The sequence below is a fragment of the Culex quinquefasciatus genome, chromosome 2, assembly GCF_015732765.1.
Source record: "Culex quinquefasciatus strain JHB chromosome 2, VPISU_Cqui_1.0_pri_paternal, whole genome shotgun sequence".
In the NCBI taxonomy this organism is placed as follows: Eukaryota; Metazoa; Arthropoda; class Insecta; order Diptera; family Culicidae; genus Culex; species Culex quinquefasciatus.
This window is the reverse complement of record NC_051862.1, coordinates 100069076-100213254: the sequence shown is the minus strand read 5'-3', so window position 1 is coordinate 100213254 and position 144179 is coordinate 100069076. Positions and strand designations below refer to the sequence as shown.

Genomic DNA, 144179 nt, shown 5'->3' with positions numbered 1-144179 from the left:
ACCATAACAACGTTTTTGCTTAGGTATTTAAAAACGTGGGTTTTATAGAAAACCTGGATGTATGGGTATCAAAAGATCGGAAATTGTATGCCCTTTCTGATGCCACAGAGGTTGACTTGTGAATTGAGGACCGGTTCAGATGCCGGCGGATTTTCCGACGACGTAATTCCGGGTTGGTACGAAATTCCAACGAAAAATCTATTCTATCGATACAAATACCCCAAAACGGTGTTATACCCACTCCAAAATGTTTATTTAGCAATTCTATGGTAATATATTGACATTTATTTGAATTAAAAGTTTGCAAAATTAAGTTTAGATAAGTTTTATATAGAATTTCCAGAGTTATATAAACTTTTATACTAAGTAGTTAGTAAACTTTATATTCAATCCAAATTATTTTTTAATCAGTCAAGGATGCCTATTTGGAGTTGGGAGACTGATTTATGGTGATTTGTCAACAAATAACATTATTTATGTTAATTTTTCGAAAGGTGTACAAACTTTTTGCACCTTTTTTATTTTCGTAATAGTATTTGTTATATAACTTTTTATAGAAATCATCTTTTCATGAGCTTTTTGTAGCAAAATGTTTGGCATGAGTTTCTGAACAAAACGTAGTACTAGGTTCCTGTCAAACTTTAAATTTTTTACATGTTTCATCACAAAATGTGCATAGTGCCCAAGGGGTGTAAATACTTTTTTTACATACTGTACTGCTAGAAGAAGTTTTCATCAAATTTTGAAAATTTTAAAAAGTTAGTTAACTATAATTAAGAAAATGTTGGTGGATAGCATTATTTAAATATTCTTAAAGTGTCATGATTTTCTCAATGAACGTGATTTCAAATCGGAAAATGGAATGTAAGTTAGGATTCTTTGGAAAAAAATTCACAAGGAGTAGGTAAAATCAGTTTGTAAATAATAAATATTATGTGTTTTGAAATATAATTAAAAAATCTTCAAATTTATAGGCATTTTCAGTACAAAAAATTTCACATAAAATGAGAAAACTTTTGATTCTTGCTTCGAATTCAGTTTAAAATGCAATATAATTTGATATTTGTATAAATAAAACTAGTATCAGCGAATGCAAGCGAAATTCCGACTTTTTAACAATTTTACCTGAAATTTATATGCATTTTGATAAAAAGCATATGAACATAGTTAACTAAATATAAACATTGATTTTTTTTCTTGAAAGCTATATCAGCCAAGGTGGCTTGATAACTTTTTTTTCATTAGTGTTTAAAAAAATAGTTGCGTAAAAAATTCTTATTTTGAATTCCGGAATGACTTTGATAGTCATAGTTTTTTATGTTAAAATCAGGTTTAAAGTGTTCAAATTTTATGTTTACGTTAAATATACTAGTACTATGACTATCAAAGTCACTCCGGAATTCAAAATAAGAATTTTTTACGCAACTATTTTTTTAAACACTAATGAAAAAAACTTTTTTTCAAGAATGTTGCATGTACCTTGTGTGGCCTAGCCCGGTACATGTTTTAAAAATAATAGTCTTAACCAGCTGCAATTTTTTTTAAAAATAAATTGAAATTTTATCAATGTCACACCGGTTTACGGTAAGTATTTTTAAAGATAGTACATTTTTTCCATACTTTCGCTGGCTCTAAGAAGATTACTATAAACAGATCTGGGGTTTTTTTAAAAAAGGTCCTATAAACCAAATTTTCAATTTTTGCTTTTTAGGTGTTATAGAACCGCCTTGAGTCAGGGGTAATCAAAAACACCCAAAAAGCAAAAAATGAAAATTTGGTTTATAGGACCTTTTCAAAAAAAACTCCAGAGATGTTGTTCCATTAAACACTCACACATAATAAATCCCAAAATGGCATTTTTGCCTAACTAGAACAAATCGCACAATGACTGCTTGCAGTAAATTATTTATAAACCAGTTGTTCGTGTGCTTAGATAAGAACAGGTGTTTATTCGATTCCACTTCATTGAATGGATATTTGAAGAGCGATGATTGAGCCTACAGCTATTCCACGAATGTGATCAACGTCTTATCAGACGAAATAGTCCAACAATGATGCAATCAGTTCCACCAAATCTCTTTCAACGAATCAAAAGTAATACTCACATGGATTTGTTTGATGATGATATCCGTTTCGCGTGCACTCAACGTGATTTCAAACGATTAACTGACAGTCATGGATGCAACCACTTGCACCAACTTTCCATTCCGACGGAAGCATCACATCTTTGTTCTAAACAGTTTTCACAAAGAGAATTTCGCGGTTATAGAAAGGTACCTACACCTACACAATGAAGGTGAGCAACACGTGAATTATTCAAAATTCTTTCGTGCTCTTATCATAACACCGGGGAAAGGAAAGTCAACAGTGGAGATTTGCTGTGGGCAGTCATCCCTCCACCCCGTCAAGTGCACACTTTCTCGTTCTTCCGCAAAGGACTGTGTGGAAAGCTGCTGCTTATCGAAGGTTATGGGTTGTTTTCTTTTCCCGTCTGATGAACGTGTTTGCGGGGAAAATTTCGCAACAAAGGTGGACTGGAATGGTCGAACGTCCTGCTGTGACTTTGTTACCCTCTCAATTAATAACAATTCCGTTTGATTCGACTTTTTTTTCTTCACAACTTATTTTTATTAGGTCCTTTTAGATGCTGCGACCAGGTTAGGACCGAGGATCAAAAGTACAACAAATAATAAATAACAAAATAAAAAACCCGTTACTGAATTAGAGGATCATTTTCTCGTGCCATGTGTCAGCAAGTGTGCGATCACGTCAATCTGTTCCTCGGGTGTCTTGCATACCTCAAGCGAACTCTGTATTCTCGGTAAATGGACCACAGCTCCGACCCGCTGTACAGCATCCGTTCACCTTGTTGCTCCTTCGGGGCTGATTTGATTCGACTTTACTAAGACGTATTTTTTTCATTTATTCCCGTTGTTAGATTAAGATTACAGAGAATTTTTATTTAAAAATAATAAAATATGGAAGACATTATTTTTAATAAAGTGAATTGTTGCATAATCCTAAAATATTGTTTTGCGTGTCTCAAAAAATGTCCTACAAATTTGTTTCGTAACATAAAGAAATAGGCCTTAGGAAATATATCTAGCTCAACTAATAATTGTCAATATAATCAGTACCTAAAAAATAAACAGAACGTATGATATTTCTTTTTGCGAATTCGTGGTAGTGGCCTCCCAATCAGTGGAACAAGATGCTAGATTTTACGGGAATTCATTCGAAACCAGCTACACCGGCGATGATGCTGCCTGACAGCAAAGGTAAAAGTGGGTGCATGCCCTGAATGCTGATTGTGGGCCTCTTTCTTTTTAACTTTGCCAGAATGATTTATTCGTTTCACCGCAACGTATTTTGGGCACACTGCACTGGATGCAGCCAAGCCAAGTCGAAGAAACTCTTTCGCATGATGGACTTAAAATGCGCTCACGCTGAATGCATCACTTCGTAATATATTGTAAACAAATGATACATCATTAATAATTTGCAAAACGGCCTCTCTTCCTTTCCGACATGCTCAGCTCATATTCAGCATAAAGGCATACTTAAAAGGTATCATTTCAACTAGATTTGTTTGTTCAACTCGTCGTCATTTCTTCTTTCCCGACTTGACGATATGATGGATTGTAGCTTTTAGCCTTTGACTCGTCACTCTCGATCTTTCTGCCTTGGCAGCCTGCAAGCATTCTTCGGCTGTTTGAAGACTGCATGTTTCCATTAGCAAATGTGCACAGGAGTGCACGCTTTTGATGAATGAGATATCTTAATTAGATAATAACTGGCCTCAGGTCTGCGGGAAAAGTTTTTGGTGAAAACACAATTACCAGTGTGTGGTAAAGCATTTTTTAGTTATTTTCTTTATTAATTTTCATGACAGTCTGTGCTTACAGTCAACAGCTTCTTCTCATTTGAGCTGAAATAATGTACGAACCTGAAACTAATGACCTCAATCAACTCTTTTATGGGCTATATTACTAAATACTGCAATAATTTTCTTAGCTTAAAACCAGTCCCAACACCAAATCTCTAAATTTTCCTTAATATCTTTTTTGTGTGGGAGTATAAGAACGTATGTGTTGAACATAGAATTATGGTGGGAAGTAATCTCGGAAACTGGCGGCGCCATAAAAGTTTCACCCGATATCTTATGTTGGAAAGCGCATGCAGCAGCAATAAAGAAAAAAAAACTTGGTCGCCGTATTGATTCTACAATTTCTATTTTGAGAAAGCACCCTCACAGGTGGTGCGTTTGAGCTTACAAAATGGTAACCGTCAACTGGGGCGAATCAGGGTTATAGTTTTCCGGGGACAAATTCTTCGAGCATACCTATTTCTCTATGGCTCAAAAGTTGCGGGGTTTCGTGTCCTAAAACATATCACAAATTTAAAAAAATAGAATTGCGGATTTTGGGTAATTGATTTTTTATTTGATAAAAAAATGTGTTAAAAATCAGCATTTTCCCCGTGTTACTTTTTTTCTGAATAGTCCTCATTAATACAATCAAATTTTCCGGAGACATCAAATCGATCAGAAAATTCATTTAAAAAAAAAATACAGATTTTCGAATATTTACGTACCATGTATCGTATCGTAAGTACCATTTTGTACGGACAGCTCAGCTGCCAAAATTATATAAAGACTTGTATGGGCCAAAATGACACAAAATGGATTCTTTGACAGTTCGATTTCAATTCTGAGATATTCAATAAAACCGAAAAATCTCCCCGCATAGTGTTGGCACTTTTCAGTGTGTCTCACCGGCAGCTGCTACTATGATATTCAACGAAATTTAAAATTTAAATGAAGACGCATCATCGAAAAAATGGCTAATATGCCATTAGGGCAAAATTGAGTTTATCGCGCCAACTTGTACCTTGTTATTAAAATAATCCCCTGGACTTGATTTTTTTTTCAAAATAATGATTTAAGGCCCTGCGGATTCAAAAAAACAAATGATAATAGCCAAATAAATGAAATATTGGCTAGTATCCAATTAAAGCAGTTTTTTTCAATATTTGGAACCATTATTTCGTCGCCATCGTGCTAACTTGTCATACGTGCATTTTGGGCCAAATTGAGTTAAGAACGCCATATTGTGCAGCTCACAATGCCTCACCTTTTGACCGTCACAGATCCCCAAAATTCGATTTCAATCCTGACATATCCAACAAAAACCGAAAAAAACTCCGTGCATTTTTGTCACTATATGAAAGCAGTTTCAATCTTGTCGTGCTATCTTGTCACTCCATGAAAATTGATGTAAGTGCGACAAATGGCCAAAGGGATTTCAGGCCAGGAAAGTCAGGATTCGTTTGTCGCACGTACAAGTTAGACTACCGTAAACATTTGTAATTATAACTCGGGACTCCAGCAACCAACTTCAACCAAACTTTGGGACAATGCACAGAATGGTCAGCCAAACAAAACGTGTTTGTTATTGTTTACATTGCGTGCTCTCGTTTTTGTATATTCAAGGTCAAACATTAAACCGCGTTTTTCTCGGAACGTCGAAATGGTGGGTGCGACAAGATAGCACGACGACGTCGATTTCACGAATATTTTGACTTGAGACTTGAAAGACATTATTTACCGTTATCTGATACCAACAGGGTGAATAGGGACAGCTGTTCTAGCAATGCTAAAAATTAATAAAAATGCAGACACAACACAACGTAAAAAGAGCACTGATTTCAATTACACCAAGAACTGCTATAAAAAAAAATTCGGCTATAGTCCCGATTCACCCCAGTTGGGGGTAATAGCTATGTTTTAGTGCAAAACAGAACAATGTTGTCACTTTAAAGATGAAAATTTAACATCTGAATAATTGTAATGCCTCTTAATCTAAGGTACTAGTTTGTAAAAGAAAATACAATTGTTGAAATAAAAACAAGATTTTTTAAATTTAATTTTGGCGACTTTGTCGAAGGGTGCTGATCGCGAGCTACAGGTTCCAATTACAGGCAGGGCTGCGGAGCCTGGCAGATTTTAAAGCGACTTTGACTCCAACTTCGGTTTCTTATAATATAGTGAATCGGACTCCGACTCCAGCTCTTCAGGATTTTCCCTCCTATGACTAAGCCAAAGGACATGAACATATGCCCCGGTTTAGCCATAAGGCACTCTTCTCTATCGTTATAAATCTCACTAAGCTTCTTCTGCATCCTATTTTAGGGTTCCGTGGCCACACTATAGTACACTGTGCCGTTTTGCCACTTGCCTTACTTGTGTCACCTGTCACCTACTAGAAACCTATCCTTCAGATTCCGGATCAGATCTGCTAACACTGTTGCAAAGCGTTAAAAAATACTCACAAATGTCACACATGTTTCGCCAAACGGCAGATTTTGACCGCAGAATAGCATAGCATAGCATAGCATAGCATAACGGGTCTGCACCACGCTGTAGGGGGTGCCACAATGGTCAATTCAATATTCTTAGACAATTTGATTGCTGCCCGGTACAACCAAGAATATCTAAGAACGTGCAGGGAACCCATGCGACTTTTAAAAGTAAACGGAATATTTTTGGGAGGTTTGGAATGGGGGTTAGAGGAATTTCATCGGGCCGATGAAAATGGTTGAATGCGTAATGTATTACATGATTTGGATGTTTGTAAGTGTTAATGTTAGTCTGTAGTGTATTATAGCATATACAGCATATACAGCAATTCCATTTGAAAAGAGCCTAAACCGAAAAAAAAGTTCTCCGATCGGGCTCAAAAATTTTCTGGGGGTTCCTTGGCCAAAATAATTAGACCCGTATTTTTTTGTTTGGCCATTAGGGCGACCTACATCGTGCTAGGGTGGTTCGAAAAATGGCAATTTTCGTCATTTTTCGCAAAAACCACTTTTTTCGAAAAATCATATCTCCGCGCCATTTCATCCGATATTAGCTGTCTTAGACGCAAAAGAAAGGTGATAAGTTTGGCTATTTGGGAAAAATATCAGAATTTTCGTTATTGAAAGACGCAACTTTTGGTATCATAACATCTATAGGTCATCACTGAAATTTTCAAGTTATCGCAGTTTTAGTGGAAAAAGTTGATTTTTTGCCGATTTCGTCATTTTCCCGTTTTTGCGCGTGACGCGTCGAAAAACTCAGTTTATATTTTCAAAAAACCATATCTCTGAAACGTATGGCTCGACATCGCCAATTTTTGTGATATGTTATGTGAAATTTTCTGAGGAATCCGATAAAAATATTTTCAGACAAAGGCTCTTTGGTCCAGACACGGTCAAAACGCCATTTTAAGTTTTCATGCGACTTTTTCAAATGGTAAGCTAGATTTTTGAAACTTCTTACTATTTTCCCCAAATAGCCAAACTCATCACCTTTCTTTTGCGTCTAAGACAGCTAAAATCAGATGAAATGGCGCGGAGATATGATTTTTCGAAAAAAGTGGTTTTTGCGAAAAATGACGAAAATTGCCATTTTTCGAACCACCCTAGCACGATGTAGGTCACCCTAATGGCCAAACAAAAAAATATGGGTCTAATTATTTTGGCCGAGGAACCCCCAGAAAAATTTGGAGCCCGATCGGAGAACTTTTTTTTCGGTTTAGGCTCTTTTCAAATGGAATTGCTGTTTAGTTATAATGATAAATAAATATAATAAAATAAAATATAATAAATAAATATAATCAAGATGATTCCAGAAAGCTGTGAAAAAATAGCAGTAATTTAAAATTTAAATGCTCCAGATGGTTCCCATGCTGTTTTAGAAACTTTCGTTAATTTAAGCACTTTGATCATATATGGTATGAGGAGATGGTATGTTACAGGAAAGGAATAGGATAAGGAGTAATATGAACATTCAAATAAATCATATAGTGAGTAGATAAATTTACATGTAGACACTTGACATTTAATTTAAAATAATTCCAGGAAGCTGTAAAAAATTAAAATAATTATAAAACTAATACTCCACATGAAACCACACATAAAACAATAGAGACACAAGAATCTAAGCATGCGGCTTCGTACCTTCCACAGAATTCGACATGAACACGACCACGAATACTGCACAAAAAGAACACCACAAAAATCCATCTTTCCGGCGCTGCTGCTCGATAATCACGGCAGATTTTGACCGCAGAATAAACGAAAAATTGGCTACTTTGATTAAATGGTGTTTTTAACAACGAACACCTCAAAATTTAATTTCATTTAATGAACAAAATCATTGTTATCGGCCAAAAATATGAGTGCTACACGAAAGGTTTTACGTAATTACTTCTTAAATTTAAATACCGTCAGTGGGGGTTACATTGGGTCTGGGGGGTGAGATTGGGTCAAAGTGATTTTTTACGGATTTTACCATTTCTCACATTCTTCTCAATGAAACTGAATTCTGCTAAAAGGGTTGTGCAGGGGACATCTTAAGATGCCTTCGCTAAAAAAATCACGTTCCTGGAACAAATCTTGTTATTTTGGCAGCTGTTTAAAATTGAGGTACGTTTTTGGCCAAAAATGACCTCTAGAAAAATCATTTTTCTAATATTGTTGTTGGAATTGCTCGAAAACTATCAAAATGTTTGAAAATCTCCACTTCAAACATTGTAGCATGTCAATACGATTCCTTCGAACAAGAAACACTGTTGAATGACTTGTTTTTACCGGTTTTATCCCTTATTCCCGAATCCCACATTCCCGAATCCCATATCCCCGAAAATCATTTCCCCGAAAATTCCACATTCCCGAAAATCATTTCCCCGAAAGTGCCATTTCCCCGAAAATCATTTTCCCGAAATTTCCACATCCCCGAAAATCATTTTCCCGAAAATTCCATATCCCCGAATGTCATTTACCTGAATGGCCATTTTACCGAACTATCATTTTCCCGAGTTTACACATACCCGAATGGTTATTTCCCCGAGAGTTCCATTTTACCGAATGATATTAACTTAGATATAAACTAAATTGTTTTTGGGGATATTTTTACAAAAGTATGACCTTAATATTAAACTTTCCTAGGTGTGTTTAAATATGAAAAAAAACAAATAACCTTAGAAGGCCATTCATAAACCACGCGGAAACTTCAAGAAAGCGGGGTTTTGAGATCATCCTCGTTTAAAAAAAAAGTTTTTTTTTTTGTATGGACAATTTTCAGCAAACCACTATTTTCCAAAACGGTATCCACGTGGTAAGGATTGCACAGCAACGATATCTTTAAGCGACGACTCGAAGCGCAGGAATCAGTTTGTTCTAGATTTAGTTTAACTTTTAAGTTAAATCTAAATAGTTGATTATTGAATTACAAAATGTATTTTTTTAAATATTTCATCACCGCCATTTTGGGTTTAAAATTACTAAATCACTTTAAAGTAGTTTAGGTGTTATTACCCGAAGTAAAGTTTTGACAAGGCCTGTGGATAACCGAGTCTGGACTGCATTTTGATTGTCAACTAAATGCAAAAAAAGCGAAATGATCAATGTAGCAAATCGACGCTGTCGTGCTATATTGTCGTTTGTTGCTTTTTGACGTTCCGAGAAAACGCGTGTTAGTGTTTGACCTTGAATAAACGAAAAATAGAGCACGCTACGTAACCAATAACAAACACGTTTTATTTGGTTGACCATTCTGTGCATTGTCCTGAAATTTGTTTGAATTTGGTTGCTGAGGTCCCGAGTTTTAATTACGAACGTTCACGGTAGTCGGGCATGTACGTGTGTCAAACGCATTCTGATCTGAAACCTCTTTGGCCTGTTGTCGCACTTACATCAATTTTCAGAGTGTGTCAAGTTAACACGTGACGACATTTTTCGGTTTATATTGAATATCTCAGAATTGAAATCGAATTTTGGGTATGTAGGTCAAAAGATGAGGCATTGTGAGCTACACAAAATGGCGTTCTTAATTCAATTTGGCCCAAAATCGACGTACGACAAGTTAGCTCGACTGCGACGAAATGAGAAAAATAGGCAAATGTATTGAGCGGCACGCGCATCTCAGAATCCGAATTCGAATCATTTAACTCCACAAACCAGGAAAATATTCAAAATTTAAGTGAAGCTGGAATAAAACCCTCGTAAAAAAACTCGGAATTTTTTGAACGTTCAATTGTGGACATGATACTTCATTGATCGCCACTTCCCCAAACCCGGTCAGGCGGGTATGCCCGTTGTCCAGAACCGCGCGCGCGGTTCAGGACAACGGGCATACCCGCCTGACCGGGTTTGGGGAAGTGGCGTTCGGGGATATGGTCATTCGGGAAAATGATTTTCGGGGATGTGGAAAATTAGGGGAAGTGGCCATTCGGGAAAATGGTTTTTAGGGGAAGTCGCCATTCGGGAATGTGGCCATTCGGGGAAATGGATTGTTCGGGGAAATGATTTTCGGGTAAATGACATTTCGGGAAAGTGTCTTTTCGGAGATGTGGCATTCGGGGAAATGTTTTTTCGGGAATGTGGGTTTCGGGGAAATGTCATAGATTCGTTTTTACCATATCGTTGTATTTGAGCATCATCTTAGTTTCATTTGACCCAATGTTACCCCCTCTTAGGGGTGAGATTGGGTCAATTTTCAAACTATTGGCATTAAAGGTAGTGTTCATCAAAATTCCCCATATTTTCCGAAAATGTTAGTAAACTATTTAAATTGTTTTTGTTATTAAGAAATTACAAGAGGTGTATCGTTTTTTTACCCATAGTCACCCCACTGACGGTACATTTGAAGTAATTACACACCAAAACACAAAACCGTGTTTTTCTCGAAACAGCAGTCATGGCATAATAGCCAAAATTTCAATGATGGGCAGCATAGTAATTTAATTACTCATTCAATTGCCATATCGCACGGTAGCTTTTATCAGTCAGAATTATACTATGTGCTGACCTTAGCTGAGTTCGCAAGTTATTATTTAAAATATACAAGATTTATTTAATTCACTTTTTATGCTGATAGGACTTGCATGAAAAATTCAACAGCTTATGTGGTTTTCCCAATTATTTATAAGACCATAAAAAGCGTTTTACCACCCACATTTTATGTCATGCTTCTTTCATATCGTGCGCACAATTGCTCAGTCGCAAAGCAAAGTTTATCTTAGTATCATAAATACACATCGCTATGATGGTAGTATTGCTCTGATTTTCCGCTAAATTGCATTATCAATTGCACGATTACGTAAGATATTTATGGAAGAAGGAAACTTCTAGTTGTGTGTGTATGTGCGTGTGTGTATCTTTATCCACCCGGATGAAGCATGAAATGTTGGATTCTCTGTACGGTTTGCGCTCATCTCTGACACTTTGCCGCTCCACCATGCTGCTGATGCTTCTATCTTGTTATTTTGTCGAATGTGCGCGGGAGGACACGGTAGTCCTCTCTCTCCCCCCCCCCTCTCTCTCTCTCTCTCTCTCTCTCTCTCTCGACGTTGTTCAACTATGATACACACGACGAAAGGAGTGCATGCCTCCGAAAGTGGAATAAAATGTAAATTGTAAAATTGTTGTTTGTGCACATTTTGAACCGTTGCCAAAATGTTGCTTCTTCGGAAGCACTTTTCCCCCACGTGTTGGAAGGTGCGAACAGATATGCGGAATGGAATCGAGAAAAACACATTTGGGAAAGAACTATTTCTCACAATTCAATTATGTATTCATAAATGCTCCTGGCATTTGGACAACAATTAAGCCATTTCAAGAGTTCATTAAACGCTTCAATTGTGTTAAATCGCATATGGTCTCGAAACTGTAGTGCAAATTTATGCTTTGTCACGTCTAGCTTGGCTGGGAAGGAAAACAAACTCGTTATTTCCCGCATAATTTTGGTAGTTTGTCGAAAACAGAAGAGACAATACACTTTTATATTGGTTTATTTGTTAGCAAAATAGTCCCAAGACTAGAAGTATCTGGCGGCCTCACCCACACTCAAGTTCCGGTTGTGACATATGATTCATCCAATAGCCTCGTTTGCTCCAATGGGACTAAAGGGTTGATTGTTCCATGTTGGTTCTGTCCATAATTCTGTTATTCGTGCATGGGATTATGAAATCGATTCATTGAGACAAATTTCAAAAAGTTTGATTTTAAACTCATTGGCATGGAATGATGTTTCAATATTTCAACAGTAATCTGCGAACTGTATTTTTATATAATCAAAAAAAAAAGTTTTTCTGGAGCTTCCTCAGCCGAAATAATTCGACCAGTATTTTTTTTTTTGTTTGACCGTTAGGATGGACTATACCGTGCAAAAGTGGTCCCAAAAAAGGTAATTTTCGTCAATTTCCGCAAAACCCAAATTTTTCAAAAAATCATACCTCCGTTCCGTAAAACTAGCCAAACATTTCAAAACTAAAAATGGTGTTTTGACCGTGTCTGGATCAAACGCCTATGTCTGAAAATATTGTTATCTGATTCCTTGGAAAATTTCACATTTCATATCAAATAATTGGCGATGTCGAACCGTACGTTTCCGAGATATAATTTTTTGGAAATAAAAACTGGATTTTTCGACCTGCCACGCGCAGAAACAGGAAATGACGAAATCAGCAAAAAATCAACTTTTGTTCACTAAAACTGCGATAAATTTAAAATTCCAGGGATTACCTATACATGTTTGGGGATCAAAATTTTCGTTATTAAAAGACTTTTGGTACCCCAACCAAACAAATCGGTTTAAATGAGTCATGATTTTTTTGAAAATTTAGGTTTTTGCGAAAATTGCCGTTATTGGAACACTTGCCAAGGAGCAATCCAGGGTAATTAGGGTGCTGGTCGAACACTAGAACTCGTGGGACTTGGCCAGGTTACGGATGGCCGTACGATCGCGCAATCCCTTAGCTGTAGACAGTGGCTTCCGGGAGGCTTCCTCGACCTCGTGGGAGGTTCTTAAGTCGCGGTTTTACTCACTGGTGTAAGATCTTCGTGAGCATGTGGTCTCCTTTCTGGTGCTCAAGCAAGTGACCGAGTCGATCCCGTCCAGAATCCGAAGAGTCCTCCAAGATTACGCAGAAGTCGAGATTGCGTTCATCTCTGCATTTGGTGGGTGTTGATCAGAGCACACAAAAAATATTACTGTAATGACAAAAGTAACTTACTTTTGAATTAAAAAGTGCTGAAAATTTGCTTCACTAAAAATTTTTTTTTCTTGTTTACTGCTAGCGTTTTGGAAAATCTCACTACCAATAGATTTAAAAGTTTTAACTTTTAATACGACTGGATTATTTCTTTCATTTTGTCGTTCTCGTGTAATCGTGTACGCATGCCTAAGTCCCAAATGTAAACAAACATGTTGATAGTGTCGATGGTGAGTGAGTTGTTCACGACGCGAATCAATTCCAAACGCGGCCGCAGCCAAGAGTCGTACGCGGACACCGTTGTTAATCAAAACTGCAGCAGCGGAAGGTGTGTGGTGCCGGTGCGGGACAAGTACAAGTAGGGTAGGGTAGTCATCAATGAGACACTTTTGGTTTTCAACTTTCAAAGATTTTTCTCATTTTTTCATCATCATTTTTTAATGAGCTTTTTGTTGCATTTTCTTTCTTTTAATGTGTTCTAACATTGACCAAAATATGAGATCGATCTGACGTTTACAGCCAGAGTTATTCAACTGTCTCATTGTAGACGCACTTGGCAGGAACAATGAGACAGCTGGGGAACAATGAGACACTCTACGAAAATCAATACTTTTCTAGTAAAACATCATATTTTTGTATTGTTCCATTGCAGGTGACTTGCCTTAAACATTTTAGAGCAATTTTGCCAACTTGAAACTTTAATTAACAAAAGTTATACTAAAAAGTATTAAAACTTTGTAAAATTCGTATATTTATACCAAATAACTTTGTATTTTTGGTTAAATGAAGTTAAAACTCTATAAATATGCCAAAAATCACTTTTAATTCATGTTTTGAAAGATTTCCATAGATATTGAAAAGTTTAATGAAGAAAAATCAAAGTGTCTCATTGTTACCCATGAGCTGAAATGAGTGGGGAACAATGAGACAGTCCTGGATACTGGGTATATTTTAAATTTTGGCCAAACCTAATGAAAGGACATTGTAGCCCAACTCAATCCCTATGGAACGTCGAAAGAAATTTGAAGAAATATTAGTTTTGGTGTTAATGGTAGCCTACGAGCGAAAATGTAATTTTTATCCATAATTTACTTTTAAATCCCAGAATCAAACATTAATGAATAACTTTTCAAGGGAGCGTCCATAACCAAAGCCACTATAATGGCAGACGTGTATCCAGTAGACACACCCTTACCCCAAATATGAGCCTGATTGGTTGAAACTACGACTTGTGAGAGCCATTTTATCATTGTTCCCCGTGTCTCATTGATGACTACTCTACCCTAGGTTGCGATGTGAATTTGCACCGGTTGCCGGAGATCATCGAGGAGATAATGCTGCAAGCGTTGCATTGAAGTCGATTTACATCTAGTTTTTGAACAAGTACGAAAAAGTTAATGTTCAAGGCGAGGAGAAGGGTCTGACGGAAGAAGAGGACGATGAGAAGCATAATCGGAGGTGGTCAGCGCGGATGTTGCACTCGGTTTCGACGGAAGTTGGAACGAGATCTGAAGAATCTGATCAAGAACATCTTCCCGGAATACCGAAGAAGTCACTGGTGAGTATTGAGAACGTGTTCAGTGTCTAACCAACTTTACTTATTTTCAAACTCATAATCGGTGGAGTCGCTTGTAGGCAGTCGGACTAACAATCCAAAGGTCGTCAGTTCAAATCCCGGGATGGATGGAAGCTAAGGTGTAAAAAGAGGTTTGCGACTGTTTTACGGAATTGTGATAACTCTAAATAGAAAACAGGTAGAGTCCCACTTTTTTCTATAAGGTCCTGTTGAAATGTTATGCAAAGTTAAATAGCTGATCAATTATGAAGACAAATTATGTAGAACTATAATTCCAGGCCAAACATAGGACAACAAACCCGCTGCACATCCTTCGCCGTGTCATGAAGGATGCAGAGGATAGCTGGAGGAGACTAGAGTGTGGGTGTGCCTTAGAAAGTATACCGGAAAAAAGCGCAGACAATGTTGATCACTTTGTTGTGTCTCCTCTTCATTCTTGCACCACCAAGGCACGGTGGTTGGTGTGCGGTGGTAGACGACGAACCACGAGACGAAATGATTCTCTCTCTGGTTTTTCTACACGGCCTTGTCTTGCCTGTTTGCCATGTGCAGCGACGCGTTTCAGAGACTTGTCCCCGGATTCAAACCCGCGTGGAATGCGCCCAGCAGCAACTTGAACGGGGGAAAAAGTTGTGTTTTTGACATGAAAATAAGGAAAAAGGATATTCTTGTTTTTCTCTCACAGTGCCACACAATTTCCGCCCCTCGCATGACAATAATTCAAATGAGGTGAGCTCCAATCGAATAGTTCAAGAAACTCTGCGTGTATCGAGACGGCTGAAGATGGCATGTTGACTTTTTTTGTCTAGCATGTTTTGCTTTTATAAAATTGTTTTCAATACAAACCTCTTTGATTCATTCATGTTGGGATGTGTTTTTTGCTATCCAGAATTGTTTCTATAATAAATAAAAAGAATGAAAAAAGTAAAGCAAAATCCTAACCTAGCCTCAATGAACAAATGTGTTAATATCAATTTTTAATAAAGACTTTTTTAATGTTATGGTACGGTCATCTGGATAACACAACTCGACATTTTAGCAGAAGGTCAGTAAACGCTTCAGTTTCATCAAAGTTTGTTAGATTTGGGCTCCCTGAACACGCTGCAATCGGCTGAATTTAATTTTAGTAAATTCTCTGCAAATAAATGAAATTGGAAATTTCTAGTATAAATCCTATGGAATCATCTTAAGCATCGTGGATGCGTGTCCCACGTTTATCTATATGGCTTGGTTGCTTATGATGATTCCATACCATCTGTCAATTGGAACGTGTTCAGGGAGCCCAAATCATATCTTGACGAAACTAAAACGTATACTGACATCAACTTCAAAAATGTCAAGATCTGGAGTTTTTTTTGAAAAGGATTAAGAAACCAAATTTTCAGTTTTTGCTTTTTGGGTGTTTTTTAATACCCCTGACTCAAGGCGGTTCTAAAAACACCCAAAAAGCAAAAACTGGAAATTTGGTTTAATGGACCTTTTCAAAAAAAAAAAACTCCAGAGATGATAATAACAATTAGAGAGTAATTTTACTTAAATCAATTTTGGTATATAAAGCCAATCAATTAGGACAGTGCACAGTGGTCCAGATCGCAAAATTAAGTGGAAAATGGATTTTCCGAAAAATTGTTAAGTTTTGGAGCTTTGGTGTCTTCAGAAGAGTTGTTGCATATGGAAAGGCGCAACTTTTGGTTTGGTTGAAAATTAGGGTGGTTCACGATTAGGATGATTTTGGAAATCTAACTTTACAGGAATATTTTTGGGAATTTTTTCGTCTTCTAGAAAGTTGACGGGCTTGCTAATCCAAGCAACTTTGTCGAAGACATCAAAATTTTATCTCGTAATCTACGCCTTCTACGACCAAATTTATAGAAAGCATCTGAGCAAACCTTCAAAAATCAGTTTTTTTAACGTGGCAATTCAGGGTTAAGTTTTAGAGAAAGTGGTATTCGGGGCACTTTTAGAGCTCTAAAAACAAACATTTTATTATCTAACAAGTCAATTTGGACTTAAGGGTCAAAAGTTACAGCGATTTTAAGGTAAAAGATGCAAATTTAAAACTTAAATATCTCGAAATGGCGCAAGCCAAATTTTACACTAGGTTGCATTTGAAAGAGGAAATCCAGCACTACAAACGCTGAAAAATCTCAGGGTGTTTTCTTTAAACTCGAGATATCTTCATTTGAAAAGTCTAATTTTCAAGGGTAAACCTTATGGGACCACCCTAACGAATTTCGAAAATTGTCCAAATATATGTTTTTCCATGTAATTTTGCCCGCTGAATCTGAATCTGCCCTCAGAATTGACCCAAAGTGTCGAAAAATCGATTTTTGGTCATATTTTGGGTTTAAATGATAATTTTACATGGGAACCCAAAATATGACCAAAAATCGATTTTTCGACATTTTGGGTCAATTCTGAGGGCAGATTCAGATTCAGCGGGCAAAATTACATGGAAAAACATATATTTGGACAATTTTCGAAATTCGTTAGGGTGGTCCCATAAGGTTTACCCTTGAAAATTAGACTTTTTCAAATGAAGATATCTCGAGTTTAAAGAAAAACACCCCTGAGATTTTTTCAGCGTTTGTAGTGCTGGATTTCCTCTTTCAAATGCAACCTAGTGCTTAAAATTTGGCTTGCGCCATTTCGAGATATTTAAGTTTTAAATTTGCATCTTGTTTACCTTAAAATCGCTGTAACTTTTGACCCTTAAGTCCAAATTGACTTGTTAGATAATAAAAATGTTTGTTTTTTAGAGCTCTAAAAGTGCCCCGAATACCACTTTTCTCTAAAACTTAACCCTGAATTGCCACGTTAAAAAAACTGTTTTTTGAAGGTTTGCTCAGATGCTTTCTATAAATTTGGACGTAGAAGGCGTAGATTACGAGATAAAATTTTGATGTCTTCGACAAAGTTGCTTGGATTGGCAAGCCCGTCAACTTTCTAGAAGACGAAAAAATTCCCAAAAATATTCCTGTAAAGTTAGATTTCCAAAATCACCCTAATCGTGAACCACCCTAATTTTCAACCAAACCAAAAGTTGCGCCTTTCCATATGCAACAACTCTTCTGAAGACACCAAAGCTCCAAAACTTAACAATTTTTCGGAAAATCCATTTTCCACTTAATTTTGCGATCTGGACCACTGTGCAGTGTATTAGCCATGTATCTTTTTCCCAAATGGCACAGTCCTCTATAACTCTACTTATTAGTGCGATGATAAACTACACGTGCACGGAGGCAACCAATTCCTTACCCTTCTGACACGTGTTATTAACATGATCACGATTTGAACAAATTGAATGCTAAAATGTATAATTTAATCGATATTGCACTCAATTTATGATTGGGAAGCAGTCGGTGTTGCGGCGTTTACCTTGCAAAGAGAAAGAATTGCGCTGACTGCCTTCTTGTTGTAAACGTTCATGTTCACCTTATTCACTGATGTTGCGAAGTGCCTTTATGGATGGTAAGTAACACATTTGCTCTCATAAATAAACCATCCAGAAGAAACCTGCATGCTGAACTCTGCAGCAGCACACGGGAGAGGGACAGTTTGTTACCTGCCTGCAATTCACACCGGTGCCGACACCGAACATAAGCAGTAAAAAGTATCAAGGGCAATATATCATCCTTAAATTACCGACACATCACACACCTTAACAAGGGGCAGCTAAATCGTGTGTATTTTTTTATTGATTTCAATTATATATAACACGAAGCCGGGTGGTTTCATCTTTTAAACGTCTGATACTTACCATTTATGCTGCTGTTTAAGGAACTATCCTGAAATCACGTAACAAGAATGAAAATGCTTAAAGTTGTTGCAGATTTAACATTCCAACGCCCAGGGCTCCAAAAAAGTTGGAACAGTAACTTCAACTCGCTGGTTCTCGGGTGTAACTCAACCAATCAAGATGATTCTTCTTTCCAATGATTTGTTAAGGTGTCTAGATGATTCTGGAGTTTTGCAGAACTTAATTTGATCAAATCTGTAATTTTTGCGATCAAAAACATCGTTCCAACTTTTTTTTTTCGCGTGTAAAAAAATTGCCAAAAATTCCGCGGAGGCAGTCATTTAAAAAAAAGGTGGAACGATGTTTTCGATCGCAGAAATTACAGATTTGTTCAAACCAAGTTCTGCAAATTTTAGAATCATCTAGATATTCTTACAAATCACTGGAAATAAGAATCGTCCCGATTGGTTGAGTAATGCCCGAGAAACAGCGAGTTGAAGTTACCGTTCCACCTTTTTTGGAGGCTTGGGCGTCGGTGTAAGTTGGACATGCGTTGGGCGTTCCAGTGTTAAAATGATACATTGATTAATGTAAGAAAGGGTAAAATTCTGATCATATCATTTTTGATAAGCCTTAAACGAAAACAAAATCGTCCACGAAAGACACATTCTGAATTTTGTGATTCGCACAAAACTAAAACAATCATCAATGTTAGTATTTTGTCAACTTTTTATTCTGCTTGTGAATAATGTTGTAAAATTTTACCTTTCAAATAAATACATACCATACCATACCAATCAGCTTTGAACACCAAACGCGGTGCCCGTGCTGTATCAAGAAGGTTGTTCCATGTTGCTCGGATCTGGGCTGCAGCTCGCCAGTCTCCTAGGTTGCAGATCTTTTTTAGATCCGCCTCAATCTGATTTCCCCATCATGCACGCTGTGCTCCTGCTCTTCGGCCAATTCGTCTTGTTTGCGTCTTCAAGGCGGTGTAAACCCTATTCATCGTCTCTAGGATTCTCGCTATAATATCAATGTCGTCCGCATAAGCAAGAAGTTGGACTGTACTACATATTGCATATTGTGCCTCTCTTCGCACAACTCCCTCAAGTCCGATGTTAAACAGCCGTCACCTTGTCGTAAACCTTGGTGTGACACATCACACAATCCAAGGTAGACTTGATCAGCCGAGTCAGTTTGTCCGGAAATCCGTTCTCGTGCATAATCTGCCATAGCTGTTCGCGGTCGACTGTATCGTAAGCTGTCTTGAAATTGATGAAGATGTGGTGTGTGAGCACATTGTACTCACGGCATTTCTCGAGGGTCTGCCGGAGCGAGAAAATTTGGTCCGTGGTGGTCCGAGCGCCAGTACACCCCGCATGATAGGGGCCCACGAACCTCCGTGCGTACGGTGTCAGCAGACGGCAGAGGATCTGGGAGAGGATTTTATAGGCCGCGTTTATAAGCGTGATGCCGCGGTAGTTGCCGCAGTCCAGCTTATTGCCCTTTTTGAGAGATGGGACACACGAAACCATCCATCCATTCTTCTGGTATTTTCTCCTCCATCAAGTTATTAGAAATGACCAAGTGCATTGCCCTCGCCAACTGCTCTTCTCCATATTTGAAGAGCTCACCGAGTAACCGATCTTTACCGGCGGCCCTGTTGTTTTTCAGCTGCCTGATCTCCTTCTTCACCGTCTCCAGCGTAGCGACAAGTGTTGTCTTGCGGCGCATAGCCTTTGCGGAACCGGTTAACCTTCTCGTAGAACTTTCGCGTCTCGTTCTGCCGGAACGTGCTGTTCCATTTCGGCGCAATCGCGGTCTTCCAGCTGGCTTGAAGACCGTATTCTGCTGTTTCAGCGTTTGTTTGTATCTGGCCTCACCGCATAAGCTACTTTCTTCTCGTCAAGTAGCCGCTGACACTCCTCGTCGAACCAGCGCTGCTTTCCAACTCGGACCGTACTACCTCCCGCTCCCGGACCGTACTAATCTTTGCTCCCTTCCAGCACATCTTCTGTAGTGCTACAACAACGAAGTTGCGGGATTTGAGCTCGTTCAACAGAGCGTACTCATACCCATCGAAGCGTAGCGATCTCCAGTTCCACTTGAATTTTTGGTATGCAGCCGGATTGGGGCTGCGAATTCCTAGTCTCGGGGTAGGGCTACCACCTGAAAGCTACCCAGACCCAGCTCCGGGTTTCTCACGACACCGTAACGGATGCCTTTTTCACTTGGCCTAACGGTATAGCTACACCCTCCGAGGAAGATGGAGCCCCCCTTCCCTGTTAGCATTCTACCAGAGTTCCCAACGGGCAGGAGTTTAGCCAGAATTTTGGTTGGTGGGAGGGGGTGGAAGAAGAAATTTTCTTTTTCTGTTCTTCTTCTTCCCTCTCTCACATATGTCTTCCAAAAAATTCGGGGGGGGGGGGCTTCAGCCCGAAGCCCACCCCCTTGGCTACCGGCCTGTCACCGGGGTTGGTTACCCGATCTCTCCAATGGTTACTAGTATCCCGGCTAGCGCCGCGGGAAGGCCAGAAGTTACTGGACAAGAGGCTAATGGACAGCTAGGTGGGTCTATTTTATTCCTGCGATACTCCAAGTACCTATGGTAGGCAACGTCCAGTCATTCACCAACCTACCCCCATTCTTTCAAATAAATGCTTACTTTAAACTTTTTCCGATAAATGCCTGAAACTCAAATTCAACAATAAGAAAAGGGAAATTTTACTAATTATTTGAGCTTTTGCCAGCCCTGCAATACGATGTAATATCAAAGTGTTCAAATTTTCACGGCAAGTCATAATACAAAAAGATTAGGGGGTAGCGAAGAAGCCGCCATTTTGTAAGTTCAGATAACAAACACTAAGAATCAGTATTATACATATTAGGGTAGAGTGGGGAGACTTGATCCCCGGGGACAATTGGGTACTAAAGCCCTATGTCAATTTTTATGTACAACGGTAAAAAACACGATTAAAAACCATTTCTGATCACTATTTTTCATTTTAATGCAAAAATTTTTTTTGACAAGACAACATTTTTTCGATGGATCAACTATGGTCCCCTTGGAACGAGCTGTCAAGTAGGAGCTATTCTGTCAAGAAGGACCGCGAGGTTAATTTTTCAAAATTGATTTAAAAATCCATTTTAAACTCTTTGTGGTCGTACAAAGGGTCATTGTACTCAGAAAAATAAGCTTTATCGCTGTAAACAATAATATCAGCAATCTATGCTTCATTTTAGGACCCAATTGATCCCAAGCCTGTATCTCGTCAGCATGTGGGTAAAAAAAATAGCTTTGTTCTAGAAAGTTGTGCGAAATTCACTCATTGTAGAAAACAAAGAAAAAAATTAAAAAATGTTTAGATTGAGTTACACACATTTTTCTAAAACGAGCTGCAAAAAACTTCCAAGAGATCATTTTTTCATTGTTTTGATAAATTATTCACAAAAAATATTTTATATACGGGTCATTCCAGGTCAACTGAGTACACTTTTGGACTCGACCTTCACCGATTTGGACCAAACTTGGAGGGAACGTTTATCTATCGATAGTTAACAGAAATCCCAAGTTTGGTGCTGATTGGACCATCCCTCTATTTTTGGCACCGCCCTCTTTTTTGGCGATTTTCTAAAAAACTTTTTTTTCTTTTAATCATAACTTTGCAACTATTTGAGCAAAAGACTTTCTACAGGTTGCATTTTATAGAAAATTGTCCAAGGAATTCGATAAAAATAAAATTTTAACCCTTAAATGCCCACTAATATTACATTTTATCGTTTTAAGTATAAAAATTCAGTTTTGACCAATTGATTATATTTTTATTTTTTTTATTTTATCGCCATCGTGTTCCCGGACAATTTTACATAATAATCAATATAGACTTCAAACTAAAATGAACTATTGACGAGATACAGCGATTTTACTGAAAAAAGTTTGATTTTGCGCAGCACTCGGAAGTTCATGGTGTACTTTTCAACAAAAAGGAATGAATCTCGCATAATTCGGTTTTTATATGTGAGAAACTTATTTCGGATTTAAATTCATAGGACAGAGTGCAGTGCAAAGTCAAACTTTTTTCAGTAAAATCGCTGTATCTCGCCAATAGTTCATTTTAGTTTGAAGTCTATATTGATTATTATGTAAAATTGTCCGGGGAACACGATGGCGATAAAATAAAAAATAAAATATAATCAATTGGTCAAAACTGAATTTTTATACTTAAAACGTTAATATATAATATTAGTGGGCATTTAAGGGTTAAAATTTTATTTTTATCGAATTCCTTGGACAATTTTCTATAAAATGCAACCTGTAGAAAGTCTTATGCTCAAATAGTTGAAAAGTTATGATTAAAAGAAAAAAAAGTTTTTTAGAAAATCGCCAAAAAAGAGGGCGGTGCCAAAAATAGAGGGATGGTCCAATCAGCACCAAACTTGGGATTTCTGTTAACTATCGATAGATAAACGTTCCCTCCAAGTTTGGTCCAAATCGGTGAAGGTCGAGTCCAAAAGTGTACTCAGTTGACCTGGAATGACCCATACATCAATTGTTTGATAAACTTATCAACTCCAAAACCCTTACGCATTTGATGTTAAGTTTATCGTCATACTATTTTTACAATCAATTGTTTTAAAAAGTGCGTTTAGGGAGACTTGATCCCTGCATTTTTACAGTCACTGGAATCAGCCTCAAGATTAATTAATTGAGCTGGGTTTTCGTACATAGTTTCCTTTAGTATAGTTGTACATAATTTTCTGCAGTTAGAACCTTTTTTCAAAAGTTTTGTAAACAAAAATTTCCAGCTTTTGTAAACATGCTTAATTTTGGTCTAAAAAATAATATTTTAAATTTTTTAATATTTACATACTAAACTTGTTATATTTTGAACACAAACGTACAGGTTTTATGTGAAATTGCTGTAACTCATAGAAAATTAAAAGTTTGGATGAATAAGAAACATTTTGCTTAAGATTTCTTCAAAATGTTGAAAGGGGGATCAAGTTACCCCTAACATTTTTAAAATGCCTGTATAAAATATTTTTTTTAAAACGCTTGGCATGATTCGAAGAGTTCATCTGATTAAATACCCTTACTAGCCAAACATAGATGAATGCTTAAGCTTTCAATTCATGCAAAAAGTTTAAAGTTTTGTGAGAAATTGACAGAGTTATGTGCGATACAAAAAAAGGGGATCAAGTCTCCCCACTCTCCCCTTCTTTGGTAACACGAAGTGTGTTATCCTGGTTAAACTCAAAAGTACCATGCAAATGTGTAAAACCAAACTGAAAAATATGTAATGCCGATTCTTAGTGTACGGGTGCACTGTTTGATCGACCCAAAAAAAAAAGCAAAAAAAAGGTAAACAGAAAAATTACTTTTTTCACATCTCCAAGGATATGATAGAATTTACCATCAGCAACACAATTCACGTGTTTTTTTTTCAGATATTTATCGTTTGAATTGCGCGAAATTTGAAAATCAAAAACCCAAACAATGACTTGTTATGGGCTACCATTTGACAGTTAGTGCTTTTATTGTGGGCTTTGACAACCGTGCTAATGTCGACTGTTGTCAGTTTGCTTAGGTCGAAATAGGGTTGCCATCCCCCCAAAAAAGATAATTGGGTCCTAAAATGAAGCTTAGATTGCTGATATTATTGTTTACAGCGATAAAGCTTATTTTTCTGAGTACAATGACCCTTTGTACAAGCACATAGAGTTTAAAATGGATTTTAAAATCAATTTTGAAAAATTAACCTCGCGGTCCTTCTTGACAGAAAAGCTCCTACTTGACAGCTCGTTCCAAGGGGACCATAGATGATCCATCGAAAAAATGTTGTCTTGTCAAAAAAAAATTTTGCATTAAAATGAAAAAAAAAAGTGATCAGAAATGGTTTTTAATCGTGTTTTTTACCGTTGTACATAAAAAGTGACATAGGACTTTAGTACCCAATTAAAAATGAAATAAAATGTAACAAAAACCTCATTGAAAAATGCTGATAAAAAACATACCAAACTAATATAAAGTTAAGAACAAAAAGTGTCTCATTGATGACTACTCTACCCCCTTAACCCAAGATGGCAAATGGCAGAACCTATGACAAATTTGTCAGAGGATTTGGCTGCTAATGTTTGGGTGTAAAGTAAAAAAGTAAATCTTTCCCAGTTCCTGAGGGGAACACCCTTGAAGAGTATTGGGGCCAGCATTTACAAAGCGGATTCAGTGGCAATTTCATTCTCAACTTAATGTTAACATGTTAGGGTTAATGATAACATTCCATAGGTCGCCTCCCTAAGGTGTCGTGATAAGGTCCAGTTTGTGACGATACACTACCTTCCCTTTACTAAGCAATCGATTCCAGAAGGGAAAAGATCACCAATGTTTGGGTGTATCATTCATTAATTGAACTTAAAGTTTTGACTATGATATTAGTAGAGAGAATTTGTGTGCTCAAATTTTGCAAGCCTAACTATCCCCAATTTTTTAAACTAATCTTTTTTAGATATTTTTCAATTGAGCTTGAAATCGAACGACTTTCTCGGCTTGAAAAAAATGATTTTTAACTAAACTTTGTTGTATCACAAAGAAAAAAAAAATTATATATTTAAAGTCTTAAAATGATTTTTAACTAACCTTTGTTATATCACAAAGAAAAAAAAATATATAAAGTCTGCCTCTGAATCACTTCACCGTCACAAGAATCAAGAAAGATACATTATTTGTCATGTCCATCAAAATATTGTTCGGTATCGTGCTGTTTCGACCGTTCCAAACGTAGAACCATCAACAAATCGTCACGATTTGTTACGTTATTCCCGAGGATACATGGGAAGATTCGTGAGAGTTGAATGTTTTTCTCCAGACATGTTTCGTTGCAATATAACAAGCATAAAGTCCTGTAGATTAGCTGGTTGGCAGTTGGACTCACAACCCAAAGGTCGTCAGTTCGAATCCCGGGGAGGATGGAAGCTAAGGTGTAAAAAGAGGTTTGGATTGCCTTACCGTTGCAAGCCTTTGGACACCTTTGGTGAGGGAATCTCGCAATAAAGAACATCAAGATTATGCTGTTAAGCGAACAAAGTCCTTTAACTGATTTCTTTCATTTGTTGAAAAGTGTTAAAAAAATATTGATCGTAAATTCACATTACTTAATCATAAAACACCATCATTAAATGCCAATCCATATTCAGCCAATTAACATATTAACAGAAATTATTCCACGTTGGTTGTTGGCAATATATGGTCATGGAAACCATATTAAAAATTGTACGGCAATTTAATATAGAAAGACAAAAAAAAATCTCCACATGAATATCAGGTATATTAAAGGCCACTCATATTTCCCCAACATCACGTTGTGGCCAAGGTATTCCTTGTCCCACCGCAATCCAAGGGAATGGGAAAACCGTTTCTCGCCGTTTTATGTGTCTACAGTCGGACAAAACGCAATATTCCACGTTACGGTGGTGAGAGCAGGAAAGGAAGAGATCATCAAACATATTGCATACACTCTGCTCTGACAGAATCCACGCACGCCATTTAGTGGTTTCTTGAAAGGAGCCGCACCACGACTTGTTGTGCCACTGCAACCGCCCCCGAAGAATCACTGACTCGTGGCGCAATGGGCTAAGGTGATAAGTTTGAGCATATTTTTGTTGGTCAAAAACTGTGCACAGCAGCTGATTTGAACGCATTTTATTTTCAAGAATTTTAAATACACCAGGCGTCTCCTCTTCCCGTCTTCCAAATCATTTTCCTTGTCCCTGGTACGCGCTGAACTATACAACTCTATAATAGTGACATACAATGGGCGGCTATCAAGGTGCTGAGAATCTGGTTCAGATGGAATAGATTTTATTACAAATTATAACGAAGCGGGATTCGATTCCGAGATTTGTGTTCACTGATGAAGTACCTTTACAGAATCAATCATCACGTCAAAGAAGATTAGAGAGCAATTCCAGCCCAAAACAGGAATTTTTAAGGTACTTTTTTCTCGACCCTCTCCGATTTCAATGAAACTTTGTAGACATGTTATCCTACGCTTATATAAGCCATTTTTGTGTATATGGAGCCAGTTCCACACGATAATGACATTTGAGAAGGGCGTAAGTGTTTTAAATATTTTTGTAATTCGGAATTTAAATATTTATGTATCTCGAAGCCGTTGCATCGTATCAAAAAGTAGTCAAAGACAAACTTGTAGGAAATTTGACGGGCTTTTCGATAAAAATACACTGAAAGAAAAAAACACTCAACTTTTAAATGTTTTTTTGATTTTTAAGCATAAAAGTCAAATTTGAGGGGGAGCCCACGATTTTTTTTCGTTCAAAATTTTTGTGAAGATGGCCTAAGATGTTACCAAAAGACTCACGAAAAATGCAGGATGGAGCAACTCACCTAAAAAAATACAAAAATCATTAACTGAAACTGTTTTTTCGTAAAGTGCTCTAAACGTCAAAATTTTCAAAAACCGAATACGGGAATCGATTTTCCAGACAATTTTACATAAAAGTCTCCATATTGACTACTGTCCTAAGTCCAATTCTTGTGAAGTTACAGCGGTTTTAAAAATAAAAATGTTGAAAAAATAGGTTTTTTGATGGTTTTTGGCAATTTCTATATGACACACTTGATTTTTCAGTCTCGTAAATATTTTTACCGGAAAGCTCGTCCAATTTCCCATAAGTTTGTCTTTGACCACATTTCAATTGGATGTATGGGCTTATAGATATAAGCTAATTTACTGTCCAGGTTACTATAATACACTGAAAAAATATGATGGTTTCAGTTATGAGCAATGTAATTAGCTTATATCTGTAAGCCCATACATCAATTAAGTCGATTGGAGCCCAAAACTGTCATACCTTGACGAAACTGAAATGTTTATAAGTTGGGGAGAGTGGGGAGACTTGATCCCCTTTTTTTGAATCGCACAAAACTCTGTCAATTTCTCACAAAACTATCAACTTTTTGCATGAATTGAAAGCTTAAACATTCATCTATGTTTGGCTAATAAGGGTATTTCATCAGATGAACTCTTCGAATCATGCCAAGCTTTTCAAAAAATATTTTAAACCGGCATTTTAAAAATGTTAGGGGTAACTTGAACCCCTTTCAACATTTTGAAGAAATCTTAAGCAAAATGTTTCACAGCAAAAAATCCGATGGTAAAATCGCATGCAAAATCACCTTCGTCAAAAAAGACACTTAATATTACACGCTGCATGTACAAGTATTGTAAAAACAAAAAAAAGTTCCAACCGACGGGATTCATTCAACAGTACGGACTGGCGCCTTAGACCGCTCGGCCATCAGACCGATGAGGAATGGAAAGAATAAATGCATACATGAGCTTGACATTTCGGACAAGTAGGTTTCCCATACTGATGGGCTACATATTTCAGGGTGTAATATTACATATAATTTCATAAAATAATACAACATTAACTTTACACCCAGGCCTTTTACATGCAGCTAGATTACTACTTTTTTTTGCTGTGTTCTCATTCATCCAAACTTTTAATTTTCTATAAGTTACAGCAATTTCACCTAAAACCTGTACGTTTGTGTTAAGATTATAACAAGTTTAATATTTAAAATATTTAAAAACTTAAAATATTATTTTTTAGACCAAAATTAAGCATGTTTACAAAAGCTGGAAATTTTTGTTTACAAAACTTTTGAAAATAAGTTCTAACTGCAGTAAGTTATGTACAACTATACTAAAGGAAACTATGTATGAAAACCCAGCCCAATTAATTAACCTTGAGGCTGATTCCAGTGACTGTACAAATGCAGGGATCAAGTCTCCCTAAACGCACTTTTTAAAACAATTGATTGTAAAAATAGTATGACGATAAATTTAACATCAAATGCGTAAGGGTTTTGGAGTTGATAAGTTTACCAAACAATTCATGTATAAAAAATATTTTTGTGAATAATTTTTGAGTGTTTTCTATACATATCAAAACGAAGAAACAAGATCTCTTGAAAGTTTTTTGCAGCTCGTTTAAGAAAAATGTGTGTAACTCAATCTAAACATTTTTCAATTTTTTTCTTTAATTTCTACAATGAGTTTTAGTTAATTTCAAACAACTTTCTAGAACAAAGCTAATTGTTTTACCCACATGCTGACGAGATACAGGCTTGGGATCAAGTGTCCCCGGGGATCAAGTCTCCCCACTCTCTCCGTATACTTTACCGACATGACACCATGATATAACAAAAAATGGTTGGCAAAAAATTGCATCAACTTTAATGGATTTTGTCTTGATGTTATTACTGCCATCCTGGCCCACTGTTCAACAGACCCGGTCAGTTTGGTGTGTTGAGAAATGAAATTATTCCACGCTGGGTCTTCAGCAATACAGCAATATGTGGTTCATCTAAATCACAACACGGTTTATTTATAAAAGCAAGAGAGAGAACACAGTGATTGTGCAGAGTGCATATATGAGGCTCGCATGCTTCCTCTTAACTTGATCTCATGGCTCGAGCTTGCACGCTGATGCTGCGCGCAAGGATATTTCATCCACGTCCACGGACAGTCGCTTCACACGCGGAACGCCAAAAATGGTGCGAGATAAACGTGTAAAATTTGTGCGCGCCAGTATAAATTTGCTTTCATCTTCTGCGCACCTAGATGACGGCTATAATTAGCGTGAAAATGAAAATGAGTGCTATAAAAAGAAGATATATTACGAAAGTAAATTTATTTCATATGCTTCTTACAACTATACAATATGATGTAAGAACATAATGTTCTTCGGGTTTGATTGATATGATGACGTGAGGCATCAAACTGTAAGAGTTACCTGCTTAGCGTTCAACAACTGCAATTCTGTTACTTTTTAGTGTTTGCTGAGTACACTTTCAATCATTCTGGTAAACGAGCTCGCATGGGGAACGTTGGTTTAAAACTCTGCCGGTGGGGATCAATGGAGCCTTGCACTGGATTTTCAACCCAGAGATCGTCAGATCAGATCTCGATGTGATAGCTTAAACTTTAAGGTAATAAAAAATTGAGAGAAAAAGTCACAGCTGGGTAATTCTCTACCAACTCACACGAAATCGGGAAAAGTTGCCCCGACCCCTCTTCGATTTGCGTGAAACTTTGTCCTAAGGGGTAACTTTTGTCCCTGATCACGAATCCGAGGTCCGTTTTTTGATATCTCGTGACGGAGGGGCGGTACGACCCCTTCCATTTTTGAACATGCGAAAAAAGATGTGTTTTTCAACAATTTGCAGCCTGAAACGGTGATGAGATAGAAATTTGGTGTCAAAGGGACTTTTATGTAAAATTAGACGCCCGATTTGATGGCGTACTCAGAATTCCGAAAAAACGTATTTTTCATCGAAAAAAACACTAAAAAGTTTTAAAATTCTCCCATTTTCCGTTACTCGACTGTAAAAATTTTTGGAACATGTCATTTTATGGGAAATTTAATGTACTTTTCGAATCTACATTGTCCCAGAAGGGTCATTTTTTCATTTAGAACAAAATTTTTCATTTTAAAATTTCGTGTTTTTTTAACTTTGCAGGGTTATTTTTTAGAGTGTAACAATGTTCTACAAAGTTGTAGAGCAGACAATTACAAAAATTTTGATGTATAGACATAAGGGGTTTGCTTATAAACATCACGAGTTATCGCGATTTTACGAAAAAAGTTTTGAAAAAGTTAATTTTGCGTTTCTCTTTGTTTCGTCGTCCGTGTCTGTCGCGGGTGACCATGAATGGCCATGATCGATGACGACCAACTTTTTCAAAACTTTTTTTCGTAAAATCGCGATAACTCGTGATGGTTATAAGCAAACCCCTTATGTCTATACATCAAAATTTTTGTAATTGTCTGCTCTACAACTTTGTAGAACATTGTTACACTCTAAAAAATAACCCTGCAAAGTTAGAAAAAACACGAAATTTTAAAATGAAAAATTTTGTTCTAAATGAAAAATGACCCTTCTGGGACAATGTAGATTCGAAAAGTACATTAAATTTCCCATAAAATGACATGTTCCAAAATTTTTACAGTCGAGTAACGGAAAATGGGAGAATTTTTAAAACTTTTTAGTGTTTTTTCGATAAAAATACGTTTATTCGAATTCTGAGTACGCCATCAAATCGGGCGTCTAATTTTACACAAAAGTCCCTTTGACACCAAATTTCTATCTCATCACCGTTTCAGGCTGCAAATTATTGAAAAACACCTCTTTTTCACATGTTCAAAATGGAAGGGTCGTACCGCCCTCCGTCACGAGATATCAAAAAACGGACCTCGGATTCGTGATCAGGGACAAAAGTTACCCCTTAGGACAAAGTTTCACGCAAATCGAAGAGGGGTCGGGGCAACTGCTGTGTGAGTTGGCGGAGAATTACCCAGCTAAATAAAGTATCTATATATCAGAAATTTAAAAAAATATAAATGAACAATAATTGCAAAAAGTGCAAATTTGCATTCTCCAAACATCAACAAATAACGGTTAAATTTTACTGCACCACTCCTGTCCCGTACATGAAGCAGCATAAACACGACCAAGCAAGCAAAAATAAGGCACCCACCGCGTGGCCATTTAACCCGGCGCAAATCATATCAATTGATCTCTTGTTACACTTGATATATTTTTGCCCCAAAGGAGATTGATAATTAAGTTACTTCACGCCTGTCGCGCGACGTCTGATCTTTCAGTTAACCGACTGACTGCGGCCGGGTGTCATTCGGTGGCATGCGCAGATCGTCATAAATAAAGTGAAATAACCAAGCAGAACCGGCCATCGGCAGTCGGCAGTGGTACTGAGAGGAGACCGATTGACATTCCTGTTGAATGCCGGAAAGATGACGTGCCACGATGGTACATAGGATACCGTGCAATGGGGACACGTTGATCCTGTTAACCGGGTATTCTCAAAAAATACTGAATTTTGCTTACAAATTCGTAAGCTTTTCGAAAGTGAACGACTAACCTGATGAATGTTTTCTTGAATAAAAATACCGTTGCTTAAACATAAACATACTGACCATTTTAATAAACAATGATAATAATAATGAAGCAAGAATCTCAACATATATGAACATTTAGTAACCTTGTTTAACCCGCTTACGCCCACTTTCAAAAAATCAAATTATTCGCTCTACAGAATTGCCTTGGCGTTCTGGATTGCGAGATTCCTAATCGAAACTAGGTGTCCGAAGGCTTGATTGTTGAGGCAATTGCAAACCTTTTTTTACACCTTAGCTTCCATCCACCCCGGGATTCGAACTGACGACCTTTGGATTGTTAGTTCAACTGCCTACCAGCGACTCCACCGAGGCAGGACCCAGGGAGACGACTCCTACACCTGAATTAAGCTATCGACCTAACCTTTTTTTTAGGTTAGACCGGGGCCAACATTTACTTCCCCATCCGACGGAAGGCGTGGTCAGACAAATCTCGTCTCAAAAAATGCCACCGGGACCGTCTGGGATCGAACCCAAGCCGACTGGGGAAGAGGCAACCACGCTTACCCCTACACCACGGTCCCGGACGCCGTCTTTATTTTTTTTTAATTTGAATTATGAACTTCTTGAAAACTTCTTGCACAGTTTTACATAGAATGTTTATTGGTACCAATTGGTACTTCATCTTTTTTTTTTTAATAATAAATGACAAGGAAACTTGTGAACAGAAATCTTAACTTAACTTAACACGTAGCCTTATGTGTGGGCAGGGATGGAATAATCGCAAAAAAAATCAATTTCGCTTGCGAACTTTCTTCACCCGCAAAAAAGAGAGGAGGCAAATCACGCAAAAGAAAATCGCACCCGAAATTTTCCAAGAAAATCAATCTGCTGACGATTTTTTTCTGAATTTCCTTGCCAGCACTTAATAATATTTATTTCACTTTGTTTACACACATTGCCCATCTACAAAATGTGACAGGTCATTTCTCGACGTGTGAAGTTACACTTGCAAGTGTAGTAGTGAAAAGGATATTCCACCGAATAGATGGATGGAAAGGATATTCAAGATGATGATTTTTTTAGATTCTTTTTACCGATCTTTCGTGTGCGAGAGAGGAGAGCCATGCTCCTTTCGGATTTTTTCTCTTGATGAACGTCCAGAGATTTTCTTTTGATGATGATTATTCCATCGCTGTGTGTGGGACAAACTTTTTCTGTGTTTTTTCTCAGCTTGCTATTTTTGCATATGGGAACAGACTCAAAAAATATTTTTTTGCAATTCCGTCGTGAAACTACTTACTTTTCCTGTCATTCTTGAACGTTGAAATAGCCTACTTTTCTGTACCGAAAATAACAGAATCGAATAGCAACACTTTTCAGCACTTGTTTCGAAAAGTAACACTTTTCAACATTTTTTTTTATTCAAACGATTTACTGACAAAAACATGAAAATTTGACTTAAAATTTCACTCAATGGTTGTTTTTCGGAATTGCAAAAAATGTATGGAACTCGTGGCAAAACTCTTCGTATTTATCCAACTCGGTGAACCTCGTTGGATAAATGTACGACTCGTGCTGAAAAAATCCTCTTTTTGCAACTTGTTGCATAAATTACTATATTGTTTTGTTGAGACTTGAATACCACGCAAAATACATGTTTACTTATAATTTTGTTTTTTTATAAGGCAGTTTTCTAAAAAAAATCGGTTCGATCTCTGTATTAAAAAAATACCTTCACGCGTAGGTGTGTCCTAAAAACATCACAAAAAATGACCAAAGTTACTGTAATCTAAGACACATGTATGTACGTCGATATGAGCCGCTGCTCTTCAGCATCTTCAGTGGTTTGAAGGCCTCTTCTGGTCTGTGTGTGGTGTGTTGTTGTTGTTGAATAAGCTAATTGACTTTGACATCAATATATAAGAAGGCACACACTTTCGAATTTGGAGACAACACCGGGGACGGAAGAGTAAAAAAAGATGTCAACTTGAAGATATTCTCAATAGATGCCATTCATGTCACTAATTGCAAACGCAAACATAACCGGAGCCACATTCCGGCGAGAAACCTGTTGCTGGATGCATGCAATCGGTTAAACTGTATAGTGCCAATTGCGTTTTTTTTAACAATTGGCTACCTCTCAAACTAAAATGTTTTAGAACATGCCATGCAGACCTTACCTTATTTCAGTGTGACAATTTATATTCTAAAATTTTTGCTCCAGCAATCAATGTCTTACCTTAACAATTATCTCATTTAAGGGAAATTCATCATTTCTTCTTTTTAAAACCACCAATGTGCCAACAGGACCTTTTGAAAAAGTAAGCGAGATTTATATTCTCGTACCGTCATCTTGGGTGAATCAGGACACATGGTTTTAGTTCAAACAGACATAACACAGCAAAATTCGATTTCCATATTGGAACCATTTAAGGGATCCTGTTGTCCCTATTTAGACTGTAGTCTCCGTTAGTCCCATTAGCACCGTCTACTATTATTCAGCAGGTCACATTTTAGGTTGCAAAACCTAACAACAAAAACACAAAAAAAAAACTTTAGGAGATACCAAATCTGTAAGAATTTACATTTATGCTAATTGAAATCAATTCTGTGCCATTTCACTTCTGTTGTGATTCCCAGCGTTACCAAAACGCATATAAATCAATTAAGTCTAGTGGCGTTAGAACGTTTACTATTCCAGGAAACTCGTCGTGATATTTGATGTGCCATCACAGAGTACTGTGAATTAAGCGAGGGTTGTAAATTATTTACTGTCACCCGCATGTCAATAGCATTCATTCACAATGAGAATCCCCGAGGTGCCACCCAAGGAAGTTCCTACTAATGTGGGGAAGCTGTAATTTGTATTGATTGACATGACTTGCGAAAAATTGACCCTTTCATACAGTTGTCAATCAAAAGACAGGGGTGATGAATTAAATAACCAATAAAATTACCCAGAGAAATCTGTTCCATTGAGCGAGTGGATAAAACATAACTCTTACTCTGAATCTGAACTTTCTATTTTCGTTGGAGGTAACATCGCAGTGCAACGGGTATCATGGTCTACAGAAAGGCACTTGTTCAAATATTTACCAAAATTTTTAACACAGATAAACCGACGACTAAACGTGTACCTACCTGTTGCACTTCGTACATCATATTCCGACTTCTTTCAATAAAATGAATGGCACGATATATGATCTGGTCATTGATTGGTTGAGAGTTGGTTTCGAGTTGAATTGAATTTAAATCACAGAACCAAACTTTTCATAAGAGGTCTCGTAACCTGAATATTAAGTAATTTTGACTATAACAATATATAAAAAAATATTATAATTGGATTGGATTGATTATACCACACACTGAAAGTCTTGGGGACAATTCAGAGCTAGCCTCTCTCGACCAAATGTTTCAGACGTTCATCATATCCATGAAGGCGGTGTAAAAACCCTGTAATCCAACTATTTGCTCACCTGCCCTTTTGATTACGTGAAATGAGGGAATCACGACACCAGCAATATTTCAAACAAAACACGACGACAATATATTTCTAAGAATGTCTAATATGTACTCAGACTCCACGCTCGCCAGCAATCCCAAATATCGCGTCTGTTTCGATCAATTCATTGCTTTACATAAATAAACCGATGACGGTGCAGAAAATTACCTGTTAATCAATTGTTTCAATAGCGTTTGTCGGCATGAGCTGTCCTGGTGTAATTGTTTACGATGGATTTAACCCGCGGGTCATCCGGCTGGTGCTGGTGCTGGGATCAGCAGCGCCGGAATGGGTTTACATGTGTTCTCTCTTGTATACCTGACCAGTATCGCTTATGCCGATATCTTCCGGCTGTTTCACACGCTCACCGATCACCGCAATGTAAATTAATCACCATAATAAAGCGCATAATATGCATGTTTAACAACGTTTTAAATATCCACCAGCCGCCAGCCAGCCAGCCGGAATTCTTAACGAGAAGATGAGCATTTGAGAACATCGTTAGCCCCCAAACTGCGGTGAATCTTGTTGAATATTTTATCCTACAACCGCAACATTCTTATTATAAAAATATCCCGAAAATTTGTTCATGGTCCATATAGTGAGTGTGTGAGGTGGAATCGAAGCACCAGCTGAAAATGCAAATGCGTGCGACCCAGACTCAGACGACGGTGAGCCCTACTAACGATACATGTAATTTCCAAATTTTGATCGCTCGCGGGACCTGCTCCGCGCGCCACGTCCGGGACCCTCAAGGAAACATGGTGAAAATGTGGCACAAGCAGCATACCATACCTCATCCGCTTTTACAAGCGTAAAAATTGATAAAGCGAAATGCTTGATAAAAGCTGATTAAAGACACAATAATGTACTACTTGATGCATGAAATTTGATACCGTACGGTGGCATGTTTCCGATGAGCAGGGAAGACCAGGATGACAATAAGGAATCAAAGTGTTTAATCCTACGTTTAATCTATTTCGAGGCTTACAACTTTCCCAAGCAAGTTGTAGCAATGCCTCTGCTAGACTGCGATCAGCAGAGAAGCGAGTCAGACGTGCGTCCCTCACAAACCAAAAAAGTGCTTAAAAAGTGCAAAAATGCCTCAGGGCAAGAAAAAGAGGCGGTCCTCACCAGCAGGATCGGCAGATTTGAAGAAGCTAAAGAATGCCGAAGCGCTACCTGCAAAGCCAGGCAGTTTGAGCAAGGACGCTCAAAATTTGTCTGGAAACCAGTTTGCTACCCTCCCTGTGGACGTGAGCGAGAAGGAAGAATTTGAACGACGGGAAAAGTTGCCACCCATTTTTGTGAAAACATCGTCATCGGATTCGGTGCGAAAGTGGCTGACCGGATTTATCAAGTCTGGTGCTTTACGAGCTTCCATTCGCTTGTGTGCTGATGGACTGAAAATTCTGCTACCTACCAGAAAGGATTACAACTACGTTCGGGATTTCCTGAACAACACAAAGATTGAATACTACAGCCATGACGATCCAGGTAAACGCCCCATGAAACAGGTCCTCCGAGGCCTGTACGACATGGATGTGAGTGTGCTGAAAGAAGAGCTCAAATCTCTGAAGTTGAACGTGATCGAAGTCTTCAAGATGATGAGACACAACAAGGACATCAAGTATCGTGATCAACTGTACCTGGTTCATCTCGAGAAAGGATCGACAACGCCGTCTGAGCTGAAAGCAGTTCGGGCAATTTTCAACATCATCGTGTCTTGGGAACGTTATCGTCCAGTGCACCGTGACGTGACGCAATGTTCGAACTGTTTGCAGTTTGGACATGGTGGAAGGAACTGTTTCATCAAGAGTCGTTGTGCAACCTGCGGAGGTGAGCACAAAACTGAAGCTTGCAACACAATCAACGAGAACATCGAAGCGAAATGCTTCAATTGCGGTGGCGACCATTCTACCAAGAATCGAAGCTGCCCAAAACGTGCTGAGTTTGTGAAAATTCGGCAGCAAGCGACGACGAGGCACCAACCAAATCGTCGCAAAACACCACCAACTTTCACGGACGTGGATTTTCCTGCTTTGGCGTCACCTGGAGCGGGATCTGTTCGAGTGGTTCCAAATCTGCAGCCATTGCCGTTGAATCAGCGGCAAAAAGTTGCAGAAAATACAACACCTCCTGGCTTCAGTCAGCAACCAAGGGAAAACCAACCAGCATTAACGGGAGAAGCCAGCAGTGACTTGTTTTCACCACAAGAACTTTTGAACATTTTCATCGAGATGACAACAACTCTGCGTGGTTGCAAAACTCGTGCGGAACAAGTAAGAACGCTTGGAGGATTTATCTTAAAATACAGTTCGTAGTTTACTCGTTCTAATGATTTTGAATATTTTAATGAATTTGCTTTTTAGTTTTAAGTTAGGATTAGTTGTTAAAGTGATTTTTTTTTTCTTTTTTACCCAAATGTATTCTATTCAATGCAAAAATGTAAAACAATTTGAAGTAAAAAAATGAATGTGAACAGATAATAAGAAAACGAAAAATATAACAAAGATGAAGAGCATGTAGCCATACCACTTAGAATGTAAATGAAATGTAATTATTATAAGAAAGTTCAATAAAGACATATTTAATTTCAAAAAAAAAAATGCCTCTGCTAGAACGTCGGACTGGGCTCATGCTAACTAGATAGGAAAACCAGCTAGCTTAGTACAAGAGAGCACAGAGGCATCGAAATAGTGTCCTGGGTAATGTGACACTTTTCATACGAATATAGTTACAACAGGATCGTGCATTTAAGTAAGATTCTGTTCTATCACACTTCGTCGTTGTCGTACTATCTTGTCGCTCGTGCATTTTGGGCCAAATTGAGTTAAGAACGACATTTTGTGCAGCTCTCAATGCCTCACCTTTTGATCTTCAAAATTCAAATTCAATCCTGAGATATTCATCAAAAGCCGAGAAAACTCCATGCATTTTTGTCACTTTTGTTATTAAAAAAGTTGCAATCTTGTCGCGCTATCTTGACACACCCTGAACATTTCTGTAAGTGCGACAACTGGACAAAGGGATTTCAGGTCAGGGCGCGTTTGACACACGTACTAGCCCGATTTCAAGAACGCTTGTTTACGGTTTTTGGAACCTTTTCTTTTCATGAATTGGAAATTGGATAATATCAATTCAAAATCATCATACTATAATAATTAGACATGAAGTTTGATAAAGGTGATACGGGAAGCCAGCACCATATTGACACCACGACTCGAGTTTTCGAAAGCATCATTAAGAAAAATGCAAAGCTCTGTTTTTTTGCAGACGCTGAACAGAAGTATTCCAAGAACTGGCGTTCCGTTTCACCTTAAAGATAACGCCATAAATGCCTTTCAGTTCCGATTCACCCCAGTAGATGTCATGTATTTCAAATACCGTCATCTGGGGTGAATCGGGACTACAGTCTAAATAAGGACAGCACGTTTAAGAGCAGTTAAAAGTTTCAAATTTGCAAATGGATGTACACATTTTGCTGCTCTGAATCTGGTCTATCCGAAACCACTCATAAATATCAAAATATTAAACTGTAACATTGCTAAAACAGCAGTCCCAAATCGCCCCATGAGTCCCAATTCACCCCAGATGACGCTACTCCTATTGCTCATCAATCAATCAAACCACCCACAAAATTCCTTAGCTTTAGGTGCTAAATCGCACCGTAGCGGGGCTTAATTCCAACAAATTAGGATACCCTACTGTGTTAGGATACCTGTACTGTGTTAATCTTCCGTCGAGATAGATATCTGTAATAATACATTTGATGCTTACGACGCGGGAAAACAAACAATTTATCACTTCCCTCTGAATAGTTTTCGAAAACAGATCAATCCCCATGTGAAGTCATTGGCAAAACACCAACTCCAACCCCCGACCCCCGATCATCAAGTGTGTGATGATATATTTTCTAATACGCTTCGAGATATCGGCTTTCGATGCAATTAATCATTTTGTGCACAGGATGCACCAACCTGCCTTTTGCACTCGGGCGGTGGCTTGCATTCTTCCCGGTACAGAACAAACGATACAATCGACAGCTAGGCCTTCTGACCGCGTTAAGTTGTCCGATGAGCATCAATGATTAATTGGTCACACAATCAAAACCACAAAACGTGAATATATACAACACGTGGTAGCAGCAGTTAAACAAGTGCAAACTGTGGGCATTGTGAGAACAAACTAGCACATTTTCATCTCATTGTTTGATAATAATCGTCAGAGTTTTATTCAAGGTTAAAAAGAGCTTTTGTAGGACAATGTAAACGCCAGTACAAATTTCAATGTTAAGATGATAAATTGGATTGTGTTGCATCCTTGCTCATTTCTTTCGCCGTGCATCGTCACCATCTACCAACTCACCGTTTTAACACGTTGATGAAGTTATGTAGTTCATAAATATGCTAAAAAAAGAAGTCACCATTACTTGCGCACATTGGAGAAGAAAAAAAAACGTTTTTATTTAATCTTCCCTCTTCGGGTCTGCGAAAGCTCACACACCGCACATAAATTAAATTAATTAATTGAGTATTTAATAAATTTATGTGGTGAGCATTTTATGCAGTTTAGCCCCGAGCAGTACAGGATAATCTGTGAAAACACAGCAGTGCCAGCATCTTGAGCGCGAACCCGCAAAGCAACGTCTTGGGTGCTACGCGAAGTGTGATAGTCTATTACTGGCGGTACATATATCATTCCCTAATTAATATGTACATAAATATCTACTGGTTACTTGTGAAAATAATGCGAGATCATATAAATTTTTATTTTCATTTTTCATCTCTTGTAGTTTTCTCCGCTCGTGGGGAACATTTTAATATGCGCCGCTATGTCGAAGCCACCCCGACCCGATGCCCGGTTTCCTCAATTTCTGTCGAGTGTGTCATGTTTACGTCGTTATGTTATTAAATTACAATTAATAATAATTTAAGCACAAATTATCACATTTTGTAGAGTGAGAATTATTACATGATAACATGATTTGTTGGTATAAATTAAAACGGCGGATGATTTATGAGCTGCTGTATAGCTGCAGAAACGTGCACTTGAACTGGTCAGTGGAAGAGTACTCCACTGTTGTTCTTTGAGTTAAATATTACACGAACCAATTAGCGTGTGTTCCAGATTTTGCTGGAGTCTCTAAAGTGGGCCATCGGTGGAAGGTAATATTCCATTGAACGTAACATATCCACTATCTTACTCCCCCCATTTCCGCAAAAAAAAACTCCCGGAATCCTGGATAAGGCCATTTCTTGTTTTCAATCGGAATTAATATTGCGATGGCTCAAGCCTCATGAATTGAAATATTTTTGATATCTATTATTTGATTAATTATCAGAGGAATTATCAATCCTGGCCGGTTCCGGAACCAAACAGGAACTTATATAGGAGAACTTTGAAAATGACATTTCCATATTTTGACCAAATTACGTCATACGACGCCTCGAACTTAATTTATATCACAGTCATTCTTCATATTCAGAACATTTCACATATCAGCCAATGTTTGAAAAATTATAGAAAATCGAAACGGGACCATCCACAAACCACGTGGACACTTTTTTGGAACACTCAACCCTCAAATTTCGAAAAGTATCAAATAAACCGCTGAAATTAAGATGTTGGTTGTTGTTATTTCATCAAAACAGAAGTTTCGAATTCCCTAAACATACACCTTTAATGTCCTACATCACGGAAAAATGTTTATCTCGGTGGTCAGTTTCGATAATAGTACCAAAATTGGGGGTTTCCATATTTTTTTCAAATTCTTCTGGAAAAATCAATTAAATTCCCGTTTGTCAAAACTTTTCGTATAGATTTGTAGCAAATATCGGAAAGGGCATAAAATTTCCGATCTTTTGATACCCAAACATCTACGTTTTCTTTAAAACCTACGTTTTTAAATACCTGGGCAAAAAGTAAGTTTGATCCACGAGAACAAAAATTACGAAATTCCATACATTTTTGGCAGGTTGCTCAAACGAAACCATAACAACGTTTTTGCTTAGGTATTTAAAAACGTAGGTTTTAAAGAAAACCTAGATGTTTGGGTATCAAAAGATCGGAAATTTTATGCCCTTTCCGATTCCACATAGGTTGACTTGTGAATCGTGGACCGGTTCGGATGCCGGCGGATTTTCCTACGACGTAATTCCGGGTTGGTACGAAATTCCAACGAAAAATCTATTCTATCGATACAAATACCCCCAAAACGGTGTTATACCCACTCCAAAATGTTTATTTAGCAATTATATGGTAATATATTGACATTTAGTTGAATTAAAAGTTTGCAAAATTAAGTTTAGATAAGTTTTATATAGAATTTCCAGAGTTATATAAACTTTTATACTAAGTAGTTAGTAAACTTTATATTCAATCCAAATTCTTTTTTTAATCAGTCAAGGATGCCTATTTGGAGTTGGGAGACTGGATTTATGGTGATTTGTCAACAAATAACATTATTTATGTTAATTTTTGGAAAGGTGTACAAACTTTTTTTGCACCTTTTTTATTTTCGTAATAGTATTTGTTATACAACTTTTTATAGAAATCATCTTTTCATGAGTTTTTTGTAGCAAAATGTTTGGCATGAGTTTCTGAACAAAACGTAGTACTAGGTTCCTGTCAAACTTTAAATTTTTTACATGTTCCATCACAAAATGTGCATAGTGCCCAAGGGGTGTAAATACTTTTTTTACATACTGTATGTTATTTTTTTCATTTGAAGATCTCTAAAAATCAAATTATTCACTCTACAACTCACAGGTCAAACTAGTGACACTCCGGGATTCAAACTAGTGACCCTTCGATTGCGAGTCCAACAGTCGACCAACGACTCCACCGAGGCAGGCACCAACTCCAGGGAGACGACTGCTACACCTGAATTGGCCAAACGACCTGTTTTACTTCCCCGTCCGACGGAAAGGCGTTGTCAAGCTTTTCTCGTCTCAAGAAACGCTAACCGGGGTCGTTTGGGATCGAACCCAGGCCAAATGGGGTAATTGACAACTACGCTTGCAACTACACTACCGACCCCGGCTTGAAGACCTGTTATAGTATCTCCGGCAAATATCAAAACCAGTAGTAACCTGGTTGCATTCTTCAAGTTTTTTTTTTTCTATACTTTGACTAAAAATATTTATATCTGTGCCAGGTAACCTACCGGTTCCTGAAATACGGAACGTATGAAAAGTTCGACCAACCGCCCAAACTCTTCATACGAGCTTTGGGAAAAAACCCAATCGGCCCTAGGAAATTTATACCTACAGAATTTTACGATTCCGATTGCTGCTATCTTTGAAAGGCAAATGAACATCGAGTGTTAAATTTTTTGGTGTTTTTGGTATGATTTTCACGATCTTAATATTGTCAGTTTTGATTTCATAATAACAAAAATGCTTCCGCGGAACTGTCAGTACGTGTCTACCGTACGCTCTTATCAAAACTATCTTACTCATTTGGTATTTTTCTCAACGTGTTCCAATGAAGCCATTAAATCGTCCTACCAGGTAAAAAATCGAAACGGATACCCTCCACAACCGACCGGCAGCTCAGCTCTGTTGCGTTCTGTGTTCTGTATTATATTGGCACTCACTCTCTGTGAAGGAAACGACGGTGAAGAACAAAAAAAAAGCGCGCACATGCAGACAAGCAACATCACACACATAAAAATAAAGTTTGATTTAATAACATTTAAAGGTTTTATGTGTGCGGTCAGAGGTGTTGCACGGAACCGTAATCAAAAAATAATGAAAACAATTTTACGCGTAAGGAAAAGAGAAGAGGTTAATAGCTATAATTCAGATGCGTTAAAGTGTCTGATGAAGTTTAATATAATATTAAATCGATGCATCGTGAAAAGGAGTATAATTTCATTGCATGTTTATATAAACCTGCCCCATAATGATAATAATAGGCATACGCGGATGTTTTAGTGCGGGGAAACCTGGTAGAAATCCACACAGTAGAGAGCGACAAACTTTCCTCGACATGGCTCAATTTCCGAAGAAATTTTGATCCGTCCTGTGCTGTGGACTGACTTTTACTTTAACGTTGTAATTTTGCAATCCATTAGCGGCATTGACGTTAAATATGAACTGCATTTTGGCTGCCGGAAATCTGCATCAGCAATACATTAAAAGAAAGGTAATATTTTCAGATAAAAGTGCCAAGCAAAAAGAAAAACAACAAAAACTGTAGCCTGATATAGTTCGAAACACATTTTGCATATTGATTAACAGCTTGATTAATCACTTTATTACATTCACAAATTCAATTCAAACGCAAACAAAAGAACTAATAAATTTATAAACCTTGATCAAGGGCGAACTGGGACAACAATTTAAGCCATGTGTTTTGCAATATTTTGTAAGTATTGTATAACATTAGGACATCCATTTCCAAGTTTGAAGTTTTTAAGTGCGGTGGTATACTGGTAAACGTGGTTGCCTCTCACCCCAGTCGGCCTGGATTCAATCCCAGTCGGCCCCGTCCGCAGTCGAGAAATGTGTCATCATCCGTGACGAGAAATGCTCCAGAAGAGTCGCAGGACGGCGGTTGGACTAGCAATCCAAAGGTCGTCAGTTTGAATGCCGGGGTGAATGATCCATTAGGGACGAACAAATAATGCAAAATGCTTTCTATAGTTATCTACGTGCGCATGTATTGCGTGTTTGTACACGAAGGGTTTTTAGGTTAAAATTTGTACCCGACAGCAAAAACAAATTGTAAGCTAGTGTGCGTGAGATCGGGCTTAGATAACTCTATGGTCAAAACGTTTCTGCCAAATAAGATGGTTGCAAATGCATAGAAGTTTACATGAAGAATTATACCATCTCGTCAGCTGATGTGTGCTATCTTGTGATAACGACCATTTAGTACTTTTCGAGAAAATCGATTTTTAAAGTTCGATGCTAAATATTTTCAAAACTATTAATGGTATAGCCAAACTTTTTGAATCAATCGGTTTGTATACTATCGCTTAACAAACGCTCCAAGTTTCAACTAATTTGGATACACCAGTTAAAAGATACAGTAAATTATGTAATCAAAAATCTGAAAAGCACGTGTCACAAGTGTGTTTCGAAAGTAAAATTGTACTACGTGTCACAAGTGTGCACAGAAATCCCAAAAAAATAAAAAAATAAATCCCATACAAACTAAAATAAGCTCAAATCAATAGTTTAACCGACTTAATCAGTATATTTTCAAAAACAAAAGATTGCATTGCTCTTAGAAAGTGTGTAATATGTGAAAAACAAGACAAATTTTCCACATTTTCCAACAACATGTATGACGTGTCACAATTTTGATGATAAATTGGTCTATGTCACAAGTGTGTATTGCGATATCCGGGAAACGGAAGCGAGTTTCCAAAATCGGGTTAAAGCATCTTGTAGTGTTTGTTAAGTAGGGTATTTTAACCATTAGTGGACCCCCTAGTAGAGCCGAATCACATTTTTCACAAATGTTCAATATTTTAAGCACTTTTTCATAACCCTTTGTACAAAACAATGAAAACTGAAGTCTTTCGAACAATTTTGACTATTTGTTTTATCAGTTATTTGTTTTTGAGCAGAAAAATAGCCAATTGAAAAAAAAGTATTTTTTGCCTGTTGTGGACCCCCTTTTCCTATAGTGGACCCGGGTCCATAATCCGATTGTGGACCCGGGTCCACTATAGGCAAACTGTTATTTTATACCAAATTTAACCGATATTTGATGTTTTGATGCATGGTGTAGGTCTAATGATAGATATAATGAATAAAAGATGGATTTTGCTCACTTTTCATCATAAACAAATATTTTTGTTAACAAATTTGGCTTTAAACAACAAAAAACCAAACAGACATTTAAACACATTTATTTCCGAAAAAGATCAGAGAAAACGTCTCAAAAACCACTGTAAACATAAAAATAATTTTAAAAAAGTAATGTTGATGCAAATTTTTCCATATTAATTACATAAATGGTTGACCGATACTAAACAATAGAATTGTTTACAGTTGCTGATAAAACCACGCATGTTTATTGAAAAAAAAAATGTTTTGTTATTGATTTATTATTATAAAATATCATTTCAAACTGCAATTATGATGCTTCAGTTAAGTACAATTAACTATAGTTTTGATTAATTACAAATTCTTACGGCTTCAGCATTATTGATACTTTTAACATGAAAACAGCTATATTTATACTCATAATTGAAAAATATTCGTTTAGGTTGATAACAACAAGCATTTATTGTATGTTTTAGAGAAACTTTTGCTTGAATACACAGTTTTCATCATTTTTGAAGGTTTAATTAACAGGGGTCCACTTTTGGAATAGTTTGGATTTTCGTTGTCCTATATTGAACCCCCATAATTTTTGCTAGAAAATTGCATTTCTTCGCTTTATTTTTGTAAATATCCTTAAACTTACGTTACTTCGACTTGCTGAAGTTAAATAATCAGTCAAAAAATGATTAGATGGTTAATTCAATCATAAAATATAAATGCAGTTTTGTTGTGAAAATGCTAGTGGCCATGGCTGATTTCAGATGTCGAACTCAAAACACTTATTTTGGTGAAAAGGACAATTCAATGTCAGTCAACATTGTTCTAAATAATGCTGAACATGCCAAATAAAAGATTTGTAGACAACAACACGCTTGAAATTGTGATTTTATTGAATTTTCCATTAAAAACCCTTCAGAGGGTCCACTATAGGAAAGGGGTCCACTAATGGATAACGTACCCTATAGCAAAACGTCATCATTAACTCATTATCGACCAAAATGTTCTATGTCACAAGATAGCACACAGTTGACGATCTATTACTGGGCAACCAAGGGCACATTTTGGTTTTTGTTATTATGCCAAGTTTTCGCATATTATTTGGTTTTATCTTTCCACAGCCGGCTGTCTAAGATAATCCATCTAATCGTAAATAAATCACAAATAAACGGGAATAGTCTCAACAGCAGCATCCGATTGCTTGCCTTACATCAACTCATTAAACAAAACTTATCGATTATTTGGGTCGCATCGTCACCCTCTATGATGAATCCTGGCAATTACCGTTACCCACTAACAAAATCCAAAGTAGAAGTAGTTTTTTTTTCCGGCACACGTGGGGGTGTGGATATCGTATAGAACCCACCCTTTGTAGCAACCTGTGCTAACTAACATTCCCGTCCCAATCTTCCCGAGATCTACAAACTGACACGGCGGGCGTCGTTGGTGGCCAACGACTGTTTCTATTTGCACCTGATCTAGTTTAAATAAACTTGATGTTTTATCTTTTCAGCGCATTCGTACATGCCGTTGATAAAGGAAACACCATTAGATCGATCGGTTGTATTGATAGGATTTTACGGGCCTGTTCAGCGACGGAGAAGGACAACTATGGGTGGTCTCTCATGCTCATACTCAATAAGATCGTTGCAAATACATAGGTTCTGAACAATTAATTCTGTTGTTTTTCAATCATTAGTTCTTAAAATTTCTAAATATACTCAACCCCCGGCGGTTGATCACTTTTTCGTTTGGCATTTTTTTAGTTTGTACTCCTTTGGTTTAACAAAGTCAAACTACAAAGTGACGAACTGTCACTTTTACACGAGACTCACATTCACTATCAAACCAAACGTTTGGTAGTAAGTGTAAGCTCTGTGTTAAGAAGTACCAACGTTTGGTGTCAATCCATCGGGGTTTCAGTGTATTGACAAACCACATTTTCTCAAAAAAAAAACTCTTTTGGTACTGAAAATCGGAATTTCACAAAGATTCAACATATTTTCAAGCGAGCTCAAATTAGTTAAATATGATTATCAACACAGAAAAAGCATTTCAATTAGTTTTTCTTTTTATAGAATTCTACGCGAAAAAAGTCAATTCTTGAAATCGTGAATTGTGTTCATAAATTTGAGAACCACGAAGGAATATATTCACGTTTATAGTACAAATGCACTATACTACCCATGTTCGCATAAATGTCCCATATGAAAAAAACAGCATGCTGAGAAAAGCGCATTTGAAGTTTGTCCTACACATAAGGCTACGAGTTAAGTTTTCGCGACAAAACTGTATTTCTTCCTGATTTCTAGAACAAAGTACTGGATGTGATAGGCTTTTCTGAAAGAGCACACGATTTTGAACCAAACTGCATCATTAACTCAAAAACGATGAAAATGCATATGGAACATTTATGCGATCATGGTCAGTATACCCATGAATAAGTTTCTTCGTAGTTCCCACATTCATGAACACAATTCACGATTACGGGAATCGATTTTTTCCGTGTAATCAGATTAAAATTTGGAAGTTTAAAAAAAAATCGCCCTCTGATTTTTGAGCCGATTTTAAAGAAGGGGCGCCATAAACATTGAAAAAAAATTGTAATGGTAAAAAAAAACAAATAAGATCCATTTCCGGCTCGGTTCGACTGTCGACGGACAATCTGGTTCCAGTTTTTCTGTTGAAAAAAATTGATCCTTTGATTTTTCGAGCCGATCTTGAAAGGGTCGATGTCAGGCACACATTTAAAACTGGCTCAAAGTTCTGCGTTCAACGTTGCGTTCGACGGACAATCTTCTTTTTCAGTTCATCGAGTAAAAGTGATTTAAAATTGTGCCAACTCTACAGATTACGATGAGTCAAGTTTAGGCTTTTATCATGAAAAAAAATGGTAAATCAAGGTAAACATAAGAGATCAGCTGGTTTAAAGATGTGGATAAAAGATTTACTGAAATGAAAATGTTACATCTTGTGTGATTGGCTGGTTCAAAACAATATAGAGTTCCTTGTTACTATTTACTTATTTTTTTTATTCATTTTTTAATTTATCTTTTGATTTAGGCCGCTGCAAATATTTTTTAAGGTCAGGGGGAAGGAGGCAAAAATATAAAAAAAAATATGAAAATTTGAAACTGCAAACCATGATTTCAACATTTGAACAACAAAAGTGTTTTAAAACTTGTAGCACCCCGTTAAAACTTACGCGAAGCATCAAAGGGGTCAACAAAGTTGTAAATGCAACTTCATCAAGCTGTATCTTTGCGAAAACTCAACCGATTTGGATTATTCTTGAAGGATGGATGTCAAGAATCACCTACAACAAGGTAGATCCAAAACAGATGCGTCTACCCTTAGTTACAATGAAAAAGGCATTTCCAACTTTTTTTTTCAAATGTTTAAAGAGCTGGTGAAGTTGCATTCCAACTTTTTTGACCCCGTTCATTTTACAGCACTCCTGTTGTTTTAGTTTTCAAAATATCTGAATATCAGCGAATATTTTTTTCGCTAAAATAAAAGTTGTAGCGGTACTGTACATTGAAATTTTACAAGAATTTTAAATATTTTTTCATCGAGCTCAAACAACGCAGGGAAATGCATTTAAATTTGTCTCTAGTTGATTAGACTTCTATTTTTATTGAAATTTCGATTTTTTTCCCCCTCATTTTTGGTCCGATTTTAAAGAAGGGAGGAGGGGGAAGGGTGACATAAACTTTGAAAAATATTTGCAACGATCTTACCGCTTGCTAAAATTTGCAGGAATTTGATTAGTTTTAGTTTTTTCCGCAATTCGTTAACGAGAAATCGTAGCTCACTCAACCCCGGTGGTTGGTGAATGGTCACTTTTTCGTTTGACACTTTTTTAGTTTGTTTGTTGGTTTGAGAAAGTCAAACTGAAAAGTGATGAACTGTCACATTTTACACTAGACTCACACATACTATCAAACCAAACGTATGGTAGTAAGTGTAATCGCTGTGTAAAGAGGGTGCCAAACTAAAAAGTGACTCCGTTCGTTTGACTCAGGGGGGCGACATCTATATCTCACTACAGGCAGCTCACCAGCAGCCAACACAAACTGTCAACTTCGGCACCAGAACAAAAGAGAGCTGTCAATTACGGCACCAGCACAAATGAACAGTTGCCCGTTACGGAACCGTACGTACAAAAACTGCAGGCATAAAATGGAAATAAAGTTATTATTGTTTTTATGTAAAACTTTACCTCAATTTAAGTTTAAACTTTAGTGTATGTTTTTGAAGTGATTTTTATCAATTTATTTGCAAAATAAACTTTAAACTAAAGTTGGGACATCGGGCCGATGACCTCATTTGAAATTGTACTTTTATCACATGAAACATTTAACTTAACTACTGTGTAATTTGAGTTTTACTGCAGTAATTCTTATAACAACAATGAATTATTAATAAAAAAAAATCTTTTCACTGTGCGCAGTTTGCGCGCGTTATTAATCTCAATCACCCAAGATGGCGGCCTTTAGCATCCCCCTGGTTTGACTACAAAAGAGTTATCTAAGTACGATCTCACGCACACTAGCTTACCATTTGTTTTTGCTAGCGGGTACAAATTTTAACCTAAAAACCCTTCGTGTACGTACACGCAATAAGGATTTCTAGACCCAGTGAAAAAAATATAATTTAACTCAAAAATGACGAACTCCTCGTCACAGTGTCCTGATGCAAACAATGATCGAGCTGTACACGCAGAAAAATATTTTGTAGAATCAGCCTGTACCAGGTTTGATTCAACAAAATTTTTGTTGATTATAATCAACGCCGATTTTGCGTTGAAACAAACCTTGATTTTCTTAATTCCACAAAAATCTTTTGTTGTTTTGAAAAAGTCGCTTTGACGTTCAGCGTTGATTCAACAAAAATCTTGATTTTCAAATCAACAAAACGTTTTGTTGATTCAAATATGCCTTATTTTTCTGCGTGTAGCTGTCACAGCCCTGCGAAGTATGTTGGCTGGCATATCGGGCGGTCAGTCAAAAAAATCAGCTAGAAGTCGCACGACAAAAAACTTTTGCTAGAAAGAGATAGGAAACCTGATGCAAACAAACGTCCAGCTGTCTTGTAAACATATTTTAAATGTGTTGGTAAATTTCTGGCTAGAAAGCCTTATTAGGTTTTACGCCGACTAGGTTTTTAGGTTAGAAATTTGACAGCTTGGCTGCACTGTGTACATTTTTTGCACGTGTGTCTCAGTAAAAATGTGTGTGCGTGTGCGCTCGTGACGTCACGCTGTAAAACCTAATACATGCGCACGTATATAACTCTATTGGTGTTAAACCAACGCACAGTGGGAAAAATGGGCCCAACAAATTACCGCAACATGGTTTCACGCAAACCATCGATTGCTATACACCAATAGCTTCGTTTATGCACCAGGAACAATAATCCGATGAAAATCGCACTGCACGGACCGGTGGCCGGAGTACAGGCCTCCGGAAGATCCGGATTTTGTTGCGGTAATTTCTGCCCATTTTTCCCACTATGCAACGGGGTTTCAGTGTAATTAGATCATAATTTTACATAAGAATCATCATTGCTGTTTTGTTCCAGAGATATTGAATTTTAAAGTTTTAAGTATTTGAGATTACCTAAATTAGCTTTATTCGCTGCATGTGCTAGAAGCACTCGGGCGCGCTAGCCGTGTTTTTTATTTTATTTTTTTCTAACTGTTTAAAGTAGCAGGTGCGCCGTTTTTTTAAAAATGGTAAGACTTACTTTTCACTTACTGCACGGAAAATCCTCTGGTTATAATCTGTCTCCGGTGGCGTTAAAAATTAACTTGATTCTGGGGTGATTCTCTCCAACTCCGGTGCTGCGGAACACCAGCTCGATGTTGAAACAAAGCTCAGCGATATCGTTGCCTTACCACAATCCCTTACGCGATTCAATCGAGTCGCGTCCGATCTCGAACATGTTACAGCCCAAAATTTTTTTTTTGTTCGTTTCGACAAACGTAAAGTGATAGCTCGGTGGATCTTACATTTCAACTCGCCCCCTTCATGTAGTTCGGGCATATGACTCGGATGGATGTTTGGGATTTCGGATTAAGAAATTTAAATCCATATCTGTGTTAACAGTTTATTTTATTAGAAAATTATAATAAACGGCCACAGGTAAATCGTTTGCACTCATATCAATTTTGTAGTTGTTCGCACGCGGTTCATTGCCACCCTAGTGGTGTTCCTCTCTACTCCACCTGTACTGATTGCTGCGCTGACCTCTTGCCTCATACTGCATGGGCCGCTCACTGTTGCCATTGGCAGCATGTCCATTGTCACCCCCATTCCCGTCATAATCCCGTCGACGGTAAATCTCTCGGTGCTCTCTCGAGCTGGACCGCTCAAACTTTCTGGGCGAACTGTCTCTCCTCCAGTTGCCGGATCCTTCCGCGTAGCTGTATCGCCCGTTTCTGCTGCTTTGATGGTAACTTCTGTCGTCGTTTCGCTGGTACGAATCGCGAGGAGCGCGACCCTCGAAGGAACGACGCCGCTCGTCACTTGGAGCACGTTCAGCGGAATTTAGTGTCATGAGCGAGTTCAAGTAGTTGGCACGCTCCATCTTGTGGAATCTCGCCTTGTTGAACACTGTTTGACACCAGGAAAGAATAATAATAAGTTTGATGCATTGGATTTCGATTATTTTAATACGAACCATTGATGGTATCACGAGGATTGCGGCCTTGCTCCAAAATCATGTAGGCACACACGAAATAACCAGTTCGATTTAGCCCATGTGTGCAGTGAACTCCAATCTGCTTGTCTAGAAATAATTGTTTTATTATTTATAACAAAATTTTTTTTTTAACATTTATTACCCTTGTTCTGTTCATCACTGAGGAATTGATTGACGATTTCAATGAATCTGGAACAGAATAAAATTATTAGATACTAACTAATTAAATGCTGTAAAAAATCCAAACATTTACATACTTTGTACGTGTAAATTATTTCAATTTACCATACAAAATTGATTTCCCTTTTTCCATTTATCCGGCACGCTTTTCGATGCTTATCCGAGTGAAAATAAAGAATTGCATCGAGAAGCGCACACGCGCGATGGAACTATGACCGATCGATTCGATCGGATCGAATGGTTTATTACTCTAACCTGCACGCGGCGCGGATGCTGCATAATACAATTTATCGCGCATGTCGTGCAATACCTCCTATAAGGATGTGCACAATAATGTCGGTGCAGAGTAAATAGTGATTTTGAATAAATTTAAATAAAACAATTTTGTCGACTCGGAGACATCTTCTCGTTCTGTGAGAATCGATCACAAAAGTGAATAAATTATAAACATTGGAAATTGAGTCTTAGCCGCAATAACTTAGCTTTTTAAGCTAAGCCAAAGCGTATCAAGTCACTAACCTACATTGCTAATTCTGCGCGATCTCTAGACACGATTGATTTATTTCCGCTGAGCGACAAATGCACACATTTCGCTGCACTGCGAGACATATATCATTGCAACAGCTTGCATGCGTAAACTCCGCGTGCGGTTTCACCACCTATAATTTATATTTCGAACGCGTTCGAACCCAATTCGAAGCCTGAGGAGTCAAATACTAAAGGGGTCTCTAAAATTGGATACTAGGTACTCACTTGTCTACCAGCGATCGTTGCGGTATTTCATGACCCTTTGTTAAGAGCTTTTTGTGCTGAATATTGTAATTGTTGAATTCCTAAAGAAATAAGAATGGTTAGAATTTAATATATCTTGACATACTCAACACACTTACGACTGGACTGTAATATTTCGTCGTGTAGGTCAAATCAATCATCATTCCCAGATTCGGAAGCTGGGAGCGAACATCCGCCGGAGTGAAGCTTTCTGGTGAGCGGCCTTTGAAGAATGCCTGTTATTTAGTTGATGAAGAAACATAATGTGTGATTAGAGCGGTTTATAAATATAACAAACTGTTGATCAGGGATGGAATAATCGCAAAAAAATCAATTTCGCTTGCGAACTTTCTTCACCCGCGAAAGAGAGAGGAGGCAAAACACGCAAAAGAAAATCGCTCCCGAACTTCTCCAAGAAAATCAATCTGCTGATGATTTTTGTGAATTTTCTTGTCGACACAACTTAAAAATATTTATTTCACTTTGTTTACACACATTGCCCATCTACAAAACGTGACAGGTCAAATTTCGACGTGTGACGTTACACTTGCAAGTGTAGTAGTGAAAAAGATATTCCGCCGAATAATCAAGATAATGATTTTTTTAGATTCCTTTTACCGATCTTTCGTGCGCGAGAGAGAAGAGCCATGCTCCCTTCAGATTTTTTCTCTTGATGAACGTCCAATGATTTTCTTTTGATGATGATTATTCCATCGCTGCTGTTGATGTATAAAAAAATATTAATTAGATAAAATTATACAATGAAAATATACAAAAACGATATTTTGAATTGAAAATATCGGTTATGTCGAATTGAAATTTTAAAATTGAGTACAAGTTTTGAGAACTTAACAAATTAATTTTCGAATTTAATGTGAATTCCGATCAGTCCCCTTGAACATTTTGAATTAGATGTTAAACTTAGAATCTTCATCATCCCGGTACGATAATCGAACTCACGACCTCTGGATTGGACACCCAGCACGCCGCTAGTCGAAACCCATCCCCTACCGGTCAGTATTCCCAGTGAGCATATTTACTCTTTTAAGGGATCTGACTTTGCCGAGCCAGACTGGAATCGAACCCATCACCTTCCGCTTACAAGGCGAAACCCGTAACCTCACGGCCACGCAAGCTCTTAATTTCAAAAAACTAATAAAACCAGGTGTCACAAATCTCACAAAAACATAACCCATTAAATATGCGCCAATTTTCGCCATCATATCCAATTTCTCGGACGATCAGTGGGTGACTGAATATGAGCGACTACTTTCGACATTTCGTTATATTTAACAAAAGCTTGTGACGATAAAACATTGTTAGTGAACGTTGACTAAGCGACACATTCGCTAGACATTCGACAGTTATTTGACTCTCACTAGAAAAAAAAATACGCGCAGGCACGTTCGTTTGACATTGTACCGAAATTCCGATCACCTTTCCCAAGGCTGCATTCAAACGATTGCTGTCGCCATGCAGCACTGCACGAGCAAGAAAGATACAGCAAGTGCTTGTGTACCAGGCGGCAGCTTGAGTACCGAGATCGGGTTATGTTCGTTTCAACTTTGTGTGCGTTCACTAACGGTTGCATCGTAATGACGATCATGGCAGGCGCTGTGTGAGCATTCAATAATTGTTGTAACATTGCCATGATTTTATTTACTGTGTAGATTATTGAGTGTTTGCAGCGCGACTGTGTTTCGAATGTAGGCGGCGCCACTTAAGGCTACTTGCCGTAAAATCGTATACCTTTCTGCCGGCTTAAAGAACAAAATCGATTATTTCTCATGATTCTCTGCATTAATCTAAACCCCTTCCCGCCCTGAGCAAAATTGAGATTTTTTTTTTCGTTTTTCACCATTACTCGTAAATGAATGGACTAAATTTGATTAAATTTGAATGGTTATAAGCTAACAGCCTATTTAAACTAACTCAGGTTGAAAAAAAAGCATGGTTGAAGACAAATTTAATTTTGAAGACAACAAATAGTGGTGCTCTGGATTAACTGGTTGCAAAAGACGGGAAACTATTTTTGCATTAAAGTAGTGAACATCAATCTTTAAGCGTGCATGATTTGCAGCTAGTTGGTGGAAAAACATAATGACCGATTCTTAGCGAAGCTAAAATGTCACTTTTTACAATTTTCGATGTGATTTTTTATATGAAAGATTTCATTTTTTATTATGATTCAATAATTGCAATGTGCTTTAAATGCATTTTCTTATTTCAAAAGCCAAAAATATTAACCAAATGTGGTCTGCAAGCCATTGAATGGGAGAGGAGTTTTTTCATAAATCTGCTCCTTTCGTTGTCCCGTCACGCGAAGAAATGGCTGGCAAGAACTCAAATTTCAACCAATTCGTTCAGTTCAAGGAGGAGGAGCAAAAGATTCTTTTTATAATTTGTAATAATGTGTATTCCATGAGCATAAGCATGGTTGACTGCCAATGAGCTGCTACTCCGTTATTGACAGATCAGCTGAAGTTAAACAATGCATCAAAAATGATCAGTGGGAGCTAACCATCCGTTCACTGTTTTACCCTTGAAGACCCCGACTTTATTAGTCAATACCGGCGCCCTCCTAAGAAGCCTGCAGTTCAACAAAAGGGAGGAATGTTAGTCCGATAGTTGAAGTTGCAGACTCCGCTTGAGACCGTTGAATCCACAGCGTCTCCTTCAAACATCACATGATTTTTTGTTTGTTAGTAGGATAATAAGGTATTTGCTTTGCGATGTCTCCCGAGCTACGATGCTATGGGGAGGACTTCCATAAATAACCCGTCGCCGAGCCCTCCGAGCTACGATGGTATGGGAAACAAACTTGGGATTTTTTTTTTTTTTTTAGAGAAGCCGAACAATTTTTATTGAATTTTGAAAGACTATCTTGCAAAAACAAGTTCAAACCACTTTTCTAAATTTCAGTTTTTTCATAGAATAAGCAAACAAATATTGGATTTTTCGCTCATTTTGGTGTACAACAAATGAGCGAAATATTTTTTCTTATCGAAATCCAACATAAGTTTTAAAAAATGTTGATTTTGAAGGTAAAACCGGTTAAACCATAATATCAAATATATGTTTAAATTGTAATTTTATTTTTTAGTTCGTGCAAAAAGTGGTTGGTCGGTGTCATCGTCATATCAGCAATTGTTTTTGAATAAAAGCTTTCAAAAAGTGTTTTAAACTGCAACAAAGAAATATTTACTTTAAATTAATGTCCCCCTTGGCTGTTTTTAAATTTAGGCCTGAGGGTTGGGTTGTAGAAGGTTACGCCACAAAAAAATATATAACTACAAAGTCCTGTTTGAAACAATCTGCCAGCTCCCTCCGTGTACGCACGAGAGCATGCAGCTAGTGCTCAGTGCTCCATCGTTTTTTCGATTTTTTTCGCCGTAATTGATTGTGGTTACCCGCGAGTTTGCTTCTCCAGCATGCCAAAGGCCGGCCGTGGCCGTGGCAGTTCGAGTGCGGCCTCGAAAAACCCGCGAAGTTCGTCTACCGGCCGTGTGCAAAAAGGTAAACAAACCAACGCCGTGTCGGCCGCCATCGCGCAGGGGAGCGTCAGCGCTGAAGGCATCGACAAAAGTTACTACATCCTGGATATGTCCCAAGATCACCAGTGCGAACCCGTTCCGGTACTTCCGGTGCCACGACCAGTGGCACATCAACATCCGCCAACATCCCCATCAGGAACGAGTTCCAGATGCTGAGCGACGATGAAAACAACAACAACACTGACGGTAGCAGCACTACCGACGACGACGACGACGATGATGGTCGTGCACGGAAAAAAGTGCCGACGTCAAAAAAGAACAACTCTCCAGCGGAACGTAGACCACCTCCAATTTTTGTTTTGGACACGTTAGCGGACGATGTTGACGAGTTGCTGGAAGGCCTCGGATATTGTCTGAAAATCGGTAAGTCGGCAGTGCAAGTGATCACACTGACCAAAAGAATTTCGACCTGGTGTTTGAAGAATTGAAGCGTAGCAACTTCAACTTCTACACATTCAACCCCGAGAAGCCCCCTGTTAAGGTTGTCTTGCAGGGTTATCAAGACCGTCCGATCTCCGACCTGAAGGGTCACCTTTCGGACGCCGGAATAAAACCGCGGGAGATTAAAGTGCTCTCGCGCAAGACAACGGTAACAGGTACACACACTGTACCTGTTGTACTTCGACCGCGGCACCGTCAAGATCCAAGACCTGCGGCGGACTAAAACGTTGGACGGTTTTTGGGTAAACTGGCGGTTTTACACCAAGAACCCGACGGACGTAGCGCAATGCCACCGTTGCCAGAAATTCGGCCACGGCTCGCGGAACTGCAACCTCCGGCCCCGCTGCGTGAAGTGCGGTGAGTCACACCTCTCGGAGGCGTGCGCACTGCCACGAAAGGCGGACTTGGGGGACAAGGCAGAACAAACCAAGCCGCGCATAAAGTGCGCGAACTGTGACGGCAACCATACCGGCAATTACCGCGGATGCGTCGCGCGCAAGGCCTACCTCGAGGAGCAGGAAAGAGGAAGAAGAAAGCGTCCCACCCTCCTCAGCGAAGTACGAGCGCAGCCGTTCCTGCAGCTGGACAGCGTACGGTTCCAGCGGAAAACTCAGCGTTCCCTCCTGGTTGGGGGCGTTCGTTCGCCAGCGTGGTCGCTGCCGGTAGCGGCAGTACGGCCCAGCAAGAAGTCACCGGGAAGATCTCTTCACCCTGCCGGAGTTCTTTGCTCGCGGGGAGATGATGACGCGGTTTCGGAGCTGCCGGAACAAGGCAGAACAATTCCTGGCCCTTGGGGAACTGATGATCAAACACATCTACAAAGGATAAATTTTCTGTGATCTAGTATTAAGCTTTCTCTTCCTCTATCCCCTTTCCTTTGCAATTTCTGTAAGTTTTTTTTATAGTTTTTTCTTACTCTTGCTAGTGCCTTAGTTAAAGAAATAATTGTTCCTAAATGGATTATGATGCAACACACAGCTGTAAGGAACTCCAAAACTCTGTTATGCACTTCAAAATAACTCATTGTATCTTGATTATTCACCAATAAAACCGAATTGAAATTGAAATTGAAACAATCTGCCTTACAAAATTGGATATATGAATATAATGTTTCAAATCCGAGCCCCTTTTATATACACAAAACACCATCGAATCGACCGAGTTTCTGTTGTTGCAGTCAACATGATACCAATAATAACCATCTCAGGCATTCGGCGCGCACCGACGCCACTTGGCGGGTGTGTACCAATTTTGTGTGTTTATTTTGGGAAACATGTCGAGTTCTGGTTATCAACAAAAACTATCTATCCCAAACATGACAAATATACGTGTGCGTTTTGGCAATATAGGTTTGCACGATTTATTATTATCGGAAAAGTGCACTTTTCATGTGTGTTTTTTGTTGTTGTTTTTTTTTCGGTAGAATTCCTGTTGGCGGCAGTCGCTGCAAGAAATGGAAGGATGTGAGCAGGGAAAAAAGCTACATGTTATGGGAGTGAGTTAGCAGCACAGACAGCCATCCCATATGGGAATAAATGTGCGCCTTAAAAGTTTGTTCTTTACGCTCTGATAAAATTATATTCCAACCAAACGAGCGCGAGCTTCAGAGAGAGAAAAAAAAACAATTATGATGGTTCCAAGGATTTGCCGCGCGCGCACGCTCGAAAGATGGTATAAATAACCCAGTATCATCAATCTGAGATCATATAAAGTTTGAAGAAAAAAATAAATTCTAGAGGCGGGGGCGAGCGAGAAAAAAGGATACAAGAAAGCTTACCGCAAGAATCAATCGAGGTGTCCTCAATTCTAATCGAAAATTACAGAAAGTTTTTTTGAAAGATCTTGATTGAATTTGTTATTTGGATGTATATAGGAATTGATCATATTTTATTGAAAATATGTTTTTAAGCATGATTTATTTGGTTAACATTTCTACATGATAACCGTTACTTGCAGTTGGTTTGAGCTATTTTATTTTTCAATCTCTGTAAAAAAACAAATTAGCGATGGAAAAAGTTTCGAAGTTTTAAATATTGAATTGGTGATAAATAAAGTTATAGAATTCAATTTTGTTTTGAATACAATCTTTCAGAATTAGCGAATATTAAAAAGCTTACAATTTGGTGAAGTTTTTCATACCGTTCGATCATATGAATTCAGAAAGAAGCATTTCCAAGGTCCCGGAGCAGCGTGTTTTGATTGAATGCCTTTGGAATGCAAACATGCGATATTCGCTGCCTGGGACCATCGTAATTCATGGAAATTCCAATCACCTCGTACATCTTCTAATCACCAGTATGCGCTGCACGTCTGATAACATTAAGGGCAGCCACAAACAGGTTCATTCAGGTGAAACCGTCAGCCACAGTGGCCCCCTCTCGAAAGGGCTCACTGCAATATAGTAATTAAAAATGGTTAATAAATATATAATTTATTATATATTATTATAAATAATTATTATCTTTGACCAAATAATTGAAAATAGACCACCAACGTTGACTGGCTTGGGTCTCTCTTTTTTTTTGCCTTCGAGACTGATGTGTTGTGTTGTTCCTCTACCTACGCCGCCACGTTATATCCAGCGAGCGAACAAACTTGTGTGTGTGTATGTGTGTGTGATGGCCCGGGTAAACATCAACAGCCTCCGCGCGATCGATCGAACCGCCAGACCGCCACCGACGGACGACTAACTGACTCGAGGAGGCAGGTATGTTACGGTGACCATCAGGAGAAAAGTCTGGGAAATTTGTTCAAGTTCGGGAAAGTATTAGCTTTAAGTTAGTTTTACACATCCTAGCTAAAACTACAGAAAATAGCTGACCAAACGTACAATAAATATTCGCAGAACTTCTTTGAGAAAAGGAAAACGGACCGAGTTCAACTAGTAACCCTAAGGAATATATGCATATCACATACAAACCACACCACCGGCCACCGGGACTGGCCCGGGCCTGGAAGCCGCGCGCGGAACAACACGGCAGCGCCAAACGAATAAATAAAAATTGATCCTCGGCGCACTCATCGATCTCCGACTCTTCTGGTGTAAAAAGTGACCATCAAAAGCGCGCACAACACAACGAACGACCGAACGCAGCCGTCGCAGTTGAGGGTAAAACGAAGAAGTCCAGGGCGCGATAGAGTTGCGATATAGCGATGGATTCCTGACGTTGTGTAAGGTTTTGGGCTTTTCATATTTTCGCCTTCCCCTGGCGGCGTGCAGAGAGGACACTTAAGGTACACCAACGGTAGCCGAGCACCTTTGACACAGGCGCCCATCAAGAATGGTTTTTAGCACCATCATTTGGTATTGACATGTGTTTTGTCACTTTTCAGACTTCTCTGGAGCGAGTAGCTTGGCAATGTGTGAATATACATTTTGATTTGGAACGACCGATGTTAATCTTACTCCACACTACACCCAGTCTGGAGCGGATAAATCTTCTACCAAATTTTACAGAAGCACTGACAACAAACGTCAAAAACAACGCTCTGACATCCAATGGGACGTCGATACTGACTAATTTGCAGTAGCTATATTTATTTATTTTAAGTTAAAAAGAATGTGTTCTCATAATTCGAGACAAATTTTTGCTTCTAAGAAGAGATTCTAAAGGAGATATTAGACTATGACAAACAAACAAACTCGCACTTTTTGGCAGTTTGACAGAACATTTTGCTTTGTTTGCGAGTTTGGCAAACTGTCAAACACGAAAAAGTGCGATTTTTTTTGTCATAGTCTAATGCCTCCTAAACTCTCGACCACTGCGGCATTAGAACTGTTTTTTAAAGGTTTCTTATTTTACCTCTCATGGTGTTCAAAAACGTACATCTCTGTGAGAATAAATTTGTCCGAACTAGTTTATAGCTGAAAACTTGCCTTTTGGTCTCCTAAAACATTTTATTTTATAAAAAAATGCAGTATTTGTGAAGCATTGTTCTGAACCAAAAGGCAATAATCATCAATAGTTTTAGGTATTTTTCTTCGGAAACCACCAAACAAATATTTTTGTAATATTTTAAACGTGTATGCCCGATGTAGTCAACAATGTATCCTACAAGAAATTGTTCAATGCTAATTGGCACAAATGAGCGAGAATTGCAGGTCGCAAGGTCGGAGTCCTTCGAAATTGTCCATTCAAAACCCTCAAGCCTCTTTGCCATCAGGAGGACCGCCCCAGCGACGAGCCTTTTTCCTCTCCCACTTTTGCTTTCTCTCCTTTCCATGAATTTCATTTTCATGTGGGCAATTTCTCTGAAATTCAATTCATTAGAACAATAGCGCCGGGGTCGAAACTGGACGGCATCTGAAACCATCAGCTGCTCTATTTTGACAAGGGAAAAAAAAATCTCAAAAGTGTGAACAATGCGGTGCGTGCCAACTGCACGCTGGAAGGCAGGCTGCAAAAGTCAACGTTTAGAGAGCAAACAATTTAGCCCCCACTCCAGAAGGATTCTTGGCCCTCTTGAGACGGTGTTCGTTGAACCCGTAATTGCGTAACACAGCACAATCGGACCACACGGATTACTAGGCTCCCAACCCAATACGAGTCAGGTGAATGGCACCATACCTCAATTTACTGCTATTTTTGGATAGCTATTTCGAGATCTAGGTCAGTTAAATAACATTGCAAATGTAGCGTCCGTCTGCCAGTACACCTTCCTTGAGAAACTTTTTTTTTATTTTTGGTATTTCTCACTGAGAGTTGGCCACATTCCAGCAAATATCAGCTAATTCCTTAACGGGCGATAGAAGCTAAACTTTCTTCGCAACTCCTACATATATCTCGGTATGAATATATCAAATGTCGCTATAACGCTGTCCTTTGCACTATAGACCTATCGATGTAAAAAAATGTCAAAAAAAACTTGAGCTATGCTTTTAAAAAGAAACTATGTTTTAATCATCTTTGAAGAACGAACCAACAAGGATAAAATCAGTTCGCAAAACGTAAAAAAAAACAACCTAACAAGTTTAATTTCATGATACAGTCCAGACTCGATTATCCGAAGGCCTAGACAAAATTTCACTTCGGATAATCGAATCAAGAAAAGAATATGTGTTGCGTTGTCTTTTCTATGGTCGAGCTTAAATATGACTCCAAAACTACGGTTAAAAAGATTTAGAATTTAAAACCCAGGATGGCAGCCAAAATTGCAGTGATGAAAAAAAAATATGTTAACATTTTTATTTATTTTGCAGACAATTCGACGCCAACATTTCAAAAAGCATCATGTACAAACCATGCGTTTTGAGAAAAACGCATTTGAATGTTGAGCATCCATTTTCAATTCCCATTTTAATATAAAAGCAAAAAAAGATGTTCTAATGATAACAAACGATGAAAAACGTTGCTTTTATTGATACTTGATCATCCAAATTCAATAAAACATTATTTCCGTAATTTTATTTGAGAAAAACAAACATAAGTCCTTTTGAAATCACCAACGTCGATATCACCCTGCTGTCACTGAGGGGGGCGCTTTGTTATGATTCGTTTTTCTTCGCCGAATGTACATGGCGCTTTTTTCATGTTGCTTTTTTTCTCGTCACGAGGTTTATGTAGCCTTTTGTTTGACAGGTTGACAGGGCTATATAAACAGGGACTGCTGATGGCAGAGATTTTGTTTATGTTACTTTATTTAAAATCATGATTAAACAGACTTTACTGAAGTAACTTTTGCTCATTTTTGGTGGAAAGGTAGCTTATTAGGAGTACTTTCAGAATATGCAATAACCCAGAAAGTGTCAAAATGTACATGATGCCATTTGAAATGTTACCGTCGAATTGACTAATCAAATTTGACTGCAATATTGTTGCATATTTTTTTGTTCGTGAGTCTCGGCCCGAAACTTCAAACACGAACAATAGCAGTGAACCGAAGATTGGCAATGACATTTTGGAATTTTGACAGTCTGGAAGGCATGAATTACTCCATTATCGGTTTCCCGCACGTGTGAAGTGGAAATTGTTGCACATGGCTGAAGTTAGGAATTTTGCAACTTATCTTAACAAATACTGAATTTCAAAAATTAAACACAACATACTACAAACCGGTTTGAAAACTAAAGGTTAACTAAAGGCATGATGGTTTGTTGCATAATCTTGCTTAGAATCGCGATAAAGGCGGTTTAAATTGAAAAAAAAATATTTTTTTCTGTTCTAGAATTTGACTAAATTTTGTTTACTGTGCAAGATTTTAAAATTAGTACACAACGGACACAGCAACTTTTTCAAAAAAGTATTTTTTCGGTTAGTCTACAATCAATTTCATGTTGGTAAACAAACGACGCCATATTGCCAATGAGTAATTCTCTGAGATTTCTGTCATTGGATTTTTTTGTATTTTTTAATTCGGCTGAAACTTTTTTGGTGCCTTCGGTATGCCCAAAGAAGCCATTTTGCATCATTAGTTCGTTCATATAATTTTCCATACAAATTTGGCAGCTGTCCATACAAAAATGATATGTGAAAATTCAAAAAAAAAAATATCGATTTGGTGTCTTCGGCAAAGTTGTAGGTATGGATATGGACTACACTGAAAAAAATGATAAACGGTAAAAAAAAATTGGTGAGATTTAATTTCACTTTTTGTCACTACAACTTGATTTGCAAAAAACACTTTTTTTATTTTTTTTAATTTTTGATATGTTTTAGAGAACATTAAATGCCAACTTTTCAGAAATTTCCAGAATGGGCAAAAATCTTTGACCGAGTTATGATTTTTTGAATCAATACAGATTTTTTCAAAAAATCAAAATATTGGTCGCAAAATTTTTTCAACTTTTTTGAATTTTTGATAAATTGCACCGTTTTCAAGTTATAGCCATTTTTAGGTAACTTCTTTGAAAATAGTCGCAGTTTTTAATTTTTTAAAATTAGTGTCCATGTTTGCCCACCTTTGAAAAAAATATTTTGAAAAGCTGAGAAAATTCTCTATATTTTGCTTTATTGAACTTTGTTGATACGACCCTTAGTTGCTGAGATATTGCCATGCAAAGGTTAAAAAACAGGAAAATTGATGTTTTCTAAGTATCTCAGCAACTAATGGTCCGATTTACAATGTTAAAATATGAAACATTAGTGAAATTTTCCGATCTTTTCGAAAAAAAATATTTAAATTTGAAATCAAGACTTACATTTTAAAACGTCCAAACATTCAATATAACGCCCTTTTAAAACGGTCCAAACATTCAATATTACGCGCTTTTAAAATGTTACTCTTGATTTTATTTATTTTTAATATTTTTTTTCGAAAAGATCGAAAAATTTCACGAATTTAACATTGTAAATCGGGCCATTAGTTGCTGAGATATCGACAATAGAAAATGGGGGGTTGTTTGGGTGAGACTTAGAAAACATCAATTTTCTTGTTTTTTAACCTTTGCGTGGCAATATCTCAGCAACAACGTATCGTATCAACAAAGTTCAAAAATGCAAAATATAGAGAATTTTCTCACCTTTCAAAAATATGTTTTTCAAAGGTGTGCAAACATGGGCACTAATTTTAAAAAATGAAAAACTGCGACTATTTTCAAAAAGTTGATGCAAAATGGCTTCTTTGGGCATACCGAAGGCATCAAAAAAGTTTCAGCCGGATTAAAAAAAAAAAAAAAAAACAAAAAATAAAATTAAAGAAAAAAGACCGATTCCGTAGAGAACTGCTCCAATGCAGTTCGGTAGCTCATATCCTATACAAACCTTCGGATAATCCAACTTCGGTATACGAAACTTTGAACAATCGAGGCTTCGGATAATCGAATCTAGACTGTACGTTGTCATTTAAAAAAAAAAAAACCTTTTTGAAATTGAACAAATTTCTACGTGATTTCAATCTGATTAATCTGATTATTGTTCGTAAAATCACCCATTTGTGGCTCTCTAGAAGATATATTTTTGTGGCTTTTCAAAAGAATAAACAAACTCGTCGCATAGCTTAGCATAACACTTTGTAGCTCCAACGGGATCAAAAAAGTTGGAAGTACAAATTCCAAGTTCAACCCTTGGAAAAAAAGTTGGAAATGCCTTATCATCGTAACTTGGGGTAGACGGGTCTGTATTGGATCTACCTTGTTGTGGGTGATGTTTGACATCCTTCCGGATCGAATGCAACAAGAATAATCCAAATCGGTTGAGTTTTCGCCGAGATACAGCCGGATGAAGTTGCATTTCCAACTTTTTTGACCCTCTTGGTGCTTCGCGTAAGTTTAGACCCCGTTGGTGCTACAGGTGATAATTGGTCTGCACCTCACTGTAAGGATCAATTCGAAATTCTTTAATAATTTAATTGAAAGAAAAACTTAGAAAATAACCAGCAACACAACCTCGTAAATTGTTTAAATTATATTTAGAGCCATATCGTTTTTGTTCCAAAGTCACTGCCTCCCACTTTCTAAATTTTGGTAAAATCATTCAATGATAAAACTTTTGAGTACATCATCCTGGTTCAGGATTCGAACTAACAAGTTTTGAATCTTAAAAACATCATGTGACAAAAATGACCCCTCCGTAAGCCCATAGTGCTTTGGCGCCATGTAGAAAATTTATCGACGTCTCCGCGCTCGTACGAGGTTTCCAATACCTGTGATTTTTTTTTTTTATCTACCAAAATATTTTGCGGTCCTTCCTACACATCGATTCCCGTCTAATGGTCCTCCCCAAGTGGCGCTGGACTGGGAATGATTTACAGGTTCTAAGGCGGATTCCGCTTCACTTTTTTTTGTTGTTGCCTTTATGAATGCATCGAGATGACCTCAAAGCCCTCCACAGCAATCTCATCTTCAGGTGCCGAAAACGTGGACCGTTTCCGCACTCCCTTTTTTCTGGAAATTGCTGTTTTCGTAAGATATTTCCCAAAACTAGCAGAACGGCAAACAGTTGTCGTGCGTTTGGAAAATTCAATAAATTTTACAACAATACAGCCCCTATTTTCAAGCAAACAATTTGGCGGAATTTAGGAGCGTTTAATTGTCTGCGAGAAAATGCGGTGCGCCGAAGGAGAAAGTTCTGGCCCGCCGGCTGGCCTCTGGAATACGGGCAAGGCGATAAATCAACACCACTGATGATGTGCATTGGAAGTCTATCATTGAGAGCGGGCGGGCAGCAACCCCCGAAAAAGAGGGTGATAAATTTACACCGGACGGTTACAATGTGGTGAAAAAGTGTGGCCAACATCCATACCCATTCAGAATTTAACTCATTGTTTAGGATAGGATATTTCTGCATTGTGATTTGAATGTATGTACAAACAACAAGGAAGAGATTCGAGCTTGTTTAGAAAAAACAACTTACGACAATTTGTCGTTCTGTTAGTGCGCGTTCAATTATTTCACAACGCAACGCAATTAAAATTATTCTCTCGCTATTTTTCCAGTAAAATTTTGTAGAGTTAATCTCTCAGTCGTCTGTTGTATTTTTTATTGTCATCCAGTTTCTTAAAAGGTTCACACAAAAAATCCTGCATTTTTTATGAAACTTCAAGTAATTACGGATTAGAAACAACCGCACCACTATACTGAAATGGCAAAATTATCATGAGAAACAAGCATCCCACCCCAATTGCTGCTTAAAATTCAAAGTGGGTAAACGTCACAATTATCGCTGATCCCTATCCGCGGGGGATCTTTAACCTTGCTCTGTGTTGAAAAAGTGGAAAATGAGGGAATAAAAATTCACCTTTGTCCTTCGATTTGCTCACGAAAATGTCACGATCCGGGATGCACTCCGTTGCTGCAGCACAACAAATAGTGCTTCAATCAATCTGGCGCTATAAAAATCATCTCCCCACCCTAAGCGAGCACTTTGAGGGGTTACATACATGTAGAAAATCACAAAATTTTATATTACAGAATATTTGTTAAATCCACTCAAAAGATTATTAATCAGTCCTGAAAGTTTCACTAAGATATTTCATGATTGAACTCAGTAAGAGACGATTCAAGCTCAAAATTTTGCCATGCGCAAAGCGGACTGTCAAACTTTGTTGGCGTTTTTCTCTAAACCCCGAGTTGATTTACGGTGCCGGGATATCTCGAGATGGGATGGACCAAATTGGCTGAAATTTGAGGTGAAGACTCGTTAAACCGATTCCGGGTGCATGACGAAGCCCAATTTTTAAAATTTGCTTTTAAAAAAAATACAAAAATAAAAAAAACTAACGATTTTTTTATATGAAAAACACAAAAATATTTTTATCTTTTTTAAAATAAACTTTTTGAAAATCGGGCTTCGTCATGCACACGGAATCGGTTTAACGAGTTATCACCAAAATTTTGAGCCGATTTGGTCAAGACAGTGTTGAAATACGTGGCACCCGTTTTTTTAAACTGCTAACTTGAAATTGCTATATCTCGGTAATGATGCAACGAAATATCTTCAAATTTGTTTTGTTAGTAGGTGAAAATGTTAAAATGCCCTGAACAAAGAATTCAAAAAAGTTTAAATGTGCGCTCATACTAACCTCTGACTTTTTTTTGCCGGTATACATGTATGTAACCCCTTAAACCGAGATTTCGCTATCACCACAGTCACAGTCTGCCCTCAATGGATGGTAGAGCCACGTGGCATTTAATTTTAATGGGCACTATTATGCGGCATTATGATTATCCCGCTCATAACTAGGAATGGAACGAAATTAAGATCATTATAATTGAATGTGTGCAAAAGACAAAAGTTTGCGCTAAACAATAATGCCGCGGAATAAAAAAAAAAGCCGCACGACTTTGCGACGTTCATTGTGCTGTGGATGCACCTAGAATGTTTTGCCTAAAAAGTGGTGCTCTCTTCCACCTTTCCAGCGGCATAGAGCAGCTAATTGTGAGTGAACATCATCGATCGTTGTTGGCGGCGGCAACGGCGAACGTTCCGCCAATCACGAGTTATTGCTAACCTTTGGCAAACGCATAGTGTCGCTTGCAGACATCAGACACATAAATAAACATCATCCCGAAACGGGCGGCGTGAGAGTACCGATGTATAATCAATGTAAACCGAAAAGAGTTGCACCGTTGCATTGCGGCGACTCCAACTTCAAGGCGAATGATTTGACAGAAATAAAAGAAAAAAATCACAAATCTGAGAATCAAAACTGCTACATTTTGGATGTTAATCCAACATCATTACTACCAAGTTAGTGTAAAAATAATCAAAACTCATAATATAACTGAAAACCTAATACCTAGTTTATCACTAATAGTTAATCACTAATATCAGAGTTTATTTTTTCCCTATTTCATACGAATTTTGTAGTTCAAGGAAATTGGAACCCACAAAATGATTGAATGGGTTGAACTGAAAGAACGTACAAAACAATGCGAAAACGCCAAGTGCGAATTTCAGGTACAGAGTAAGGTTTTTCGATCAAGGAAATAGTCATGGCACAAAATCTCTGGATTTTGATCAATCTATAGACTAAATCTAGAGTTTTTTCAAAGGTTCAATAAGCTATTGTCTTTCATATGTTTATATGACCCTTTAAAAAAATCTCTAGAAATCGACTCTCCCGAACCAAATATTTTGGTCACGAAGCCGGATTCCTCAATTCAACTAGCCTTGACTGTTCAAGCTCGAATATCCAAAGTTCGATAATCAGAAAGTTTTAAAGGAACTTCGGATAATCGAATCATTAAAAATATTTCTTTAATTCGGGTTCAGTGACAAAATATCCTATGGTGAAAAATTGGTTTTCGCATTTTTGAATAATTCAAAGGGCACAGTTTCTGTGGACCACAAAATTCACGCTTCCCATTGAATTGAGCATGCACAGTAGGATGACAAGAAAAATTGAAAATTTTGGAAAATCTGGGTCGATTCTTTAGGTATAAAAAAGTAGCTGTGCCAATTTTGAGCCAAATCGCTGTCGTCGATTTTTTTCGTTGAAGTTTGTATGGGAAAAATCGAAAAAATGTCTGGGGAAAAACTAACTAACTAACTAAATTCGTTTCGTGGCGTTAAATGTGTCGGATCATTGCCAAGTGTGATATTCATATTTTATGATAAACAACTTTGTGCAAGACCGCAAAACGATCCGAGTCAACCCTGATGAGTTATAAGCGATTTGAAGAAGACGTTGTTGTATGAAAAGATTTTTTTAACATCAACCGTAAACCGTTAACAGCGACCCATAATCGATTTTTCTCAACATTTTCACAGTTAGGGTAGAGTAGTCATCAATGAGACACAGGGAACAATGATAAAATGGCTCTCATAAGTCGTAGTTTCAATCAGTCAGGCTCATATTTGGGGGAAAGGTGTGTCTACTAGATACACATCTGCCATAATAGTGGCTTTGGTTATGGACGCTTCCTTGAAAAGTTTTTCATAAATGTTTGTTTCTGGGGTGTAAAAGTAAATTATAGACAAAAAATACTTTTTCGCTCGTAGGCTGCCATTTACACCAAAACTAACATTTCCTCAAATTTCTTTCAACGTTCCATAGGGATTGAGTTGGGCTACAATATCCTTTCATTAGGTTTGGCCAAAATTTAGAATATACCCAGAATCCAGGGCTGTCTCATTGTTCCCCACTCATTTCAGCCCATGGGTAACAATGAGACACTTCGATTTTTCTTCATTAAACTTTTCAAAATCTATGGAAGTCTTTCAAAACATGAATTGAAAGTGATTTTTAGCATATTTATAGAGTTTTAACCTCATTTAACCAAAAATACAAAGTTATTTGGAATAAATATTTGGATTTTACAAAAATTTTATACTTTTTAGTATAACTTTTGTTAATTAAACTTTCATGTTGGCAAAATTGCTCTAAAATGTTCAAGCCAAGTCACCTGCTATGGAACAATACAAAAACATGATGTTTTACTTGAAAAGTAATGATTTTCATAGAGTGTCTCGTTGTTCCCCAGCTGTCTCATTGTTCCTGCCAAGTGCGTCTACAATGAGACAGTTGAATAACCCTGGCTGTAGATGTCGGATCGATCTCATATTTTGGTCAATGTTAGAACACATTAAAAAAAAGAAAATGTAACAAAAAGCTCATTTAAACATGCTGATGAAAAAATTAGAAAAATCGTTGAAAGTTGAAAACCAAAAGTGTCTCATTGATAACTACCCTACCCTACTTATTTTTGTCTAAGGAATCGAATCTGGGGGCATCCCTGAGATCGATTTTTGTTGGCCAGTGTAGTTACTATATATTGAAAATTAAAAATACTTTTTCAGAAAAAATATTGTGAAGTACCCAGAACAAAATCATGGTAATATTACATCTGGGAAGGGCTCTTTTATATCAGAAAACATGTGTAATTTTACCTCTAAAAATGTGTAATTTTACCACTTTTCTGTTGTAATGTCGCTTTTTTAGTCTAATTTATATCATAAAAGAGGTAAAATTCAACCTTCCAAATTTACACAATTTTTTACTGTGTAATTTAAATTTGTATATATATTTTCAAATATCATAGCAAGTTGCCATTAACAAAACAACAACACAATATGCAGTTTTGTCTCATTAAAATTGATTAGCTTTGAGTTTTATTTCTGAATCCGTAGAACAGAACAATTTTGTCAAGTTTCCCAAAACAAAGTGGTAAAAAAAAGTTTGGTGGTAAACCCCAAAAAATACACTTGTAGAACAAACTTACAAAAAGTATGACATTATTAATAGGGGAAAGTGGGGCAAGTGTAACAAGCTAAGGAAATGCTCGTTATAACCCATCAAATACGTTAAAAAATCTGTCGGATTTTTTTATAATCATCTTATTTCAGGTCTTGACTAAGATTTTGATACAACAAGTTTTAAAAAAATCCTGTTTTTTAATGTCAAATATTGATTTTAAACAAATTGATTTCTTGTACGTTTTGTCTCAACTAGTGGGGCAAGACGAACAACCCGTTGGTGCAAGAGGAACAATGCATGAAACAACATGTTAATTTGCTAACAATTGAACTGTTATTACTTAGATACATCAGATAAGAATGTATTTGAAACGTTTCTTTCATTTTTAGATTAAATAATAATATTTTATCGTGTCGTGGAAATTTTCATAATATCATTATATTTTGTATAGACATTTTTTTAAACAATTGTTTATCAGTTTTTACGTACTTTTATGTATTTATTTCCCAATGAAATATGTTGTTGCAGCAATTCATATTTTTTTCCATACAAAAAATCCATATAATACACTTGCCCCACCAGAACATTTTTTTTAAAGCGCTCAACAAAAATAACCAAAAGTTCAATCATACATTATAATAGGTGCAAGTCATTGGTAGGGATACTACTGATCTAGGAAAAATAGCATTTTGATAAAATGAGCCTTAAAACAAACCCTAAGCCTAATTTTGTACTATCCAAATATTATAAGATTTACGGTCGTACGAGCGATTGTTCCTCTTGCCACATATGGTCGCCTTGCCCCACCTTCCCCTAAGTTGATAAAAAAATACACATTAAGTGTTTTGTTGAATACTACTCTACCCCCGACATAACAAAATTTATGAATCCTCAACTTATTTTTGATATTTGTTTTAAGGAAGGGATGATTTTCTTTTGAGTTTACTATTAAATATATCAAGAGAGTGACAAATGGGTAGCCGGGGAATAACTTCGATTTTATATATTATCTTTCTGGTTTTGGCGAGCAGTCTTTTCGAAAAAGAAAAACAGATTTTTTCTCTACTTCACCGACGTTTCGGCCTTTATTTTTGAGGCCTTCTATATATAATTTATTCATTTTCCCCTGGATCTTGAAGATTTTACATTTTGACAGGAAATCTCCTTAATTTACAGAATGTCATTGTAATACAGTTCAGGCTCGATTATCCGAAGGCTTTGAGAAAATTTCACTTCGGATAATCTAATCACAAATTTTTTATTGATGTATTATTTTTGGTTGTCGAACTTGACTATGAACTCCTTAACTACGCTAGAGTGATTTAGAATTTTAAATCTAACATGGCGGCCAAAATGGCGGTGATGAAATATTTAAAAAATGAATTTTGTAAATTAACAGACAACCATTAAAATTTGAGTAAAATAGTGTCGCAGAACTCGAATTTGATGTTAAAAGTAAGAACATTAAACTATGCGAAAAAAAATGTTTTTTTGTTCGTGATTAATCAAACTTCGGATAATCGAATCTGGACTGTAGTGTTCAAAACTGAGAAATTTAGCTTAATTTATAACCATTGACAAATTTATAGATTTCACTTGGATTAATTTTAAATGCCACAAAACATAAAATTTACAAAGCACCGCCCTGTCACGGTACATCCTGGGAGAATTCCTACTGCGAAAAGAAAATCTTTGCCCGTGTGTCGTACCGAGAATCAATTCCCGATGGCACCTTCTCCTCGGGCTGGCCTGGTGATCTCGCTCGGTCCTGGTTGGGCTCGTTTTGTCGTTTTGGAGTGGCAAAGTGTGCGCGCCAAGAAAAAAAAGCAAAGAATTCCGAAATAAACTCTCCTTTACCACTGCTGGCTGCCCGGCCAGGCCGATGAAGAAAATCGAAGAAACAAAAGTCATTATTTATTTATTTGTTTTCATACAAAATAGGGCGTTTCGATTGTATTTATTTTGCAAGAACCTTCTTTTTTCCTAAGCCACACCACTTTGGCACCCTGGATCCGGGTCCTCCGGATGGCGTTCGAGTTTCCAGAGGGTTTTATGAGGACCGACCAGGATTGGAAGGCATGGAAAAAGCGTTTGCGTTTGCTTACGGTCCAACGGGCTCAAAGAAGTGTGGATTTATTGAGTGTATAATTATTTGGAAGTGATGTTGAAGTGTGAGAAAATTTCAGCTTCCACTTGAACGGTTCCCTTGGGCAACATAAAAATTGGACAACTTGCACGTCGAGTCAAGTCGGGTCGTCGAGTTCCGATAAATACTCACATTTTGGTACCTCTCCGCGTGGCAAAGAAGGGTTTCACTTTTTTCGTGAGACCTAGTACGACGACGATCTATGAATATTCAGCTTTCGAGTGATCCCTATGGGTTTATTGTTAACTTTTTTTCTGTACTTCTTCTTCAATTCAAGGCGAGTAATGTTCACGTGGGCAGAACAAAGCCTCGCGCGTAAAGTTGTCTTTATTGTGCGCGGGAGAGAAGAAAAAAAAGAGATGTGCACAGATACGACGACGTGCTGCAGTTTCGGTGCGGTCTTATATAATTATTATTTTTCTCTCTCAATGATTGCACGCAACACATCACTTAGATGCATAGACCGCCCGTGAGACGTCAAAGTAAAAACGGAACCGAAATAGTTTAAGAGCAGTTTAACCCATCTTGGGGCGAGCCCACCGATTTAGGTGAAGTTCTATTGTTTACTCGAATAACTTACAGAAGCATTGAACGAATTCAAGTAAATATTGTTAATGAATTCTGCTTCTTTTAGAAATAATTGTCTAGCCTTTATATTTTATTCAAATTCTTGACCTGATTTACACTTTATTTTAGTAGACTAAAGTTAAAGGTCGGGGATTGTGGTGTAGGGGTAAGCGTGGTTGCCTCTCACCCAGTCGGCTTGGGTTCGATCCCAGACGGTCCCGGTCGGTGGCATTTTTCGAGACGAGATTTGTCTGACCACGCCTTCCGTCGGACGGGGAAGTAAATGTTGGTCGTTAGCTCAATACAGGTGTAGGAGTCGTCTCCCTGGGTCCTGTCTCGGTGGAGTCGCTGGGAGGCAGTTGGACTCACAATCCAAAGGTCGTCAGTTCGAATCCCGGGGTGGATGGAAGCTTAGGTGTAAAAAGAGGTTTGCAATTGCCGCAACAATCAAGCCTTAGAACACCTAGTTTCGAGTAGGAATCTCGCAATCGAGAACGCCAAGGCAATGCTGTAGAGCGAATAATTGGGTACTAAAGCCCTAAGTCAATTTTTATGTACAACGGCAAAAAATACGATTAAAACCCATTTCTGATCACTTTTTTTCATTTTAAGAGCGAGTCCACGAGCAAAGCATACCCATCTCGCATCGACCTCACCAATCTGCCTGAAATTTTCAGGGATTGTTTGTACATATAAAACTAGCATCTGGCCAAAATATGAACACTCTAGGTCAGCGATGGAATAATCATCATCAAAAGAAAATCTCTGGACGTTCATCAAGAGAAAAAATCCGAAAGGAGCATGGCTCTCCTCTCTCGCGCACGAAAGATCGGTAAAAAGAATCTAAAAAAAATCATCATCTTGATTATTCGGTGGAATATCCTTTTCACTACTATACTTGCAATTGTAACGTCACACGTCGAAAAATGACCTGTCACATTTTGTAGATGGGCAATGTGTGTAAACAAAGTGAAATAAATATTATTAAGTGGTGCTGATAAGGAAATTCACAAAAAAAAATCAGCAGATTGATTTTCTTGGAGAATTTCGGGAGCGATTTTCTTTTGCGTGATTTGCCTCCTCTCTTTTTCGCGGGTGAAGAAAGTTCGCAAGCGAAATTGATTTTTTTGCGATTATTCCATCCCTGCTCTAGGTCAACGGAAAGTGGGGCAAATCGGGACACAAAGTTTGAAGGTTTAAAAACGTCAAAAATCGTAAAAAGTCTGTAACTTGGGCAAAATTCCATTTAATTTCAAAATTCAAAATGCATCTGAAAGGACTTAAAAAATGTAACAAAATGCTGGGAGAAGCATCACAATTGGTGGAATCTGAAGGGAGTTATTGGCATTTTAGTGAAAAAATAGCACAATTTTCAAACTCAAATAAAAAATTGAGATGCTGCTTTTTTTCTGCTGTCATCTAGTATCCTTGGAAACGAACTTGAATTTCAATAAATGTGAATCGAAGATTTTTTTAACTTTCATTTTTTAAAGGGTTAAAATGGATGAAAATAAACATTTTTATGCATGTTTCTATTGTGAAATTGTCTCAGGAACACGAATATGATAAAATTATCATCAGAAAATGGGATCTAAGGGGTCCCCGGAGCAAAAATTTACAACCAAAAAATTCACTAAAAGTAAAAGTGTCTATTTAATGTTTTAAACTGCCTTACCCAAAGCGTTCTCAGTCTCAGATGGTAGTCCCAGATGTCCCATACAAGCTGCAGGTCGAACGAGTTAATATCTGGATGGAACAGTTTTTTATTTGAGTTTGAAAATTGTGCTATTTTTTCACTAAAATGCCAATAACTCCCTTCAGATTCCACCAATTGGGATGCTCTACCCTGCATTTTGTTGCATTTTTTCCTTTCAGATGCATTTTGAATTTTGAAATTAAATTGAATTTTGCCCAAGTTACAGACTTTTTACGATTTTTGACGTTTTTAAACCTTCAAACTTTGTGTCCCGATTTGCCCCACTTTCCGTTGACCTAGAGTGTTCATATTTTGGCCAGATGCTAGTTTTATATGTACAAACAATCCTTGAAAATCTTAGATTCCAAAATATCCATTTAGTTTTTCTTCAGTTAGTTTTCCTTCAGTTAGTATAACTCGCCTTCGCACAAAGCCGTCGTTTCTGGTTTGCACCGGAAGCAAAGCAAGAACGCCCCAGCAGCTGGACACCGAGTTGCGGCTGAGGACAAAAGCAAAGGCCAGCAGAGCCAACCAAGACCCCTACACAATCCCCCTTCCCTTCCCACGCCTTGTCTTTAACATCAATCCCTTCCCTACTAACCCCGAGTAGGCCGCGGGTAATCGGCTCCCCTCCCACTAACATTTACACACAAAATCCTCTGTAATTATTAAGTCAAATGTAATTACAAAAGCCGACTCGGTCCTAACCAGGTCCCAGCACCGAAAAGGACCTAATAAAAATAATTTTATGAAAAAAAAAATCCCTGAAAATTTCAGGCAGATTGGTGAGGTCCAAACGACGTCCCATACAAAGGGGTATGCCCTGTTCGTGGACTCGCTCTTAATAGGGGGATGGCGTCGCTATTTTTAGACCACGTTTTCCACTTTTTCTCATCGAAACCGACTACTTATCGACTTCATTTTGCTGGGCGAGATAGGACGCCGTCTATTTTTAGACGATGACTCAGCACTTTTCCACTCTTGCACTTATAAAAACCAGATGGCAGCACGATGTAACGCCACGTCCCTATGCAATTTTTTTTTTTTTTTTGACGAGACAACATTTTTTCGATGGATTAACTATGGTCCCCTTGGAACGAGCTGTCAAGTAGGAACTTTTCTGTCAAGAAGGATCGCGAGGTTAATTTTTCATAATTTAAAAAGCTCATAAAAAGATGATTTCCATAAAAAGTTATATAACAAATACTATTACAGAAATCAAAAAGGTGCAAAAAAAGTTTGTACACCTTTCGAAAAATTAACATAAATAAAGTTATTTGTTGACAAATCACCATAAATCTAGTCTCCCAACTCCAAATAGGCATAATTGACTGATTAAAAAAATAATTTGGATTGGAAATTCTACATAAAACTTATCTAAACTTAATTTTGCAAACTTTCAATTTAACTAAATGTCAATATACATATTACCATTAGGGTGCCCAAAATATGGAACTTTCATTCAAAACCTCGGTCCACAAGCTAAATTTAAAAAAAAATCCTTCATCATCCCGGTACGAGAATCGAACTCACGACCTCTGGATTGGAAACCCAGCACGCCGCTAGTCGAAACCCATCCCCTACCGGTCAGTATTCCCAGTGAGTAGAATTACTCTTTAAATATTGTTCCTTGACCTATTTTAGGACTCTGGGCCAAATATGAACAAAATCGGTCATCATTTACCCATTGATACTCGGAGATGAAGTTTGTATGGAAAAAATCGAAAAAAAATTATGGAAAATCCAAGTTTCTTACGGTTGGGTCTGCACGGTGCGCTACTTCCATCCAAATATTCTCAAAAGTGAGATTCTTATTGAAAATTTAATGCTCTATAACTTTGTAGAGCATCCCAAAGCTGTGAAACTCGATCCTGAAAAGTTATTAGCGATTCATAAAAGTCATTTTTGTATGAAAAACAATTTTTTCACCAACTTTAGGCTCGAGTATCAATGGGTTAATCTCATCCAATTTCGCTCAGAATTTACACAGATGCTTAAAATTACCCAAATGTGTGTGTGGAGCATTGGGTCATTTTTTCTGGGCACCCTAATTACAATAGAATTGCTAAATAAACATTCAGGAGGGGGTATAACACCGTTTTGGGGGTCTTTGTAGCGATAGAATAGATTTTTCGTTGAAATTTCGTACCAACCCGGAATTACGTCGTTGGAAAATCCGCCGGCATCCGAACCGGTCCACTGTTCACAAGTCAACCTATGTGGCTTCGGAAAGGGCATAAAATTTCCGATCTTCTGATACCTATACATCTTGGTTTTCTATAAAACCCACGTTTTTAAATATCTAGGCAAATACGTTGTTGTGGTTTCGTTTGAGCAGTCTGCCAAAAATGTATGGACTTTCGTAATTTTTGTTCTCGTGGATCAAACTTACTTTTTGCCCAGGTATTTAAAAACGTGGGTTTTATAGAAAACCTAGATGTATGGGTATCAAAAGATCGGAAATTTCATGCCCTTCCCGATGCCACATAAGTGGACCGGTTCGGATGCCGGCGGATTGTCCGACAACGTAATTCCGGATTTGTACGAAATTCCAACGAAAAATCTATTCGCTCTATGATATGATATGAATGGGTTTCGCGGGGTTATGATGATTCCAAGACGAGCAAAAGCTCCAAATTTTTTATAAAACCTTTAAAAAACAGCATGTTGCTACCACATTTTTAACTAAAATTAAGTAATCAATAGTTCAGTAAAAGATGCACAACCAAGTTTCTATCAAAAGTCCTGCATAAAATAATTGATGGAAAAAGAACAAAATCATTAAACTGACAAACATTCGATCATTTCCTCCACTAAATAATAGCAAAAATAAGTTTAATTGAGCTAAAATATAAATATCTACTTTGTTTTAATTGCGTTTATGATCAAGCACAAACTAATGTGTTATATTCCCCAGTTTGATCGTTAAAATTTGTTTTGGAAAAAATATTAAAGTTATGTTTATCGATATTTATATCTATTTAATGATTTTTTTTTTTAGATTTAGGATTCTACCTCACTGGCTAGGATATTTTTTGTGGTTTCAAAATTCAAATTTTGTTTCATCTTAAATGCTATAGGAATTTGTGTATTTGTGTATATGAAGTTCCACTTGAAAATTACATTTGAGAAGGAAGTAAGTTTTTTAAATATTTTTTTTGGTTTTTCGTTATTAAAATTATTGCTGTATTTTGAAGCCGTTTCATCGTATCAAAAAGTGTTCCAAGATAATCTTGTAGGAAATTTGCATAACACTGAAATAAAAATACACGCAAATTGAAAGATGATCCATCGATTTCCTTTTTTTTTTTTTTGTACAAGCAAACGAGATAAATTCAAAAGATGCCCTAACGTTTATTCAATGTTCAAATTACAAAATCGTTCAAAAAGAAAATTTCGATTTTCTTTGTCTTACCTTGATATCTTGATATTACAATACAACTAGTGTTACTGATTTTACATAAAAACGATAATTTGATTTTTTTTAACATGAGTAATCTTCCTGAGTTTCCAATTGATTAAAATATTTTGTTCAAACTTTTGAAGAACATGGTCATTATAACGAATAGATTTTTGTACTCCCGAATAATTTTTGCCTACCCAGAAGCAGATTTTTCCTTAGCTCGCTTGTAGCTTGTATTTCAGTAACCGACAGTAGGGAATGTTTGACTGTTTGAGAAGTTAGGTAAAACATGGAACTTTTGGTTTCATTTTGGAGATTGCAAGAGTCATGCATCGAATTGCTTCATTTAAAAAATATATTTCCCTCCATCCAAATTACCAAGCTTAACTATTTTCCTTTTCTGAATATTGAATCGGCGCAATAATGAGAAAACGAATACACACACTTGACTCGGCTTTTGCCTCCAACTCCATCATTCCTCCGGCGAAAATAGTCAAGTTTCTCACATGTAGGACGATGCGTCGAAAGCTCATGTTTACACACTCTATGCTCAGTTAATTTGTGATTTGGGCCTTTTCCCATATTTTCTCCCGGTTGGTTTGTTGTTCGGTGCTATTTTATTATTCCGTTTGGCGGTACAACAACGAAGCCTGGACACCGTGAAAAGGGGAGGAAAAAAAGCGACGATTCAACACACCACAAAAGCGAAGGAAGTTTTCGAGGAGTGAAGTTCATAAAACATACTCCAAGTCGATTATTGGTACAGAAATGTGTCTTCAAACTCTCTTTCCTTGGTTCTGGTATCCCGTACGTGTGTGTAGTTAGGAGTTGTTATGGGCTTTGACGCGCGTCGTTCCTAGAACGTTTGGAATGTGCTTCTTGGTTCTGTTGGTTTAACGCATCGCAGCAAAACAAAAGGCAGTCGAATGATTTATTTACTCACCACCAGGTTGTTAATTATGAACTCTCTACTTAGTGAGAAGTTCATGCAAGTAGTCCAACTGTGAACCCAATCGAAAACGATGGGCGATTTGGTTAACGATTATTTGGCGTTTGTCCAAAAAGGTCATCGCAAATTTTATTTCAAGTATTTGTCCCTTTACATAAAATATAGGAAATGCCAGTAAAAATATAGAATAAGTTGACCCCTGGAAAACCCGAGTATGGGTAAATAACAAAAGAAATGCGTAACAATACCTTTCTCTGGTATCAATAACAACTTTTGGTATTAAAATGTGTCTTAAGGATTATACAAGAGCAAAATTTGGTATCATACCAATTTTAGGTATTGCTTTGATATTGCAAAATTGCAGAATTTGTCAATGATCGAATACCACATTTTGGTTTTCTTTTGGTATTACAGTATTTTATCAAATTCCTCTCTTTTGATAAGGTAACTTTGCGCTGAAATAATGTCTCAAAGCGAATGCTTTCGTTGAAAACCGAAAATTTCAAACATGATTTTAAAAGTTTTGGATGTATCCCCTAAAGAAATGACTTGAAATTGTGGAAAGTTAAGTCAGGATACCACATTTTGGTATTATTTTGGTATTTCAGTATTTTATCAAATTCTTCTGAAACTAATTTTGACAAGGTCATTGATTTTGCGCTAAAATGACTTGAAAACCAAAAATGTTAAAAATGAACCAAGAAAATTTTGAAATCGTTGAATTGTCCCTAAGTCAGGATTAAAAAATACTTGGACTAACTAGTCAATCGATAGTATTAGTGAATTTTTGGTGACTTGAATCCAGTTTCGTTTATATAGAGCATTGTGATATCATTAATACCAAAAAATAAAACCATGGCAATACCAAGTTGTGGTATTCAAGCAATGTTCCAAAATCCAGAATTGTTCAACTTGGCATTGAAATGGTTTTGTTTTGTGGTATTATTTTACCCTTGGAAAAACATGGTTTGATATTCATATAGTTGTTCCACATACAAGGGACCGTGGTGTAGGGGTAAGCGTGATTGCCTCTCACCCAGTCGGCCTGGGGTTCGATCCCATAAAGTCCCGGTGGCAAATTTTGAGACGAGATTTGTCTGATCACGCCTTCCGTCGGACGGCGATTGTCTACGCTCCATACAAAAATGTTTTTTTGTATGGACTGTTGTCCACGAGGGAACAAACCCCCCAGATTTCAAAAAAATGTCCGCGTGGTTTGTGGATGGTCCCCATTTTGCATCACCAGTTTTTCCAAAATATTTCCCATACTAATTCGACAGCTTGGTAGGGGAACAGCATCTAATTCCAGCGTGCCTCTAATGTTGCCATATCAGCACTTTGACATTTAATTACAGCTCATAAAAAGTGTTTTCAACTGAAATCCACTGATAATCTGCTCAATAGAAAGTGAGCAAGCAAGTTGCTATCAAAAGTTTTGCCAAATTAGTTGTTTAAATAGTGAAAATCAGCAAATTGGATGGAATTAGGAGCGAGCGCTTAACCTGCCAAACATACGAGAATTAACCCTATGTGCGGAAAAAATTGATAGCTGATTTATAAAACCATTTTTACTAAGGGACAATCCATAAACCACGTGGACACTTTTTTGGGAATCTGGGAAAATTTTCGCATATACAGTAGTTGTTCGGTAACTGGGCTGAGAACGTAGCCCAGTCACTGAATGTTGCTCGTTAACTGGGCTGAACAAAAAATAACGAGGGGACCACCGATGCATAATATTTTCGAGATGAAATATAAAAATAAAAGTTACTTACAATGCTTACTTTTAATGTTTCTTTAATTCTTTAATTAAGATTGAAAAAAGTTTTTTTTATTTATTGAATATGATTTTTGCATCCATTAACCCCTCGGTCATTTTGGTTTGTTTTGTTTTTTTGACGTTTGTCTGCTTTTTAACTGGGCTACGGCCCAGTTATCGAGCGCCCAGTTAAAAAGCAGCCCAGTTAAACAACGCCCAGTTACCGAACAACTACTGTAATCTGTTTTTCCTTTTTTTTTAAGATCCCAAATCAATCAAAAAATCCCTTCATGAATTTTCACATACCGTTTTTGTATGGATAGCTGGTACCGGCTCCGTGGCTTAATGGTTACGGCTTCTGCCTCACAAGCAGAAGGATCAGGGATCAAATCCCAGTCGGTACCTTTGAAATTTGGAATTAGGAATTTGAACTTTGAATATGAACAAAAACGAAAATAAATCAGGTGGGATTCGAACTCACACCTCTGGATTGGTGGTCTGGGGCGCTAAGCAGTCGGCCATCAGAAGGTTTACACTCTAGCAGTGAATTGATCCGTAGTGTTGAAACATGTTATCTTCTCATATTAAATACGCGCTGGTCCTTGATTTGCCTGAGGGGATCGGAAGTCTAAATATAGATCGAGTTTCCTTCAGATGCTTGCTTCTATGTTTAGGCGGAGCCGAACAATGCCCAGCGACCTCGGAATTGGACCGCAAAGAGCTCTGTCATTCTGAAACGGGTCGTTGGAAGCAGCGCGAGGGCTATCACCACCTAATACCCGGGACTGAGATAAGTTGTATCAGCATTCGGCATATACAAAGTCTGATACAAATTATACTTTCTCATAATATCGCTACCGGTTAGCGGGTATTGGATTGGACACACACACACACACACACCGTTTTTGTATGGATAGCTGCCAAATTTGTATAAAAAAATGTTATGGACAAACTGACGATACAAAGTGGCTCTTTGTATCAGTGTGCTTTCAAGTCTTGATAACGTTACAGATTGCGTAACTCCTAGTTCGCAATTCGCAATTCGCAATTTTCAGTGTAAGAACGGGCCTTGACCGATCTTATACACCGGGTTCCCGACGAACACGCACTGCCCTTACACCTACATCTTATCCTTGCTCTGAGTCAGTACGAGCAACACACATTCTTTTCCGGTTACGCATTTTAACTCGGCCGGGGGTGGTACATTACGTAGGGTTTGATGTAAGTATAAGTGCCTAACCATTTAAAGTGTGCCTATCAACTTTCATTAAAGCAAAAACTGTTTTATTTTTAGTTTGAATTCAAAAACTAGTTGTTATTTTAATATGTATTGTTTTCTTCTGAAATCTGTCCTAGTGTTGAGTCGTGTTTATATGTTGCTATTTCTTTTGTCGCGGTGTTTTGTTACAATTTTCGGTCCTAAGCATGTTATAAAAGTTTGCCAAAAGTACAATAGTAATACTTGTGTTAATCCTTTAACCATTCCATGAATTGACTATGTGCTCAAACATCACGTGTTTGAAAAAAGGGTGATGATTGAAAACAATAGACAGTAAAAGAGAACATATTTTATAAAAAATCAAGAATCAATAGTAAGAGAATGATGATTGTATTTTAAAGAATAAAAATGAGAAGCTGGATGTAGTAGATGTATAATTAGACAAAAGTTAATAAATAGAGATAAAAAAACAAGCTTAGACAAATGATAAAAGACTTGATATTACTAGTACATAAAGAAAAGTATATTTTTAAGGAAAAAAAAACAAGTTTGTTGTCAATTGGTAAAAAAAGTGGAAAAGTGGAAGAAATCAAAAGTTAGTAAAATTAAAATCAAATGATGGATATCAAATAGAAGAATCAGCGAAGAAGTGAGAATCAGTAGAACAAAATAAAAAGAGGAGATAGGCGGTAGCTGAGAATGGAGAAAAGAGAAACCCCGTTGTGCGATGTTTCAGGTACACCCACAGCAGTTGACTCAACATACTACGAATCAAAACAATACCGTCTACAATCACAAATTACTTCCCTTTCCCACATTGTCACGACCCTTTCATTCCTTCTCGATTCTGACCCGCGGTGGTCAATGGTTTATGAGCCGTTTCCACAGGCCACAAGCTAGGTCATCATGAAAACCAAGCCAACGTGGAGGTAAGAAAATAGGACACTTTTAAGCAACCAGAGCTATACTGTTCTGATCAAGATAATTCGGATGATCTAACAGAACTACGGATGTAGTTAGTTGCGCTCCTTCCAGGATGTTCCTTACGTGGACGTCAACCAAAGAGCACGCAACAAGATCAGTGCCATTGCATGCTCTTAGGTATCAATCCTTGGCCTGCAGATTGCGTAACTCCTAGAACTCATCCATCCCAACTCCAAGCGAAACTTACTTGGAGATACCAAGGAGAATTTCCCTTATCCCCTTAAAAATTGGAGCAACACTTCCTATCTTCCGAATCCCTTATCCATGAACATCCTCCACATTTTAACGGATTGATATGCGAAATGCAATAAAGCTGATAAGCGCGGCGCCGAGGCTGTGCGTTCTCAAATATTCAAGTGTGCAAACGACGACGACGCTAGGTCAGTCTCTCCAAAGTGCAGTCAGCATTTGGTTGTGCACTGTCTGTTGTCTACCATCCTGGACACGGCAACGACGACGACCGATGACGGCATTTTTCCTTTAAACTTTAATGAAATTCTGTTTGATTGCATAATTGAGAAGCGTCATTCACTCAACCGCATTTGGTTTACTTTACCACGGCCATGTGCGAGGAGTCCCCAACCCGAACCGAGCTTTCCTGTATTAAAGCTAACCGATCAAATTGCCGCCTGTCCAGCCACTGGCACTGTGGCCACTGGGGTTTGGGGTTCCGTACGTACGTACGTGGTTGGTATCTTTTACTTCATGCGATGATTGACTAATATCTCACTAACTAACCTATCGAGAGCCATATCAACAGCACACAAGAAAGCAACGGCGGCGGCTGCCCCAGACTTTTTTTTTCGTTTTTCGATGATGGTGAAAAAAACGAAAAGGCATTTGAAAGAAATAAAAAAGAGTTAAAAAATGCACTCACTCACTCACCCCAAGAGAGATGATCAATAGCTTGTGTGGGCATCGTTTGTAATTTTAAATGAAGTAAATAAATATTTGTTAAATATTTTCCGTTAATAGCTAGCACCTAACTGTATATCTCACTCGTCGTCCCATACAGCAGTGTCTTAGGGTCGGCATCGAAAAATCTCAAGCGCAGACGACGACGACATTCCCCGAGCTTCTTCTCACAGGTTCAAAGCCGGCGGCTGCAGCAGGTTGCGACTCCTCCGATAATTACACGCGACGGAGTGGCCGCGGTTGCTGCTCTTGGGTTACTCCTCCTAGTTGGTAGTAGTGGCCCTACAAAATGCAAGCGATCCTCCAACGCGCGCTTTTGTCACCTCTTTACAGCCGAGCAGAGAGCCGACGATTTTTTTTTCGCTCGCGGTTCGGAGTGCTTATGGTACATTTTGAATTATAGGGGAAAGTGAGACAAACAGAAGCCCTTTTGCCATGCTTTGAATATTATTCGATAGTTCTTTATGATTTCACAATATTTTTCGTGATTTCAAAATTCTCATTTTTTGATTTGATTAAACTTTTGCCATTCCCTATGTCAAAAGAAATTGTTTTTTCATTAGTTTTTCCATACAAACCTCCATTTGGAGCCTGGTTATACAAAATAGGTATGACATTGTGTATCTTGAGAAGGGAGTTTCTGATCGACTTGGTGTCTTCGGCAAAGTTATAGGTTATAATTGGAACTATTCGGAAAAAATAAGTACACGGAAAAAGAAATCCGATTTTGTATTTAGCTTTTTATTACTAAAAGTTAAATTCCAAAAAAAACATAAATCGAAAAGTATTAGTTAGATTAATCAGTTCAATTTGTGCAGTGGTTGCGAGCGGTTGATGGCCGACATTGTGTGTGAAAAAGAAAAAAAAAGTGTAATGCTAATCCTTTCGTATAATCAAAGAAGTCCTTCCTATATCATCGTTGATCGGGAGGCACGACATCGTGTGAATTATTGTATTAAAATACGAGATGATGTATAAGTGTTCAAAGTAAAATTACTGTAAAAAAGGCATTTTCCATACCATCGATTAACCCTCTACTGCCCAAATTTTTTTTTTTATTTCTTTTTATTTTTCCCGTGTTCAGGAGGTCATTTTGAGCAACTTTTGTTCCACGAAAAACTTTACTTCTCTTATTTTATGTTTTTTCTTGTTTCATTTTTGGTATTTTAATATGCATTTATCTTGTTCAGCTTATGTTTATTTTTGGTTGAATTTGGCCTATTCTTCCACCTCCTATCATTACATGTTGCCTATTTATTTTTTCATGTTTTTACAGTCACTTTGTTAATTTTTTGCCTGTTTTTTTTATATTTTCTGCTATAAAATGGCACCATTATCATTTAAATTGTGAAAAATGCGCAGTCTAGGACACTTGAAAATTACAGCCAAAGTTGACCCCTATAAAAATGACATTTTTAAACGTAAAGACTTCCATCATTGTCATGATTTTTCATTCAAAGATATAAATTTTGCGTCGCTTTCATTATTTTTACTAAATTCCTTCAAAAAGTTGTTTAGAATAGGGCCTACACATGCTGATTCCTTTTGGTAACGATTATCCCATTCCATGTAAAGTTATGGAAATCGTCATTAATCAATGATTGCCCACTAGGATGTCAATGACTGTGCCACAAAATTATTTGAAGCACATTTGATTTAGATCAAAAATTCTTTCAGTGGCTACAAGAAGGCAACAACCTGCACATGCTGATTCCTTTTGGTGCTGAAAATCGTTAAATTGAATTTAATGCAGAATATTTTATAGTGAAGATCAATTTTCTTCAAAAATTATCAACGGCTTCACCTTAAAAACATTGTCAAAGTTACTTTATGTAACAAGTAAAACTTCCTAACTATAAATTTTCTAAAATGTTCAGAGTTTTTCTTTCCAATGCTTTTAAAAGATCAAAAATTGGTTGAAAAGTGGATCTTTGACGATTTTTTAAATCGAAGCCCGTCTAAAGGCGGGGTTGGGTTGTAGAGGGTTAACGAAAGGCACGCCGACGCTTCAAGTCCTCTGGGTAATCGTGGTGCAAAATTACAAGTATTTAGTATTAAAACAACTGTGCGTGAGTGTTTTGGTGTGTTAATAATAAAGACCTTCTCATAGCATCGTAATCGTAAATCGGAGGGCTCGGCGACGGGTTTATTATGAAAGTCCTCCCCATAGCATCATAGCTCGTGAGGCATCGAAAAGCCAATACCTTATCCTACGAACCCAAAAAATATTAATTCCGTGCCTGCAATTAGCAGAGAAGCGAGTCAAACGTGCGTCCCTCACACACCAAAAAAAGTGCTAAAAAGTGCAAAAAATGCCTCACGGCAAGAAAAAGAGGCGGTCCTCACCAGCAGGATCGGCAGATTTGAAGAAGCTAAAGAATGCCGATGCGCTACCTGCAAAGCCAGGCAGTTTGAGCAAGGACGCTCAAAATTCGTCTGGAAACCAGTTCGCTACCCTCCCTGTGGACGTGAGCAAGAAGGAAGAATTTGAACGACGAGAAAAGTTGCCACTCATTTTTGTGAAAACATCGTCATCGGATTTGGTGCGAAAGTGGCTGACCGGGTTTATCAATTCTTCAAAGCTTCCATTCGCTTGTGTGCTGATGGACTCAAAATGCTGCTACCTACCAGAAAGGATTACAACTACGTTCGGGATTTCCTGAACAATACAAAGGATGAATACTACAGTCATGACGATCCAGGTAAACGCCCCATGAAACAGGTCCTCCGAGGCCTGTACGACATGGATGTGGGTGTGCTGAAAGAAGAGCTGAAAACTCTTAAGTTGAACGTGATCGAAGTCTTCAAGATGACGAGACACAACAAGGACATCAAGTATCGTGATCAACTGTATCTGGTTCATCTCGAGAATGGATCGACAACGCCGTCTGAGCTGAAAGCAGTTCGGGCAATTTTTAACATCATGGTGACTTGGGAACGTTATCGTCCAGTGCACCGTGACGTGACGCAATGTTCGAACTGCTTGCAGTTTGGACATGGTGGAAGGAACTGTTTCATCAAGAGTCGTTGTGCAACCTGCGGAGGTGCGCACAAAACTCAAGCTTGCGAAACAATTAACGAGAACATCGAAGCGAAACGCTTCAATTGCGGCGGCGACCATTCTACCAAGAATCGGAGCTGCCCAAAACGGGCTGAGTTTGTAAAAATTCGGCAGCAAGCAACGACGAGGCACCAACCAAATCGTCGTAAGACACCACCAGCTTTCACGGATGTGGATTTTCCTGCTTTGGCGTCACCAGGCGCGGGATCTGTTCGAGTGGTTCCAAATCTGCAGCCATTGCCGTTGAATCAGCGGCAAAAAGTAGCAGAGAATACAACACCTCCTGGCTTAAGTCAGCAACCGAGGGAAAACCAACCAGCATCAACGGATGAAGGCAGTACACGGAGAAAAAAGAGTTCCCAAAATCGTGAACACCCGTTCATGAAATTGGGAACCACGAACAAAGTGTTCAAATTCCATGGTAGGTTTTTGAAAATCGTACCATGGCATTTGAACACTTTGTTCGTGGTTCCCAATTTCATGAACGGGTGTTCACGATTTTGAGAACTCTTTTTTCTCCGTCTTTTTTCTCCGTTGTTTTCACCACAAGAACTTCTGAACATTTTCATCGAAATGACAACAACATTGCGTGGTTGCAAAACTCGTGCGGTACAAGTAAGAACGCTTGGAGGATTTATCTTAAAATACAGTTCGTAGTTTACTCGTTCTAATGATTTTGAATATTTCAATGAATTTACTTTTTTTAGTTTTATGTTAGGATTAGTTGTAAAAGTTATCTTTTTTCTTTTTTACCCAAATGTATTCGATTCAATGCAAAAATGTAAAACAATTTGAATTAAGAGGCAGTATTTGTAGATTCTGCTCGGTTTGTTCTAGAGGTCGTATCGAGGTGCTCCGATTTGGATGAAACTTTCAGGGTTTGTTTGTCTATACATGAGATGAACTCATGTCAAATATGAGCCCTCTACGACAAAGGGAAGTGGGTTAAAACGGGCATTGAAGTTTGAGGTCCAAAACACATGAAAAATCTTAAAATTGCTCGCATTTCCGTAAAACTTCATCAATTTCAACTCTCTTAGATGCATTTGAATGGTCTTTTGAAGCCCTTCAAAATGTGCTATAGACATCCAGGATTGGTTTGACTTTTTCTCATAGCTTTTGCAAATTACTGTTAAAAATGGATTTTTTTAAAACCTTAATAACTTTTGGCAACAGCCTCCAACACCCATACTCCCATAGTTCAAAAGTTAGGAAATTTCATGGACTATAAGCCTATGGTATTAACTTTTTGGCCAATCGCAGTTTTTCTCAAAGTTTTACGATTTTTCTAGAACAAACATTTTACAATGTTAATTTTTGCCCTGTAAGCCAAGAAGACGGCATTTTTTGGTCTTAATTTTGTCATATTTGGAATCCTCAGACAATTTCACGTAAGTTAGAAGTATTGGAGTTGTAATTTTGATTTAAAAAATAATTAAATAAAACGTTATTGAAAAAAGAAAAAGATCTTATTTACCCTATGATCAATACGTCAAATGCTGTATCAAGTAGGCGAAATCCTGTTTTACCCCCAATCCAACAAATTGTTAAAAAATGTTTTAATTAATTCTAAATGGTATTTTTTCCAATCAAATTCAAAATTCCAACACCTCAATGTAATGTAAAATTTTCTGAGGATTCCGAATATGACAAAATTGAGACCAAAAAGTGCCACTATGGCGGCCTACAGGGCAAAAACTAAAGTTGTAAAATTTTTGTTCTAGAAAAATCGAAAAACTATGAGAAAAACTGCGATTGGCCAAAAAGTTAATACCGTAGGATTATAGTCCATGAAATTCCCTAACTTTTGACCTATGGGAGTATGGGTGTTGGAGGCTGTTGCCAAAAGTTATTAAGGTTTTAAAAAAATCCATTTTCAACAGTAATTTGCAAAAGCTATGAGAAAAAGTCAAACCAATCCTGGATGTCTATAGCACATTTTGAAGGGCTTCAAAAGACCATTCAAATGCATCTAAGAGAGTTGAAATTGATGAAGTTTTACGGAAATGCGAGCAATTTTAAGATTTTTCATGTGTTTTGGACCTCAAACTTCAATGCCCGTTTTAACCCACTTCCCTTTGTCGTAGAGCTCATATTTGACATGAGTTCATCTCATGTATAGACAAACAAACCCTGAAAGTTTCATCCAAATCGGAGCACCTCGATACGACCTGTTTCACATCGGTGAAAAACTCGCTCTTAAACAAATGAATGTGAACAGTTAATAATAAAACGAAAAAATACAACAAAGATGAAGAGCATTTAGCCATACCACTTAGAATGTAAATGAAATGTAATTATTATATAAGAAAGTTCAATAAAGACATCTTTAGTTTCAAAAAAATAATTCCGTTATGCTTGATGGAGATGCTGTGGATTCAACGGTCTCAATAGATTAGATTCCGTGATATGGTCAGTTAATGAGGAGATACTTAGAAAAAAAAATTTTATCGATACAAATTCTTTGTGAGGTTATATCTCAGCAAACTAATTGGACGATTTTCATAGTCTAAGAGATACAACTGTAGGAAATTTTCTCAGCTTTTCAGACATATTTTTTAGTGGTGCTTTTCTTTAAAGAAGTATTTTTAAAATGCAAAAAAACTGAAATTGAAAAAAAATTAGAATGCTTTTCGATTGCAAATTCGATTAAGCTTTAAACAATCTTTTTGAGTATTATTTTTTGTCCATGATTTTGATATTTTCCAAATATATATATGCTCTACAAGCCTTACCCGACAAACTTCGTTCTGCTTTTTTTTCGTATTTTGACGTTTTTTGCTTTTTTGCTAATTCAGCCTCCTGTGATCAAAATTTGAGTTTACGTACATTTTTCCATACAATCTGCAGATGCTCCGGAATCGCTCCAAGAGTGGCCAAAGTGGAAATTTTTTAGCATATAAACCTTCCTTGGGCTTACACGAACCTAACGCAACAAAAAGCACCTCGATCCGACGCTCCGTATTGAACTGATTCGCGTTCGAACAAAACCGTCGAAATTTTTTATATATATAGATACTAGATTTTGCACTACCCCGGTTAACATTTTATCACCCTTATTTGTAATCCTCTTGCAGGTATACAGGTAAGCAAGATGAAATGCTTCGTAAATCTCATGATTTTGTGATAGAAAATAATTGATGGGACAATTATGCGTAGAAGTTCAACGATGGGACAAACAGACTTAGTGTTGTTTTCAATGATTTTCTGAACAAAGTATTCGATTTTATGTGTTTTTCTGAAAGTATACGTAAAAGTAAGCTTAAAAATGATAAAAAGTCAGAATCGTCCGGAAATGACATGGGACAATTATGCGTAGAACGGCAGTATAACAAATCAACAAATTTTGAATATCAAAAAATAAGTATTTTGGGAATTTAACTTTAAATGGAAAACAGTTTAACAAAATCGGACTTTTTCCGTGTACCGTAAACTGGGGTAAGATTGATAGCCCGAGGTGAGATTGATAGAAATTTGATTTGGCCACTGATTTTGATACAACCAATACAACAGTCACATTTTTGCAAATGAGCAGTTCTCTACGAAATCGGTCTTTTTTCTTAAATTTTAATTTTTGTATTTTTAATCCGTCTGAAACTTTTTTGGTGCCTTCGGTATGCCCAAAGAAGCCATTTTGCATCATTAGTTTGTCCATATAATTTTCCATACAAATTTAGCAGCTGGCCATACTAAATGATGTATGAAAATTCAAAAATCTGTATCTTTTGAAGGAATTTTTTGATCGATTTGGTGTCTTCGGTAAAATTGTAGGTATGGATATGGACCACACCGAAAAAAAATGATACACGGTAAAAAAATGGTGATTATTTATTTAACTTTTTGTCACTAAAACTTGATTTGCAAAAAAAAAACACTATTTTTAATTTTTTGATATGTTTTAGAGGACATCAAATGCCAACTATTCAGAAATTTTCAGGTTGTGCAAAAAATCTTTGAGCGAGTTATGAATTTTTGAATCAATACTGATTTTTTCAAAAAATCGAAAAGTTGGTCGCAAAAATTTGTCAACTCATTTTTTGATGTAAAATCAAATTTGCAATCAAAAAGTACTTTAGTGAAATTTTGATAAAGTGCACCGTTTTCAAGTTAAATCCATTTTTAAGTGACTTTTTTTTTAAATAGTCGCAGTTTTTCATTTTTTTAAATTAGTGCACACGTTTGCCCATCTTTAAAAAAAAAAATTTTAAAGCTGAGAAAATTTTCTATATTTTGCATTTTTAAACTTTGTTGATACGACCCTTCGTTGCTGAGATATTGCCATGCAAAGGTTTAAAAACAGGAAAATTGATGTTTTCTAAGTCCCACTCAAACAACACACCTTTCTCTAATGTCGATATCTCATTCGTGAAATTTTCCGATCTTTTCGAAAAAAATATTTTCAAAAATTTTAAACCATGACTAACATTTTAAAAGGGCGTAATATTGAATGTTTGGTCCTTTTTTTTCGCTTAGAACATCTTTTTTCAAGATACCGTAATCTGAGGCGAATCGGGACTTCAGTCTGAATAGGGACAGCAGTTTTTAGAGCACTTGAAGCTTTTAAATTTGGAAATGGATGTACACATTTTGTTGGTATGAGACTGTTCTAACCGAAACCAACCAGAAAAATCAAAATATTGTGCTCCAACATGGTTAAAACTGCTGTCCCAATTCACCCCATGTGTCCCGATTGACCCCAGTTTACGGTACAGAATTTCAAACATGTTTATACCCATTTGGTATGAACAGCCCCCAAAATTGTATGGCCACTTCTATAGAAAAAGCAATGTAAACAAAAAGCACGTGAAGCTATGACTAACGAAATCACTATAAATATCCGTAAAGCCTGTTGTATGAACAAGTTAAAGTAATATTTCTCAGCGGGTGAAACTTTGTTGAAAAAGTTTTCAAAACATAATTTCCCATTTTCAAAATAAAAATCACACTACGGTTTGTTTACTTACGGCATTTAAAACCCTTATATTTCAACCGAATGACACATGATAAGATAATAGAACAAGAAATGTGGTCCACATTGTAATTAATCGTTATTAGACCGATTCTTAGCAAAGCTACACCAAAATGTCACTTTTTTCAAATTTCAATGTGATTTTTTATATGAAAAATTTCATTTTAATTATGATCTAATAATTGCAATGTGCTTTAAATGCGTTTTCTTATCTGAAATGCCAAAAATATTGGCCAAATAAGGTCTGCAAGCCATTGAATGGGAGAGGAGTTTTTTCATAAATCTGCTCCTTTCGTTGTCCCGTCACGAAAAGAAATGGCTGGCAAAAACTCAAATCTCAACCAAATCCTTTAGTTCAAGGAGCAAAAGATTCGTTTTTCAATTTGTGATAATGTGTAGAAGAGCAAAAGTTTAAAAAAATCAATCTGGCAAAACTGTGTCGATTTTTTTGGTGTGCCTTTTAAAATTCCAGTTTTACGATGTTGTCCCGTCACGCTACATTTTCATTTCAGGAGAAGCACAGGTATAATATTGTTCATTCTGCATGTCATTTCTATGTTGGAAAATCAATTATCTTTTCAAATATGTAATAACATTGGGGGGTTTCTTCTTTAATTGTGCCACTACAGCTAGAAAACGCTGAAAAAAACTTGGGATTTTTTTGAAAAGGAACCGAAGAATCGGTCATTAGTGTTTAACGTATAAATCTAAAGTTTTTTTAAAAGGTCCTATAAACTATGATCTTTCATATGTTTATATGACCTATTAAAAAAAACTCTAGAAATTTACAAAAACGAGAGGAATTAGTTACTACTAGTCTCCCCTAACCACGGTAAAGAGGTGTGTGCTCTCAAAGCCTTGCGCCTCCTTCAGCATCATCCTCGCGCGCGCAGACCCAAGCCAACAGACCGGGCCAGGCACGGCTAGTGCAAATGTTTTCTTTTTTCGAACGCGGTTTCACTCTCACGCGCAACTTCACGAAGCCCACAATGGGTTAGATTTTAGTACGAAGACAAAAAAAGGAGGCAGGCAGGCAGGCAGGCAAAATGAAATGCTCAACTATCACGCGGCCGATGTGCGTATTTATTTTACATGGCTTCGACAATTATTGACTAATTACAGCCAAGTTGAACAATCACATTTGAGGTCACGACGGGCGACGAACGTGTTTTTGTCGTGGCGGGCGGTGACGTAGAGGTATACCCTCTTTGGGAGTTTCCCGCCACTTTGGACGTTTTTGTTTGCCCTGATGGGTTGAGACATTGGGTTTGCAACCGATTCCGGTTTTCGAGTTGTTGTGACGAAAAGTTTCTAGCCGTTCCCAAGAAAAGGGGGAAAAAATCAATGAAAGTTACGATAGGTTGGGTTTAGACTATGCTAAATGATAGTTTAACTTAAAAATTTCCAATTCAAAAAATTTCCGGTTTAGAAAACAGCATCAGCATCAGCATCAACAATTTTTAGTTTGTGTTTAACTATGTAGTATTGGTTCGCCCAAATAAGTTTCCATACAAATTTGAATCTGTTTCGCCATTTCTGATACATTACTAGCAGTCAAAAATCAAGCCATCCACTTTAACGCCCCAGGTATTTTGTGGTTTCTATTGCAAGTTTCAGCTCGAACCAAGGAGTCCAAAGGCACCCAAACCCCTTTTTACTCCAAGGAACCTTCCACCCCAGGGTTCGAACTGACGGCCTTTAGAATGCAAGTGCGGTTGGGCGCCAGCGATTCCACCGGAGCAGGCTTGGTTTGGTGTGTTGTTTGTCTTTTAATAGCAGGAAGACGACTCCCACACCTGGAATGACCTAACGCCCTAACCGGGACCGACGTTTTACTTTTTCATCCGATGGAAGGTTGGAGCAGATGGGAATCGAACCCATGATCATCCGCTTACAAAGCGGACAGCGTAACCATATGACAAGCCTGCTGCTACTTTAAATATCCTTGCTTAAAAACCAATTTGCTTATACAGTAGTTGTTCGGTAACTGGGCTGAGAACGTAGCCCAGTCATCGAATGCTGTTCGCTAACTGGGCTGAACGAAAAATAACAAGGGGACTACCCATGCATAATATTTATTGGATGAAATATAAAAATAAAAGTTACTTAAATTTGTTTACAATGATTACTTTTCATATTTCATTAATTGTGACTTGAAATTACATAAAAGTTTGTTTTGGTTTTTTGATGTTTGTCTGCTTTTTAACTTAAAAAGCCGCCCAGTTGAACAACGCCCAGTTACCGAACAACTACTGTACCTTTTTTCCCCCTGAATTGTCTTTTCATCTATACTTAAACTTTGCCCAAGACACCCAATTTATTAAAAATTCCCTTCTCAAGACGCAGGTTCTAGAGCATTTACAGTACTTGTTCGGTAACTGGGCAAGAGGATCGTCGGCGCGAAATTTTTTTTTCAAATATTAATAGAAAATAAGTTGTTAAAAGCTAACCCTTCTAATCATGTATCCAAGGGTTCTCATGTGTTTATAAGACCTAATCAAAAGAATGTCTAGAAATATTCTTTGAACGCGACATGTTTTTTTTTAAAGACAAAAAAGAACGTTTTTTTTAATTGATTTTTTACATTTACTTGTCCCTAAGTTTGACTGCTAATCGAGCACTCAATTGAAAACCGTCCACTTGAACAACCCTCAGTTACCAAACAAGTGCTGTAGATACCATTTTTGTATAGAGACGTGGCGTTACATCGTGCTGCCACCTGTTTTTTTTAAGCGCAAGAGTGTAAAAGTGCTGAGTCATCGTCTAAAAATAGACGGCGTCCTATCTCGCCCAGCAAAATGATGTCGATAAAGTAGTCGGTTTCGATGAGACAAAGTGGAAAACGTGGTCTAAAAATAGCGACGCCATCCCCCTATGGACAGCTGTCAAATGATATGGAAACGTGTATGGAAGATCCAAAGACGCAAAACGACTTCTTTGGTGAAAGAGAAAGAGTATTTGAAAACTAAAAAAATAAAAATGAAAATTAATAAAAACAAAACTAAAATTAAAGCGATTGACAATCCCACACTCGAGCTTCCAAAAAAATCGAAATGGTAACAACAACTCCCTGCAACCAGAGATGTCTAGTATTGTGGTTCATGGATTAATGAAAAAGACAAAAGTGTTCAATTTCGAGCGCATCAACCGGAATTTTCAGGTACGGTACTAAATCGGTAACTGGGGTAAGAACGTAGTCCATTTACCGAATGCTGCTCGAAAACTGGGCTGAACGAAAAATGACCAGGGGGCCACCGATTGATATAATTTTCTCTACAAAATATTAAAATAAAGGTTGCCTAAACTTGTTTCTAGAGCTCACCTTTCAACTTGACTTTACTTGAAATTTCATAAAAAACTTAATAAATATTTTATATTTGTTGAACTTGCTTTTTGCATTCACCAGCCAGTTTTTTGGCGTTTGTCTGACTTTTAAGTAGGCTACACTGCCGTTCTAAGCATAATTGTCCCATGTCATTTTTGGACGATTTTGACTTTTTGACATTTTCAAGTTTAGTTTGTCGTATACTTATAGGAAAACACATAAAATCTAGTACTTTGTTCGGAAACACATTAAAAACAACACCAAGTCTGTTTGTCTCATCGTTACACTTCTACGCATGATTGTCCCATCAAGTATTTTCTTTCATGAAATTATCAGTTTTACGAAGCATTGTATAGCAAGAGAATTACAAGTAAGAGTGATACACTGCTAAGTGGGATGATTAGGGACATATGGGGTGAATAGGGACCTACGGGACAATTATGCGTAGAAACACAAAAAAACGATCGAAAAATTTCAATCGCGTTTTTCTCAGTTGCATTTTTTCTGAACATGGGACAATTATGCGTAGAACGGCAGTACAGCCCAGTTGAACAACTGGGCGAACGAGTACTGTACAATAACCCCAGAAGCTAGCCTGAAAATTTAAGCTCATTTGGTTAAGGTTTAGCTGATCCAGTTTAGACCTGAAGTTAGTATGGAACTTTAATCACATTATCTAAAGACCAAATCTCTAATTTCTGCGATCGAAAACATCATTGGCGTGTTTGGAAAGTTTGGCACTTCTTTTAGTTTTTACAAAATCATAACTTAAATCGCTGGAAACAATAAAACTTTGTTATACTTTTATGCCAAATGCATATTTTCTTTCGAACATACAATTTTTCTGACCTTTATTTGGACATTCTCTTGCTATTTCAGTAGTAAAAGTAGTTCTTTAAAAAAAAAACGTTACTTAATCCACCTTTAGGTGGTTGGTGCCTTCCTTGCCTTCATACAGTGAATACACTACACAGCCTCAAAAATGTGTATAAATAGCAGTTATTCTTATCAATATCTGAGACCCGGCCTCAAAAAAATGTATTAAAAACACTAAAGTATTTATAACTTTTGATAGGGTTGTCAAAACTTCAATCTTTTGGGCTCGTTGGAAAGGTCTTTTGGTTACCTATCCAACGATGGGTCGCATGATAGATCCGAAAACCTTTTTCATCAAGATATTTGAGATCCGGCCAAAAAAAGTGTATAAATAACACTTAAGTGCTCATAACTTTTGATGGGGTTGTCAGATCTGCAATCTTTTAAACGCGTTGGAAAGGTCTTTCAAATACCTTTCTAACAGTATATAGCATGAACACCCTTTTTACAATCTTCCGAAGATTAGCTAAAATCGTTTTTTGCGATTCCGTCGTGAAACTACTCACTTTTCCGGTCATTCTTGAACGATGAAATAGCCTACTTTTCTGTACCAAAAATAACAGAACCGAATAGCAACACTTTTCAGCACTTGTTTCGAAAAGTAACACTTTTCAACATTTTTTTGATTTAAATGATTTGTTGACAAAATACATGAAAATTTCACTCAGTGTGTGTTTTTTTGGAATTGCAAAAGATGTTGTATGGAGCTCGTTGCAAAACTTGATTTTTTCAGCACTCTTCGTATTTATCCAACTCGGTGAACCTCGTTGTACGTTGTACGACGATGTACGACTCGTGCTGAAAAAACCCTCTTTTTGCAACTTGTTGCATAAACTACTATTTTAGCAAAACTTATAAAGTACTTTTCTAAACTTCATAATATTAACTAGGGTCTTGTGGAACCCCAAGACGGATCGAATGAGACCAAAACGGTCCAAATCGGTCCAGCCAGTCCGGAGATAATCGTGTGCATATTTTTCGGTGCACGGACTCACACCCAGACACACGCACAGACATTTGTTCAGAATTTGATTCTGTGTCGATAGGTATACGTGAAGGTGGGTCTACGTGGTCGAATTAAGAAGTTCATTTTTCGAGTGATTTTATAGCCTTTCCTCATTGAGGTGAGGAAGGCAAAACGACATTTCGAGACTATTTTATCCAGAGCAGCAAAACACAGCCTTAAAAATGCTTTCACGTAAAAGCATGATGTTCAATAATTGATTTTCTATAATTTTTTGAACAATTACCGATCTGTAAACTGTTCCGAATGTGTGGGAGGACTGTATAATATATATTATATTATGATTATATTATAATGATTTTGCCAGGACCCATGGTGTAGGGACAAGCGTGGTTGCCTCTCACCCAGTCGGCCTGGGTTCGATCCCAGAAGGTCCCGGTGGCAAATTTTGTCGGACGGGGAAGTAAATGATGGCCCCGGTCTAACCTAGAGGTTAGGTTGATAGCTCAGTCCAGGTGTAGGAACCGTCTTGCAATTGTCTCAACAATCAAGCCTTCGGGAAGGAATCCCGCAATCGAGAACGCCAAGGCAATGCTGTAGAGCGAATAATTTTTAAATTAAAAATTTTTGGTTGTGAAATTATCAGTTCAATTGGGTCCTAAAATGAAGCTTAGATTGCTGATATTATTGTTTACAGCTATAAAGCTTACTTTTCTAAGTACAATGACCCTTTGTACGACCACAAAGAGTTGAAAATGGATTTTTAAATCAATTTTCAAAAATTAACCGCGCGGTCCTTCTTGACAGAAAAGCTCCTACTTGACAGCTCGTTCCAAGGGGACCATAGTAGATCGATCGAAAAAATGTTGTCTTGTCAAAAAAAAATTTTGCGTTAAAATGAAAAAAAGTGATTAGAAATGGGTTTTAATCGTGTTTTTTACCGTTGTACATAAAAATTGACATAGGGCTTTAGTACCCAATTCAGTTATTCTACAATTGAGTCCTAAAATTAAGCTGAAATTTGTGATATCATTGTTCGCAACGATAAAGCTTATTTTTCTGAGTACAATAAATGTGTGGTTAATTGGATACGACAACTTGATAGTTGAAAACCCGCAAAGAATTTAAAATGAATTTTTAAATCAATTTAAAAAAATAACTTTGCGGCCCTTCTTGACAGAAAAGGTCCGACTTGATAGCTCGGTATGGTATGGATGATCCATCAAAAAAAATGTTGTCTTGTCAATTAATTCAATTCAGTTTATTTCTTTAGTTTATCGACTAACAGTAGTTTTATAAGTGCAGTACAGAGTTTTGGGGGATCCTTTCAGCTGTGTATAAGGCATTTATCACAATGAATACAAATAAAGTTGTTTGTAAAGGAAACAGAAAAGAGGAAAACAACTCGCAAAAAAACCTGTATTGTCAATTTTTTTTTGCATTAAAATTAAAAAAAATGATCAGTAATTGTTTTCAATCGTGTTTTCTACAGTTATACTTGAAAATAACACAGAGCTTTAGGACCCTATTGTGGGAGGTAGAATAACATCCTACAATTATGAAACAGAAAATGTGTTTTGCTGCACTTGATTAAATAATCTAGAATCTAGAATTGTTGTATTTTGTTTGAAAGAACTACTTTTACTAGTGAAATAGCAAGTTAAAGTCCTAAACAAGATCCTACAATCCTATTGCTAAATATTTAGTAAATGTTGCCATGTTCCCCATAAGGTTCAAGGGATCCGAGATTATCGAAATCTAATGTCAATACGCGATTAAAGGGATCCTCCAAAGAGGCCAAAGTTGTCGCTATTGTAACCTTGATTGTAACCACTAGCGTGCACAGGGTGGGGCAACATGGGGCAACTGATCCTCCATCCTCAGAAATTTGTTATAAATTTGGTCATGGGGTGTCCACAAATGACATATTTTTCAAAACGTCCTTATTATTGCCCCACCTTCCTCAAAGAGCTGGGCACGCTAGTGATTGTAACATTAAAAATTTGCAATTCAATTCAATAGTTTGCTGAATCGAATGGACCGAGAGCCATATTCCCCCTGTGGTCACTTTTCCGCTGTGTTAGCGGTGGAATGAAAGTTCATTTTCCGGCTCAGATTAAACTTAGGAAAGGGAAGTAGTAAATTTATGCTCTTACCTTTTTCAACGGAACTTTCAGAGGGACGAACGGTGTTCCCTCTACCTGGGCTCCGATGCTGGTGTAATTTAGCCATCTAGAATTGGAACCATGTTTAATCAGAAATTTTGATTCAAAACTTTTTGAAATCTATGAAATGTATGATGCTCTCACCTGTCCGGTAACCTTTTCGCCATTTCCAGCAACTTCACTTATCAATGATGCGTTAAAAAGAAATTAATTCTTATAAATTCCGCCTAAACTTTGTAAAATAAAAAGACGCAAACACGCTCACGTTGTGCTGTTCAACAAGCACGGTGATGTTTGTTTATATTTTGCATGCTGCTGTCAAAAACCCATCCACAGGAGTTTCCATTTATGCCGACTGCCTTTGTCATAATGCCGACACAAACTAGTATCGCTAAGGTTTTCGCGCAGATTAAATTTTCAGTAAATTTTACTGAATTCATTAATGAGAAATTGGGTACTAAAGCCCTGTGTAAATTTTTATGTACAACGGTAAAAAACACGATTACAAACCATTTCTGATCTTTTTTTTTTCATTTTAATCAAAAAAAATTTGACAAGACAACATTTTTTCGATGGATCAACTATGGTCCCCTTGGAACGAGCTGTCAAGTAGGAGCTTTTCTGTCAAGAAGGACCGCGAGGTTAATTTTTCAAAATTGATTTAAAAATCCATTTTAAACTCTTTGTGTTCGTACAAAGGGTCATTGTACTCAAAAAAATAAGCTTTATCGCTGTAAACAAAAATATCAGCAATCTAAGCTTCATTTTAGGACCCAATTGGTGTGTAGTTTAAATCCTTTGAGAACGTTCTTTTATTACGTAACGCAAAAATAGGATTTTTAGACCCCCTCCCCCCTCGTAACTAAATTCCATACAAATTTTTAAAGATTTTGTATGGACCGTAACACGGCCTCCGACCTCCCAACTGCGTTACGTAATAAAAGAACGCTCCCTTTGCGGTCGTCATTGTACTCAGAAAATAAGCTTTATCGCTGTGAACAGTCTTCCCGAAACGCATGCACGCCGTACACGCCGTACATGTTTTCAGTGCAGATGAACCTCAAACACACCAGGCTACCATGTTCGAGTTCTCCCCGCACGGCGCACTCAAGTTTACACGCGGTGTAAACACGGGGTGCACACCTCGGGTACAACGCCGTGCGAGCGAAGAGCGTATAAAGAGACGAAAAAAAGACTGCTTCTCACTCTCTCTCTCTCTCTCTGTGCAAACACTGTAGCGTGACTGCAGCGGAGAATGAAACACCACTTTACAGCAGAGGGAGAGTGATGAAAATATTTCTGTCTCTTTTCTGCGTCGTCGGCCTGCACGGGGTTTGTACCCGAGGTGCAACGTTCGGTTTAAACTTGAGGTTTGTGTACGGCTACAGCCTGTACACGGCAGAGTTTAGGTTTGCTTGTACACGTGCACACGCGGTGCTGGTGTTTGATCGAGTACAGAAAACAGAGAACGCGGTGCACGGGGATCACTGGCTGTGAACAATAATATCACAAATTTAAACCTAATTTGGAACCCGATTGTACATACATAAAAAACTTTACTTAATCCACCTTTAGGTGGTTGGCGCCTTCCTCACATTTAAAAGGTTGTCAGATCTTCAATGTTTTGAACGCGTTAGAAAGGTCTTTTGAATACACATCCTACGATAGGTCGCATGAGAGATCCAGACGGCATTTTCATGAAAATATCTGAGATCCGGCCTCGAAAAAGTGCGTAAATAACACTTAAGTGCTTATAACTTTTGATAGGGTTGTTAGATCTTCAATGTCTTGGACGCGTTGGAAAGGTCTTTTAAATACCTTTCTGAAAATGTATAGCATGACGGGTTTTCTTACAAAAACCACCCTTTTTACAATCTTACGGACTTTTGTTAAAATCGTTTTTTTAGCATAACTTTTGAAGTACTTAACTAAACTGCATTATTTTTAATAGCGACATATGGGACCCCAAGACGGATCGAATGAGACCAAAACGGACAAAATCGGTTTAGCCAATGTCGAGATAATCGAGTGACAATTTTTTGATCAACATCCCACCACACACACTGGAACGTGGTCTTGGGTCTGAACGTAATTCTTGAACAACCTCTTTGTTTTGTTAATGAGCGTTCTTTTAATACGTAATGAAAAAATCTGATTTTTAGACCCCCTGCCTCCTCGTAAAAAAATGTCCATATCTCGGTCCATTACAAATTAAAAAAAAAAAAGAAACACAACTTCCCACCCCCTCTCTCTCAACTGCGTTACGTAATAAAAGAACGCTCACTTATTAATAATTATCCCGACACCAATCCGACTTTTAATTGATTCCGACAATTCCGACAAACTTGATTGTCAAACTCGCGTTCGCATGTTGTCAGAGTGCGGTGGAATGTGCGATTTCCCGGCGGTGATCCGTTTCTGACCGTAAATTTGCAACTAAAATCTCTCCCCTCCTTCAAAATGGCCCAAAACGCCGACCTCATCAAGCAGGCCATGTTCGAGGAACTGCAAAAGATCCTGAACCCGAACGGAGAAATCCGCCGCAATGCCGAGGAGAGGTTAGCCCAGCTCAAGTACACGGAAGGTAAGCGGGAGTGTCCGGAACATGGTGGAACCCTGGTGCTATAATTTTCACAATTTGGTTGTAGGATATGGCATTTATCTGGCGGAGATTACGATAAATCAAAGTTTGGACCTGGCTCTGCGGCAGCTGGCCTCCGTTATGCTGAAGCAGTACGTCGAGGATTGCTGGACCGTGGAGGAAAGTGAAGCCGAAACCGGAACAAACGGCACGCTGCTCGTGAACAATGAGGCCAAGACGGCGATTAAGACAATCCTGCCGCAGGGTTTGAATGACCCGAACAGCAAGATTCGGAGCGTTGTTGCGTACTCGATTTCGAACATTGCGTCGTACGATTGGCCAAACGACTGGCAGGAGCTGTTCGGAATCATCGTAAAATGCCTCAGCAGCGGAAACGAAAACTCCGTGCACGGTGCCATGAAGGTGCTGGTCGAGTTTACGTTGGATCTGGACGAGAAACAGATCGTGGATGTCGGTCCGATGATTCTTTCGGAAGTGTACCGGATCTTCGAAGCCCAGACGGTGTACAGCGTATCGACGCGGAGTTATGCCGTTGAAATTCTGCACTCTATGCTGCGGAGCATCACCACCCACATCGAGTCCAAGCAGGAGCAGGGCAACATTTTGAACGCCGTCCTCCCGGCGTTCATGCAAAAGATGATCGAAGGGTTGACGGTTCCGAACGGACCGTACAGCAGCTTCCAGCTAAAGACTAAGATTGTCAAAGGTGAGTATTTAACTCGTAAGAAAACCCGTCCATATTCACATTGATTTGTCCTTTCAGTTCTCAAATACATGATTTCCGACATGTCCAAGTTCGCCAACCAGTATTTGGCGGCTATTCTGCCTCCGATTTGGCAGCTTCTTACGCAAATGGCCGACGTGTACATCAAGGTGATCGTGAACGAAACGGAGGAATCGCCCTTTGTGGACAACGGGGAAGGTAAGTCCCCCTTTGCATACCACCCAGTTATTACCTTATTCAAAGCAGCTTCATTCCATATTCCAGGCGATGAAAATGAAGAGTTCATTTCGATGATTTTGCAGATTTTCGAATTTCTGCACACGATCATCGAAATTAAAAAGTACAAAGGTGCCATCACGAACGTCCTCACGGATCTCATTTACATCGTCATTCTGTACATGCAAATGACGGAGGAACAGGTGCAGAGCTGGCACGAGGATCCGGAAAAGTTTGTCGAGGACGAGGACGAGCAGGGCGTGGACTTTACGATCCGAACAACCGCGCTGGATGTCCTGTTGATGCTTGGCCAAGAGTACGACCAGAAGTTGCTGGCCAGCTTCTCGGAAGCGCTGGGCAAGCACATCACCGTAGCCGATGCCGACCGGAACGCCGGCCATCCGTACTGGTGGAAGCTATACGAGGCGTCCATGCTGGCCGTGGGCTCGTTCAAGGAGATGATTGTCAAGAACGAGGACAAGTTCGATCTGGGCCAGTACATGAACCTGGTCAAAGGCATTATGGAGTATCAGGTATGTGAACAATCGAATTCCAAACATTGTTGAGATTTGTCATCTAATGCCAATGTTTCAATTGTACATTTAGCTGGCACAGGAAGAAAAAGTAAGCTATTTTTACGTTTGGAACTGCTTATTTTTGGGAAAATAGCCTGAGGCCGATTTACTTCAGTTGAGTGTTAGCAATCGAGCTTTCAAATATGCAACATGGAGTTAAACTTTCTGTGCAGTTGCAGTGAAGTTTTCCATGACACTTCGAAAAGCTTAATTCCATGTTGCACGCACATACTTTTAATTTCTCGATAGAATGATTTTTATTTTGGACTGTCGTTCTTTTTCACCTCCGACTCCCCTACACAATATTTTCAAAAAAAAAAATAATAAAAGAAATATAAAAATTTAAATTACAATCCGTAGTATTAACACTTAAATGAAAAAAGTATTAACATTCTATACCAGCCCAGTTGTTTTGCATTCATTACTTTTCAAAATATCCAAGCATTGAAGAGATTTTTTTCCGCTGAAAAAACACGCTTTTGCGGTGCTGTACATTGGAATTCCACAAAAAATAAAAATATTTTTAATCAATCCCAGACATGCTAAATGTGATTTTATACGCAGGAAAATGCATTTCAAATTGTTTCCAGTTTGTTAAACTTCTAATTCCTTTAAAATTTATAAGTTTTTTCCTTTAAAATTTTTATTTTTTTGAAAATGTCGAAAATTAAACAATTTGCTACCCGAGTTGATTCCCACCAAATTTGCTCTCGAGTTCGCCCCCGAGTCTCCCACCGCGCGTAGCAAACCAGCAATCAAATTTGATCTCAAGTTCATCCGTAGAAGAAAAGCAGGCCAAGGGTGCATGATACTGATGATACTCGTCGGTTGACAACACCCAGGCGAGGAACATCCCGGGAGGAGCCCAACTACATCCGTAGTGCTGTTTGGACAAAACAGCATGGCTCTGGTTCCTTGCAAGTGTCCTATTTTCTTACCTCCACGTTGGCTTGGTTTAGTCATCATGATGACAAGGTGTAACCTAGCTGGTGGCCTGTGGAAACGACTCGTAAACCTTTGACCAGCGAGGGTCAGAGTAGAGGCGGCTAAAAGAAAGGGGCGCGTCAATGTGGGAAAGGGAAGTAATTTGTGATTGTAGACGGTATTGTTTTGCTTCGCAGTATGTTGAGTCAACTGCTGTGGATGTACCGGAAACATCGCACAACGGGGTTTCTCTTCGCTTCATTCTCTGCTACCACCTATCTTCTGTTTATTTTGTTTCACTGATTTTCTAACGCGGCTTCTGTTTACTATCCTCCATTTGATTTTGATTTTACTCATTTGATTCTCTTATTTCTCGACGCTTTTCCACTCTATTTTACCAATTGATGCTGCTGCAACAAACTGTCTGCTTTCCCTTAATTTGGCAGCGATGTCAATTTTGTTTATCATGTGTCTTTTCTTTATATATCTATTTGAATAATTTCTCATCTTCCCTGTAAATTGCCCTCAATACAATCTAAGCTTGTTTGTTACCTCTTTTTATTAACTATTGTTTATTTCTATATCTACTTCATAAATTACTATCTTCCTTTTACTATTGATTCTTTACATAGTATATTTCCTTCACTGTCCATTGTTTTGAAACTTCACTTTTTTCTTAAGCAAGTGAGGTTCGAGCCCTTACTCAATTTATGGAATGATTAAAGGATTAACACAAATATTACTATTATACTTTTGAAAAACTTTTTTAAAATGCTTAGGACCAAAATATTGTAACAAAACACCGCGACAGAAGAAATAGCAACATATTAACACGACTCAACAATAGGGAAGATTTCAGGAGAAAACAATACACAGTAAATAACAACTAGTTTTTGAATTCAAACTAAAAATAAAACAGTTTTTGCTTTAATGAAAGTTGTTAGGCACACTTTAAATGGTTAGGCACTTATACTTAAATCAAACCCTACGTAATGTACCACCCCCGGCCGAGTTAAAATGCGTAACCGGAAAAGAAGGTGTGCATGCCTGGCACGAACACAAAAGCGTGTTCTAGCGTGTTGCTCGTACTGACTCAGAACAAGGGTGAGATGTAGGTGTAAGGGCAGTGCGTGTTCGTCGGGAACCTAGTGCATAAGATCGGTCAAGGCCCGTTCTTACACTGAAAATTGCGAATTGCGAAGTTCATCCGTAGAAGAAAAATATGTGTCGGTACCTGTCGGGTACTCATTTTCTGGTACCCGACAAGTACCGGCAAGCCGGGGGCAAAATTTTGAATGCGTGTTTCGTAGATTTTTGTATGTCTGCTCTGGTGTAAATTCATAAATTCCAAAATTCAAAAATTCCAAAATTCAAAAATTTAAAAATTTTTAAATTTGGAAATTCAAAATTTCAATAATTCAAAAATACAAAAATTCCACCAAAAATTTAAAAATTCTAAAATACCCAAAATCTAAAATTCAGAAATACAAAAATTAAAAGAACAAAAAATGCGTTAGAAATGCTTTATTTTTTTATTCCTTTTAATTTAAAAAAATAGATTTCTTTATTTTTTCCTTTTTTTTAATTTTTTTTTATTTTTTTAAAGCACTTATTAAGGCCTTGATTTCTAGAATCTTTTTTAATGATTTTTTTATTTTTTTTATTTTTTTATTTTTTCTTAATCTATATATACACTCAACCCCCGCTGCACTATGGGGTTTCAGGCGGCCGTAAATCGAAAAACCGACATACTCTAATTGTTTTTTTGGTATTTTTTTTCGAAAATAAACATTCTAACTAAGAAAAATCCGGAGTTTGAAAGTTGTAGGTTCAAAATTCACTGAATTGCAGACCTTCAAAGGCGAAAATGGTAAGAAAAAACATGTTTTTTGACAAAAAAATGATTATTTTTCATAGTTGTACTGTGTAGCTGTTTATGTATTTTTTCCTGCATCATTATATATATTCAGAAAGGTAATTGATTCAACTTTTCAATAATATTTTACAAAACACACTTTTACAGGCTAAAAAAATAATAAAAATCAAAAAGATGGATTTTTATTCAAAATTTAGTTTTTTTCAACTTTGTTAATGGAGTACTTTTTTTGTGTGCATTTGTGCGATCTGAAAATTTTGCAGCTTAAAATTTGAACCATGTCCTAACTTGTCTCCAAATTTCAAAGTGCACTTATGTGCACTTTTTGAGTTATGCCATTTTGAACATTTTGATTCATGCAAGGAAATTAATGATTTCGCGTATACGCTTGGTTAAAATCACATTATTTACCTGCGGAGGCAGAAATGACGTACCTGCTATGTATGTTTTGAAATTGATTTGATATTCATGACATTGTTGGTACTTAGGTACGTTTAATAAAATTAGAAAGGGGGTGTCTTCAAAGAGAGGTGGATTTTAAGTCAAGAAAAAGGGGAGGGAGATTGAACGTAAATCAGAAACTTTAACATAGCATAAACCGCCATTCCGTTCATCAAATATACAGAGTAAGAATATTAAAATTCACCACTTTAATGCATGTGGCCTCAAATATATGAAAAAATCGATAATTAAACTTTTTTTTGGAAAAATATCAAATTTCATTTGTTTTCATTATACTAAGTACAAACAACACAAAAAAGTCACAAAAAAGCAAAAAAATATTTTTGGCCGCTCGCTTATATGGAAATACCCCATAGTGCGCTGGTTGGTCACTTTTTCGTTTGACACTTTTTTAGTTTGTACCCTGTTGGTTGGTCAAAGTCAAACTAAAAAGTGACGAACTGTCACTTTTTACACGGCGCTCACGCACACTATCAAAACAAACGTTTGGTAGTATGTGTGAACTCCGTGTAAAAGGGGTGTCAAACTAAAAAGTGATCCCGTTCGTTTGACAATAGTTGGTGTCAAACCAACGGGGTTTGAGTGTATTAGGGTGTTTCATCCAAACAAAAAAGCTCTCAGAATCAGGCAAACCGAGGTTCCCATAGGGACTCTCATGCCAAATATCAGCCCATTTGGTTGAGAATTGGCCTGTCCCCAGCGGTTCAAAGTTTACATGTAAATTACCATGGGAAATTTTGAATTTTCATTCATTCGCTCCTGCAGGTCTGGGGACAACATGGATTCACTCGGAATAAAGACAGGTGTGTAGGGGATGGTCCAATGAACAAATTCCAGAAGGAATTAGGGTTGTCCATTCTGTCCCCAAGGTGCGCATTGGATCGACGTCCGGTGTCTCCAGAATCAACGATTCACCCTTCAAATGTAGGGTAGGGTAGTCATCAATGAGACACTTTTGGTTTTCAACTTTCAACGATTTTTATAATTTTTTCATCAGCATGTCTTAATGAGCTTTTAGTTGCATTATCTTTCTTTTAATGTGTTCTAACATTGACCAAAATATGAGATCGATCCGACATCTACAGTCAGAGTTATTCAACTGTCTCATTGTAGACGCACTTGGCAGGAACAATGAGACAGCTGGGGAACAATGAGACACTCTACGAAAATCAACATTTTTCTAGCAAAACATCATGTTTTTGTATTGTTCCATTGCAGGTGACTTGCCTTGAACATTTTTGAGCAATTTTGCCAACATGAAACTTTTAATAACAAAAGTTGCACTAAAAAGTATTTAAATTTTGAAAATCCATATATTAATACCAAATAACTTTGTATTTTTGGTTAAATGAAGTTTAAACTCTATAAATATGCCAAACATCACTTTTAATTCATGTTTTGAAAGATTTCCATCGATTTTGAAAAGTGTATTGAAGAAAAATCAAAGTGTCTCATTGTTACCCATGGGCTGAAATGAGTGGGGAACAATGAGACAGTCCTGGATTCTGGGTGTATTCTAAATTTTGGCCAAGTCTAATGAAAGGACATTGTAGCTCAACTTAGTCCCTATGGAACGTCGAAAGACATTTGAAGAAATATTAGTTTTTGTGTAAATGGCAGCCTACGTGCGAAAGGGAGCGGCCGTGGCTGACTGGTTACGGTGTTCGCTTTGTAAGCGAATGGTTCTGGGTTCGATTCCCATCTGCTCCCAACGATAAAGTTAAGAACACATGAATTTGAAATTATGAATATGAACGAAAAATCAAAGTCGCAGAGCGAGTTGTGGCGCTATAACCACGGCAAATAGAGTCCAGGGCATTCGTGGAAATACAATGTCCCATCCCAGAGGGTCCCGGAGTACCAAACCTTCTTAGCATGGTGCTCCCAACGAATACAACCAAAATCTCGGAGCGTATGGTGGTGTGTCCCCACGCTTCTTCCTCCCCTGTCGATTCAGAATTGTGTTGTTGTTCGAACACTCAGTGCTCAAACTCAACCCAATTACGAGTCATCTCTGCGATACGGCTTTACGCAGTAGGCCTGGCCGCTTTAACGCTTGTGATGTTTCAATGCATTCTAATGCAATGGCGCACTACAAATGTTAATAAATGACAAGAAGAGTGCTAGGCGTCATCTAACCTAAGGCACTCTCCAGGATCCCTTCGAAAGATTGGCTGCGCTAGGGTCTGATTAGATTAGATTAGATTAGATGAACGAAAAATCAAAGTCGCTCGAGGCGGGGTTCGATCCTCCGTCCTTTGGATCGGTAAGCAAAAATGCTAACCACTAGGCCATGACGACTTGGTGAGCGTGGACTGGAATTGGGAATACTGTTACAGGGAGCGAGTTGTGGCGCTATAACCACGGCAAATAGTGTCCAGGGCATTCGTGTAAATACAATGTCCCAACCCAGAGGGTCCCGGAGTACCAAACCTTCTTAGCATGGTGCTCCCAACGAATACAACCAAAATCTCGGAGCGTATGGTGGTGTGTCCCCACGCTTCTTCCTCCCCTGTCGATTCAGAATTGTGTTGTTGTTCTCAAACTCAACCCAATTACGAGTCATCTCTGCGATACGGCTTTACGCAGTAGGCCTGGCCGCTTTAACGCTTGTGTTGTTTCAATGCATTCCGATGCAATGGCGCACTACAAATGTTAATAAATGACAAGAAGAGTGCTAGGCGTCATCTAACCTAAGGCACTCTCCAGGATCCCTTCGAAAGATTGGCTGCGCTAGGGTCTGATTAGATTAGATTAGAAATGGCAGCCTACGTGCGAAAAAGTATTTTTTGTCCATGATTTACTTTTACACCCCAGAATCAAACATTTATGAATTACTTTTCAAGGGAGCGTCCATAACCAAAGCCACTTATATGGCAGACGTGTATCCAGTAGACACACCTTTCCCCCAAATATGAGCCTGATTGGTTGAAACTACGACTTGTGAGAGCCATTTTATCATTGTTCCCCGTGTCTCATTGATGACTACTCTACCCTATGCTATGAGGGCTAGCTAAAAATTACGACGCCCCATGTCAGACGGTGAACACGTGACAGAGCATTCACTCAAGTTTTGGCTCAGAAACATACTTTAAAGTAATAAAATTATAATTTGTGATGTTTCTGTAACAATTTGAACTATTCCAAATAACGTGACATGATGATTTTGTGATAATAATGCAATCGATGCTTCCCCACGTGTTCACCGTCTGACATGGGGCGTCGTAATTTTCAGCTTGCCGTCATAGCATACTAAGGACAATGCGTACATTTGAAGGGTGAATCGTTGATTCTGGAGACACCGGACGTCGATCCAATGCGCACCTTGGGGACAGAATGGACAACCCTAATTTCTTCTGGAATTTGTTCATTGGACCATCCCCTACACACTTGTCTTTATTCCGAGTGAATCCATGTTGTCCCCAGACCTGTAGGAGCGAATGAACGAAAATTTAAAATTTCCCATGGTAATTTACATGTAAACTTTGAACCGCTGGGGACAGGCCAATACTCAAATAAAAGGGCTGATATTTGGCATGAGAGTCCCTATGGGTATCCTCTACTAGGGGAACCTCGGTTTGCCTGATTCTGAGAACTTTTTTGTTTGGATGAAACACCCTATAATATATATAAAAAATTTCGACGGTTTTGTTCGAACGCGAATCAGTTCAATACGGAGCGTCGGATCGAGGCGCTCTTTGTTGCGTTGGGTTCGTATAAGCCCAAGGAAGGTTCTTACGCCAAGAAATTTCCACTTTGGCCACTCTGGAACCGATTCCGGAAAATCTGCAGATTGTATGGAAAAAGTTGCGTAAAATCTAATTTTGATCATAGGAGGCTGAACTAGGAAAAAGCTAAAAACGTCAACAAACGAATTATTAAAAAAAAATCATTTTTTTAAATTTTTTTTACGTATTTTACAATTAAAAAAAATGTTTTTTTTATGCATGATTCAATTTTTCCTGTATCATTTCATTTGCCACGGTAGCAAACCAGCAGAATAGCGGGTAGCAAACTGAAATTCCGAAGAACTGTGGGCAAATTTGCTACCGCGGTGGGGTTGACGTCGGGTGCAAATTTGATTTGCTTCGATGTTTGCTACCCGCGCTGGAGATGCACTTTTATTTGGGATTCGGGCTTAGTACACCTTAGACTGTCTGCAGCGCGAAGTTTTATAATGGAGCATTTCCATTCGAGCAGTTTTTGCTTTTTTCTACAATGTATTTCCTATGGAGCGAACTGTCAAAAACTGCTCGACTGCGGGTGCTCCATAGAGTTATCTACGTGCGCATGTATTGCGTGTACGTACATGAAAAAAGTGAGGTTAAATTTTGTACCGACCAGCAAATCAAATGGTGTGCTAGTGTGCGTGAGAGCGGGCTTAGATAACTCTATTGTTTCAAATTGCGAGCAGTTTTAAATTTTTAGAACTGGCGGAAATGAAACTAGAACACGGTGCTCGCAACGCGCTGATCTAAATGTTGTTTCAAAAAAGGCTTTTAATTGTGTGCGTATGATTATCAATACAGCATCATAGTGTGTGTAAGAATATTTGGATATCTTAAGACTGGTTGCAACGCGGCTCTACTTTGTTCTAGCTGTTTCATTTTTCAAATAGAACTGAAACAGACCACCCGCAACGCGGAGTTGCAGTTTTATTTTTCGAGCAGTATTTTGAAACCGGAATAAAACTGCTCGACGAGTTTGTTTCAAACGTGAGACGGTTTGGAACTGGAATAGAACTCAGTTTCAAAAAAAATCAGATATATTAGACTGGTTGCAACGCAAAGTTTTATAATTGTTTCAAATTGCGAGCAGTTTTAAATTTTTAGAACTCGATGCCAACATTTCAAAAAGCATCATGTACACACCATCTTTTTTGAGAAAAACGCATTTGAATGTTGAGCATCCATTTTCAATTACCATTTTTATATAAAAGCAAAATAAGATGTTCTAATGATAACAAACGATGAAAAACGTTGCTTTTATTGATACTTGATCATCCAAATTCAATAAAACATTATTTGCGTAATTTTATTTGAGAAAAACAAACATAACTTCTTTTGAAATCACCAACGTCGATATCACCCTGCTGTCACTGAGGGGGGCGCTTTGTTATGATTCGTTTTTCTTCGCCGAATGTACATGGTGCTTTTTTCATGTTGCTTTTTTTTCGTCACGAGGTTCATGTAGTCTTTTATTTGACAGGTTGACAGGACTATATAAACAGGAACTGCTGATGGCAGAGATTTTGTTTATGTTACTTTATTTAAAATCACGATTAAACAGACTTTACTAAAGTAACTATTGCTCATTTTTGGTGGAGAGGTAGCTTATTAGGGGTACTTTCAGAATATGCAATAACCCAGAAAGTGTCAAAATGTACATGATGCCTTTTGAAATGTTACCGTCGAACTGGCGGAAATGAAACTAGAACACGGTGCTCGCAACGCGCTGATCTAAATGTTGTTTCAAAAAAATGCTTTTAATTGTGTGCGTATGATTATCAACACAGCATCATAGTGTGTGTGTAAGAATACGTGGATATCTCCATATATCTGATTTTTTTTGAAACTGAGTTCTATTCCAGTTCCAAATCGTCTCACGTTTGAAACAAACTCGTCGAGCAGTTTTATTCCGGTTTCAAAATACTGCTCAAAAAATAAAACTGCAACTCCGCGTTGCGGGTGGTCTGTTTCAGTTCTATTTGAAAAATGAAACAGCTAGAACAAAGTAGAGCCGCGTTGCAACCAGTCTAATCTTATGCTAACTGGATAGGAATCGCAGCAAGCTTAGTACAAGAAAGCACGTGGGTTTGGTAAAAAGAAGCCCTTTTGTTTGCGTTTTTCTGCAATACATAAGGTGACAAGACTCTTGCAAACATGTCAGGTTCTTCAAACAGTTTATAATCATAACAATGACTTTTCCTAAGTTGACTATTCAGCAGCGTTAAAACAACAAATCCCATTTTGCCCTCCCCCTTTGTAGGCCTCCCCGTACCTGCTGGGTCGGTGCCTGTGGATCATCAGCCGGTACTGCGACTGCAACCTGTTCGACCAGCAAACGCTGCTGCAGGTGGTGAACATCATCATCAACAGCATGTCGCTGGACAAGCCGGTGGTGCTGCGACTGACCGCGGCCCGTTCGATCTACGGCTTTTGCACAATCCTGCGCGAGTGCAACGACGAACGGAAGCTGTGCCTGGTGCCGAAGCTGGAGCAGTTCTTCGAGTGTCTGATGCCGCTGTTCAGCCAGTCCCAGAACACGGTGCAGAGTTTGCTGCTGGAGACGCTGACGGCGATCATCGCGTACGATCCGAACGTGACGGCGTCAATTTCCAGCAAGGTCGTGTCGCTGACGATCGCAATGTTTTTAAAGTATCACGACGATCGCGTCATTCTGGAGTCGGTGCAGGACATTTTGAAAATCCTCGCCCAGAATCCGTTCTGCTTGGTTCCGCTGCAGGAGAAGATTATTCCGACGTTGGTCAGCATTTTGAGTTCGGAGGGCGAGCAAACGGCCACGATGCACGACATTGCGCTGGACATTCTGGGCACGGTCGTCAAGTATTCGCGCGGACCGTTGAGCAGCTGTATGGTCGAGAGTGCCTTCCCGGCCGCGGTCCATTGCATTTTGCGAACGGAAGACGCCTCGGTTATGCAATCCGGCGGGGAGTGCTTGCGGGCTTTTCTGACCATTGACGCCGAACAGATCTGCGGGTACAAGAACGGTGAAGGGTTAAACTACATCATGGAAGTTACGACGATGCTGTTGAATCCGATCAACACCGAATCGACGGCGGCGTTCATCGGTCGGCTAGTCGTGGTCATCATCACAAAGGTGGGAAATCTGCTAGGAGAAAACGTTGACCTGCTGCTGAAGGCGGTTCTCAGCAAGATGCAGCTGGTTCAGTCGCTGCACGTGATCATGAGTTTGGTCATCATCTTTGCCCATCTCATTATTGTCCAGATGGACGCGGTGCTTAACTTTTTGAGCACCGTCCCGGGTCCAACTGGCGAACCGGCAATGTCGTTCGTGTTTGCCAACTGGCTCAGCCGGCAGCACATGTTCTACGGAGCGTACGAGCGCAAGGTCTGCACGATGGCACTTTGCAAGCTGTTCGAGTACGGAGTGACCACAAAGGATGAACGGATCACGAATGTCATGATCAAGGAAGCGGTCGTCAATGTGCAGCAGGGCAGGCGAACTCGATCGGCCACCGCGAGCGCTCAACAGGAGTGGGTCGATGTTCCGATTCTGTTGAAGATCTTCAAGCTGCTGCTCAACGAACTGAGCAATTTGAAGGAGTCGAAAGAGGCGCTCGAACAAAACGGGTCGGAATCGGACGAATCTGACAGCGAATCTGCGGAACCAAAGGGCGCAACTAACCTGTCGGCGATGATGCTTTTCGATGATGATGACGAGGAGGACGACGATCAGCAGATGATGATGCAGGAGCTGATGCAGAATCCGATCTTCCAGTGCGACATGCAGGAATATCTGGTCAAGTTTGTGCAGAGCTTCAGCTGCGACGAACACTTTCGGGTGTTTTTGGAAAAGCTGGAAGACGCGGAAAAGCTGATCCTGAAAGGATTCGGTATCAACGTAGCTTAAGTCGTAAAGTGAGTGCTTTTAACATTAAATGTTATTATCAGAAGCCAGTGAAGTCGCGTAAACGCGAATAAAATCATGTTACTCTTTGAAAAGTCTTTTTTGTTTTTGTGGGAGTAAAAGTTGAGAAACAACAATGTTATTGTTCGTATGTTTATTTTCATTCTAATCGATAAAACGGAAAATAAACGAATGCAAATGCTCGAACGAATAAAAAACTGCAAGATTCGAAACGGATCTTCTTTTTCTCCTCTCTACTGTTCCATTTTGAATGCGCGTTTCAAGGCGGCTCTTTCCAAGTTTCACCCACCTTTTTATTAATTCTTGGCCCTAGTAGTAATAGTAGTGTAGTAATTTAATGAATTCCACTCCTTAACCGCCTAGTTTTGTTGTTTTGTTTTATGTTCTGCGTTTTATGCTGTTTCTTATCCCTCTTACGTCTTAAATAAAAGTTTGACAATTCAATGGTTATGTTTTGACTGTTGTCTTCTGTTTCTCTCGCTGCCCTACCGCCACCGCCACCGCCGTCGCTCGCAATCGAAACGAAGGAACGCAAATTTCGCACCGAACAGGGAGCCCCGGACGAACGGGCGGTAGAGTTTTTGTTCTGGCGCCGCTTACTTCTTCTCTTCGTCCTTGTCCTCCGTTAAGCCCGGCATCGCCTCGTCGTCCGAGTCATCCTGGTCCTCGTCGAGGTCGTCGAACGAAAGCTTGTTGTCGTTTGCCGTTCGCAGCATATCGTCCAGCGACATTGCGTTATCGCCTTCCTCTGGAAAATAAAATAAAATCGTTAGCAAGGTTTGTCTAACACAGTTACGACCATTTTTACAAACCTCTTTCATCGTCCGAACCCTCATCCTTCCACCGGTTGAAGTCAACTTTGAGCCAGTGCGGTTTGGTTTTGTCGTTCGTCAGCTTTGGCCAGTACGACGCCTTCGTGTCCGCCTTCGAGATGACGAACTCGATGCACCGGCTGGTGTTTTTGCTAATGATCTTGTCCGGGTTGATTTTGCTGTAGAAGTTGATCGTCACCTCGTGCGTCTTCTTTTCCGGCAGCCCGACGCCCTTGAAGTACATCGTGTCCTCTGTGAACCTGCAACACCGGAAACGATTAGAAAACTTGACTCTAAAAAAAACAAAAACAAAGCTCGACTCACTTGAAGTCCGGATTAGGGCACTCCACGTTCAACGTCAAGTAAAGCACGTCGTTTCGCTGGGCCCAAACAGCAGGCGGCGGGGTACTGGAAATTGAAAGACAAAAATAACAGATAATCAAAGCATCTCGTTACTAGGACGGCCTGCCTAGATTGTAAAAAACCATTTCCCTTTTGTAACTAATTTGCAATCACAAACAGCACAAACACAGCTTTCTAGATCATTCTGGATGTTTTCTTGTTTGTTAAAGGTTATGAACACGGTTGTCTCATGGAAACGAACAGAGGCAACTTTTGCTCGGAGCAGCCTCATCGAACCGAATAATAAAACCACTCCGCAAGAAACAAGAAGACTGCGAAGGGCGTGAACCGCCCTTTTAATCCGCCACCCAAACACAACCGGAAGCAAACCGCCCCTTTCGAGCCGATAACCCGGCGGAAACGAAGTCCGTCTCTCGCAGCAGCAGCACGCAGCAAATGCCGACTAGGATCGATAAAAATGGACGCCGTAAAAACACGCGAGTTTCGGTGTCGGTCACTAGGAGCGGCTTGCGGCCGGCGTTTTTCACACTTTTTCCCGCAAATCATACTTACACAATTTCCGTAGACATGATTAAATCTAGGGTTGCAGCAATTTCTTAACAAAGACTACCGAATTTTCCGGGATTTTCCACCAGTCCCAGCAGCAAACGAGCTCGTAACTCAACGCGTAACTTCTTCGCACTGTCTTTTTTGGGCTGAAAAGGAAAAAAAAGAGCACTTGCCGGCAGGGATGCCAGATAGGTTTTGTTTAGATATCTGCGCAAGTACACTCAAAGTAAAAAGCATCCTTTTTCCAAGTTCACCCGTCGTCACCCTTTAAAAGGGTATCGAAAATAGAGTTATCTAAGCCCGAGCTCACGCACACTAGCACCCCATTTGTTTTGCTGGCGGGTACAAAATTTAACCTCAATCTTTTTCGTGTACGTACACGCAATACATGCGCAAGTAGATAACTATATGTACTAAATTTGACATACACTGAAAACCCAACCATGGTAATTGCTACCATATTGTAGGGTTAAATTGAGAACACGCACCGACGTATTTTTGCTGAAAACATTCCGTGCTTGGATTCACTGATTAACGCAGTCAGTTTTACCTAGTTTTACTATGTCGAGAGCGGTATGGTAATTTTAACCCTCCAATATGGAGAGAATGATAATGATTTCGTAATTGCTACCATGGAATTTTGTGGAAGCATGGTACATTTTACCATATTTGCGTTTACTTCCACCAAAAAGCCACAGTTAAATTAATAAGCAGCATTTTTAGCAAATGTTCTTAAAATTACCATGGTCGGGCGTTCAGTGTACACTTTTAAAAGTGTGACGCAGGGTGAACTTAAAAAAGGATAGAAAGTATCCTTTTTGAGGATTGCAAGTACCCTTTTGAAGGATACTTTTGATTTTTAGTGTATGGTTGATAAGTCTGTGAACGCAGCAGTGATGTCAACCATCGCGGCGCTCATTTTTGGTTCGCGGCACATTTTTCGTTTGTGGTGCTTTTCAGTTATGGAATTCGACAAAATGGTGTTCGAAGCAATTGTAGAACTCACCAACAGCAACATTTCTTCAGAAAATTGTATAGCTTTAAAATTCATACGCAAAAAGTTACAAGAAGATTTCAGACCTCAGGACCAATGGTTCGCGATGCTTTTGTTTGCCTAACGCATTTTTGGTTGTAACTTTTTTTTTGTATTTGTTACGTCCGGATGTGAACCGGAAGGAAACAGCGTTGTACCAAATATGGAGACAAAACTTTATTTGCTGCTTGACTGTTTGGTTGCCAACGACTGAATGGTGAAAAGTGTGAAGCTAGCGAACGATGTTTGCTTAGATTGGTTTCGCTAGGTTGCTGGGTTGCTAGTCCAGGGTGGTACAACAGTATTCATCAAAAATTAACACTATGTTCAGCAAAGTTGTACGATTTGGTGTGTTCTACAAGCCCTTCATACACAACTTTGTCAAATTCCGTAACTGAAAAGCACTACAAACAAAAAATGTGCCGCGAACCAAAAATGAGCGTCGCGATGGTTGACATCACTGGAACGCAGTGAATAGAGAAAGATAGAATTGCCATTGAACGTCATTTGTCAGTGTGCGTGGAACTCGCATGAAACTGAAAAAATACCCAGTGCGGCACTAGAGTTTCAGTTCCTAGATGGCGGCGAAACTCGTGCGGAATTAGCGCGAGTTTCTTCAAAGAAACACTTTGACAGCTCTGAGTGCGGCACTCAGTATGGAGCTAGCCCTTAAACGAACGCACCATATGGTGCCCGTGATAAACTCGGTGCACGAATTTAGAGGCTGATTTACCGCGTGTCTTTTTGGGCAGTCCGCGCAATTTGTGCAGATCAAATCAATATCTTGAAAGGCTTAGTAAAGATAAGACAGAATTTCTTACACTCAAGTACAGATGAGCAAATGGTCACGCCTGGCATCAGGGACGACTGACAAGTTCGCTTCTGTCAAAGATTCGCCATTTTAGCACGGGCTGTTCGTCCGTCACAATTTTTCCATCGTGATTGTGTCGCAAGCGCAAGTTGCGAGCAAGGTATTGTTACTTAACTTATTGGAAAAAAATAATTCTGGAAAACAATGTGTTCTTGCATATAAAAGTTTCTAATCGTTGGTGGTCTTCTTGCAGGGACAGTCAACGAAAATATGCTTCGCTCTGCCGCCGGTCAACTTTTCGGTGTCCTCCGCGGCACCGTCGGATTGACCACGAGCCGTCTCGGAACGGCCGGAGTGGTCCGTCACTCGCACAGCGAAGAGAGCGCCGAGGACTTTGACTCCCGCTATGAGGCGTACTTTAACCGCCCGGACATTGATCACTGGGAGGCCCGCAAGGCAATGAACGACCTGCTCGGCATGGATCTGATTCCGGACCCGAAGATTATGAACGCCGCCCTGAAGGCGTGTCGTCGGCTGAACGATTACGCGCTGGCCATCCGCTTCCTGGAGGGCTGCAAGGACAAGTGCGGCAACAAGGTCAACGAAATCTACCCGTACCTGCTGCAGGAGGTCCGACCGACGCTGACCGAACTCGGAATCGATACCCCGGAGGAGCTGGGCTACGACCAGCCCGAGTTGGCCCTCAAGTCCGTCTTCGACACCCACTAAGAAGGGGGAGGTGGGACGTTGTTTTATGGTCGCGCCGCCGGTCAAATTTTGTGTTAAGAATAAAGTGTGTACGGTTTAGATCCGGAATTTGCAGAAATTGGTAATGGCGCGGTTATGTAATCATCATTCGTATGTCGTCGTCACTCTGTGCGAGGGGCAGACGGCGAAAAATCAGTAATAAAGCGATGGATAGTTCGAAAATGTTTGGCTTTGCTTTTGTTTCTTGTTCGAGATTGAGAAAACCAAACTAGGAAATAAAATCAAAGGAATCTTTCCTTTGTTCAACAAAGAATAGAAAAGTAATCCTAGCAGGCTCAATCAAGGGTTACATGTTCGTCTCCAAAACGACTCTCCGAACAATGCATACAATCCAGATTTCCAGATTTTAAAATTCAAGTAATTTTGCTTATTTTGCAAATTCTGTTTAAATTTACAAGAAGAAATTGTTACTAATATAGCTATAAAAATGTTATCAAAGAATAAATAAACCTTAGTTAAATTAATGAATTCCATGGAAAATTTCACAGCAACCCAGTCACGAAATATTCTAGCAGAGCTGGTTCTGTCAGAATCCTGCAAGAACGGTAGAACATTTCTGCTAGAATGCTGTAAGAATATCCCACTCTGTAAGAACTCTGCTAGAATGCTGCTAGAACGTCCTGACTGGGAACTGGACAGAAAGTTTAACTCGATGCTGCTTATTTGACATTTCGTTTACGTATGTCAAAAATACCTTTCGCTACCCTACAATCAGATGAAAACTGTCACGGCACGAGTTGATTGAAGATTGAAAGAGTGCGAGGTTGTGGTCGTGGAAGTCAAATTCATATTTGCTAGTGACAGTGCAAAAGAAAACGCAGAAGGCTTAGCTTTGAGGTATTTTTGTTCAGTTTGTTTTGCAGCTGTTACCACATTCTATCGTGCGTTCATTTTTCTCCTCAACAAATGTTTCTCCGCAACCGCAGCTCGCCCTCTGGTTTGATAAGGAACGTTTTTCAACGCGATCATAAAAGCAGACTCCCGCCGGCCACCGGAAGCAGTCTGACCGGCCGCACCATGGCGAACGAAACGGTTAACAAATTTGACCTCCCCAAACGTTATCAAGGGTCGACAAAAAGTGTTTGGTGAGTAACTCCAGGAGGTTGTGCTTGGTTTGGAGGCTTCTTTTCTAAATACTGAGATTCTTGTTTACTTGCTCTAGGGTTGAGTACATTCAGCTGGCGGCGCAATACAAACCGCTGAATCTGGGCCAGGGCTTTCCGGATTATCACGCGCCAAAGTATGCGACGGATGCGCTGGCTGCGGCCGCCAACAGCGAGGATCCGCTGGCCAATCAGTACACGCGAGGATTTGGCCACCCCAGGTTGGTCCAAGCGTTGAGCAGATTGTACTCGCAGCTGGTTGGACGGAACATTGATCCGATGACCGAGGTGCTGGTTACGGTGGGAGCTTATGAGGCGCTCTACGCTACGATTCAAGGCCACGTAGACGAAGGGGACGAAGTCATCATCATTGAGCCCTTCTTCGACTGCTACGAACCGATGGTGCGAGCGGCCGGCGGAGTCCCGCGCTTTATTCCGCTGAAACCGGTAAGCCAAGCGGCGTTGCGTAACACACTTCTTGTTGATAACAAACTCCTTATCTCACTCATCTCAGAGAACGACCGAGGGAGTAATTTCCTCCGCCGATTGGGTTCTGGACAACAAGGAGCTGGAAGCGCTGTTCAACGAGCGGACCAAGATGATTCTAATCAACACACCCCACAATCCGCTCGGCAAAGTCATGAGCCGCGACGAACTGGACGTTGTGGCGAAGCTGTGCCAAAAGTGGAACGTGCTGTGCGTTTCCGACGAGGTCTACGAACACATGGTATTCGAACCGTACGAGCACATTCGAATCTGCACGCTGCCGGGGATGTGGGACCGGACCATTACGATCGGTTCCGCCGGTAAAACCTTCTCGCTGACCGGGTGGAAAATCGGCTGGGCGTACGGACCGGCCTCGCTGCTCCGGAACCTTCAGATGGTGCATCAGAACAGTGTTTACACGTGCGCCACCCCCATTCAAGAAGCGATTGCCGTAGGATTCGAAACGGAGCTGAAACGCCTCAACAGTCCCGAGTGTTACTTCAGGAGCATTTCCGGCGAGCTGATGGCCAAGCGGGACTACATGGCATCGTTCCTGGCGAACGTCGGAATGAATCCGACCGTGCCGCAGGGCGGATACTTTATGGTTGCCGATTGGTCTGCGCTGGCCGCAAAGGTGGACCTATCCCAGGAAACGGACGCCCGCAAGGATTATCGGTTCACCAAGTGGATGACAAAGACCGTGGGGCTGCAGGGAATTCCGCCGTCTGCGTTTTACAGCGAACCGAACAAGCATTTGGGGGAGGACTTTGTGCGGTACTGCTTCTTCAAGAAGGACGAAAATCTCCAGAAGGCGGAGACCATTCTGAACAATTGGAAAAATGGGGGAAAGTGAGATGTGTTTACTGTTATATTTTTCCACACTGCGAATTTATTTACAAAAAAAAAGCATTTTCCCTAGAAACATTGAAGGGAAGTAAAAACAATAAACGAATTGTGATTTGAGCAACTTTGTGTTTAAATAAGAAGGTATGGCTACGGAGACGGTAGAATATGTACCAAGATAAACAAATTAATCCACCACTTTGCATCTTTTCTGGTCTATTTCCATTTCCGACACGCCACGCGCTCCAGATACTTGGTATTGGCTCTTAGAGTTGGTTCAAGAGGGCATCGCCTTGCTACTGTTTCCATCTAAAGTTACAAAGCTTCAGATATATTAGCAGCTATTCGCATGCTTGCTTTGGCTCTATCGGGCGTGGCACGAATCATTCTAATAAGCTTCGCCGAAAAGCCTTGTTCTAGCATACACTTCCGCCTTTGAAGTCGATAAACAAAATGGTGTGTTTGCATGTTATTCCCTCGGAATCTGTCACTGATTGCTTCCGGAACAAATCCTTCCAACCGCCGACCCAGCTCAATTTATATTGCTCAGTTTTTAAGTTTCTACATTTGTAGAATTATCTTCTAGCATTTTACCAAAGATATGAACTTACTGTCAGCGGTTAATAAATGGCATTCTTTTAGTCTATTTCCAAATAACTTGATAAATCGACGGATTCCAGCCGCTATTGCTTCCAAAACAGCTGGATCCCGGAGATTTCCAGCAAAATGTCTAACGTTATGCAAACATACCTTTTTTTTAAACACACGTCCAACAATCCCTACTTCATTGCACTAGTCGTTGTACCAGTCCAGGAACAACAGCGTAAGCGACATCACAATTAGAAAGAACAGAACCCACACCCGAAGACCGGCATTCCGTTGGATTGCCTGCTTGATTTGCTCGTTTGCGTCCTTGACGTTTTCGGTTGTCCCCACGACGATGTTGGCGATCCGGTCAATGTCAGTCTTTTGCAGCGAAATCTACGAAAATTAAGCTGTGAAAGCTTTCTTCCCGGAAGGACGTTTGCAGTGACGCTTACCTTTTCGGTGAAAATCTCCTGAAGATGGGCGATATCGACCACATTTTTCTCGATTTGCTCAACCTCTTCCGACAGGCCCTTTAGCTCGTTGTACAGCTGGACATTCTCCGACTCGAATATCTGTAAAGGAAGCAAATTAACCAGTTGGACTATAAATTATCAAAATACCCAACGAACCTGAATATCTTCCGGGCTAAGCTCCTCCTCGTCCTCTAGGAACGAACTGCTGTTGGCCAGTTCTTCGTCCTGCGAGATCACCTTCGCTCGCGACCCCTCCAAGTACTCGGAAAACTCGTCCGTATCGTCATCCGTTTGCGCAGGTGTCCGCCTCCCACCGTTCTCTTTCCTATGTTTGTCTTGTCCATTTCTGATGTCCAGCGGGGACGACAACTTGGACAGCGCACTCGACCGGGACCGGTTGTCGGCGTCCAGTTTAAGGAATTTATAAGTCTCCAGCTCGCGCTGGATCCGGAACTGTTTCTGCTCGTTGGCAATGTGGTGCACGGCACTCATGTACGCGGACAGGGCATCGATGACCAGGTCCATAAATTCCGTCATCTGCTTGCTGCGTTTTGCCGTGCGACATTCCGTCTTAAAGTCGTTCAACATGTTTGTGCAAATCCGGATGATATTTTCCGACTCCCGATCGATCACGTCCCGCTCCTCGTCGGTCATTTGGGCGGAACTCTTCAAGTGGTAGGCAAACTGCATATAGGCAGCCCGATTTTCCACTAGCAAATTTTTAAGCTGGGTAATTTGGAAGCGAATTTTCTTGGCCTTCTCCGAAAATTCATTGTTTGGCTTTTTTGATAATATTCGTGACTTTTCCAACACTGGGAACGTATTGGCCGATGATTTTAGACGCACGGTTTTTACTGACGCTTTAAATAACGATGTAATATCCATTTTAACACGATTTTAATGCATTATTCTAAAACTGGTTCCAACTTTTACTGAAGAAAACGACACATCATCGAATGTTGTGACAGAAGCAACAAAAACTTTTTGTTTTGTTTGATTGATGTCAGCGTTGCCATCTCTATTTGTTTCAATTTCAATAAATTCCTTTGCACGCTCAATCTAAATAATTCAAATTTGAAGTTTAATGCAAAATAATGCAAAATAATTTGAAAGTAATTTTGTTTTTGTCATTTGTCTGTTTACGCGCGTGGAGCGTGGAGCGTCGAAAAACTCGGTTTTTATTTTCAAAAAGTCATAGGGGAAATAAACCCATTTTAAGCCTAATAAGCGGTCGTGTTTGAATGATGCTGGATAATCTGAAGTGTTCCTTGAAATTTTCTAAAACCAAGTACACCAACGAGTAGGTCAACTTTTTGTGAACATTTCTGGTTATTTTAACTTTTAGTAAAAGTTATTCTATTCCTTTTATTATACGATCAGCACCTCGAACGGAAACGACCAGAGTCTCGACCCGAAACTTCAAACACGAACAAAAGCAGCGAACCGAAGATTGGCAATGACGTTTTGGAATTTTGACAGTTTGGAACGCATGAATTACCCCATTGTCGGTTTCCCGCATGGGTGATGCGGAAATTGTTGCACATGACTGATGTTGGGAATTTTGCAACTTATTTTAATTTATGCTAAATTTCAAAATTTAAACACGAATCTACAGCGAATAGATGTGAAAATTAAAGATGCACTAAAGGTACGATGTGCATTCTTGATCAGAATCTCGATAAAAGAGGTTGAATTGAAAAATAATAATAAAACAAATTCTGGCCTAGAATTTAACGAAATTTTGTCTGTTTTGTAACACTTAATGTTATTGCACAATGGTTATAGATTTTTTTCACAAAAAAGAAATTTTTTCGATTCGTCCACAAACAATCCCATGTTTGTAAACAAACGACGCCATATTTCCAATGTTGTTCGGTAGCTCATATCAGGCCATCGCCGGGGCCCTGGAAACGACCGTCGGCTCAACGACCGACGAAATAGGCGGTGGACCAGATGCGGGCATAAAAATGTCAAAACCTTGTAATAACGAACTAGGGGGCAATTACCACCACTAGTTCATTAATTAAAAATTGAATAAAAACCAGAACTTGAGACTATTGGAGATGAGAGAGAGAGAGAGAGAGATGTAAAGATCTGCAACTGCTCACATTTGACGTGGGGAAGGAGAATTGTACCTACCCTTTCACAATCCTGGTTCGATTCAGCAAATCGCACTGTCCTGGCAAAAAAAATCACAAAAGATCGTCGCTTTGGGTTATGGGAAAAGTTGGTTATTTTACTCAGAAAAATAAGCTTTATCGCTGTAAACAATAATATCAGCAATCTAAGCTTCATTTTAGAACCCAATTCCCATTTTAATATAAAAGCAAAATAAGATGTTCTAATAAACGATTAAAAACGTTGCTTTAATTGGGTACTAAAGCCCTATGTAAATTTTTATGTAAAACGGTAAAAAACACGATAAAAACCATTTTTAATCACTTTTTTCCATTTTATTGCAAAAAAAAATTACAGGACAACATTTTCTCGATGGATCAACTATGGTCCCCTTGGAACGAGCTGTCAAGTAGGAGCTTTTCTGTCAAGAGGGACCACGAGGATAATTTTTCAAAATTGATTTAAAAATCAATTTTAAACTCTTTGTGGTCGTACAAAGGGTCATTGTACTCAGAAAAATAAGCTTTATCGCTGTAAACAATAATATCAGCAATCTAAGCTTCATTTTAGGACCCAATTGATACTTGATCATCCAAATTCAATAAAACATTATTTCCGTCGTTTTATTTAAGAAAAACAAACATAACTTCTTTTGAAATCACCAACGTCTATATCACCCTGCTGTCATTGAGGGGGACGCTTCCCACATTGACTGGGCAGCCCGCCGGCGGTTCGCTGGTGGACCGCCAAACCGCTCTGGCGATCCGCCTGCGTTTGATTTGGCGGACCACGGGCGACCCGCTGGTGGATAAAATTTGCAACAATTTGGCGCACGATCAGTTTTTTTTATCGTGACGTTGGTCCGCCAGCGACTCGCCCCGGGGTCGCCCAGGTTTGCCTTGAAATGTTTCACCCGCCGTTCATCCGCCCCACATACGCCGTTTTGTATGGTTCAACCGCCCCTATAGGATGGTCCGCCAGCAAGTCGCCCTCGATACGCCTCCCATAGAAAGTTCATCCGCCTAAAAAGCCCCAACCGCCGCGGCTCGCCCTCGACCCGCCTTTCATATACGGTTCGTCCGCCCCTGTAAGATGGTCCGCCAGCGGGTCGCCCCCTATATAAAGTTCATCCGCCCAAAAAGCCCCAACCGCCTTGGCTCGCCCTTGATGCGCCATTCATATACGGTACAGCCGCCCCTGTAGGTTGGTTCGCCAGCGAGTCGCCCTTGATACGCCCCCCATATTAGATTCATCCGCAAAAAAGCCCCACCGCCTTGACTCGCCCTTGATGCGCCTTTCATATACGGTACAGCCGCCCCTATAGGATGGTCCGCCAGCGAGTCGCCCTCGATACGCCTCCCATAGAAAGTTCATCCGCCTAAAAAGCCCCAACCGCCGTGGCTCGCCCTCAACCCGCCTTTCATATACGGTTCATCCACCCCTGTAAGATGGTCCGCCAGCGGGTCGCCCCCGATCCGCCCCCTATATAAAATTCATCCGCCCAAAAAGCCCCAACCGCCTTGGCTCGCCCTTGATGCGCCTTTAATATACGATACAGCCGCTCCTGTAGGTTGGTTCACCAGCGAGTCACCCTTGATACGCCCCCCATATAAAATTCATCCGCCCAAAAAGCCCCAACCGCCTTGGCACGCCCTTGATGCGCCTCTCATATACGGTACAGCCACCCCTGTAGGTTGGTTCGCCAGCGGATCGCCCTTGATACGCCCCCCATATAAAATTCATCCGCCCAAAAAGCCCCAACCGCCTTGGCTCGTCCTTGATGCGCCTTTCATATACGGTACAACCACCCCTGTAAGATGGTCCGCTAGCGGATCGCCCCCGATCCGCCCACTATATAAAGTTCATCCGCCCAAAAAGCCCCAACCGCCTTGGCTCGCCCTTGATGCGCCTCTCATATACGGTTCAGCCGCCCCTGTAGGTTGGTTCGCCAGCGGATCGCCCTTGATACGCCCCCCATATAAAATTCATCCGCCCAAAAAGCCCCAACCGCCTTGGCTCGTCCTTGATGCGCCTTTCATATACGGTACAACCGCCCCTGTAAGATGGTCCGCTAGCGGGTCGCCCCCGATCCGCCCCCTATATAAAGTTCATCCGCCCAAAAAGCCCCAACCGCCTTGGCCCGCCCTCGATTCGCCTTTCATACATATTTCATCCGCCCACGCAGAATACCCGTTCAGGTTCCTTCAGGATTCTGATAGTGTTTTTTCAAGTTCATCTAAAACTGAAAAAAACATAAAGTGCCTTATATAGAAATGCAGATCTTTGTAGATTCTTGTGTGCTAAAATTTAGAAATAAAACAAAAATATGAAAAAAAAAACATAATTTTCAAAAAAAAATTGTTCTCAATAGGGGAACTATACCCTTTCTCAGCCTATTTCTATCATCGGCCTATCAGCACTTTGATCATGAATTACAGCTTTTATAAAGTGTTTTCGACTATTCTGAAGTAATAAATAGCTCAAATAAAAGTGAGCAAGCAACTCTCCATTGTTGATACATCTGAAAATGTTGATTTAATAGCGGAAAACGGCAAAAGTGATGAGAATGGGTCGAACGGCTTAGTGTGATTAAAATGGGTATATTTCCCCTACATCTTACGTGCGTTGTTAGTTCACTGAGGTGAAATGATGAAAAAAATAAAGAAACAAAATAATATATTGATAAGCAAACTTGTTGCGAAGATTTTCCATTTCCTGCAAATAAAAATAATTCTTTAACTAATTCTTAAAAACTAAATTATTTAAAATGTTCATGTACTATTGGTACTTACATATAAACAGTCAACGTATTGAATGTTAACAATTCATACTCTAATCTAATAAAACACAAGCGCAGCTAATCCGAAGAAAGTATCCTAGTAGATTACACCCCATGTTCTTTCTTGTCATTCAATTTGATCATATATTGTATGGGGGAATGGTAGATATGAATATAAAAATAAATCTTACAGTGAAAAGATAAATACAGTAAATTTAAAGATGATTCCGGGAAGCTGCAAAACAAACAACTTTATTTAAAAAGACAAATGCTCCAGATGGTTCCATTGCTGAAAGAAAAGGAATAGGATAAGGAAGGATATAAACATTTAAATAAATCATCTAGTGAATAGATAAATGTAGGCATTAAAATTGAAGAAGATTCCCGGAAGCTGGAAGAAAGATAATTATATTTTAAAGACAAATTCTTCAGATGGTTCCATTGCTATTTCAGTAACTGTCGTTAGTCCATGAAATTTGATCATATATGGTATGGAGGAATGGTAGAAAAAAGGACAAGGAATAGGAATGATATAAACATCCAAATAAATCAAATGAAGAATAGATAAATACATATAAGCAGTTCATTTATAAATGATCCAGGAAGCTGTATAAAAAATAAAACAAAATTTTTAATGATATTGTTGCCGCTGAACTGATAATTGAAAATAATTGAAATGACTTCCTACCCATGTCCTGCATCATGCACACCTAAAAAACGTCAAACAAAAGAAAGACAAAAATCGCTGCTGCACCACTAATTGCCTCCACTGCTGGCACTGAACCCGCAACCTTTGGAGTGTTAACATTCACACAAAAACATTAACATTAATTGAGTAAACATTGGCACAAAATCCGCTTTGTAAATGCCACCTCGATACTCTTCAAGAGGTTTCCTGGGAAAGATATACTTTTTACCAAAATGTACACCAAATTTCCATACAAACATACAAATAAGAACAAATCAAATCATAACAACAATGAAACATATCAAATTCTAAGTATTCCAAATGTTTGCACATCTGCCAACAATATTTCTAAGGGGTGTCACATAAATTACACCAACAATAACGATTATTCTTGCAAAACAACCTTCAATCACTATTTCAAACGCACTTTCAACTGTTTGTTTACATAAGTAAACAATCTAAACAACACAACACTTCTCCCAACACAAATTTAACAATGAAAATCAGCAGCCGCCGATTAAAAACAACACCCACCGAAGCTCGTTGAAAACTGACTGAAATGTCAAATTCGAAATAAATTCCTTCAGATGCAAACCGCCACGGCAATCAGCCTTTGGCTCGCCGCGGCGGTTGATGGGCGAACGATATTGAAACATTTCAGCGATCAGTTTGAACCGCCCAGGCGATGCGCCCATGGCACGCCAAGGCGGATGGAGGGCGGACGAAATTGAAAAATTTCAAATGTCAAATTTCAACCGCCCAGGCGGCCCGCCCTCGGTTCGCTAGGGCGGTTCTAGGGCGGACCACACGATCAGTAACGGCCGCCGATGCGTAACGTCCGCACTGAGTTAATGTGGGTTTGTTCATGATGCTTTTTTTTTCGTCACGAGGTTTATGTAGTCTTTTGTTTGACAGGTTGATAGGGCTATATAAACAGGGACTGCTGATGGCAGAGATTTTGTTTATGTTACTTTATTTAAAATCATGATTAAACAGACTTTACTGAAGTAACTTTTGCTCATTTTTGGTGGCGAGGTAGCTTATTAGGAGTACTTTTAGAATATGCAATAACCCAGAAAGTGTCAAAATGTACATGATGCCTTTTGAAATGTTACCGGCGAATTGAACTTTTTCACAAATAAACAATCAATTACAATTACTCCAATTGGGAACCCCTAGGTCTATCCACGACCGTTTCCAATGACCGTGAAAAGATGCCAGAAAATCGAACTACCAGCTAAATCCACAATACAAGCATTTGAAAAAAATATTTCCAAAATGAATTCTAATCGAACGAATGCATTGGGCCACGCCAAGTGGTGACATGTGTCATCTGGCTTGTATTTCAAATTTTGTATGGCAATTTGTATGGAAACTATAAGGGCACCAAATGTGAGGTATAGGGCACTAAATAGCACTAAATGAGCATTAAATTTTAGCACAAAAAAATCAAAATGGCGACATGTGTCATCTGGCTTGTATGTATAGACCCTGGAATAAAAGTTAAACTTTTTTTTATGTTGGCCAATATTTTTTTTAGGAGTTGATATTTTTTCGTTGAGTTAACTTTGATAAGCGTGCAAGAAGCTGGAAAGTGAAACACTCTTGCTGGAACTGGAACGCGGCCGAAACTGGAGTCTTGCCGCTGACTGACTCGCTCGCTGCACTTCTTCTCGTCGTTTCAGTCTGCTCCCGACTGTTTTCCGAAAACGACGTGTGCGTGTTGTTCGGTGCTCCTCCCGGTTTCGGCAATACGAAAATAAGAAGACGTTGATTTTTTTTCTTGCTCCGCCGGTGATAAGAAGACAGTTGTCCAAAATGCCCACCTACCACAAGCCGGAATCGAAAACCATCCAGGAGCTGAAGGACGTGGCCCACAAGCTGCGAATTCACTCGATCAACTCGACGCAAGCCTCGAAATCCGGGTAAGTTCCGATGAAGTTGGGAAAAGAAACATGGTTCCAGCGAAAAATGTGACCGCGTGGAAATTATGCGCCTTTCACCCGGCGGCACGCCAGGGCCGTATTCAGTGAATCTAGATTGGGGTTCCTTCGACTTTCACTTTCGCGTTTTTTGGCCTCGCCGGCATTTAAAGGGTTCCGCCGACCGGTTCAAAGTCTTTCGGCTGGACAAAAAAAAACCGAGCTGCCTCTTGAACCGCACTCGGCACAAAAACGGCTAGAGGTCAGTGGGAGGTCAAATGGACGCGGGCACATACGACACGATTATTGGCTGAGCCGGTCGTCGATCGCGCTGACTTAGCTTAACCTGGCCGTGGCCGTTTGCGATTTTGTAATCGTAAGTTCGTAAGTCTTGTTTTTTGCTCTGCTATCACTTTTTGCGCGCAGATTGCGTTTTTCTGTTACTGAACAGGGAAGATAGTATTGCATTATCAAATGCGTTTGTGTGGGGACTTACAATTTAATTATATTTAATATGATAACAGCACTGTTAAGCTATTGCACATGATAATGATTCATGTCGAGCTGCAGTTATTCCTCTGACGACACTCTAATGTGGATAGATCATGCTGACATGCGAAATCTAAGCCGATAGAGAGAGGGAGCCAAGTGGGGTAGAATTATGACGACAGTACCGTGCCCACAACCGTGAGCGTAAAGTGACCTTTTGGTTGGCCTAAATAGATCAATATCAAGCCAAGTATTGGGTGGCCTGCGGGTGATGGGACTGAGTTTGGTAAATTGCTAGACCTACAGATTGCAATATTGCTAGAATATACCAATGACCGATGCTTAGTTTGGATGTTTTGCCTTCCTCACCTAACTGAGGAAAGGCTATAAAATCACTCATAAAATGAACTTCGTAATTCAACCTCGTAGAAAAATAATAAAGGAAATTTCAACAATTTTTAATACCTGAAATTTGGAATATCAAAATAAGAAAAAATATGCAGAACATTCAAAAATTTCAAAATTCGAAACCAGAAAAATTTCAAAAATCAGAAGTCGAAATTTCGAAAGTTTTAAAATCTGAAATAAAGAAATCGGAAATACACATTTACGAAAAACTCAAAATTCTATCATCTCATCATCTTTAACGTGAAGACTTCCATCATTGTCATGATTTTTCGTTCAAAGATATAAATTTTGCGTCGCTTTCAATATTTTGACAAAATTCCTTCAACAAGTTGTTTAGAATAGTGCCCTACACATGCTGATACCTTTTGGTAACGATTATCCCATTCCTTGTAAAGTTATGGAAATCGTCATTAATCAATGTTTGCCAACTAGGACATCAATGACTGTGCCACAAAATTATATAAATTTTGAAGCACAATTGATTTAGATCAAAAATTCCTTCAGTGGCTTCAAGATGGCAACAACCGGCACATGCTGATTCCTTTTGGTGCTGAAATTCGTTAAATTGAATTTAATACACAATATTTTAAAGTGATGATCAAATTTCTTCGAAAATGATCAACGGCTTCACCTTAAAGCTATTTTTTTTTCAAAAAAATAAATAATAACAAAGGTCTGGAATGAAAAATAAGGAATTAAAAAAATTAAGAATTGAAAAAAAAAAATAAAAAAACTTACAAATTTAAAAACATTAAGAATTTAAAAAAAATAATAAATTTAAAACATACGAAATTTCTCTATCCTATTTCTACATCCAGCTGGGGTCACGCAAAGAATGCGCAACATTTCGATGCCTCTGTGCTCTCTTATGCTAATTTAGATAGGAAAACCAGGAAGCTTAGTACAAAAGGCATCAATTTCTTAACCGCGTTCCTTCCGATCTGCATAGTTTGCTTTAAAGATAAAGCTTTAAAGTAGTTTTTCGAGGCAAAATAAAAAATTGCCCTTCACACCTTAAGTGACGTGATGGAAGCAATGGCGTCTATGCGAAGTGTCCCTTCACCCGCTACAAATTTCCGGTGCTGTGGGGGAGGGTAACAATTTTATTATATGCGCTGGTATTTGTAGCACTAAAATTAGTGCAAAAAACTTATGCACGTGGGTGAACAGGCTATAGAGTTATCTACGTGCGCATGTATTGCGTGTTTGTACACGAAGGGTTTTTAGGTTAAAATTTGTACCCGCCAGCAAAAACAAATGGTAAGCTAGTGTGCGTGAGATCGGCCTTAGATAGCTCTATAGAGTTATCTAAGCCCGATCTCACGAACACTAGCACCCCATTTGTTTTGCTGGCCGGTACAAAATTTAACCTCAATCTTTTTCGTGTACGTACACGCAATACATGCGCACGTAGATGATTATGGGAACATCCATGAAAAACTGCGGAAACTGAAACTATTTTAATCCGGAAACAAAAAAAACAACTTTATTACCAAACGATAACTTGATGTCTATAAAAAAAAAGCAAAACAGTTAGTTTTTTAAGCATTTGAAATTCCACAAGTGCAGCAGGCAGTACAGGTTAGGTACTCTATTCCATGTTTGCCAAAACTCTTGAACTCTTCGCAAACCTTACTAAACACAATAGCTGTAAAGTAAACTTAAGCTATCTCTTCTCTGTCCTTGTGCAGTGACTTTTGCAAAGCTACAAAATGTTAATATTTTACACAACTATCGCGATGTTTGCGGCGGTTGATAACACAACCCGACCTCATCGTCGGACGTTACGTTACACATTTATTTCAGCTTCACTGATTTTTTGTTACATACCTACCTACTAGCTTCAACGTTCAACAGTTATTGCCGTAATCGAAACCAGACAAAATTTTTGAGGGCGATTAATTAAATCACTATCAGATCTATTGCCCCTTGGTCGTCTCTCTCTTTTTGGTGTCACGTAGTCCGTTTTGAACATTGTTGATAAAAAAAATCGTTTCGTTTTTATTTCTTCTTGCAGCCATCCGACATCATGCGCGTCGATTGCCGAAGTCATGTCCGTGTTGTTTTTCAACACGATGCGGTACAAGATTTCCGCGCCCCGTGACGCGTCCTCGGATCGGTTCATCCTGTCCAAGGGCCACGCGGCGCCGATTCTGTACGCGGCCTGGGCCGAAGCCGGTCTGTTTCCGGTGAGCGATCTGAACAACCTGCGCAAGATCGACTCCGACCTGGAGGGTCATCCGACGCCGAGGTTGAACTTTATCGACGTCGGAACAGGTTCGCTGGGCCAGGGTGTGGCCGTGGCCTGTGGAATGGCCTACGTGGGCAAAAACATTGACAAGGCCGACTACCGGACCTATGTGTTGGTGGGAGATGGTGAGTCCGCTGAGGGATCGGTGTGGGAGTCGCTGCACTTTGCCGGCCACTACAAGCTGGACAATCTGTGCGTCATTTTCGATGTGAACCGTTTGGGACAGTCTGAGCCGACTTCGCTGCAGCACCAGATGGAAGTTTACCGGAAACGGTTGGACGCGTTTGGATTCAACGCGATCGTCGTCGATGGTCACGATGTGGAGGAGCTGTGCAAGGCGTTCTTCGAGGCTTCTTCGACCAAGGATCGTCCGACGGCCATCATTGCCAAAACGTACAAGGGAAAGCATTTCCCCAAGATTGAGGATCTGGAGAACTGGCACGGAAAGCCGCTTGGGGACAGTGCCAACACCGTGATCGAGCATCTGCAGGGTTTGATCCGTAACGCAGGACCGATTCAGATTACGCCTCCGTCGCCGCAAAAGGACAGCGCCAAGAAGGTGAGCATTAGCAACGTACAACTTGCCACTCCTCCCGCGTACCAGCTGGGAGAGTCCGTTGCCACTCGTCTGGCTTACGGAACGGCCCTGGCCAAGATCGCCATGAACAACGATCGCGTCATCGCTCTGGACGGAGACACCAAGAACTCGACCTATTCCGATAAGCTGCGTAAGGCCTTCCCAGACCGGTTTATCGAATGCTTCATTGCCGAGCAGAATCTGTGCGGAGTTGCCATAGGAGCGGCCTGCCGTGATCGTACGATCGCTTTCGTGTCCACCTTCGCCACGTTCTTCACGCGTGCCTTCGATCAGATCCGTATGGGTGCCATCTCCCAGACGAACGTCAACTTTGTCGGATCTCACTGCGGTGTGAGCATCGGCGAGGACGGACCCAGCCAGATGGGTCTGGAGGACATTGCCATGTTCCGTACGATCCCGGGAAGCACCGTGTTCTACCCGTCGGATGCCGTTTCTACCGAGCGTGCCGTTGAACTCGCGGCCAACACCAAGGGCGTCTGCTTCATCCGTACGTCCCGCCCGAACACGGCCGTCATCTACGACAACAACGAGCCGTTCCACGTAAGATCCGACATCAACGTCATCCATTCCCTATACTAATCATTTTCCGTCCCACAGATTGGCAAGGCCAAGATCGTGAAGCAGTCGGCCAACGACACGGTCCTGCTGATTGGCGCCGGCATCACGCTGTACGAGGCACTGAACGCGGCCACAGAGCTGGAAAAGTCGGGCGTCCACTGCCGCGTGATGGATCCCTTCACGGTCAAGCCGATCGACGGCGAGGCCATCGTCCAGCATGCAGCCGCGTGCGGAGGCCGTATCGTCGTCGTTGAGGATCACTACAAGTAAGTGCCCACCAACTCTCAATCATACTCTCTCTCTCTCTGTACTAATCGCGCATTTCCTTTTCTCTTTCCAGGCAAGGCGGTCTGGGCGAAGCGGTCCTGTCGACCGTGGCCGGCCAGCGCAACGTGGTCGTGAAGCACCTGGGCGTGGAGGAAATCCCCCGCTCGGGCCCACCGACGGTGCTGATCGACATGTTTGGAATCTCCGCTCGCTGCATCGTGGCCGCGGTTAACGATATTTTGAAGCTGTAAACGCAACTCTTGCCCATGTAGCTGTGGCGACAACAAGTATGTAATGGTTATTCACTTCCCTGGGTCCCCCAAGCTTAAAGCTTACATTGATTCACCCCGCTCCGTAAAATTGGACTTATCGTATACATTCCCCAATGAAATTGATTGCAATTCCCTGCGTTGAAATACGTTCCTTAGCTGTTAAGATGAATTGAGAAAAAGTTTTTCCTTTCCTGTTGTTTGGATCATTGGTACGTTTACTTATTATACATTGTTCCGCGAAGCATTTAATAAATTTTGTAACAAAAATAATTGAAAGCATAACCTGGTTTATTACAAGATGACAGTCCTGAATTCTTCTAGGAAGGTGGATGGTAGATGGCGGGAAGGAGTTAACTGAACACCGACAAAAATTTGTCAGTTCAGCGCGCGGTCCGATTGATCCACAGAGCCAAATGCAGATCTGGTTGAATTTTACTAAATTTTCGTTGAATTCGGCCCCCAAAATTAACCCAAATCTGACCTTTGTCAAATGACCCAATTACCCACTTACAGTAATTCCTGAAAAGGTTTAGTTTTGACGGTTTGACGAAATCTGTATGATTTTGAATGATTACACTGACCTACAAAAATTGACAAAAATGACTACGCAGGCTCAACTCGAGGGGAAGTATAAAGTTTGGGTCCCCAGAATCACGTGCGCTTTGAATTTTTCAAAAATGTTTAGACAGGGCCGAAAGGGTTTACTCCAAAGTTTGTATAGAGAATTAGGGCGGTTCGTCGTTGTTGCATGCAATATGTGGGAGAAGCGAACAGCACTAATTCTCCATACAAACGTTGAAAAAAAAAAACCATTCGGCCCTGTCTAAATATTTTTGAAAATTCAAAATGTCGAATGACGAACAACTTTTGCGAGAAAGAGAAAGCAGATTCTGATGCAAACAATCCAACTTCTGTGGCGCTCAGAGGTGTGAATGTGCTAGTAATTTTTGACTAGAAAGCAAAGTCTCGGCCCGAAACTTCAAACACGAACAAAAGCAGCGAACCGAAGATTGGCAATGACGTTTTGGAATTTTGACAGTTTGGAACGCATGAATTACCCCATAGAGATATCCACGCGCGAGAGTGTGTTAGTTTGTAACAAAATTTACACGCAGACATAGGCAAATCGAGTAGAATGATTCGTCTGTCAAAATCAGCTGTGTCCTTTGTTTTACCACGAGCACGTGGTAAACAGCTGGTGTTTACAGACGATTGGTCTACTCGAATTGCCTATGTCTGCGTAAAAAAAGTGTAAACAAAATCAGCTGCTTGGAATTCAGCCAATCACAATCGTTCAAAACCAAAACAATACTTCAAATACAAATACTAGCACAGAATGATGGTGTGCGTGAGAGAAACCGTGGAGATCTCTATTATCGGTTTCCCGCATGGGTGATGTGGAAATTGTTGCACATGGCTGAAGTTGGGAATTTTGCAACTTATTTAAATGTATGCTAAATTTCAAAATTTAAACACGAATCTACAGTGAACTGTTGTGAAAACCAAAGATACACTAAAGCCACGATGATTTGTTGTGCAATCTTGATCAGAATCGCGAAAAAATAGGTTTAAATTGAAAAATAAAAATAAAATAAATTTTGGTCTAGAATTTAACGAAACTTTGTCTGTTTTGTAAGACTTAATGTTATTGCACAATGGATATAGAATTTTTTACAAAAAAGTAAATTTTCCGGTTCGTCCACAACCAATCTCATGTTTGTAAACAAACGACGCCATTTTGCCAATGTTGTTCGGTAGCTCATACCAGGCCATCGCCGGGGCCCTGCTAGAAAGCCTAATGGGGGGGAACAAAAGTCACAAAACCGAAGATGACCACTAAAAATAGACTCTTTACAATGTTTTTTTTTGCAAACCCAAGATTCGGTTGAAATTTTATTTCATAAATCCAGAGTTTTTTTTTTTTTTTTTTTTTAGCAGGCCAAGTGCGAATGATTCTGATGATACCTCTTCAGTTGACGCTCAGGCGAGGAACATCCTGGAAGGAGCGTCACTGACTACGTCCGTAGTCCTGTTAGATCATTTCTTGATCAAGACAGTATAGCTCTGGTTCCTTGCAAGTGTCCTATTTTCTTACCTCCACGTTGGCTTGGTTTTCATGATGACCTAGCTGGTGGCCTGTGGAAACGGATCGTAAACCTTTGACCACCGCGGGTCAAAGTCGAGACGGCTAAAAGAAAGGGGCGCGACAATGTGGGAAAGGGATGTAATTTGTGATTGTAGACGGTATTGTTTTGATTCGCAGTATGTTGAGTCAACTGCTGTGGATGTACCTGAAACATCGCACAACGGGGTTTCTCTTCATTCTATTTCATCTACCACCTATCTTCTGTTTATTTTGTTTCACTGATTTTCTAACGCGGCTTCTGTTAACTTCTGTTTACTCCATTTGATTTCGATTTTACTCATTTGATTCTCTTATTTCTCAACGCTTTTCCACTCTATTTTAACAATTGATGCTGCTGTAACAAACTGTCTGTTTTTCCTTAATTTGGCAGCGATGTCAATTTTGTTTATCTTTATTTATCTATTTGAATAATTTTTCATCTGCCCTATAAATTGCACTTAACACCTTAACCACATTGTTACCTCTTGTTATTAACTATTGTTAATTTCATTATCTACTTAATAAATTACTATCTTTCTTTTACTATTGATTCTTTACATAGTATATTTCTTTCACTGTCCATTGTTTTCAATCTTCACCCTTTTCTTCAACGAGCCCTTACTCAATTTTTGGAATGATCAAAGAATTAACACAAATATTACTATTGTACTTTTGAAAAACTTTTATAAAATGCTTAGGACCAAAAATTGTAACAATACACCGCGACAAAAGAAATACCAACATATAAACACGACTCAACACTAGGAAAGATTTCAGGAGAAAACAATACACAGTAAATAACAATTAGTTTTTGAATTCAATCTAAAAATAAAACAGTTTTTGCTTTAATGAAAGTTGTTAGGCACACTTTAAATGGTTAGGCGCTTATACTTACATCAAACCCTACGTAATGTACCACCCCCGGCCGAGTTAAAATGCGTAACCGGAAAAGAAGGTGTGCATGCCTGGCACGAACACTCAATGCGTGTTCTAGCGTGCTGCTCGTACTGACTCAGAGCAAGGGTGAGATGTAGGTGTAAGGGCAGTGCGTGTTCGTCGGGAACCTAGTGCATAAGATCGGTCAAGGCCCGTTCTTACACTGAAAATTGCGAATTGCGAATAAATCCAGAGTTTTTTTTAAAGGTCCTAGGGGAAATTCTCGTATGTTTGGCAGGTTAAGCACTCGCTCCTAACTCCATCCAATTTGCTAAATTTCACCATTTAAACAACTAATTTTGCAAAACATTTGATAGAAACTTGCTTGCTCAGAGCTTATTGACCTATTTCTCACTCGATTTCAGTTGAAAACGCTTTTAATTAGCTTTAATTGAATGTCAAAGTTCTGACCTGCCAACACTAGAGGCACGCTGGAATTAGGTGCTGTTCCCCTATAAGCTATTGTCTTTCATATGTGACGAGTTGGCGTTTATTCGGGGAAAGAGGAGGAATTGGGTACTAAAGCCCTATGTCAATTTTTATGTACAACGGTAAAAAACACGATTAAAAACCATTTCTGATCACTATTTTTCATTTTAATGCAAAATTTTTTTTTGACAAGACAACATTTTTTCGATGGATCAACTATGGTCCCCTTGGAACGAGCTGTCAAGTAGGAGCTTTTCTGTCAAGAAGGACCGCGAGGTTAATTTTTCAAAATTGAGTTAAAAATCCATTTTAAACTCTATGTGGTCGTACAAAGGGTCATTGTTCTCAGAAAAATATGCTTTATCGCTGTAAACAATAATATCAGCAATCTATGCTTCATTTTAGGACCCAATTCACAGTGGGTGGGGTTTTTATAAAGTTTGCGCGTGGCATGGCCTACTGCGCCTAAAGCTAAACTTAAACTAAACTTCAAGGGCCTAACCAACAATATGTTTATAGAACCTAATAAAAAAAAGTCGAGAAATGATTTTTGACTATATTTAAGATTAAATTTAATTCCGTCTAAAGCTGCGGTTGGAGTTTAGAGGGTTAATCATTTCCTTAAAGTTGATTCAAAATCTCTGTTCTTTTCAATGAGCGTGCACTCTCAGAAAAAGGCCTTTCCAATCTCAAGTGACAGCAGATGCAGACATGCCAGTGCACAGATTTGTTTCTGTTTTACAGACCTTATCAGATGTACATTTTTCTACAGACTTTTCAGTATTGCGCCTATCAAGAAGCACCCAGTGAGAATTTTGTCTTGAACCACGGGATTGATACTCGTCTGAAAAACCTGTATCATTTTCTCATTCGAAACAGTGGCGCCACGTGGTGGTAGCTGCCCTGTTTATTACACAGTGAAATTATCCATGGTCAATCCAAGGAACCAGAAGGTGATAACAGAAATGTCAGTCCAAAAGGGGTGCTGCAAAAAAAACTTATTATGTTAAACAAATTTTCGACCAAATCAGCAACGAATTACAATTTTGACAGTCCAACTACTGTTAAAATTGGGGTTTGTTATTTGTTTTTGCAAAACCGCATATTTTTAACGAATGTGCCAAAAATACTCGTAATCACCTTTTGCCTCTTGGTGGCGCTTTGTGTTAGTATGTGTGTGGTCGATGTTTGCGGATGTGCACGCAGAACACTGAACAGTGAGAACTAGCGAAAATGCCTCACTTTCTTCTGATACAAGTCGCCATATTGAAATTGCTTGAAGATTCATACCCGTGCTTGAACTCTAGCGTGAACTGATCAATATTCTCACTGGGAAATAATTCGCAATTCGCAATTTTCAGTGTAAGAACGGGCCTTGACCGATCTTATGCACTAGGTTCCCGACGAACACGCCCTGCCCTTACACCTACATCTCACCCTTGCTCTGAGTCAGTACGAGCAACACGCTAGAACACGCTTTGAGTGTTCGTGCCAGGCATGCACACTAGTGTGTAATATCAAAATCAATTTTCCAGCACAGCACTTTTTCAGTTCCTTTTGGGGTCCTACACAACTCCCCAAAGTTTGAGAACGATTGGTTCAATCCTCACTTTGCGCAAAGCGATTAATTTTTCCATATAAATTTGTATGGAGAAAACCTTTTTTTTGGATTTTGATAATTATCAAATCCACGTTTCATGCTATATCAAAACCGGAATCATATTCGGATGCTCTAGAATGTGCTCTACAACTTTGCCGAAGAGAGTGTGGTGCTAACTTGCTCCTGAAAGAAGATATAGCGTCCTCAAAACTCGTCTAAAACATGATTTTCGAGCAAAAAACACGTTTTAGACGAGTTTTGAACACGTTGTATCTTTTTTAGGGGCAAGCTAGCACAATGCTCTCTTCGGAAAAGTTGTAGAGCACATTCCACAAACAGCTTTATGAACAGCATAACAAAGGAGAGGGAGCGATTTCTTGAGGCTTTTCTTCGCCCTCTCTGACTTGCTTGCACTGCCGCTGCTGCCCATTTTTTTTTTCTTGACCGGTTCCTTCCGAAGTACGTACCTTACAATAGCATGAAACGTGGATTTGATAAATATCAAAATCCAAAAAATTGTTTTTCTCCATACAAATTTATATGGAAAATTGAATCGCTTTGCGCAAAGTGAGGACCCCAAAAGGAACTGAAAAAGTGCTGTGCTCACTAAATTTGGACAACTTTATTTTTTTCCATACAACCATATTACACCCTAATGCACACATTCTTTTCCGGTTACGCATTTTAACTCGGCCGGGGATGGTACATTACGTAGGGTATGATGTAAGTATAAGCGCCTAACCATCTATAGTGTGCCTATTAACTTTCATTAAAGCAAAAACTGTTTTATTTTTAGTTTGAATTCAAAAACTAATTGTTATTTTACTGTGTATTGTTTTTTTTTCCTGAAATCTTTCCTAGTGTTGAGTCGTGTTTATATGTTGCAATTTCTTTTGTCGCGGTGTTATGTTACAATTTTTGGTCCTAAGCATGTTATAAAAGTTTACCTAAAGTACAATAGTAATATTTGTGTTAAACTGAGTAAGGGCTAAAACCTCACTTGTTAGAAGAAAAGGGTGAAGATTGAGAACAATAGACAGTAAAAGAGAATATATTTTATAGAAAAAACATCAAGAATCAATAGTAAGAGAATGATGATTGTATTTTAAAGAATAAAAATGAGAAGCTGGATGTAGCAGATGTAAAATTAGACAATTGTTAATAAATAGAGATTAAAAAACAAGCTAAGATTATAGTAATGATTACTTATAGGACAGATAAAGAATTATTCTAATAAAAGATTCGCAATAAAATTCAAAAAGATTAGGCAAATGATAAATAGACTTGATAATAGTAGTACCTTAAGGAAAAGTATATTTTTAAGGTAAAAGCAAAGTTTGTTACAGCAGAGTACTGCCCATGATCGCATAAATGTCCCATATGCATTTTCGTCGTTTTTGAGTTAATTATGCAGTTTGGTTCAAAATCGTGTGCTCTTTCAGAAAAGCCTAAAACATCCAGTACTTTGTTCTAGAAATCGTGAGAAAATCCAGTTTTTTCGCGAAAACTTAACACGTACCCTTATGTGTGGGACAAACTTGCTGTTTTTGCATATGGGACATTTATGCGAACATGGGCAGAGTATCAATTGGTAAACAGGAGTGGAAAAGCATTGAGAGATAAGAGAATCAAATGTTAGTAAAATCAAAATCAAATGATGTATATTAAATAGAAGAATCAGTGAAGAAGTGACAATCAGTAGAGCAAAATAAAAATAGGAGATAAAAAGGTACCTGAGAAAGAAGAGAAGAGAAACCCCGTTGTGCGATGTTTCAGGTACATCCACAGCAGTTGACTCAACATACTACGAATCAAAACAATACCGTCTACAATCACAAATTACTTCCCTTTTTCACATTGTCGCGCCCCTTTCTTTCAGCCGTCTCGACTCTGACCCGCGGTGGTCAAAGGTTTACGATCCGTTTCCACAGGCCACCAGCTTCTAGGTCATCATGAAAACCAAGCCAACGTGCAGGTAAGAAAATAGGACATTTTCAAGGAACCAGAGTTATACTGTTCTGATCAAGATAATTCGGATGATCTGACATTGCTCTTACGGCCTCCTGGGTTTTTTTCCTTCTAAAACTCAGTTTAAAAATTTAGTTTTCCGACACTTTCATCACGCGCGAAAGAAAGAGGATGCAAATCACGCAAAAGGAAATCGCTCCTGAAATTCTCCAAGAATTTCCTTGTCAGCACTACTTAAAAATATTTATTTCACTTTGTTTACACACATTGCCCATCTACAAAATGTGGAAAGCCATTTTTCGACGTGTGACGTTTCGCTTGCAAGTGTAGTAGTGAAAAAGATCCCCCGCCAAATAATAGAGTTATCTACGTGCGCATGTATTGCGTGTACGTACACGAAAAAGATTGAGGTTAAATTTTGTACCAGCCAGCAAAACAAATGGTGTACTAGTGTGCGTGAGAGCGGGCTTAGATAACTCTATTGAGGTTTTGCAGCGCGACTGTGTTTCAAATGTAGGTGGCGCCAAAATGAGGTTATTTGCCAAAAATCGTATTCCTTTCTGCTGGATTGAAGAACAAAATCGCTTATTTCCCATGATTCCCTGCATCAATCTTAATGAAACTAGTTGCAAAAGACGAGAATTTTGTTTTGCTTTAAAATAATGAACATCATTTTTTAGGCGCGCAAAAATTTGTGAACTTTTTCTTTAAAGAAACATGTTTTGGAACACGAAAAAATGAGTTTCTCCGTAAATATCAAAGAAATAAAAAGTTATATAAATGATAACAGATGTATTAACGTATATTCAACAATTTTCATTGATTTTTGACAGACTTTCTTGCCAAATAGTCCAAACCTGGGAGGGAGAAGCGAAGAGGTCTTCTTATTCTTATTCATTTTCTTGTTGTTGTTTTTGTTTTTTGTGCAAGATAATTTCTCTTCCCATTTAAATTTCCAGTCAGTCGTCATCTGCCCTTCTTGACAAAACAAATTTTCTTGCAGCTCATTTCAAAATAGTGCTCAAGATCGTGCATGACTCATGTGATGCAACTTTCTCCGCGAATTTTTTTTTTATTCATAACTTATTTTTATTCGGTCCTCTTCGGTGCCGAGACGAGGGTAGGACCGTAAATCATGAATGTGACATAAAAAATAATGAAAATATTTTTTTCAACTAATGACAGCAAGGGTCATTTCACACCATACTTGCAGGACATGAAACCACAGAGTAACACAGAGCGAGCAGTCCGAAGAAATGTCGTTTTATTTTTTGGCTCAATAAGGTTTGCTGGTAGCAGGCGTGCGATGTACCACAAAGTGGAACCAAAATCGAATGGCAGTAGTGACTCTGCCTTACTCTGTGATGAAACCGATCACTTTTAATTAATCTGGGTGGGTTTGCTGCTTTTCAACTGGGTGCTGAACTCGTTGAAGATCCTCCACAGCTCAGCCGAACTGTAGAGTACCTCCTTGCCTTGTTCCTTCGTGACTCCACAGGCGTGAGGGGCCAGTATTTTGTTTGCTGCTTCCTGCTTGTCGAAGGCGATCCTTCTGTTTTTTTCCGGAACCGCACCAGACAGCGGAGGAAACTATACCGCCGTGAGCGCCGGTACTGCCGGACTTAGTTTTCTGTCATTTTCCTTTCTGGTTGCAATAAAATGCAAAACCCGAGCATTGGAGGAAGTAAAGTGAATTCGCTGTGACATGATCATTCTTCCGAGATGCCGGCTTTGCAGAGCGATTGTTTGAAAAACGGTGGCTTATCTTAAATTGGGTACTAAAGCCCTATGCCAATTTTATGAACAACGGTAAAAACACGATTAAAAACCATTTCTGATCACTTTTTTCATTTTAATGCAAAAAAATATTGACAAGACAACATTTTTCGATGGATCAACTATGGTCCCCTTGGAACGAGTTGTCAAGTAGGAGCTTTTCTGTCAAGAAGGACCGCGGGGTTAATTTTTCAAAATTGATTTAAAAATCCATTTCAAACTCTTTGTGGTCGTACAAAGGGTCATTGTACTCAGAAAAATAAGCTTTATCGCTGTAAACAATAATATCAGCAATCTAAGCTTCATTTTAGGACCCAATTGAACGATCTTAATTTTTAGGCAAATTTTACGTACGATGATTTTTTTCCATAAAAAAGAAAACGTTCCGCTTCCTTTCTATTCATGTCAACCTCCAGCTCGCCGTTTTTTCCCGCTTTGTTCCTATTTCCATCCAGAGAATTTTTTTCACTTCCTCCACAGCTCTGGTTTTATTGAACGATTTATATATTTAAATACATTGGCTAACTACTACTAACTTAATAAGTCTTAGTTTAAGCACATGTATGTAAGACATTGATGTATAACATTGATTGATTCATGGTCACATTGGAAATATATCTCATGAATATATATTTTAAACTAAATCTTATCAAAAATAAGCAAAAATTGAAAAATAAATAAAGTTAATTATTTTATTTTAGCCGAAATTGTCTCAGTCCGAAAAACATTTGCAAATTTAAAAACTTTTTAAATATATTTTGCTAACAAATACAATACTGCTCTAACCAAATAAGAACAGTAACAAAAATTGAAGGCGGCTCTCACTGACAGTTCGCAAGTGGCTGACACTGACAACTAGGTGTATTCTTCTCCGCCCGACTCAGGTCCAAACTACTATCTTTTTATAAATATCCAGTTTTCTCATAGAAAAATCAAACAAATATTGGAAAGTTATACACCAAATTGTTGGAAATAATTTTTCTCATCTGAATCCGGCATAAGTTTAATAAAAATGTTGATTTTGAAGGTAAAAACACATTTTTTCGAAAAATCATAATATAGCATGTGTCTTTTAGTGTTTTGCTGCAAATTCTCTATCAAGATGATGATTTTTTTTAGATTCCTTTTACCGATCTTTCGTGCGCGAGATAGGAGAGCCAAGCTCCCTTCGGATTTTTTCTCTTGACGAACATCCAAAGATTTTCTTTTGATGATGATTATTCCATCGCTGAACATAAAAAAAAAGCAAAGCAATCCACTTTAACGACCTTCCGGGTCTTTTGTGGGCACTGTTGCAAGTTTCTGCTCATTTCTAGGCATTCGAAGGTTATGTGTGGTGAGTCACCCAAA

General features: G+C 38.8%; 7 protein-coding genes across 12 annotated transcripts; 4 read left to right on the top strand and 3 right to left on the bottom strand.

The window, feature by feature from the left end:
- Positions 1-50678: 50678 nt before the first annotated feature.
- On the bottom strand, positions 50679-99108 carry LOC6039950 (RNA/RNP complex-1-interacting phosphatase homolog). 2 transcript variants are annotated; one of them, XM_038257307.1, is made up of 7 exons: positions 98950-99108; positions 98797-98872; positions 52357-52473; positions 52220-52299; positions 51429-51475; positions 51266-51373; positions 50679-51198 (listed from the first exon to the last, which is right to left on the bottom strand). In XM_038257307.1, exons 1-7 carry the CDS (start codon positions 98970-98972, stop codon positions 50786-50788), a joined length of 864 nt encoding a protein of 287 aa, XP_038113235.1. In that variant the 5' UTR covers positions 98973-99108; the 3' UTR covers positions 50679-50785. The 2 variants fall into 2 exon arrangements, with proteins under 2 accessions (XP_038113235.1, XP_001849444.2); XM_001849392.2 differs by lacking the exons at positions 98797-98872; positions 98950-99108 and adding an exon at positions 65907-65929.
- A 2047-nt stretch (positions 99109-101155) lies between these two features.
- Positions 101156-113890, top strand: LOC6039954 (importin-9). 4 transcript variants are annotated; one of them, XM_038252739.1, is made up of 6 exons: positions 101156-101389; positions 101454-102113; positions 102171-102329; positions 102396-102880; positions 102954-102971; positions 112173-113890. In XM_038252739.1, the coding sequence occupies exons 1-6, from the start codon at positions 101266-101268 to the stop codon at positions 113796-113798; spliced, it is 3072 nt and encodes a 1023-aa protein (XP_038108667.1). In that variant the 5' UTR covers positions 101156-101265; the 3' UTR covers positions 113799-113890. The 4 variants fall into 4 exon arrangements, with proteins under 4 accessions (XP_038108667.1, XP_038108665.1, XP_001849447.2 ...); XM_038252737.1 differs by having other exon boundaries at positions 102378-102880; XM_001849395.2 differs by lacking the exon at positions 102954-102971.
- Positions 113891-113934: 44 nt separating this feature from the next.
- Positions 113935-115702, bottom strand: LOC6039956 (uncharacterized protein CG16817). Its single transcript, XM_001849397.2, has 4 exons — positions 115544-115702; positions 114953-115036; positions 114629-114888; positions 113935-114564 (listed from the first exon to the last, which is right to left on the bottom strand). Exons 1-4 carry the CDS (start codon positions 115558-115560, stop codon positions 114413-114415), a joined length of 513 nt encoding a protein of 170 aa, XP_001849449.1. The 5' UTR covers positions 115561-115702; the 3' UTR covers positions 113935-114412.
- A 1684-nt stretch (positions 115703-117386) lies between these two features.
- LOC6039957 (cytochrome c oxidase subunit 5A, mitochondrial) lies at positions 117387-118318 on the top strand. Its single transcript, XM_001849398.2, has 2 exons — positions 117387-117544; positions 117638-118318. The coding sequence occupies exon 2, from the start codon at positions 117655-117657 to the stop codon at positions 118111-118113; it is 459 nt and encodes a 152-aa protein (XP_001849450.1). The 5' UTR covers positions 117387-117544; positions 117638-117654; the 3' UTR covers positions 118114-118318.
- Positions 118319-118838: 520 nt separating this feature from the next.
- LOC6039958 (kynurenine--oxoglutarate transaminase 3) lies at positions 118839-120708 on the top strand. Of its 2 annotated transcripts, XM_038254959.1 has the most exons (4): positions 118839-118989; positions 119079-119237; positions 119315-119702; positions 119770-120708. In XM_038254959.1, the coding sequence occupies exons 2-4, from the start codon at positions 119170-119172 to the stop codon at positions 120592-120594; spliced, it is 1281 nt and encodes a 426-aa protein (XP_038110887.1). In that variant the 5' UTR covers positions 118839-118989; positions 119079-119169; the 3' UTR covers positions 120595-120708. The 2 variants fall into 2 exon arrangements, with proteins under 2 accessions (XP_038110887.1, XP_001849451.2); XM_001849399.2 differs by lacking the exon at positions 118839-118989 and having other exon boundaries at positions 118996-119237.
- A 598-nt stretch (positions 120709-121306) lies between these two features.
- Positions 121307-122623, bottom strand: LOC6039959 (syntaxin-18). Its single transcript, XM_001849400.2, has 3 exons — positions 121802-122623; positions 121625-121744; positions 121307-121565 (listed from the first exon to the last, which is right to left on the bottom strand). Exons 1-3 carry the CDS (start codon positions 122528-122530, stop codon positions 121377-121379), a joined length of 1038 nt encoding a protein of 345 aa, XP_001849452.2. The 5' UTR covers positions 122531-122623; the 3' UTR covers positions 121307-121376.
- A 6274-nt stretch (positions 122624-128897) lies between these two features.
- Positions 128898-134265, top strand: LOC6039960 (transketolase-like protein 2). The gene is made up of 4 exons (XM_001849401.2): positions 128898-129155; positions 132067-133438; positions 133496-133722; positions 133797-134265. Exons 1-4 carry the CDS (start codon positions 129049-129051, stop codon positions 133972-133974), a joined length of 1884 nt encoding a protein of 627 aa, XP_001849453.1. The 5' UTR covers positions 128898-129048; the 3' UTR covers positions 133975-134265.
- Positions 134266-144179: the final 9914 nt, after the last annotated feature.

Coding starts and splice junctions, on each gene's coding strand:
- LOC6039950 (XM_038257307.1), bottom strand. CDS start 98,972: ATGGCGAAAAGGTTACCGGACAG. Junction 52,474..98,796: donor TGAAAGTTCCGTTGAAAAAG/GTAAGAGCATAA, acceptor ACTAAATAACAG/GCATTCTTCAAAGGCCGCTC. Junction 51,374..51,428: donor CAGTGATGAACAGAACAAGG/GTAATAAATGTT, acceptor AATTATTTCTAG/ACAAGCAGATTGGAGTTCAC.
- LOC6039954 (XM_038252737.1), top strand. CDS start 101,266: ATGGCCCAAAACGCCGACCTCATCAAGCAGGCCATGTTCGAGGAACTG. Junction 101,390..101,453: donor CCAGCTCAAGTACACGGAAG/GTAAGCGGGAGT, acceptor ATTTGGTTGTAG/GATATGGCATTTATCTGGCG. Junction 102,114..102,170: donor AAAGACTAAGATTGTCAAAG/GTGAGTATTTAA, acceptor TTGTCCTTTCAG/TTCTCAAATACATGATTTCC.
- LOC6039956 (XM_001849397.2), bottom strand. Junction 114,889..114,952: donor TGCCCTAATCCGGACTTCAA/GTGAGTCGAGCT, acceptor CCGGTGTTGCAG/GTTCACAGAGGACACGATGT. Junction 114,565..114,628: donor GGGTTCGGACGATGAAAGAG/GTTTGTAAAAAT, acceptor TTTATTTTCCAG/AGGAAGGCGATAACGCAATG.
- LOC6039957 (XM_001849398.2), top strand. CDS start 117,655: ATGCTTCGCTCTGCCGCCGGTCAACTTTTCGGTGTCCTCCGCGGCACC.
- LOC6039958 (XM_001849399.2), top strand. CDS start 119,059: ATGTTTCTCCGCAACCGCAGCTCGCCCTCTGGTTTGATAAGGAACGTT. Junction 119,238..119,314: donor GGGTCGACAAAAAGTGTTTG/GTGAGTAACTCC, acceptor TACTTGCTCTAG/GGTTGAGTACATTCAGCTGG. Junction 119,703..119,769: donor GCTTTATTCCGCTGAAACCG/GTAAGCCAAGCG, acceptor CACTCATCTCAG/AGAACGACCGAGGGAGTAAT.
- LOC6039959 (XM_001849400.2), bottom strand. CDS start 122,530: ATGGATATTACATCGTTATTTAAAGCGTCAGTAAAAACCGTGCGTCTA. Junction 121,745..121,801: donor TTAGCCCGGAAGATATTCAG/GTTCGTTGGGTA, acceptor CTTCCTTTACAG/ATATTCGAGTCGGAGAATGT. Junction 121,566..121,624: donor AGGAGATTTTCACCGAAAAG/GTAAGCGTCACT, acceptor TAATTTTCGTAG/ATTTCGCTGCAAAAGACTGA.
- LOC6039960 (XM_001849401.2), top strand. CDS start 129,049: ATGCCCACCTACCACAAGCCGGAATCGAAAACCATCCAGGAGCTGAAG. Junction 133,439..133,495: donor ACAACAACGAGCCGTTCCAC/GTAAGATCCGAC, acceptor TCCGTCCCACAG/ATTGGCAAGGCCAAGATCGT. Junction 133,723..133,796: donor GTCGTTGAGGATCACTACAA/GTAAGTGCCCAC, acceptor TTCTCTTTCCAG/GCAAGGCGGTCTGGGCGAAG.